This window comes from Trachurus trachurus, assembly GCF_905171665.1.
Source record: "Trachurus trachurus genome assembly, chromosome: 5".
Classification (NCBI taxonomy): domain Eukaryota; kingdom Metazoa; phylum Chordata; class Actinopteri; order Carangiformes; family Carangidae; genus Trachurus; species Trachurus trachurus.
This window is the reverse complement of record NC_139896.1, coordinates 13,140,917-13,285,095: the sequence shown is the minus strand read 5'-3', so window position 1 is coordinate 13,285,095 and position 144,179 is coordinate 13,140,917. Positions and strand designations below refer to the sequence as shown.

Genomic DNA, 144,179 nt, shown 5'->3' with positions numbered 1-144,179 from the left:
TCATCACTTTTTCATGATTTAAACTTAAAACCACTGCTGCTGTAATACTGTGAAAGGTGGGCTACACCCTGAGATCATAATGTTGAATTTCCCTTTTGCTGTTTGAGTCCGGTCTTTCATTGATAGCCCATATTGTCCTCAGTGTTCGCGTGTAGACAAGGAGGCTCACAGGGGAGATTGTTTTTTCTTTGTTTTTGTTTTTTTCAGCCTTAATGCCATGTGCCACCCACCATCTCCCCACCCCACACCCACCCACCCTTCGCCCCGTGCCCTGTCGCCCCGCCGCCCTCTCCTGCCTTTGTTCTCATCACAACCCCGGAGCAGATGGTGCTCTGCTTTGCTTGGCCAACAGTGACAGACAGGCGCTCTCAGCCAATAGCCTGCTGGGGAATCAGCTGACTGGTCTGGACAGCGCCAGGTGTTTTTATCATTTTTCTTCTCCATCCGTAGGAGCAGCAGCAGCAGCAGCAGCAGGCGGCGGCGGAGGCAGCGATACAGATACAGCGGAGGAATTCCGGGGCGACAAACCGGTCGGAGGTGGGGTTGCAGCAGGTTGGAGATCTCTCTGTCTCTCCGCAGAGCGCACCATGTCTCTCTCCAAAGGCGCCCTGGGACTGATCGGGTACACAGGCGACAAATCGTTGTAAACAGCCGCCAGCTGAAGCCACCAGCCCCGGATACAGGGATATGTGCCATTACGCTGTGTGATGAACCCCTTCACTTGGCACTGTAACATTTCTCTGATTCTTTGCTGTGGATCGACGCGTGTAAAAAGGGACCTGTGCGCTCGGGAACACCGGACCGGAATGCCAACAAGGTGAGAGAGCCCGCAAGAAAAAGGGGAAGGCAGGGTTTCCACAGCTGCAGCCTGGTGTATAGTTTCTTTTTTGGAGCTGGAGAGGAGATGTGTTTTCAGTGATGTGTTGCTGGCCGCCACGTCGTCTGAACCTCGTGCTTGCATAGACTATATTGTTTTGGTGTAAAAACCACAGGCCGACTTTGTCAATATGTTTCTATTATTGACACCATCTCCTTGCTAGAGCGCGATGCAACGAGTTTGAGATACATTGAGGATGCAGACACTCAAGGGCATAATCAAAATTTCTACAGATGCAGTCTGGCTCGAGCTCATTCCAGGCTTGCAGTCTTGATTTGAACCCACAATAGAAACAGTTCACCCTATAAGTAATCTATCAACCCCATCCAATGCGTCAAACCATGGGCTATTCCGCTGAAAACAAACTTTGATCTCGTTGCGGTACTTGCTGTGCCAGCAGGAGCTGCCGTGCGGCGTGCGCAGGGTTGAGTATTGGATAAATGTGATTTGCATATTAATGTTAAAGTATGTCGGCAGATGTCTCGATTCCAAGCAGGAGGGGGAAGGAAAAAAAAGTCGCGGAGTCTTCCTCGGGGATAAAGACAAGGCCCTCTGTAAGCGAGGTGCTGGTGAGAATGGGGTTGCACTGACAGGGGGTCTATTGTGATTCACAAACGCTGCTTCTGTCGCTGCAGCTGTTGCGCTTTTGTGGTGGAGACTGCTGACTTGCATCGCTCAACTTTAGGGGAAGGGACATACTGTAGAAAGGTTAATGAGATAATAGGATTTCATGATTATTATGGGGTTTCCCCCCCCACACTTCTTTTCTTTGCCCCCTTACTCCATGTTATGTGCCCCCTCTTTTAGAAAACAAAGTGCTGAGAGTTCGTCCTCTCTCCTCTTGAGTCATTATAAAAGTGAGTGTTGGTTGGTTCAGCGACTTTACAGGATAATGACAAACACAATAAGCAAAGCCAAGTCAATTAAACACACACAGCAGCCTCTTCTCACTGTGCGCTGGCTTAGTTGTTTCTGTCACGTAAATAAAGCGTTTTTTCTGCTGATGTTTTTAGATCGTTTGTTTCATATTTGAAGAAAATCTGTTCAATTCTTGCAAACTCTGTCTTTTCTCAGTTGCTGCTGTGATGCTGTTTCTAGCCCAGGGCAGATTTCTGAGCAAGCAGAAGGCTATTTCTTCTTTTTTTTCTTTTTTCTATCTTACCCCTCAAGGTGGCATGCTGCTCAACATGGACACAGCTCACACACACACATACACACACACACACACACACACACACACACACACACACACACACACACACACACACACACACACACACACACACACACACACACACACACACACACACACACACACAGATGTCTACTTTTTAAACAGGATAGTAAGAATAGAGTATGACTAAATGGACTGTGTGTTGCAGGTGTCTGTGTGTGTGTTTGTGTGTGTGGGCACGGTTGTGTAGAGACAGCAGGGTTTGTGGGAGGGGGTAATAAGCTTTACCCCCCACCCCCATCCACCAACAACATTGAGGTCCCAAGGGTATAAGGCAGGGTGAAGAGAGGGGGCAGGGGGGGGCTCAAGCCTTTATTCCCAAAAGAGGGAGCAAGGCATCATTAACCCTTTGTCCTCAGTGGGCTACAGGTGTTGCACACCACAGTAGCAGTGCAGCTCAGTCTGCCCTGAGGTTTTTCATGGCGTGGTATAGTGTGCATGTGTTGATGTGTCACAGACAGACGTTACTCCAAGGCACTCGTCGGTGTTTAGTGTACTGCCCAGCTCAGGCTCACACACCTGCCATCGTGTGGCTCCAGGGAACAGGGAAGCGTGTGTGTGTGTGTGTGTGTGTGTGTGTGTGTGTGTGTGTGTGTGTGTGTGTGTGTGTTGGACAGCAGGAGTCCCTGGTGGGCAGTCTTCTGTGGCCTAATCACCCCCTCTCTGAAAGAGTGGTCAAGCCCAGCTGGGTGATGGCTTCCTTAATGGACATTTGCCTCAGATACTCAAGATTAGTATAAAATAAAAACCCCTTTAAAGCATCACATTTATTCAACAAATGAGCAGACTGGCCAGCCTGATGGAGGGAGGATGGAGGCTGCCCATAGATGATGTACTAATAAGCAGTTGGCCGTGGCTCAGGTGCTGGAGACTGGACTCGGTCCTTAGATCCTCAAACCCAAGAAGGTCCATTAAAGACGCTGAACCACATGACTGTGGAGGTCAATGTGGCACAAATCATAATAATAATCATTTTCACCTTTTGCTGTTAACTTTAGTACTGCACTTCAGCAAAGTGAAAGAAAAACAAGAATCATCAAAATTGGAGCAGAGGAGGCAGATATCCTGATCCCAAAACATAATTTCCCACAATGCAACCCAAAACCAACCAATACCCAGAATCATATGTTTTTACAGGCTTACTCATTGGGAAGAGTAAATTTGACTTGTTGTTGAATTGAAACTTTGATACGTTTCAATTCCTTAATTTTTCCGACATACAGTATATACACCGAAGTTGTTTGCAGATATATGGGATATTTTGTTTTTACCGCCACTGATCATAAGTAGACTGCAAACTCATTATATTCATAATCTAATTCTCTGCCAACAAAACAGTTTTCTCCATACTTTTAGATGGTCTTGACTTTGTAAAATAATAATTGTTATGATTTGACATGATTCAAATTAAAGTGAATAGGATTTTCTTGATAAATCAATCATTATTTTTCTCTAGAATTTTTTTTTTTTAAATAGAAAAACTTGATACCATTCTGCTATCTTGTTTTATCCCTAACTCACAATATTTTAACACAGTGGGTTAAAAAAAATGATGCATTGCAAAAAATGATGGATTGATTATGTGCACAGTTTCCATTAATAATCTGCTTGACAGCGGTGCAGCCCTTTTGTTTACATTGGGATTATGGGCTACTGTTCTTAACGCGAGACCACATGATGAGCAGTTGCTCCACCAAGAATCTATTGTATGATCCAGCTCCTTGTCCGCCACAAATCTAATCAGTAGAAATGTGGAGGAGCCGAGGATCTCCAAACAAGTGTCTAGTGTGGAGTTTACCCGTCTTGGTTGAAGGTGCACCAGTTAGAGGGCAATCAAGCCGCTGTACAATCAATTCCACGCTGCTGATGACAAAGTGGCCTAGTCGCCTCGAACAGAGGAAGACCTGACACGAGTCACCTTCTATGAGACCATAAAGCACATATGTGTCTGTTTGTGACACCACTACACTCACACATGCCGGCAGAGATCCAACAATGTGCAAGTGCACCTCATTCAAGTGTGTCCTTTGTCATATTGCCTGCTACTTAGCATTTTTACCAAATTATCCACAGACTTCTGTTGCACAAGTGTGGCTTTGTTTCCCCTCTGTTGTGCTCTGGATGAGAGATCACTATGGGAACAATTAAATCTGCTACACGCATTGTTTAAAAAAAGGGGGAGGGTGGGGGTTGGGGGGCTCATTTTAAAAATTTCTGCTTATTTGAGACTCCCACAGGGAAGCAGAGTGTGTTATATGAAATCCTTAGAGGGAGGGGGCGGTGAGCAGCCCAGAGGCACAAGTGAGTGCGGGAGAAGGGATCACGACAACACAGTGAAGAGAAGAAGTCCCGATTCCCTTGTCAGTGTAGGGAAAAAAATAGTTTACATGGCTATAATCTCTAAGGGAGCTGTAAGTGTGTGTGCAGGAGTCTGATTGGATATTGGTCTTTCCCACAATATACTTTATCTCTATGTATTCTGGTGCTCAGATGGACACACACCAGGAGGGAACACTGAGGTCGTTTTCTTTACTTCATATATGTTCGCTGTATTTTTCATATCATTTAGCTCTCTTGTTACAGGAGCCTTTTTTTTCTAGATATAATACATTTCCTTTTCACTCAGCTTCTGTCATCTTATTCAGGAGTGTTTTTGTCACCTCAGTTTGGCTCGGTTTATGACGAGATGTGTTTATAGGCTCCCTGGGGTTGTTTATCTCACCTGCTCCACCTGTGATTTGGTTTCCCTCATTTCTCCTTTTATCTTTTTTTGCATATAGTGCAAACGAATAAACAAAAGCTCAGGTGCAAACCCAGGCCAGCGGGGGTTATATGTGCATCTCCCGAAAGAGCCTTGATGCAAGACTCATGTTATCCAGTTTAAATCACATTCTTATTTTCTCATGTCACTCTCAATTCATACTGTATTCAAGGAAGAAATTCCTTGAGGATGAGCATCAGAAAGACTCAGACATGTGAAAAGTGAGTCAGTTGAGTTACTGTATACGAGGACGAGGACGCACACATCAGCCATGATTATTCAGCAGGCTCACAGAAAACTTTGACATTCAGAAGACAAAAAAGCTCTTTTTTTCTCCTCGTCAATACTAATGACGGATGTGGTCTCTACAGATCTGGTTCTGAAAAAAAGCGTATGTATGTTCTTTAACTAAAAGTTCACAGATAACCTGGGCCGTACATGTATCGGAGCAATATCCTCTTAATAGGTCAAACAGGGCTCAATTACTGTGGCGCTCTGAATTAATGAGAACTATTTATACTCTACCACCTATGGAGGTGTTCTGTCACGTGTTTGAAGTGTATGACGAGTGTAAATGCCAGACATCAAGATGACAATTAACAAGATTGTATTTCACTCTATAAGTGACAGCTTCCATAATGGAAATGACAGGCGTCTACTTTCATGGCATGAGATGAAACTGAGCATTTCCATGGCTGTCAAACACTGCTTCATTGTTTAGCTCATTGTGTCTTGTTACCTGGCGACAGTATCGCCATAGAAGCCAATTGAATTAGGATCCACTGTAGGTGCTGGCAAAATAACACAAAACAGCCCGAAACAATTGTATTTAATGCAGGGTAAACTGTTCTCTAGAGGATGAGTCTCTGCAGTATTACTGACTTTATTTTAGGAAAAGCAAGGTCCTACAGTGTTATTGTAGTGCAGGCCATTACACAGCTTGAGCTGAGCTGTGAGTTGACTGACTTTTCCTCCATAGATCGTTTTATTTGAGGACATAATTTTCTTCCCCCAACAAACTAAAAATGAACTTTTTTGAAACAGAAATCATGTTTTTCCATTTCCCTTTTATCTTGTCGCCACTCATATTTATCTTGGAGGGATCTTTGTTACATAAATAACACAATAGGACAACAGAAAAGAACATTTTTCATCAGTGTTTGTTTTTGGTTCTCTCTTTAGTCTTTTTTTCTTGTGTTTACTGGATAAGTTTTCTTCTGAATGAAATTGTTTTGCACACCCATATCAAGTCAGTGCAGAAATGTAAGCAGATATGAAAGCCTCTTTAACACAGACTATGATTGGTCCAACACATGCATGTGGGCCTTGTGGAAGGTTGTGATTGACATCTTCATCTGGGTGTCACATCAGTCACAAACAAGGCCTAAAGCTCAGAATATGAACCTGTTTTACTTTAAAAAAGGACACGAATCACAAATTGTAGTCCATCCACTGAATGCTGTTGGTAACATCGCATTAAGACTGTGATGTAGCAGGTGCAAGAGTTAATTAATTAATCAGCTTATGCCTAGATTTAATCTTAATGATGTGATATCTTTGTGGAAATATAATGGAAATCACTAGACCATCGCGCAAATCAACAGTCTTTGATACATAGGCCTTGAGGATGTGCAGCTGTCGTCCGTTACGGCCCGCCCATGAAAATTAAAATGCTCAATCAGTTAATTTCCTTTGACAGAATAAGAAAGTGCTGCTTCACCATGAGAGGGGCGTGAAGCGTTTCATCAAACCACAGGAAATGAATCAGTTGAGGGCACTGCCAAGATCTGAAATAGGTGACAGCACACAGTGGTCAGTTCACTGGTCATTTCTCTGAGGACCTGTATGACCACCCTAACGCTTCCTTTAATAATCAATGTTTTTGTTCCATTTATTTTGTGTTAAACCACTAAACCACTGCAGAAGCTGGCAGAGAAAAATCATGATTGAACCAACGATAGAGAAACTTTGAAGTTGATCTTTTTTGCAAAGTATGTTTTCAGGATGATTTTGTACAAGTATGAAATAATTACGTGTATGAATATCAGGTCGATGTTGTCGGAAGGTGTGTAGGTAGTAATGAGAGCTGAAAGGATAAATGAAGGAATAATAAATGAATCTTGTTAGAAATGCGATATATATTTTCAGATTAGTTCTATGTAAGTGTGGTGGTAAACACTGGTCCCACTTGTGTGTCTTTGATTAAACTCCATATAACGAAGTAGGACATGGCGTGGCGATCTAGCATCCTCCAGCAGGTATTGATAAAAGGTGTTTGAGAGCTTAGAGCTTATGTTTCAGGTTATTTATTTGAAGTATCCTGTTCACAGGTTCAGAGGTGGCTGTGGTTTAAACCTCTGGGGGTTTCCTGCTTCCTACCTTCCTGCCTTTGGTGTTGTTGAGTGTTCTCCCACCTGCTGTGTGTTTTTAAGCTTTCCTGCAGCTTTAGGATCACAATAGACCTGTGTCAGGATGTCCCAGACAGCCTTCAGTTGTTGTTGAAAAATCAACCAACAGGATGTTGACAATGATTTACTTTCAGTCTTTTAAGTGCTCATAGTTACATCAGAACATTTCTGAAAAAATATCAGCTAACCCATTTTTTTTTTTTACTTCGACAACAGTGTCAAATTTTGAGCTTCCAGTATTAAATAGGATCAGAAACTTCTTAATCTTACATTGCATAAAGGGGAGCACAGACAAAGCTGTCAGCATTTACTGAATGGGGAGAATCTTAGATTAACCCCATTTGTGGTAAACAGAGGAGGAAGAGAAAATATATAGCTATAACACTAAATCGGCCTAGGAATCCTGATGCAGGATGTGTTTTTGAAGAAAGTTTTGTGATAATATACATCCTCAGTTACAGCAACTTCTCCAAATGTTTACAGTTCTAATCCTAGAAACTATTCAAGATTATTCTACATTTTTGCAGGTGCAGTAATGAAGTTATTTTAAATATTGCAATTAAGACATATAATATTTAGTTAAAAAAGAGACACTTAACCAATTATTTTTGTAATGTATATCATTTCATTCATGTTTTTAGGTCTATGTCATATATGTTGCTTTTAATTAAAGTACTAAGTGACCTGTTTCTCTCCTCTGGGTTTGAATCTAGTACACTACCCCCAGCTAATCTCCACCTCAGCATCTCCATCCACTCACTAATCCGAACTGGCACAGCAATCGTCACAATATATAGTGCTTTAGCTTAAAGACAAGATACCGTATTATCCCTGTTTCACCCATGCTCCGCCCCGTCCCATAGGGAATCTCCAGTATAGGAGGAGCAGAGATGTGTTCCTGTCTCCCTGGTTGCTGTTGCCAGGCAGTTTGCATTCAGTTGAATTAGTCAGCTCTCTTGTTTGAAAGCCTCTTAAGTGCTATCTTCTTAAGCTGGTGTTGACCATAAAGCTGTGTGGTGGAGAAGGCTGTGGTACTGTGGTGCTGCCGTATGATACCGCACTGGGTAGGATGCCTCCTTCAGTAAATAGACCTAATTGGGTAATGTGATCTCTTAAGTGTTGCTTTAAGATACTGCAAGTGCACTGGCTTGTTAAAGAAGTGCTGGCATCCTCTTCCTAATCCTGTTAATAAGAAAAGGTGAGGGATAAAACTGTTGCACAGACACGATAGGTCTGTATAAAGTGTTTGCATGTGAACACAAACACTGAGTGGGACATGTCTGAAATACTAGATGAATCAAGAGGGACAGAGATATGAAAGACATGGTTTACACTGTGATTAAAGGATCTACAGTCATGTAGCCTACAGCAGTGCTTGACAAAACACTAATATACTTATCATGTGCTGATGTTTTGTAGACATTTACCACATTCCTCTTAGTCTTAATTTTGAATCTTAGTTGAACATACTAATATTTGATAATTGGCGCCTAACACAAAGTTCAGATGAGGCCTATATTGGAGTATCTAATTTTGCAGTCAGTAGTCACCATAGTCCTAGGAGATAATCCTGGGGAAAACATGAATATCTGTACCCAATTTCGTGGCTCTTCAATGATTGTTCAAATGTCAACCTTACAGTTTTGCTGGAGGAAAAGGATGTGTTGTCCAAGCAACCAGCTGAGCCTCCAGGAAATTATTAGACACTTTGTTTTTTATAGACTGAACAAAAAAGGGCATTTGAAACCGTAAAGCACAGTAAGGTATTTCAGTTGGGACTAAAGTGATGGACCGAAAATCAACATTAACCCACGTTGCTATACTGCCTACAGTAAAATGATTTAAAATGGAGCGCTGGAATTAAGAAAAAGAAGCCCATTGTTTGCCAGAATATGCCTTATCCTCAAAGTGACTGGAGTAAGTGTTACTACCATATGGGATAGCAGATGCTCTTTACACCTCTCAGGAGATCTGTGTGGGCTAGATCAGGGTCTCTCGTCCTCTCACAACCCCCTCCTGAAATCCTTATTAGTCTTCCTCGAGTTAAAGAATGCTGCTCAAAGTTTTGACAGTCTTCCTTCTGTACCCAATCATCCTGAAAGAAATCCTAGGCCTGCTGATTTTTTTTTTCATGTTTGCCCTAAATTCAGAATGCTGAAGACGTTGCATTAAAAATTAAGACGTGCATCTTTTTTGCTTTCTTTGAGGCATGGCACATACTAATATCTCAGTGTTTAATGATGTTCGGAGAAACTAATGATCAAGTCCTTATGGGCCTGTTGGATAGATGAAAGCCCTCAATGGAATTTGATCTGTTTCCAAGTTGTTCAGAGCTGTGTTTTGTGCATGCATTGTAATGAGCTGAACTTGCAATTTCTCAAAACTGTTGATGCTGCACATAACCCGTAGTCTCACAAGGATAATGGAGAAGCAGTTGTTTTTCTTCGTCAATCTGTTGTCTTAAGTAATTCCTACATTTACAAGAAACACTAAAGATTATGTGATAATTGTGTAATTGTTACATAAAATAAGAGGGAGGCATCTACAGCCATGCAAAGCTCTGAGGCGGTAATCATCCCCATTGGTGCTTTGAGCTAAAATGCTAACATCAGCATGTTAATTATGCTTAGAATGACAATGTCAACATGCTGATGTAGTACATAAGCACAAGCACAATGTGGACTCTCATAGTAATGATTACCATCATAGAATTTGCTAATTAGCACTAAACATAAAGTAGCCTACTGAGGCTGATGGGTATACATCATTAATCATAATCATAAAAAGTGTATACATTTGAATTGATGATGGTGCCAAAAATCATTAATTATTGTGATATTGGATATTTGTTGTGATAAAGATTTGGTTTTGGAACATTTGTAGCCTACACTATTTCCTGTATAGTGACACACATGCTTTGTCTTCCTTTTCCAGATTGTCCTGCAGATCCATGATCCTGCTGTAAAACCGTATCGTTGGCCCCAAGTCCTGACGACCTCACTGGACAAAAAGACCTAATCAGCGCAAAGTCTAGTTGATGACTGTGACGCACCCTCTCCCAAAGTCATCTGACCCTCCTCCTGCCCCTCCTCAGCATGGCTAGACGGAGGTTAGACTGCTTTCTCCTAGGCCATGTGCTTGCCGGCCTTGTCCTGGTATCCGTAGGACTATCCTTCGTCCAAAGCAATGAGTGCCCTCAGCTATGTGTGTGCGAGATTCGACCCTGGTTCACTCCCCAGTCCACCTACAGAGAAGCTATCACTGTGGACTGCAATGACCTTCGCTTAACACGGATCCCAGGAAACCTCTCCAGTGACACTCAGGTTCTCCTCCTACAGAGTAACTACATTGCCAGGACCAGTGAGGAGCTCGAGCAGCTCTTCAACCTGACTGAACTGGACTTGTCTCAGAACAACTTCAGTAGCATTCGGGATGTCGGCCTAACTAATATGTCCCAGCTCACCACGCTTCACCTGGAGGAGAACCAAATCACAGAAATGCCCGATTTCTGTCTGCAGGATCTCAGCAACCTGCAGGAGCTCTACATTAACCACAACCAGATCAACACCATCTTTGCCAATGCTTTCTCTGGGCTCCACAACCTGCTCCGGCTTCACCTCAACTCCAACAAGCTCAAGAGCATCAACAGCCAATGGTTTGAATCTACACCCAATCTAGAGATCCTAATGATCGGGGAGAACCCTGTTCTTGGAATAATGGACTTTAATTTCAAGCCCCTGGGCAATTTACGAAGCCTGGTTTTGGCTGGGATGGATTTGACAGACATCCCCAGGAATGCCTTTGTGGGACTTGATAACCTTGAAAGCCTCTCGTTCTACGACAATAAGCTGGTGCGAGTTCCTCAGAAAGCTCTCCAGAAGCTACCTAACCTCAAGTTCTTGGATTTGAATAAAAATCCAGTGCACAAAATTCAGGAGGGAGATTTCAAGAACATGCTGAGACTGAAGGAGCTGGGAATAAACAACATGGGAGAGTTGGCTTCTATTGATCGTTACGCTTTGGACAATCTTCCTGAGCTCACTAAGCTGGAGGCCACAAACAACCCCAAGTTCTCCTACATCAACCGTCAAGCATTTCGTGATGTCCCAGCCTTGGAGAGTCTAATGCTAAACAACAATGCCCTGAACGCCCTCTATCAGTCCACAGTGGACACCCTCCCCAACCTACGTGAGATCAGCATCCACAGCAACCCCCTTCGCTGTGACTGCGTCATCCAGTGGATGAGCTCGAACAAGACCACTGTCCGTTTTATGGAACCTCTGTCCATGTTGTGCGCCATGCCAGCAGAGCTCAGGGGTATGCGTGTGAGGGAGATAATGCAGAAGAACACAGGAAATCAGTGCTTGCCTATGATTTCTCATGACACCTTCCCCAGCCACCTCAATTTGGACATTGGCATGACTGTGGACTTGGACTGCAGAGCCATGTCAAAGCCTGAGCCTGAAATCTACTGGGTGACACCTATGGGGAACAAGGTGATGATGGACACCCTCTCTGACAAGTACAGCCTAACCAGTGAAGGTACATTGAGGATTTCTCATATCCAAGTTGAAGACTCAGGCAGATACACCTGTGTTGCTCAAAACTCAGAGGGAGCTGACACAAGAGTGATAGCTATACGGGTAAACGGCACTCTCTTAGACAGCACTCAGCTTATGAAGATCTACGTCAAACAGACAGAATCTCACTCAATCCTGGTCTCCTGGAAGATAAACTCAAATATAATGACCTCTAATCTCAAGTGGTCATCTGCCACCATGAAAATAGACAATCCACATATTACTTACACTGCCAGGGTACCTGTGGATGTCCACGAGTACAACCTTACACATTTACAACCAGCAACTGAGTACGAAGTGTGCCTCACCGTCTCCAACATCCATCAACAAACTCAGAAGTCATGCGTGAATGTGACGACCAAGCAAGCGGCCTTCGCCGTGGAAATATCTGACCAAGGGACCAACACTGCTCTTGCGGCAGTCATGGGAACAATGTTTGCAATCATCAGTCTGGCCTCTCTGGGTGTGTACATTGCTAAGAGGTGGAAAAGGAAAAACTATCACCATTCTCTGAAAAAGTACATGCAGAAAACCTCCTCAATACCACTAAATGAGTTGTACCCTCCTCTTATCAATTTGTGGGAGGCAGACAGTGAGAAGGAAAAAGAGGGCTCCTCTGAGACCAAACCAAGCCAGGTGGACACCACACGCAGCTATTACATGTGGTGAAAGCTAACTGCCCAGTGGGGGATACAGAGACATGTTTCTTTCAGGAGCACAAATATACATGTTTGCTTCTTTGTGTAAAAGTGGACTGAGTCTTTTTTTTTCTTCCCGTTTCCTTTTCAATTTCTTTGGTTCTCTCAGACTTGCTCTCTGAAGCGAACAATGAACCAACATTTTCAGATCTTTAGTTTAGCATTTTGCCTTTTTACCTCTCGCTAATTTTGACACACAATATGGCAGCTTTGTTTAGCTTCCTGGACTTAGTAGTCACTGTGCTTTATTTTTAGTACTTGTTTGGATGAACACAGCATGAGCATTGTCACGGATTCAGGGTGCGTGAGCAAAGGAAAAGCTGAAATCCAACCTGTTTTTGACATGTTTTCTCTAGCAGAATTGTTAGAGACTGCAATCTTTCTTTCTCTTGTAAAACAGTTTCACTGTTGACTGTTGTGCACTGAAATATATGTACTAATTTGTCTATCAACTGAAATATAAGCTGACAAAGTACGTTTAGACTTGATATACCGTCTATTGAATAATGTTAGCAATTCTTCTGTAATGTTGTATCAGCTATGATTTAATTTACTTTTTGTACATTAAGTAACAGTATGTTTGATTTAGACTTTAAGTTTGCAGAGCATCTACTGTAAACCAGCAATAGAAATATGAATGTTATAATCTAGGTAAATAGATGTAAGGCTTTTTAAATTTCTTAAATATTTCTTTTTTTATTTTGCTAGAATATGTCTACAATCACTCGTTTTGTTGTGGTTTCCACACACAAACATGTTGTTTATTGGGGAGCAACTTAAATAAAATCTTCTTTCCTCATATTTTTTAAACCATGATTTCAACACCAAGTGTCATTTTTATGAAATATATACATATAGTTAATTACTGACATAGACAATTACAGATTGATGGTAAGGGTTTAAAAAAACCTAAACTGTTATTGCAATGACAATCATCTCATATTAATGTTTTATATTATGACTTTATTAATTCCAGTGTGATGAGCATAGCTGTAGGTGTTAGGTTACAACCAAAGAGTTGAAAGAGAGAGAATGGGAGACGCAGACTGCAGTGTGTTTTGCCTCTGCAAAGCAATTATCAGAGAATAATTTGAATTCTAGTCCCGGTAGAATATAATTACAGCACAATATGCCTTGGAGTAAATACAGTAACTTCAAAAACAAAGAAATTAGTCACTCAAAACCAAGACAGTGGATATATTGCCTGCATTTTTGTTTCAATGTCTCTTTTATTACACCAAACATACCTCTGCATCTCTAAAGTTTGGAGAGGAAAACACATTGGGTTTTTTAATGCAACAGAAACAAGAAGGAAGGTGATGGTGATTATGGATAATGGACAGTTACAGCAAGTATACTGCAGCATTATTTGGTACCAAGCAAATATATATTATCAGCACTGTTCTGTATGTGGTGGGGAACTTACAACACAAATTTACAAGACTGAAAATTATTCATCATTGTGCCTAGTTGAATTTTCATTTTATAACTCTAAAACATTATATGTAGCTTTTTATACATCTCTTTCGGCAAAGTGACATAAAGCCACCATCTGTTTTCTCTGCTAGTGGAGCACTCATATGTTGAGTTACCATCAGTGTCTCTACAAGGTCCAGAACTCCACCACAATGCAGATCCCAATCTCAGTGGCTCACTGCCTGCAAAAGTGGATCTCCAGTGGGAGCCCAGATGCTCTGTTTGTTTCTGATGTTGACTGACAGCTTTGCGCTTTGTGGTGCAATCAAACGATCTCCGTTTAGTCTCCCCTGACAACGTGCTCGTTCTCCTGCATGCTCTCTCCGCCCCTCTTCTCCTCCATTATTGCAGGAATCGAGACAAATATTTTTTCAGTGCAAAGGAAGAAATGGACAGATCAGCAAGCATTCAAAAATGCATTAAAATTGCATTCATAGCTTATTTTATAATTTTAAAACATTTGAATTTGTATATAATTCTGTTTTTGATTCACAGATGCATATCTGTTACAAAAATAGCATTTAGCATTTACAATCAGTGTACATTACTAACCCCTTAGACATAATGCTATATTTGTAAGACAGACCTATGCCTATTAATGTATTTGTCATCACCTATATTTATAGCATCCATTCCTGTTGTAAGAACAGTTGATGAATTACTGTATAAACACAAATTTAATTGTAATAGACTATTTAATAATGAATGGCGATGAAGGTAATGAGCTGCATGTGATCCTGACAAAATCAAATAGGTGGCCCTTTTTTAACCCTTTTCTTGTTACGTTCTGTGATAAAAAAAAAATTAACCTTCAGTCTGAGTTTATATGTATAAAGTAAGTCTAGTGCATGGTATTATATATAAATATATATATGATTGTGGCCATGTCAGTGTTAGGATGTATGCACTATCAATACCATTAACAGTTTGAATTCTTGGCTTTCAAGATTATTGGCAGATACACTTGTAGGTACATTAGTCTTATCTATTGTATAGTCTGGTGTAAAAGTAATGCTCACAAATGGCTTCTAATTGATTCTCAATAGGGTTAAAATAATACATAATGCAAATACACATTATGTATCTTAGATAAAGTCCCTTGATTCTAATTTCATTCTGTAGTCAGGAGCTGATGTGGCTTTTTCTGCACTGTGCAAGAGCAACAAGAAATGCTGATGATGAAATGGATTAAACCGTCTCAGACAGCTGCTTTTCTTCGTAGATAGAGATGTCAGGCGATGCTGCAAGGGAAATGTCACTGAATGTCATCGACCCTTTAGGGAAACCTGTGTCCTGTGTGATGAGTGATGGACAGAGGAGGGCAACCAGCCGTAGTCTGGCATTTGTTAAACTTGCACACTGAAACTGCTACTTTGAAAAATATTCAATGTCCTTTTCTCTGAGTCTTTATACTGACTCAGTGTGTAGCCTAGTAGCAGACCAGAAATCAGCTCATTGGGACAGCTATCAATGAAATCTTTTCAAAGCTTGTGCTGGAGCCTGCACTGTGTCCCATCCCAGTGGCCTGTTTCCATGACAACCCCTCCCTCCATCAACCTGCGGGTGCTGGCAGCCAAGTGAGAGAAGTCCCTGGAGCCTGAAATACCACTGACAAGGTCAACACCCTGCAGGTGGGAAACCACTAAAACATCTTGTACGCTTTCAAAGGTGTGGAGCGAGAAAAGCTCCTTCTTTGCACTGAAGGTGAAGCAGAATGGCAGAGAGCGCTCCTCTGCCCGGCCTCATGCCCCCCTTTTTTTCTTCTAGGTAAATCATGTAAAACTGCAGCTGATGACGGGAACAATACTGCATGACAAACAAAATGTCACTGAGCACATGCTGTTATTTCCATTTCTAGGATTAAAAAGAGTGTAATTACTTTTTCCTGAATTATTTAAACTGACAGAAATGCTTAAAAATACTGCAGCAAGCAGAGGTCAGCTTTTAAGCAATGCAAACACTGCCAAAAACCCACATCAAGTTTCAGTCTAGTAAGTTTCTAAGCTGGCGTTTCGCTGATGGGTGTTTGCGCTGTGGCTTGCCTCTTTCTGGTCTCAACTACTTTGAAAGGCAGCGGAGCGTCTGGTGCCTCACAGCTAGAGCTTTGTCTTTGTCCACAGTTTGAGCTCTCTTTCAATATAGCCTATCTAGTCGCTGGGAGAAATTAATCAAAATTAAATCTTAGTTCAGTGAGAAGGCAGAAGGCAAATCCAAGCCAGAGCCTGAGACCTTCAAGCCCAAAGACTGAGCACGTACATTATCAGGGCTGTGTGTGGATGAAGTAAAGAGGGTGAAAGGAAGAGTTGAGTGAACTGAAAAGATGTCCCACACCCTTAACAACACACATCATGATTCAGGTAGAAGAAAGTTAAAGGTTCTGTCAATTCCCTGGCCTAGACTACCAACATCTCAAACCAGAAAAAAAAACTACACCAGCCACCCCTTCTTCCTCCCTTTGGCCACAAACCATCTTTTATGTTCACAGTCACCAAAGTATCACAATTCAGCAACTACATTTAATCCTTGATAATGTAGCCACCATAAACTACATGACAATCCTTGCGGTAAGCCAACTAGCGATAGTAACTTTTACCAAACACATTCATAGTAACAGCAGCTATAGCTAACAGTGGCTGCCTATCTCCATCTGGATAATGCTAGACCAGTATCAGCTCCATGGTCAGACTGGGAAAGAAATTCAGTCTCAGATTTATGGTTTGGGACCAGGAACATGAATGACACTGATGGAGCCAGTAAAAAAAAAAAAAAAAAAGATTTTGACTTATGAAGCTTTCCATTCTTTAATGAAATCAATGCATTTTATAATGATAATGGTGGCAAATTGGGCCATTTCTCCAGCAATGGTTTCTTGATTGTGGCCTTCTTACATGCAGATGATTTTGCAGGCTCTCAGATTTTATCCGCTATGATAATGTTAGCTGTATGAGTTGGTAGGATAAAACAAGTCTTAAGTATGAGCTTGACAACATGAAATCAAGCAAAAAAATACAGAATGGAGCTTGCAGTTCCTTGGGAGGAACATGAGCCCATTCTTCAAACATGTTACTCAGAAACTGTAAATTTAGTCCATGATATGGTCTTCAGTGCTCAGTCATTACTGTAGGAGAAGTGTTGCCATATGTTCTTCACACTTCTGCTATTTAAAGAAACCGCTCCTCCATTTATATAAAAGCTATACTGTAAGTGCTGCTCTCAGTGCTCAAATGTGCACACCATTTAATTGCCGAGAGATTCAAAGCTTGACAAGCCTGCTGTACCTAGTTATGATTGCGAAGCTATGACTGGATAATCATTGTCAAAAGGAGAAGTTTAGTAAAGTCAACACTCTTTGTGTTCTTATGTGATGAACTGTATTGAAGATATTCAGCAGGATATTGGACATTGCTTCAGTTATTAATTGACAAGAACATAGAGTATTTCTGTGGGTGTCTGGGGAATGATGGGCTCTTGTTCTCTAAATACTGTGTGTTAAGTTTGAGTTGGCAGCTCCAGAGGAAAAGTTTGGATTTTATTCACTGACTCGATTGTATCAGATGGAGATTTATAATCACCATAATGGAGGATGTCATCTCTAGATTGCTGAATTGACAAATGGAGCAATAGTTTGCAATCTGCTCCACAATAGAGTGTTTGCCATGTGATGAAAATGCACATGTACTATAAAGCAACACATAAATTCTAGTGCTGTGGTAAGCCAAAGAGAGTATTGACAGACAGCAAAGTGCAACACAATTACATGTTAAAGGCTGTTGTTTACAGCCAACTAAACTGTGTGTCTTGAGTGTGAGTTCCCCAACAGCAACCAATCTATAAACAAGACAGACACTTGTCCGATAGCAGTAAATATCACGGTTACAGCACACAGGGGAAGCCACAAGATGCTACCTGCTGGAAAAAAAAGGGGGGGGGGGGGCTGGACTAACTAAAAGTTTAAGATCAATACAAACCCTCTAATCTGGAGATTGATGTTATTAGATTCATGTTTTTTCAAATGCTATCAAGCCTGTAACCTATATGTGGCTTCTCATAAAGCGTGAACCAGACAAACCTCATAGCAAGTTGGCAACTGAGTGAATTTCCTCACACAACTTAAATTATTTTCCAATAACAGCAAGTCATAATTTGACTCCAAATTAAATATGTCTGAGTGGTATCATCAGCTTCATCCCACATAAGCTCACATTCAACCAGTAACACTTTCTTGATAGACCTCTTTCAGGTTAGATTCCTTTGGAGGGGGCAGGGCGGGAGTGAAGCAATGTTATAATAAAAGTCTTTTTTGGCTTTGGTGATATTCCTTATAAACCAATGACTGTGGACACATTTGCAATTTTGCTCATTTTTATTCTCTTCTTTATTCAATTATCTTTTTTTTTGCTGATGGTGCCATTCATCATTGCGTTATATGTATTTCTCCGGCACATTCAAAGTTCTAGTTTCGCGTATGAAGTTGAAACTGTACTGTACAAAAAAAAAATACAAGAGCCTTTGCCTGAGTGCAGTTGAAATGAAAAAAGCAGAAGTCATTTCACAGCCACACTCAGGTCTTGATGGCCCAGATTCCCCGACTCCTCTGTACCTGTATTTGGACAATGTGATGAGCTCCACTCTAAAGCAAGAGATGATCACCAACAGGGTTCAAGAGGAGGTAATCTCACATACAGTACACTCTTTATCCAAGCAAATGCAAAGGCACACATAACCAAAGTTGTCATGGCTGCATTTTGGATGCAGTGACCACACTGGTCCAGTCTTGGTTATTTTGCATTGCTCAGGAGAAGAGTGTGGACGTGTCTGCTCACCTCTTCCTGACAGCCACTGCAGAGACAGCACCAGCGAGCATGTTCCTATATAATTCCCATACTAAACAACTGAGATAAGAGCTTGTTACCCATCAAGCATTGAATGAATAACTACAGAGAATGGTATTGAAGTTAAAGCTCTACACTATCATTGTTATGGTTAAAAAATAAATCTAATATACAGTATGCATGCATTTACAGTGTGATATCACTAGTCATTTGTGACTCCACCACTCCAGTCCATCAATGATAACACTGAAATAACCCAACACTGGATTGGTTCCCTGTGCTTTTCATTCAGCATTGTCTCCAGGTAAAAATGTAGCATTACGTCAAACTAACAACACCTCTATGAACCTCAGATGTACTTTATGTTTAGTGCTAAATAACATCTAACACTATGAACTAAAATTGTGAACATACACAGTGCTAAAAAAAAACAATGCATATGTTGATGTTTACCTGCATGGGTGTTACAAAGGTTGGTCCATGACTGTAGACTCTTTATCTTCATGAATTGAAGTGTTGGATGTTTTTCAGAGATGTTTCTTCTTGGAGCATTTTGAAGGCATAAACCCTTTCCTAGTAATGCAAACTTCAAAACATCATCCAAATGTGTAGGAATACTGTAGCACACTTTCATCGTCCTGTATTAGTTTTCTCCCATCAAAATGCAAATGGCCTATTCCAAGAATGGTCAGTGAACAGTGGCAACGAGTACGAAAATGATGTTGAAACAAACGCAGCCTCTGCAGGATCGGGCAAATGAGGCAATGAGTGTCAACAAAACATGAAATCTCTCACTGAACAGTGGCGTGGCTTCTCTCTGTGGCCTGAAGAATCTGTTTCAGGGTTGAAGCAGGTTGGCTGCAACCCATTAATAAATGTGATGATCTATTTTTAGACTTTATTGACACAGAAATTCAGTTTGAATCATGAGAAATACAGCAGCAGAGAACGACATTAGTTTCAATTGGTGTTATGTGTCTCTTTTATTTGTACTTTGCTTTACTGTGATGAGAATCACTATCTGAATAATGGAGGCGTACTGAGTAAAAAAATCACAATAGACATGTGGAGACGTAATGCATTTCAGTAATATTAATCATCTGTTAAACGCATAATGAATTGTTGGATGGGTTGTTCTGGTGTTTTCTCCCAGGGCCCAATTAAAGAGCTTTGCTTTTTGCCTGCAGCATAGTGTTAATGTGAATGTGTGCTCAGTCTCAGTGCTGACACAGAGCTCATTTCCTCCTTCTTAGACATAGGTCCTACTGTTACGGTTGGTTGTGTCTTTATTCGAACAAGAGTACTAAGTGCTCTGCAGTAATGAAATCAAAATCCATGAGAACAATGGTGTAAATTCAGAAACAGACTATACAAGTGTACAGAATAAACAATAGATCATTTTAATAAGCATATACGAGCCTTCTGCAATGGGAAAACATTTTTTACAGAAACTCCACTCTGTGAGGAGGTGAAACAATAATGGGACAATACAATCAAAGGTGGCCTCACTCCAGTACTGTATTGATTGCCAGGTCATCAAAATAGCACAAGATGTTCTCTTACATTGATTGCTCGTTTGCGTGTGTGTGTGTGTGTGTGTGACATTATAGTGACATTAGAAGCAAGTCACATTAGGTCAACCTTCAGTTGACTTACAAAATCAAAATAGGTCTTGCTTTCATGAACAAGAGAGATGATGAGTGGGGAGCAAGTTTGCCACTTTGTTATTTTATTAGGAGGACATTTATGATGCTGTAAAGTATCTCCAGAGTTTCCAAGAGCTGAGACAAAAGGTCTTGTTTTATGTGTCAGGCATCTCTGAGCTTGGATTTGTGACTGGGTTGGTCAAGAGGCAACATAGTACAGTAACAGTGTGTTTCATTTGTCATGGTAGCATCTACTGTATAAGCCCAGAGGATGGGTGGCAATATCAGTCTGACATTCTGTTGGTGAGCTTGTCCATGCTTTTGTCTGAAATGACATTTTGCGTGGATATTAAAACAGTGACATTGCAAGTAAGCTCCATGCTGATAAACTTAAGTTCAAATCACCATGCAAACATTAGCCCTTGTTAAGTACTAAATGTTAGCAAATGTTAGTAAAAGTTGATACTTCCTTATACCATTAGCATAGCTGCAAACAGAAGAAAAGTGGAATCAGAGACTCCTCTGTGTTTCTTATCTTTAAAAGAAATATTTATATTTAAAAAAGTACATTATTGAATGGTTACATATTGCCTGAAGGAAAAAGGAAGCTGGTTTTGAACAATAAAAAGCTTTTTCCATTTTCCATGATGATGACAGGACACTAAAAAGTGTTCATTACTGAAAACTGTAATCGGTGTAAATTGACTCTACAAAGACAACATGCCTGTTCGTGCCTGTGTGCATGCATCACCTTTGAGAAATATGGAGCTGTTGCAGTTCTATGATTATTACTGATGGGCTGAAAATTAATAGTTACCAGTGAGACCCTGTTTCCTGTTAGTAGTGACAGTTATAGAAATGTCAATAATGCACTGGGGAAATGGGAAATGCATGGCACAGATAGTGTGAAACCTATGTCTGTCTGTGCACCTTTGTGATCCAGAGGTCAGCTAATCCTTGAGCTGATTTAATCTTCTGTTTTTCATAACCCATGACTGACAGGTTGCTATGTTACAACACTGAACTTGAATTGCCCTGCAATATATACATGAAAATGCTGTTTAGTATTGATTTAATGTACAGACTTGAGTTTGATATGGGACAGTAAACATGTCTTTCAAACAAGGCTAAATAAAAATAAATGAAGAGGTGAGACTCTTCTGTCTCTCAACAGCACAGGGGCCCTGCTAAGAAAGTGTCCATTGGTTATTACACCCCATTTTAAACGCAGACACTGACCCATAGGCAGCTAAGTGGAAACAGACAAAGGGTATTGACTGGATTGGAAGAATGGAGTCTCTTGAGAGATTCAACATCTTTACAGGGAACACGCCTGGCTGACTTGATTTGTGAAAGCTGTGCATTGACTGCTGGAGGTTATGCACTCCTGTTATTCCCCTGTACTCTGCAAAACACTGAAAGAATGAGACTTGTCTTAACTGCGTGTTATTTTTGTGGGAGGGATGTGCAGAAATGTAGATGTTAACATTGGGAATGACTAGATACTTTTACTGATATAAAAGAAGATAAGGTATAAAAATTGCTGCAAGCAGATAATCACTGTGCTTTTCTTAACTGTCTCCTCAATATTACTAATGGTGGAGATAATTTTCTATTCAGTAAACGACTTTTGTTTAATGGAGCTCTCATCACATTATTAGATAAGAAATTGTTTGCTCTTATTTGAAAGCCAGTGAAGAAACAATGAATATGATTGAGGTGAATTGATGTCAGGTTTATTTTTACTAGCCTATTTTCTACTATCACCACAGCTGAATGAAACAGAATCAGAATGTCACATCAAAAAACCTGAAGACAATGAAGATCTGACCTTGTATTTTTATGTGAAATACAGAAAACTGAATCTTTTATTTTCATAAAGTAACAATTTGAAATCATTTTGCTCAATATAATTACTTACAAATAACATTCTCAAGAATCAAAAAACTACAACAAATACACATTTCACTGATGTTTGTTTCACTGCATTGGCCATTCACATGCAGTGAGAAACAGCTATTGTTTGTTTGTCACACATGAATCACAAAATGTATTTTGCTTATTAACTACTGTGAATATCCATATATAATATATTATCATTAAAGCAGATATCAGCTTCGCGGCCGTTTCGGCTAATGCTGCGTTCAAGGCAGGCTTTTGAAACCGTAAGTTACAGCTTCAAGTCACAACTACGACTTGGTAGCGTTCCAGGTAACCCGTAGCTCGTGTTTTTACCATCCTGTTGTCTGTGAAAGTTCCCTATAACGGCCACTCGTAACTTCCGACCCGTGAACTCGTACCAGATCGAACTGGTATGACTTCACAGGAAGGAAAAACACAAAGTACGAGTTTCTTTGAACGCACCATGAGTTAGCAGCCCCCGCCCTTGTCAGGCATCAATTGGTCCTCGTGCTACGTCACCACATTCACGCGCATCCCTTGGCTGCACACACAGCCCTTCATGCCGTTCTCTCTCCTCATTGGATAACACTTGTATCCCACAAGGAAAATTTTCTCCTCGGGTTACAGCAGAGCAGAGTGACGGAGAGACTCGTGTTTAGGCTGAAATACTTCATGTAAGTGATTGCTGACGGAAAATAGGACTATTTAGGACTTATATTAACAAAAACATTCCACTGATATCTGCTTTAATGTAGTGACAGCTGTAAAGTCGGTACACGTCAGTTGCCGACTGACAAGTGTTACTGTAAAATTGTAGTTCCCTAAATGGCCACTTGAGGCTGTCTCCAAATGTATCAACCCGTTGGACTCCATTGGTAAAATGCTCAATCACACAGCAGAAATGAACATGGTTACAGCTACACTTTTAAGTTTAGGTATAATTGTGGGCATGGCTCACAAGTGAATGCTGTCACAGATACAGTACTGTTGATGGAGATGGCAGAGCTGCCTGTCGCTCTTCAGAAATCTGTGGGTAATGTTAGGGAGACTAGGCCCATTTGTATTTACAGTACACACCATGGTGACCAGATCCCAAAAAACAAATGTGGGACAAAGACAATTTTTATGTGGGACAAACATTACCAATGGGAGGTAGTCTAAAATGTTGAAATGTTTTACTGTAAAGAATAAGCACAGAGACTGCAGGTTTCAATCATACTACTGGTGCTTTTATCCTCCAAATGCAAGACTGCAAAGTAGAAAGTTGCCTCACAACCCTACGTAACATCAGGAGTCCCACATTGTACAGACAGAGCTAATCAGATCTCTCTAGACACTGACACACATTAAAGGAGCTGTCAACCTGTCTGTGTGCATTTGTATGAATGTGTGTGGAGAGTCAGAGGATTCCCTCAACAACACATGCAGCACGGTGAATTGTGCTTTGTGTCATTATTAGTAAGTGTTACCAGGAAGTGTAATGCAAGATAATAGTATGGTGGACCAGTGGGTGATGGCATTGACTTTGGCATGGGGTTTAAATCCCTGAGTGAGTGAGTGAGTGAGTGAGTGAGTGAGTGAGTGAGTGAGTGAGTGAGTGAGTGAGTGAGTGAGTGAGTGAGTGAGTGAGTAGAAGAAGGCGGCCACCAAGTCCATGCGTGAATACAGTGAAAGATTTAAGTGAGAGGTAATACTGGAGAATTGCCCCACGCCCGAGCAAAGAAAGCCTGAGACCGTGTGGCCCTGTTTACAGTTTATTGGGGAAATTGGGAGAGATAATTGGAGAACAGACGAGGCAGTTAAAATCGTTATGGTCTTTGATAGTAAAGTAGGTGATAAACACCACAGATGTTACTGATAATCACATTTGAAAGACCTGTGTCTCAGCCTGCCTCCAGAGGTTTTCATGGAGAATCAGTTTAGAGAAACTCGGGTGTACAGTATGTGTCAGTGTGTGTGTGTGTGTGTGTGTGTGTGTGTGTGTGTGTGTGTGTGTGTGTGTGTGTGTGTGTGTGTGTGTGTGTGTGTGTGTGTGTGTGTGTGTGTGTGTGTGTGTAAACCTATTAGAGGTCAGTTATAACCTACCTCACTACCAGGGTAGGCTGTAACACAACCTGGGGTGAGAGTGAAGAACTAAAAACTGAGACCACACCACAAAATATGCATCTACTCTAAGTCTATTGTGCAACACTAAAGCTTCTTTCACGCCAAGCGTTCCAACATCTGGTTGGTGGTCGTCACCAAGCAGAATGTCACTCTGAACAAAAATAACTCACCAATGATGGATAAATGAAGAACAGTGTCAGTGGGGTAGGTCTTTGCAATCATCCCCACCCCTGTCAGCCATTGTTTTTAAGTAGTTGTACCAGCATAGTAGTTTGAACTGAACATTGATGAAATGACTCACAGTTTAACTAAGGACCTGCTCTTTAATGTAATACAAGTTGCCTAATTAAACTTCAACTGGGTCCAAAAGATTAGTTTCTTAAAAAGAAATGTGTGTTCTGGCTGTAAAGTGATGCTGTTACGACTCCAGTCCCAACCATCTCCTCAAATAAAAGCTTTCCGTCTTTCTTCACAGCCGTTAGAGTGTGATTTTATAAAAACGCCAGTCATGTGGTGTCTCTTCAAAACTGGAGCTAATTACAGTACAAAAAGCAAACATATCTAGAGCAAATGAAAATGCAGAGTATCATCTCAATATGCGTGATGTGGGACAGAAGATGAAAATGCTGTGCAGTCCTGCACAAGGCGGGACATCTGGTCACCCATACAATGGGCAAAATGCAGACAGCAATATGACTATCAAATTTACAATTTAAGTATAACTCTGCTGTTGGTAGTTTAGATGCCAAGATTTTTAGTAGCTGGAAAACAAAATGTTTTCAAAAATAATAGGAAGAAATACAGATCTGTTTACAGTCTAGACTTGTCTCTTGATACATTTCTATCAAACTTCATTCATTCTTCAAATTCAGACTGAAGAGCTAAATATGTTGCCTGCCTAAGGAGGCCGATGAACCCCTCTGACTCCTCACTTAATTGCTTTGCAAAATCTTGTCATGTGATGTGAATCATACTGCTGCTGCAGTTGCCTGGCAGCAGAGGAAGGCACCCAGTAGTCTCTTGGGATGACTGCTGCAGGGTTCACATCACAGGCTGAAGTCATCCTGCTGTGAGAAGTTCTTCACCTAAAAGTTTGCATGCAGTTAAATTTTTTGCTTGTTTGTTATGTGCTTCGGTCTCTTTCTTGCTTTCTCTTAATTGTTTTTCACCTTGGTTTTACACAACCCTCACTTTTTGTGGTCCACTCTATGCATGTCTGCTTCTTCTTTCACTGCCTTTGATGGCCTTTGATGAACTCGGTGGAGCAGTTGGGGGGAAAAAAGCCTCTTTGAAATCTCAGGGGTCAACTCATCATAATCAAGCCTACTCAAGCTGACAAAGGCAGATGAGGGAGAGCTTTGAAATGTCCTTTGTTCTCCACTGTCAGACTAGACAAGAGTGAATCCAGTAGGCCGCTGCCTCACAAGCTGGGAGAAGCATCGGAGCCAATTTGAGGCCAAGTCAATCAGCACTGTAACAGAGGGAGTGCTGGACTGTTGTTGATAATCTCCCCAGAGAATGTACTCTATCGTGTCTTTGGTTCATTAACTCTCCAACCAATTGTAGACCAGCCTCAAAGTTCAGCTCCTCTGTGTTGGTGTAGGTGCTAGTTCTCATTTAAGCCAAAGGATCCCTGACAACAGCACCCATTAAAGGACCCCAACAACCTGCCTCATCCAGAGCAAACAATCTGAGCCACAATGTCAGGTCACATTATGTACTCAATGAAAGGAGCTCTACAAGGCCCTTTCATGGAGTACAAGTGAACATTATGTTGACTAATTCAATTACGGAACAGACCTAAATTAACCGAATATCCTCAAATATTATAATTAAGCAACACCCAAAGGTCCTTAAATATAAAATCCTTATAAAATAATTGACAGTTCTGACATTATATAGCCTATTGTCTATACGTTTTTGATTTAATCTTTACAGGCAATCCTCTTGGAAATTGGAATCCCTTTCAGTCATGTTAGCGAGATAGAACAAGTGATGGCAACACTGGTTTGCCAGGTGGTCAGTTCACCATCTATCAGTCAACAACTGATAGATGAAGATTTTGCACAGACATTCATGTCCCCAAAGGATGGATCCTTCCAATATGGATGATCCCCTGACTTTTCCTCTTGTAGGCTACCACCAGCAGGTCAGAGTATATAGCCATCCAAAGAAATATCTCAGCATCTACAACAGTGACAGGCAAATGATGTAATGCAGTTATCACTGTTTCCAGCTTTTATACTACTGACTTCTCATTTAGTGCCACCATGGTTGGCATTTGTTGCATCTTTTATTTGAATAATACAGTTATTGAATGGATGACAATGAATTTCACTCATCTCATCTTCAGGATATACCATAATCCTTTGTCATTATTCTCTAACTTTTTATCATCAGATCAAAAGGTGAAGCCAGTACTTTGGTTTGTTGCATTTCTTTTGTCTGTTTGTGTGTTTTATGAATAGAGGAACATGGTTTACATCGTAGTATTTACTAATCGACTATTTATCACTTGGTATGTTGAAAAAGTCTATGCATTTTGGTCATCACACAGGATGCCATTTCCCGACTGAATTTTGGACAGACATATATAAAAGGGAACTAGAAAATTCCTGATAACAAATTGTGCTTTGAGACCTGTCATAGATTTTAAAAAGCCATTTCATCTGAGAAGCACTGATTGTGAAGCTCAACAAAGCAGTTGAGTCATGAAACACAGTCTCTTTCAAGCATTATTAACCTCTGTGTTGTTGTCATATCAGTATATCTGCCAATCAGTTCATTGTCATGTACTTACTTGCAACACTTCATCTTGTGACTGAGTATGCAATCTGAAATGTAGATACATGACTACCGACTGACAGTGCTAATTTTGTCCAAGGACAAAGATGAAGGTTGATTCTCAAAGGAAAATCCATGGTCACTTGTGTGCAGCGTGGAAATGCCAACTGACAATGTGACCTCCTCCCATCTGCCTCAGATAGCCACCAGAAAATACACCGCTGCATATCAATTACAGATGAAAAGAAATGTAGCAGCAGCACCAGAGAAAGTTAGGTATGGAGGCTACACAACTTACTGTGCCCACTTAAAAAAAAGAAAGACATACACCAATGTTATTTATTCTCCAAACTAGAAACTATTCAGTCAGTGTCAACCATTTAAAGGGGAACTATGCAAGTCCGGTCGTTTTTCCGCTGTTCTGCTAACCCTCCTCCTGGCCATGTGCATTTGTTTTCAACAAAGCTGGTGAACGCAACCAGTAGAGCACTGGATAATGTTATTTAGCATACATGTGTTCAAACGTGTTTATTTGTGTACTCTAATAATCCGTCATAAACAATGATGCAGCAAAGAGAGCTGGGACACCGGGGCGGAGGTGCTGATCTTACAAGGTTCCTTTTCGGCCAAGAGACACTACGTGGAAGGAAGAGAGCCTTCACTCTCCCTGTAACAAGTTACTAGTCATTTATTTAAAGCAGAAGTAAGCGATCCTGTCGTTTTGGCTAACTCCTTGTCAGCCGATGGAGTTAGCAGTCCCCGCCCTAGTCATGGATCTATTGGTCCTCGTCCCTACGTCACCACATTCACGCGCATCCCTTGGCTGCACACACAGCCCTTCATGCCGTTCTCTCTCCTCATTGGATAAAGGTTGTAGGATACAAGGATATAGGCGGCACGGTGGTGCAGTGGTTAGCACTGTTGCCTCACAGCAAGAGGGTTCTGGGTTCGAACCCACCGGCCGGCTGGGGCCCTTCTGTGTGGAGTTTGCTTGACTTATATTAACACAAACATTCCGCTTACTTCTGCTTTAACCATTACAATTAAGCCAAAGCTGTTTAATTCAGGTAGCCTACAAATGTAGCATACAGTAGATAAGCCAAAAAGCATGCATACAGTAGTTACTCTTTAAAGGGTATACCTGTGCAAATTTTTACCTTAATTAAACAGCTGCAGAATAAGTGTGATGGTTAAATGACATGTTATGGGGAGAATGGAGTCTCTCTGCCTCCCCCCTTCTCTTGGCCGAAAACCAACCTTGCAAGATCAGCACCTCGGACCCGGTGTCCCAGATCTTGTCTTGCAAGAAACATGGACGGCACCACGACACAAACAACCCCGTAATCCGTCATCTCTTGTTTATTACAGATAAGACTACACAAATAAACGCTTCACATATATATATAATCATAAAACTTATATGATAACATTGACCACCGCTCCACAGATTGACTGAAAGCAAACGCACAGGAGGCAGTAGCAAAACAGCAAAAAAGTGACCAGACTTGTTTACCTAGGTACACTGGTCCAGAATCACATACAAGATGGGACTGACACTAGCTGGCATTTCAATGAACTCAGATCAATTGTGTCTCTAAATTTAAGAGCGAAAATGCCTCAAATCATGACCCCTCTCTCAGGCTTCGACCAATACCTGGCCTTGTTTGTCTTGGTGGTCAAAAATTAATAGGAACCCACAATCATTCTCACATGGCCATGTTTTCAGTCTTGTTCAGTCATGTGGGTTTGTGGGCATCATCACCTTTTTCCAGGCCAGCCCAAATTTCCATTTCGGTTATTGCAGTTATTCCTCAAAGTCTCCTCTGTTTTTGACATTTGTCTTACTCTCTGTGCAGGAGATCTATGGTGAATGCAAGAGAGCAATACCACTACTTCTCTGATCCTGGTTTGCCACCTGCAGGCAATATTATATTACTGCAGTGCAGATGTATGAATCTACATCAGTGGGTACTACTGGGGACAGCAGGGCATTTTTTCAAACTTTTTTCTTCACTTTAATTTCTAGGGCTCAGAATGTCACAGTCATGTGCCCAAATGGATGATATTCAGATTTTGACTGCCCACTAGTGTTTTAAATGACAAAGTGGAAATAATAATTTGTGATAAGTTAGCCTCATCACACATTGCATTATCAAATGACAAAAATAATGATTTTTCAATAAGAGAGCATGCACCCTGCCTTCTGAGAGGGAGCAATAACTCTCTATTTGCCAGTTTCTTAAAGCCTATAATAAATGTGGTCCTTTTAGTAATGGTCTCAAAGCACTATGTCTTAATTGCCTTCAGGATCAATTGAGTCATTTTTACTTATTATTTTATTAATACTTTTACTAATAATTTTAATTAAACTAAGTAGTATTAGCCTACTGACTATAATACTGAAAATTATGTAGAGCTATAATCAATAATTGCCAAATATGATTTAGGGTGAGCAAGTGTTTCTTCTTATTTCTTTATTTTATTTTTTTATTCTGCCTGTCTAGGTTAATGCTTTATGTATTATGATTATTATGGCAGATGTGTGTCTGTCACTGTGCGGTCCTTGTGTGATAAAATGGAAGGAAGTATCACTGTGAGACACGTCTTGTTTGGTTTCTTACAAATAACGCTCTCCAGTTTCACGCTCACAGTAGTTTACATTCAACAATTATCCCATGCTGTGCTGTATTGTCTTAATGAGCTGCTGCCCACTTTGTCTCGAGCATGGCCGGCCAGATGGTCAACCACCACAAAGATTTAATCACAGCAGTGTCCTGACCTGAACTCACCACTGGAGGGCGCTTGTCTCTGGATGCACTACCGGAAGTTGCCGCTTCCAGAGTTGCCTGCCTTGTGTTTGTGTTTACATCCCGGGCGGCTCGTCTGCCGCCTTTGCCTTTGCTCCTCCTGATACAAAACTTCAGATATGAGTGTGGTCGACGGCGGTGCGGACTCTGTGGATTTGAGTAACGGCCTTGAAAATGTTCCTGTTTTAATCGAAAGTTCAGCAGTGTCGAAATTTCCTGTGTTTCAGGTAACGTTACGTTAACAGCAACTAACCTGTCTGCAGCTGTCTTATGGTAAAAGTCAACAATTCAGAGAAATGTCATTAGGTTAAATTATTCGGCACGACAACCAGGGGAGTGGCTGGAAAAAGACAAATAAATAGCCTATGATTCCGTGATCAAAGTAGTTAGAGTAAACTAAAATTGCAATGACACATAGTTTATTATTTTGAATATCTATATCAAAATGAATTCCTCAATAGATTGCCTTTGTTAGCTCCTATCCAAGATAGCCTAATTCCTTCAGCTGCGTCTATTTTTTGTGAGACATTATTTCTGATACCCTGCAAAGTGCTTTTGCCTGAAACCAGCTTTAGTTACATTAGTGAAGCATGGCATACAACTTCATGGTTAGACTGCTGTGTTTGTAGCCTACATCAGATGCACATGCTTCCTTGGAAGCCATGGGAATCTACTATGATTATGCCATTGTTGATAGCCTACCCTTTTCTATATCTTTGTATGTGGAAAAATTGCCAATGGTGTCTACTGTGGAAAATAACACAATTACAGGAAAACTGGAGTGGAGTAAATTAACTAATTCCATGAATAAATATACCATGAGGACAGACCACCTACTGGGAAATATTGAGCTACCCAATTCTATTGTGGAATCACTTCTTACCTCCAGTAAACCACTTAGTAAAACTCAGTTTAGGTACTGTATATAATGTCAAACCAGGGTGGAATGATTATGTGGGCTGGCAGAGCTTCACGGGGCAGTCAGGAAATAATTCAAAGCTTAGGTAGAATCAGGAAGAGGCAGACAGGGGCCTCTCTTTGAAGAGAAGAAACGTGCTCATGCAAATTTCAAATAATAATAATTTCAAATAAGTCTATGAGATCTGTCTCACTGGCTAAGAAGTTGCAACAGTGTTAATGATTTGTCACAGCTATTGAAAGTCTCACTTTGACTTTGACGTCAAATATGATGCAAGAGCAACATTATGATTGTGAGAAGTAAAGGTGATTAGTTTTCCCTGAATTCTTTTAATCTGTTCTGCTCTTGAAGAATGTAATGAGGTGAAATATCTTGGCCATCATATTGTGAACGATCTGACAGATGATAAAGATATTAGCTAACAGACAGTGTCAGAAGCTTTACTTGCAGGCCAATATGCTGGCACGGACGTTTAGCATGTGCACTATTAATGTATGGTAGCTTTATCTAGCATACTGTACTCCTCTGTATAGTGCCCACTTGTGGTGTGTTCATAGTAAAAGAAACATGCAGAGACTAAATGTGACCTACAATGATAGCATGATGCTTTTAAAGCTTCCCCGATGGTGCAGTGCCAGCGAGATGTTGGTAAATGTTGGGGTGCTGAACTGCTGTTCTACTGTAATACACAATCTCATACAAGTTTATGTGCAGGCTGTCGGCCTCAGGAAATGACATCATTTTGTTCTTGTGCGACTTTTCACAGGTGATACTTGTTATTAATTAGACTGGTTTGAGGTGGCATCCCTGTTCATTAAGAGCCATATAAAATGTGACATTTCTGTTTGATAGCTACGTACAAGTATGTGAAGGTTTGAGCAACTGCTAAAATGTGTTTTCTCTCTGTGGACAAGAGCCAGAAGGAACAGTAGCAGAAACATCTGTATTATTCACACCTGCTCTTTTATTACTAACAGGCCAGGCAGTCTTGTCTACTATACAAAAGACTCTTTGCTTTGTTACTGTGTTAGATAGAGTATAACCCAACACTTCAGGCTGATACAAATGCACGTCAATTAACAACCAGCTAAGCTTTGAAAAGTCTTCCACTTCCAGTAGCTACATGATATTCACCAATTCCGTATAGTAGTAGGCTAGTAGTACACAGTGAACATACATAACACAATTTACCGTATGTGCTGGATTATGTTCTAGGAAAATATATCAGAGCATGTGTTGACCCGACAGAATTCTTACTTTAATTTCTTACGAAGACCCCCCTCAAGGTTGTGAAAATTAGCCATTATTTTATATTATTTGTAATAGTGCTGATGTTAATTCTGATATGAGAAATGGTCTAATGGTAAAATAACAAACACGTTTCAGAGTGAATATTAAGTATTGGCCTTTCCTTTCCAAATGTCAGAGTCTAGCACACTATGCAAAACACCTTTTACTCTAACAACTTTCCACCTTACCTGTTTTCTGCACCAATCACCAGCACAAAGTCCTCATAGCTGTATTTCTAACTTGTAGAACTACCTGGCAAAAAAATCAGATTTTGATTTTATAGTGCAATAAAATAGTGATATGCAATAGGATGATCATAAAAAATCTAATTAATGAACCTTTTTTAATTGCCCATTTTGAAAGTGTAATCTCAGAAAACATCTCTCTGCGCCAAAAACCCAGTGGGGATTATGTAATAAGTTGTTCAACCAGCAGATGGCAGCAAATCATTACCTGCGACAGGCACATTACCTGCACCGCACTACAGGGAATCAAAAAATAACTGCCTCTCTGGAGCCAAAGGACTTGTCCTACTTTCCACCCTCTTGGTGATGATGTTCAGGAGGATATTCTTGACTCTATACACAGATTGTACACATTCATAAGGATATGTACATTTTAAAGCATTAATTGTGGAAGATGGTCAAACCTTTGTGGCTGTTAAAATCAGGTCAGTTATACTGTAGGACTGTTTGAAGTAGGTGGTAGTTGCAAATTCTTTGGACCTGTGTCACATATGTCTTGTTTTGTTTGTCCAAAAGTCCAAAACCCAGAGATAATTACTGTACTGTCACATAATACAAAGACGAACAGAAACATTTTTCCTGAAAAGAATGTATTGCTTTTTTTTTTTAATCACACAATAACTTTAGCACAGATTGAGTGTTTTGGTCTGATTTTTTTTTCAGTATTCCCCAGATAACATTGAGGGACCAGGATGCACTGTTGACCCCAGTGAAGTCACCCTTCCTGGATGCTCCTGCCTCTCCAGCTCCTGCTGCACTGAGAGCTGCTCCTGCCTGCAGACTCACGGGCAGGTGTATGACAGCACCGGTACGCTACTGAACCGCAGCCGGACCGACTCTGGTTACTGCTCACCTGTGTTTGAGTGCAATATCCTGTGCGCCTGCAGTGACACGTGCTCTAACCGTGTTGTCCAGAGAGGGGTGAGACTCAGGCTGGAGGTTTACAACACCAGGAACAGGGGCTGGGGAGTACGGACATTAGAGCCAATCCCACGTGGGACATTTGTATGCGAGTATGCAGGAGAGGTGATCGGTTTTGAGGAGGCCAGAAGCAGACAGCTTGCCCAGGGGTCTGAGGATAATAATTACATCATAGCTGTAAGGGAGCATGCAGGTTCAGGCTCCATTATCGAGACGTTTGTGGACCCCGCTGTGGTGGGAAACGTAGGCCGCTTTCTCAACCATTCCTGCCTGCCTAACCTCTTCATGCTGCCTGTTCGTGTGCACTCCGTGGTTCCTAGACTGGCACTGTTTGCTGGATTAGACATCAATGCACACGAGGAGCTGACGTTTGACTACTCAGGAGGATACAGTAACCAGCCTCCTGTGGAGCTGCTGTCCACACAAAGTGACGCTGCCACACAGGCCAGTGGGACAGATGGACTTCAGAGGAAAGCATGTCACTGTGGAGCCACCAAGTGCACACAGTTCCTTCCACTTGATGTATCTATTCTGAGCTGAAATAACCAAAACATAAATTCCATATCACATTATTTATCTTTTTTTCCCTCTGAGTGTATTTTTTAAATTATGTCTGTTTAGTTTTGTGTTGCTCTGTTTTCAGTTTTCACAAACTCACTGCTAACTCAACCACTCATTAAAACAAGACAATGTAACACGTTGGTGGCTCGATACAAACAATTATCTGGATGAGTCACATCTGTGTTGTCAGTGTTTCCTGTTTAGACCTCCCGGTGTCTCCTGATCAACTATATTGTCTTAATTAATGCTGTGTCCCATTCAGTGTAAGATGATGCAATGAAAACAAGAGAAAAAAGTTTCATTTTTGTTGATATTTCTGTCTATTTTTTGACACGTATAAGCAGTGTCAACTATCAGGGGAAGGCTTGTTCTGTGTTGGACGTGCCCCACTGGATTTACTGTCTTGCACTTGACATCTCCTGGCACATATAAGTCCTATTTCTCACACAACACTTGAATCTTGAACAGGTAGGAGAATCTTGGAAGGAAAGATGTTAAATAGGTTTCTTTTCATAGCTACATAGGCTGTAAAATTGATCTTTACATCCTTACAGATGCCAAGGCTTTGTTCAAGAGAGGATAATCTTGTCATTCTGAAAGACAAAATAAAGTAAAAACTGTAATGTGTCTCCATCTACTTGACTTTTCTGTGTTCATACAATGCAGCCTCCCCATGTAGATATTCTCAGTATCTCGTTGCACTCAAACCTCAAGAGGGGTGGGACCAATTAAAAAGGGCCAAGGGGTGTTTTTATATAGAAACAGGCTTTTATTCCCCTGTCAAAGGAGGGGTGAAGGTGTCCCACTTTAGTGTGACCATTCTGAAATCAGGACCTTCTTCTCTCAATCTGCCCCGTTTCTAGTCTAGACCTGCTTTCATCTTATTAATATCCACATCTGGGTTAATTAGGATGGAGACCATGTTTCATCCAGAATTGGGATCAATGTTCCAGCCACACTGGGGCTGAGAAAGAGACTAAATGGTGGTGTTGGGGAGATGGAAGTCCTCTGCAAATTGGGGCTTGCTGTCAAGTTGATTAGTTTTTGTGTCGCCCAGTGGCACAGGATGTTGTTGTACTGACCTATATTTTCCTCTCTGTTAGGGTTACCTGGAATTCTTTTTGTTGTGGCTGTTCTTTGCAATTGATGTGATCTGAGCTCAAGAATTGAGACTTCAAAAAATAGTTTGGCATTTTGATTTGATTCTTCTCAATTGATTCTCTTGTCTGTTCCCTTACTGTAAAATGAAACAATGGGCAGAAGCCTGTAGCTTAGCTTAGCACAGAGAGTAAAAACCAGGGGAAACAGCTTCTCTGGGTTTGTCTGAAGATATCGAGATTTGCCTCATTCTACTAATTGCATCTCATTTTAAAATACACAAAAATAAATGAAAAAACAACATGCAATTTTACAAAAAGTTATCTTCTTCTTCAATAAATTAAAAACAAACAAAACATAGGCCTATAACATGTTGATTTAGAGTTTTAGCCTCTAAACAGACCCTGGCTCTGTTTACAGTTTTAATGCTAAGCTAAGAAAGCAGTTTATTATCAAAGGCATACCGTAGACATGAGAGTAACTTTTTCCCAAACCTCTAACTTTAAGACAGAAAATGAGTATGCCTATTGCTGATTTCAGCTGTTCTGACACGTGTGGCAGTAGAATAGAAAACCAAAAAGTAAATCACACCGAAATGTATCCGTCACTATGTGTATTACATAGCTTAAAGGGGACAATGTTATATGGCAATATCACGTTTTGAAGGCTTTGGGACATATATTTAGGTATTTGGCTTGCCTTCTAGTCCACAAACAATGAGTGTAGTCAACAAAATCAGTATTGTGGTGAGTTTACACAGTGCCCCCCCCCCCCCTCCCCAGTGGATGCACTTATGTCACTATTCTTTTTTTCTTTCATTTTTTTCAAATTTGCATAATCCTCTTGAACATCTCCAACTGTGTCTTGGGAGCTACAGTAGCTTTGTGTAGAAACATGTTGATTTTGCCGTTAGCGAGGGAGGGATCTGCGTGACCAAAACTGACTGCTCGGTTGTTAGGACCTAGGCTCCCAGCCTCGGAGAACGAAAGGGCCTGTTGATTAAATTTATTTTTGAAGAGCATGTCCCAACTAACTTTGGTAAAAGCCCCTGTGTGTGCCGTCACTTCATGACTACTTCTCCAGTGTCAGTCAGTCCAAGCGCAGTACCATCTAGTTGTCGTCAAACTCCAGACGATGGAAATGTGAGTATGTATTTAAATGCTGTACGTTTCTTTTGCTTATTACCGCTAGATAATGCAAACACTGTGAGAAGCAGATGTAAAGTTTAATACTTTGAGTGGCTCTTAAACTGGGTTAAATTGCAGCTGTTAGCTGTTTGGGTTGACATATGTATTATCTCCCAACATTATTCTGTTTCACTACTGTGGTCTATTTGACTTAATACTCAAACATACTTTCATGTTTCCATTTTCTATAAATTAGAAAGCTGCAAAAGGATCCTGAAGGACATGGAGAAGCTGAGCCCTCACTGCCAGACACCATCACTGGAGGTTTGTCACATGGGATCACTCTGCATTTGTCTCTTCTTTTCCTAAGATGTCATATTCATAAATACACACATTTGATGTCCATCAGATTTTCAAAAGATTATTTTGTTCCCAAGATTCAACTGGAAGCGCTGAACTTCAACGAAAATGCTGGGCAACATCGGCCAGCTGGTGAGCATTTGGAGTCAGTCTCCCAAAGTCCAAGAAAGGGGAATGCATAGTTGGGGCAGATTTCAGTTCTTCTGTTGGTAGTTTCAGTTCCAGTTGTGTGCAGCATTACAGCTAAATGCTGCTTCGCCATGTCTAGTTTGAACTCTGTGCTCCACTATCTGACCTGAGTCAGTAGAGCTCTACCGGGTTTATGCTAACATGTCATTCATGTATTCTGGACCTAAACCATTCAGTGATTTGTCGACCTTAAAATCTATTCTGTAGCTGACTGGGAGCCAATGCTCTGATTTCTTTGTTCTGGTTAAAACTCGAGCTGCAGCTGTTTGATACTTTTTTGTCTGAGTCCAGTCAGAAGTTGAGTTGAGTCTATTGGAGATGAAGAGATGAATCCGCTTCTCCTGATCTGTTTGGACATAAAACCTTTAATCCTGGGTTATGTTCTTAAATTGATAAATTGATGATTTGGTGACTGATTTGATATAACTGTTGAAGGTCAGAAGAAGAGAAGAGTCCATCAGCACGCCAAGGTTTTGGACTTGGTCTTTAGTTTCTAGAGACAGTGACTCAAGGTGTTTACTGACAGCAACCCTCTTCTCTTTATTGCCAAAAACAATTACCTCCGTTTTTTCTTGATTTGAAAATTTGAAATTTTGGTTCATCCAACTTTTGGCTTGCTCTAAATAGTGACACAGTGACTCTATTTGACTGCAGTCATCTGGAGACAGTGCGAGATATAAGTGTGTGTCATCTGCATAACTATGATAGTTGACATTAGAATTCTGCAGAATTTGAAAGGCAGCATATAGGCTGAACAGAAGGGGTCCAAGAACTGACCCCTGAGGAACTCCACATGTCATAGCCACTCGATCGGATTGATAACTACCAATGGTCACAAAATAACTCTGCTCCTCCAAGTAGGACCTGGACCATTTTAGGACTGTCTCACTGAGTCCTGCCCAGGTTTCCAACCATTTCAGTCCACAGTGTCAAATGCAGATCTGAGCTCTAACAGGACCAGAACTGACACCTTTCCTGAGTCAGCTGTTCCAACTTATGTCAATTAACACTCTAATAAGAGCTGTTTCTGTACTGTGGTGAGGTCGGAAGCCTGATTGAAATGTGTCAAAAAGTCCACTGGAGTTCAAGAATTTGCTGAGTTGATTAAAAACCACTTTCTCAACGATCTTGGCTATAAAAGGAGGATTTAAGATGGGTCTCGGTTAAAATGGAAGTATCCAACATTCTTTTTTTAAAGAGTGGCTTGATGGCAGCTACTTTTAGGGGTTTAGGAAACGTGCCTGATTGAAGTGAGCAATTTATTATTTGCTGCAAATCTGTTTTGACAGAGCTTACAATAGTTTGCATTGTGTCAAGACAGTGTTTCTTCTATGTTTTTTTGGTCAACTGTATTAAATTCTGACATCACAGTTTAGTTTATTCATAGGTGGTTTTAGAGATTGTATCATTGTATTATTTTGCTGATTTGTGTTGATATTTAGCAATATATTTAGCAAATCTATTTACCTTATAGATTAGATTTTTTCATTGGAATAGCAATCAAATTCATTGCATTTTCTGTGGAAGAGAGTTCTGAAACTATCTCTTTTGGGGAGGTTGCAAGCTTATCAACCATAGCAAACAGAGCACAAGTGTTTTTGATGTTCTTATTAATCATTTAAGAAAAGTGTTGCTGTCTAGTATTGAGTAACCCATGGTTAGAATTACAAAGACTTTGTAGAGGTCATGGTGAATTTGAAGTTTAGTTTTTCTCCATTTACGCTCTGTTTTCCTGCATTCTGTTTTCAAAGCCTTACCATAGTGTTCCTCCATGGTGTTCTCTGTCTGGTCAAGGTCAGCTTAGTTTTAATAGGTGCAATTGTGTCCATGACATTTGAGATTTTCCAGTTGAAATTGTCCAGGAGTTCATCAACTGTCTCTGTACTCGCAGTTGGTGACATGGCTATAGGCTCCATAAACTTAGCATTGGTATTCTCATTTATGTGCCTTTTCCTATCAGACACAGAGGTTAACTGAATGTGTGGAGTTATCTGTAAGTTAAAGAACACACATGAATGATCAGAAAGAGCCAAGTCCTTGATATCAACAGAAGAAATATCAACAGATAACCAGATCCAGTGTGGCCATGAGTGTGTATGGGCCCTTTCACATGTTGGAAGAGGCCAAAAGTGTAAAGTAGAGAACAAAGTTATTTGTGTCCTTGTTATTGTTTGACTGTTAAAATTCCGTTATGATAAAATAAAAGTTGTGGTCAGTGCATAACTGACAGCAGTTCAGCAAACTCATTACATCATTTTGGATCCCCCTTTACTAAAAAAAACAGAGATATTCAAAAGAGCTTAAATCACCAAATATAGTTTCCTTGCACTGAATTACTGATTTAAAAAGGGCAGCAACTCCCAATTAAATAGACATAATAATTAAAACAATACAAATTGTGAAAATCAATTAAAAAACAAATATGCAACTGTTCAACAGCACTATTGGGCTATTGAACAATCTTTATCTTTATCTTTTTTACAGATTATGTTGAAGAACTGTTGGCCCTCATCTTTGATTAGGTGTTCCTGGATCCTGCTCCATACCTGGATGAGGTCGTAAAGATCCAGATCCCAGAAGACCCGTTAGAGAAAGAATGGTAATAGCAGTGGTAGAAATGTGTAGTTTTTCCAATAGTTGCTAAGATACAGTGTAAATGAGAAAAACCATACAACAACACAGAGGAATGTGGCTTGATATTAGCTGTGTCCATGGCCTTGGAGGAAAGCAGGACACAGATAATGTAGAGGAAAAAAATACCCAGGTGTTTGTCAAGTCAATGAATGAAAATGTATAGAAAGTTTTGGGTCAGGGTCAACAGTTACAGTCTCTGCCAACAGTAAACTCTGCATTTAATGCAGACAAGAAGCCATTAATCATTTCAATCTGTCACCCTCTTTGTTGTGTTTTTGTAATCAATCAGCTTCCACTTCCTTGCTCCCTTTCAACAAATCCACTACAAGTATAAGAAAACAGTTCCCTCTCCAAATACATTACTCATGTCATATTTGAGTCAGATGTCCCTGGAATCCCTATGGCAACCAGTGTGTACAGGAGGTGATTTTGACAGCAGTGGTCGGCTATGAGGTGCATGAAGGCTGTTCTCAAATACTGACTGGTGAAGAGCCGGGCTGCAAATGAATGGCTCCTTTCCAGGCTGGTCACCTAGCAACCACCAGTTAATCACATGAGGTGAACTTCCCCACTGAAACCCCCAGCCCTCCACAGAAGAGTAAACATGTCTGACGATGCTGCTATGTCATGTAATTGTATTTTGAGAATGGTAACAGGCTGTGTGTCAGGCAGCTCAAATTCTAAACATCTCATGGAAAATACATGAATAAGATGTTTTTTATGACTTGTCCCTCAGAGTTTATCATTTCCTTTTTTCCCTTTTTTTTTTTTTTTGCAAAGCTACCCTAATTGGCTGCATACTTGCGTACGGATATGAGAATGGAAAATGGAGAATGGCAAACATTTGCCAAAATATTCAACTTTTTTTATAAGCAAATAAATTAAAGATAAAATGAACTTGAAGCAATTAAGGGAAAGAGCAAATATGGTCTCCCTTTATGAAGAGATTTTCATTTTCATAAATATAATTTGTCATCTGGATTTATTGTAGCTCTACTTTGATTTATCAGACTTCCATCTAAATCTCTTCCCAAGGACAAAAGATACTAACAGAAGCATTATACTTCTAAGAGAAATGTATCACATTGATGAATGAGACGCTATTTCAGGGTGAATGACCAGTGGAGAAATTACAATTGGCAGTCCATTTGTTCAAAACCAAAGCACCTCTCTGATGAGGGAGCAGATGTCCTTGCCTTGAGTCACAACAGCCACACAAAAAAAGAAAGGAAGGAAGGAAACAGCAGCTATTTGCGAAATCTCAGCTGACAAAGGCATTTCAAAGTCCAATTTAAAACCTTTAACTACTGAGTTGAGATGTTGGCTGATATTTGTCTGATTTTTATTTTATTTTATTTTATTTGCACAATTAACAAAAGAAGAAAAAACAGCATAAAAACAGCAAACCAGTTGTGCAGGTGAGATTAAAGAAACCCAGATGGGTTTATAAGAGAAATCTCACCTCATAAAAACAAAAAATAAGAGACCACAATAATAAACAAAACAAGCAAAACATAAAAAGTATAAAATCAGAAAACAAAAGTAATTCAAAAATCACAATATAGAACATAACTAAATTAATGTGAGTGTGTATGTGTAAGTGTGTGTGTGCGTGCATGCGTGTGTGCCTTTGTTTGAAATTCTGCAGGGAGGTGGATTGAAATACAATTTGAATATGACTATGTCTGTATAAGTCACAGTCTATCTACAGTAGACATGTTTGAATAACAGCAGCCAATGTTTGTGCAGTGTGACAAAACAAGCATTTTACTGCCTTATAGCAGAATCTATTCAACACACTGTATTAATAAGTTGTTTATTTGAACAGCATCTGCAACACATTAGATGTGATTTTACTATGTTCTGTTGTGTTCCAACAGTTTATATAATACATAACATCGACTCCTCCCATCACAGATGTTAAGTTAAGGGACAGGACACCTGCAGCAGGCTCAACAGGAAGCTCAGAAGCTTCAGAAGGAATTGCCCGCCTCTGTCGACACTCTAACCACAGATCAGACAGGTACACACACTACATACACTAAAGTTACATAAATAAAAGCTATTTAAGCTATTTAACACTTAATTCATCTTTTAAATAACTAGTATAAGGGTATTATTTTGGAAATGTCTGGTGTGGTATTCACAGAAGAAGCACAAAGTATCAAAGATGTGTTTCTATTTTATTTTATTTATTTAATTTCAGACAGAGAGAGAAAGTTTGTGTTAGTTGGATAGGTAGGTAGGTAGGTAGGTAGGTAGGTAGGTAGGTAGGTAGGTAGGTAGGTAGGTAGAGAGATGGATAGATACTCTGATCCCATTAGTTTGTTTCAGTCATAAAGACCTTTGCCCCACTTGTATTTATCTTTTGAGATACCATGTAAGACTTGCTGGGGATTGGTGGAAGACGGAGATGGGTGGTTTTGTGCTTGGTGGTTTTCGGGGTTAGGTTGGACTTACCTTTCTTGGCCTTGTCATCACAAGGCTCCCTTGTGATGGTGGTAGTTTGGTGTGCTTTCTCTTCAGTCTGAAGCACATCCCTTCTGGTTGAGACGGAAGTCTTGGTCTTGTCATTACATGGAGTCCTTAAGATTGTGGAAGCTTGGTGTGCTTTCTCTTCAGGTTGTGGTACAATTGTTTTAGTGCAGGTGGAGGCCTTGGTCTTGATATTACAATGGCCTCTTGTGGTTGTGGTAACTTGCGGACGAAGCACAGCCTTTCTGGTGAGAGCCTTGGTTTGGACAGATTTTGTGTCAGACTTGGAAGCTAAATCTGTTGAGTCTTGCTGGAGACGCTGATTTTGGAGCACTTTGGACTTGACATGGATGTTGACTCCACTCTTCTCCAAGTCTTCCAACAAATCTGTGTGCATCTTTTTCTCATTCAGGTAATGCTTTTTGATGGTTTCTTTCCTGTCAAACAACATCTCATTCTCTCTCTTGCACTCTTCAGCTTCTTGTTTGTACATGGCAACTTCACCTTTTAATATTTTGATTGTGTTATTTTGCTCTCTGATTTTCCATTTGCACAGTGGGAGTTCATCTGATACTTTTGGAATCGCCAGCTGTGACATACTTTGCTTTAGCTCCTCACACTCCTTCTCTTTTTCAGCTATTATGTTATCTTTTTTCCTCAACAGTCTGTCCTTTTCGATCAGTTGTTTGATTTTGGTTTCCAGACTGGTTTGATAGCCAGGATCCTTCAGGTACTGATTGGCTTCATCGTTTTGAATATTTACAACAATAGATTGTTGGGCTTGTGAAAGACAGGTCTCTTTGGCTTTGATTGCATCTTCTAGTTTTGCCTTAAGTTCAGAGATTTTTCTCTTTTCTTCAAGCAATGCTTTATCTTTTGTGGCAAGTTCTTCCATGAGGCTTTTTGCAAGGAGTTTAGTGTCTTTGAGAATATTGTTCTGTTTCATAAGTCTTTCCACCTCCATTTCAAGGACATGGATCTTCTGGTGTAGGTATTCCCCCTGCTTACTCAGTGTTGTTTCCAGGTCCTTGTTTGTCTTTTTGAGCTGTGAGTTGTTTTCTTTGTAGTTCAGCAGCTCTTTGTTGAGGATGCCTCTCTGTTTGGTCACCAAATGCAATTCCTTCTGACATTCTAAGAACAAGTCCTGGTCTTCCCTCTGCTTTGCTTCTGTGTGAAACTGTTTTTTTTGGTCCTTTTTGCGGTCCTTCTTTTCTTTATTGTTCTGGCTGTCAGTGTATTCATCAATAAAGAATTCATTAGTTTGTTTGGCCTTACTTTTTTGTGATCTGATAAAACTACTCATACTCTGATGCTCCATTGCTCTTTTTTTTAGGGGCAAGAGATCCATCATTTTTCTATCCTCCATCTTGATCTTTTCAAATAAATTATTCTTTGTTTATGTTTATGCTGTGTGTTGTGCAGGTTGTGTCTGGGAAGAGTTAAAAGCAGTGCAGTTTCCACTGAAAATGGACTGGTTGCATGTTGGATCATTTAAAAAACATTCATAGATGGCACCGATGACATCACAATCTATGACACCATTATTCCTTATGCCTGTCCTTTGTAAATTATGTGATGTCACTGATGGAATCACAATTTGTGACACCATGATTACATCATGATGTTACATCATAATGACCCATTTTTATGCAATTGTGTCTATTTTTGTGATGTCACTGTTTGTAACACATTATTCCAACATGATGTTTGTGACATCATCAATGCACATTTTGATCCAATTAAGTGTGTGAATGTATACATGTTATGTACTTGACACCAGGGTTGCAGTGGTGGAGGACGCTGTTGCCAGTGCCAGACTGAGACTAATCATATGTCTCAGTCTGACATGTGAGCTATTACAGGATTTTTAAACCTGACAAATAGTCGATCCCAAGTGTTTGTGTCCAAGATAAGCTGTGACAATCCCATTACCATCTGTGTTTCACCTTTGCAACATCCAGCACACTCTGTGTACATTGTGGGAAATGCGTTTGATTATTAAATTGATGAAAACAAAGAAACAGTCTATTTTATACAGTGGTTAATATGTGTCATTAGCTGTATTTTATATCATGGGCATTGGGCATTCATTTTTGTTATTCATGACATTTTTTGTGGGTTTAATTTTCTCACTATTTTGCCTTGTACTATTTGTTTCCACTGTTTTTTTTTTTTTTTTTTTTTTACATGTGTACAAAAATGTATCTAACCAAGTGGGTATAACATGTAGTGAAAGTGAGGCTGGGACTCTTCCCTTTCTACTCACCCTAATGGATTACCTGCAGTTAAAGCAGCTTACAGAGCATGTCCTGCAGGTTAAATAGGTGACTAAAGACCGTTGCCGTCTTGGATTTTGGTCTCCTGCAGAGCAACTGTTTGCAAAACTCTGCTGAACTTGTTGTATCTGTCTCTGCAAATCAAACACCTGGCAGATAATTTCCCCTGGCATCTGTATGGTCTGGCATTTTGATTATGCTGTAACCAAGGGGATGTGGTGAAGTGATCCTCTGCTCTGTGGACAGCATTTATGAAGAGGGGGCTAGCTGAATGTAGCTGAGTATTTGATCATGTTTGTTGTCTCTACAAAGCATGTTCTAATAGCTAGTCAGTAAAGTAATATCTTAAAAAAAGAAAACGGAACCCAAATGCTATCTTTATTCTCAACCAACCGACTTACAATGCCGGACTGAATTAAAGATGCAGCAATAAGAAGCTTATTTCTCTTACACTGCTAACAAGTTATAGCACAAAATCACAAGGCCTAATTAGAATATCTCTGCAGCTGGTCTAATCAGACTATTTCCATTGGGGATATGCAGGTCATTATACTAGCATAATTGTCTTTTATTTTTAGTTAGGTAGATCTCCTTACACTACGGTGCCATACCAATATCTGTTGTCTTGCAATAAGACAAGATGGGGGGGGGGGTCTTTTTTAAGGTAGCACCAAAATGAATATAATTTTTTTTTTTTAATCTGAAAATGAAACTCTTCACTTATGCATGACTAGCTGTGTGTTTTTCACCCCTTGAGAAACCTGGTTTCCTGTGAGGAGCAGATGTGGCAATCAACCTGCCCATGTCTGAGTCCTGTGTGTGTGTGTGTGATCTGAATAAATTGAAGAATGGTAAACCTCTTAAGCTTTGACTGTGCAACTGACAAGGCTCCACAGGGGCCTTGTCATCATTCACAGTCTGCATACGTCACAGAGTGAAAAAGGGTCGCATTAAGAGGATACTGTATGAGCTTCTTTTAATACTATGCCAGAAGTTCATGTTAGTTCAGGTAGTGATAGCAAAGTGTGTTTTGATGCCACATTTGTTGACAAAACATAAAGGAGTTTAATCTCCACTATGCAATAAGAAACCCTCATCAAGTTGTATGTGAACCAGTGCTCACAGTGGTTCAAATTGTCAAATTATACAGGTTTAGAATAAAGGACTCTGAATGTGCAATTGCTGGAGTTAAAAGAAGTTCTATCAGTATTCCACATTTAGCTTCATATCACTAATAAGCCATTATCTATGGTTATTGCTCCCAGAGGTATCGTGTCTTCAGTGGTTCACTGTCCCAGATCCAGAACATCAGTTAGAGGCCACCTCGTTGTTTATAGAGTGATAGAGTCACAGAGCCTTCTATCTCTGTTTAAAACTGGACCAACCCTGGACTTTGGAACTTAATTTCTGATATGAAATTTAGATTGACTTCATATTCCAGGAGAAACGTTTAATGGGTTTAGTTCTTCTCGAGCATTTCTAATGAATAAGTGGGGATTGGTTTGCAGGCATGGCCCACTCAGAGGACTTTCGAGGCCTCAAAACTACCAGCCATTGTGCCCACTCATCACTGCTGAGGGAAGGCCTTAATCTGCACATGAGAATACTCACTCTAACGCATGCACAGTGATGAATCTAACAGTCTGTTCACCCACACAGATGGTTGCTGCATTATGTCCACCCTCTCTTCTGGTGCATTCCAAGCATGCAGATGTTGCATTCACTAATGTGTTAGTCATTTGTTAATTCTGTTTGAAAAAGCAGTTTCATGTCTCTAGGTCAACAACATAGGTTAGACTCTCAATTGTGATGAATCACCTCTCCCTCCCACTAAACAGGTGTTGTTGTTCATGACCGTTACAGTGCAAAAGAACATAGCCTACTCTGTCTCCATCCCATCTCATATCTTTGTGTGGAAGCCTTCTGGCAGATGACATGATCTCCAGGTTCAAGCAAGCTACTATAATATAACAGTGGCCAACAAAGTCTCTGATGTTGTGATGTCGTGATGCACATACTTCAATCCCATAATGATGCTCAGAAGCTCAGCACATACCCTACATCCTTCCTTTCATGTTGATAATAATCCAACAAGGGAAATATCACAGTCTAATTTTGTACATAAGTGGCAAATTTACTTTTGATATCATTTGTGATTGTGAATTTAATAATAATGACTAATTCATAATACCAGGAAGAGAGCAGAGTGTGAGGCAGTGCAGTAAGTGTCGTCACATGCAAATTAAGTGTTTTTCTCCCCCTGCTGCATCATACCAGAGCTGGATTTCATGTCAACGCCAGAAATATGGAGCCTTAGGCCATAAATCATAATGTATGCGATTTATGCTTCTGGCTTCAGGGTTCTGCCTCACATTACAATCTGCAGCTGCTTATGTATATAAAGAGCTCACTACGTTCTGTGACAAACAGATTGCGCATGAAGAAAATGAAGAGGAGCACACTTAACATTTGTGTATCCCTATTTACGCCACTTCTATTATTCTTGTGCATCATGTAGCTAAGAAACCCAGTTAACAGCTCATCAGCGGGTCTGGTTGATGCCACTTTAGCGATGAAAGTGTTCTTTCTCTTCTTGTGCCTCTCTGTTTCTCATTCATATTGCAATTAAGTATGAATAATGAAGCTTTTATATACAGCAAATGTAGCCATTAGTTGCACACAGGCTTTAAGTGACAATTTGGAAATGGGTTCTTGATTGATTTGAGTTGTGTGAAGACAGTCTGCCTATCTGTGCCAAGTTATTGGTACGTTTTGTATCATTACAATGCTTCTGAATACTTCGATGAGTCTGTTCCATTTTCCGTGACTGAAATTGTCACAGTGGGATTTTAATGGGTCAACTTGCAAATAAACCAGATCACCCAAAGTTGTGAGACACGATTTCCAAAGTTTACATTACAAATTTGGAAACCTGATGCTCCATTAGCCAAAAAACAAACACACTGTCATAACCACCCATTTACATCCAAGTAAGAACATAAAAAGAAACAAAGAAAAAAACAAAACATACGTACCGTAAACAAATCACTCAAACAGGCTCCATGGCTCCATGGGTGTGACCTCGTTGTAAACCCAGGAACCTGACTGCCAGTAGCCAAGACAGTGTTTCTGACAGGAGACTGCACACACAACCAATGTCTTTATCTGATGTTCTTTCACACTTTGACACACAAAGCATGACCCCCTCTGTTAGAGGCAGAGTGCATGCTTCTGTTTTTGACATTATATACATCAAATAATGTAGGCTTGACATTGACAAAAGCTTGAGTCACATGGACTAAATTATTCAGAGACATGATTTCAGTCCACAACATGTGACATGTCTGAAGGAACTATTTGTACACAAAAGCAGACAGACGTGCTGCACATGATCTCCATGTGCTGCTGGGGGTTTGTAATCTATTCTACTTTGATGGAAACAGTGGATCCCATTTGATCAGTGAGTTGTACGGTGTGGATTGATGGGGCAAATCAAAATGAATAATATATTTCATTATTTCATATGATTAATTAAAGCAGAAGTAAGCGATCCGGTCGTTTTGGCTAACTTTTTGTCAGCCGATGGAGTTAGCAGCCCCCGCCCTCTTCATGGATCTATTGGTCCTCGTCCCTACGTCACCACATTCACGCGCATCCCTTGGCTGCACACACAGCCCTTCATGCCGTTCTCCATCCTCATTGGATAAAGCTTGTAGGATACAAGGAAGTATACAAGAAGTTTTCTCCTCGGCTTACAGCAGAGCAGAGTGACTGACAGACCCATGTTTCGGCCAAACACTCTATGTAAGTGATTGCCGTCGGAAGATATAACTATTTAAGACTTATATTAACACAAATATTCCGCTTAGTTCTGCTTTAAGAGATAATTTCATTATTTCTGTTTAGCCACCTGCAAATAAACATCAATTATCATAACACTTACTTTTGATTGAGATGTAGGCCTATTATTATTATTATTATTATTATTATTATTATTATTATTATTATTATTATTATTATTATTATTATTATTATTATTATTATAACACTTTTTTTTTTATGTCATAACTGTCTCTTTGAACTGGAGTTTCAGTTTCACATTATGAGGACTAAGAGCAGTTTAAATGCCTAAAGAAATACATTACCCAGATTGCTTTGCTGCAGTATAAATAGCAACGAAAGGGGCGTTCCCTCAGTGACATGTGGAGGAGGTAAGAAGCGGATTGTTGCCGAGGACGCATTCAGCTGTCAGAGATAACGCCGCTCAGCCTGCTCTTACCTGGAGTTTCACTACCATGGACTTAACCGAGGATAGCGCTGTGGAAATTATCCTGTGCTGACCCACTTCTTCGCACGTTTCTTTCTCTCGCTCTCCCTATATCAGTGACGCCTTGTTTCATTTCTGCCAGGTAAAGTCTGTATCTGTCTGTATTGTTCATTTTGTCATTGAGCTGAAAGCATCCCTGTCATGAGGAAGTAGCCCACGCGCTCATTTGTTGCTGTTGTTTTGCTGTAGCTCGAGCGGTTGGAAAAAAAATGAAGGAAAGAAAAAAAAATGAGGCGACTTGACATTTGAATTGGCAAAACGAAATGTTTGTGTCCCGTTTAGCATCTCAGAAAACAGTTAAAATGCGACACAGAACGTGAAATATCTTTGTATATTCCGCATGGCATTCGGCTCTGCAGAATAACACCGATTATAAACTTGCAAATACAAACTACTCTAGGCCTGTGTATCTCAGTTGTATGTGGGACATATCACACTACCTATCACAGACGCCAGTCAGTAGTTTAGAGAAATGTATAGTAACATGTCAACTGCTTGTGGTTTTCTCCTGTTAAGACATTAGTGATCAATTACTTTGAAGTTTATCCATTATCTCAGCTCAAAGTTATGGTGAAATGAGTTTTGTGAGAACATCCATATTAATAGAAATTGGGTAGAGCACACAGAGACCACATAAACCACTTGACCTCTTTTATTGGTGTTTGGTTCTGCACATAGGCTTACATATGCTCTCTACAGACTAAAGAACCCTGGTCTGAATTAAGCATTGGCTTGACACAGCTAACAATAGCGCACTGCTCATGTAAACTTTATTTTGGCCTTTTCTTTGTTTCATTTTTAATAACCCTCCATGTGGTGTACCGGTACAATCGCACAAGCTGTAAAGTTAAACAGTTGACCAACTTCCACTCAGTTGTGCATGAACATGTCTGAGATTATGAATTCATAACACTTTGATTGGACTCTGCTATATGTCATGATGCCTAATGATCTGTGCTGTTAATCTTTTGCAGGTGTAGTCAACCCTGAGCAATCATGTCGGACAAGATGTCTAGTTTCCTCCATATTGGGGACATATGTTCCCTGTATGCAGAGGGCTCCACCAGTGGATTTATCAGCACTTTAGGGTGAGTCTGCTTTTTCTGTGAGGGTTTCATGACCTTTTCACTACCTCTACTTTCCCTTCTGCCTCATGTTGAACAACTCCAGGTGAGGCTGGTGGAAAGATAAAGCCTCAGACAACACTGTCCTGTACTGCATTAGATACTGTACAACTGTAACTTAGAGCATGCTACAAAACAAACACAGAAATGCATGTAATGATTATCGTGGTTGCTGTTTTAAGGCAGAGATGGTTCAACAGATGGGGTCGTATTACGGTTGGATTCATACTGTATAGTGGATGGCTTTAATGCATATGTTTAGTTGATGGCAGAATTCAATATTAGCATTCCTCATTTGTTTCTCCACAATTTACTGTGAATAATAGGTCACCAAAATTTAATGAAAACAGAGGGACCTAAAATAAATAGTTTAATTTGAACAATGTAGGAAAGTGTAGCTGAGAAATACAGAGACAGATGGGCACCTGAAGTAAAGGTTCAATGAGGATTTGTTTAAAAAAAACAACAATGAGGATTTATTAATTCATTAAATTGATAGTGACTTTAATCTGACCAAACAAAATTTAAAAAGTTAGACTTAAACACAGTCTATTCCACTTAGAAATTGAAGATTAGATCTGCAATCATAGATCACACTCTTAAACATATCTGCACTGAATCTTTTTTCCCTTATTGTCTATATGAACACCTCTTTGTGTGCTAGTAATAAATCAAAGATTTAATATTCCCACAGCTAATTGGCTTTGTTATAATTTTGTTGCCTAATTTTAAATTCTGATTATTTGTGATTTTGAGCTACATCAGTAAAACATACTTGGCTTGACCTCTCAAAGCTTCATTGCATTTTTAAAGGAGCTACTTGTACATTTATTACACATTGCTGATAGCCAGAGTTAGCATTAACAGTTTGTCTAGTCTAGAACAAATGCTGAGTTCAACATCAAACTTCATTTTGCAAAGAGTAGAAAGCAATATCGACATTAACTCTTATTTCTATCATGTCTTTTCTTATACTGAAACCAGCTAGCCCTGGCCAATGTTGTCAATTTCCGATATGGACTCAATGTAGCCACTGGTCTACACTGAAGTAGTATAACCTTGGAAATGCAACAATGGATATCACTGTCAACAAGACTGGAAAGATTCTATTGTTTCACTTCAAGGTCTATCCTTCTTTTAAGTTGCATGCTAAGCAGCTAGCCCTTGCCCCGTTGTCCTGTCTGGATTTCCGATACCAGTAACATCCAGTCTGCCCTGAAGAAGTACTGCTGCTCGCAGGGGTGTTTTATAACCCTTTTGTCTTATAATCGTAGTAATACTGAAGCTCTTGGCAACTCTAGTGAGTAATGCTAGTGTTGGCTATGTAGCAATAGCAAAACTTACAAATAGCCCCTTTAAGTCCCTCCACTGTGTTTCATGGAATAAATAGAAAAGCATGTTCTGAATAGTTTGCATCACCAGATATACATTTCCATGCATTTCAAGCCCTTTTAAATGGAGACCTGTACAAGAGTACTAGGTGAGGCTTGTTTCCCTAACCTCAAAGATAATGACTCAGGCATATTCAGATAGGTGCCTTTCGAATGGTCTATGGGTCAGTCAGTCAAAGTGATGATTGACTTTCATCTAATATTAATTCCCCCTCTATCTGATCATTTTCCCTGATGAATGTGGAACAATATTGTGAGTCACTTTTAACAACATAGTCTGCCACATGGAAGACCAAGATAGTCTTATTTTAGAAGTGGTAGGTCTGGTAGAAGTCATTCCTCTCCTTTTATTTCCTTGATATTTTGTGGTCCTGGCCTCAAATTACCCTCTCTCTTCCTGTTACATGCTGAACACCACGTATTTAAGCACTTGACGTCTTCCCTCCCCCTTAATTGTAGGCAACGAGTTAAAAATGCATCTCATTATGTGTGCAAATCTTGACATGCAATTGACAGTCACAGAAATAACAAAAGGCCAAAAGAACAACAAGAAGAGAGAGTTATTATTTGGTGTGAATGTCCCTATGCAGCATATCTGATGCACAGACAGGCTTAACTCTTTTGCATCAAGCGTTGAGCACAGCATCTGTGTCCTCGCCTTTGTAATTGCTGCAATCTTCCTCCACTTGCCGTGTCACTATTCTCTTTGCCAGTCACCAGAGGCTTTGCCGAAAGCTCCTCCTTGCCACCCCTTCAGAAACCATGCTTTCACAGTTTAGTGTTCAACGTCACCCACCATGGCAACAAATGTGTGCACAGCTTTGAAGATTGGCGGGCGTGGCAAAGCTCATTTGTCAAATTTACCATCTCACACACACACACAAGAAGAGCTTAGAGGATGTAACTATAAATAGCATTATTGTGTTACGCGTTGAATTTGCTGTCAGCATAGTGAATGTGACCCCCTGACAGATGCCTGCAACCACCTGGACCACTGCTAGCTCAGGGAGGGTGGCAGCTTGACAACAACATCCTGATGCTAGGAGGCTGGGATGCAGGCAGGAGTCCATCTGCCAGAATACAAGAGGAGGTCCTTTCTTGACTTTGAATAACAATGACCCTTGAAACTCCCGCTCTTATTGAAACTTGGCCCATCAGTGCATCGGTGTGTTCAAGGTTATGGCTTTCAATTCCTCTGGAAGAGAATCTCACACCATGTGCTTTCTTCACTCATCATGACTCTGCTCCTGCGGTGCAGTGTATACTGCATGAGCTATAAAAAGATGCAACTGACTGGACCGGCCAGTGCATCCTACTGATGCTTTGTATTTGTGCTGATCTACTATCTCATAGTACTCCCAGGGGTTTTGCTAGGATTTCTCTGTATTATATTGCTGTCGAGCTCGAAAAAGTGTTTCACCAACACATGCCTTCAACGCTGTTTTGATGGCAAGTTGGTATAATAGTGCTACAGCAGAGAAAAATGAGGCAGCACTGGTGGTGCTTTCCTCAGGATAGGATGTGGTTCCCATCAGTTTACAGATACAATAATAATACAATCTGCCTCTCTTCAGACATTTTATATCTCTCTCTCTCTCCCCTTTGTTGATATCTGCTGTACACAGAATATTTCCCTTCATACTACTTGGTGTTCCACTCATTTTAATCTTCATGGAGGTACATTGGCATTGTGTTAAAGAGATAGTTCAACATTTAGGCAAATTCGCCTATTGCTATAATCCAAGTAGGTTCATTACCTTTGATTATCGGTGCATGTTGTTTAGAGATCTGCGGGGCAAAGACACGAGCTGCTCAGTGAACACAATGGAGGTGAACGGTAGAAGGCTTCCTGTCCCTTGTCAAACTCATCAAATACACAATCCAACAACTACATGCGCTTTTGAAATCAATCCGCTCAGCAGTCTGGAATGTAGTTCTGGCTGCATTTGCTCCGAAAACAACTCTGTCTCGTAATGTTACATTATTATTTCATAACGTAATGAATGTGCAGGTCACAACTTGTCCACGAGAGCGTTTTGGCGTTGTTGGATTGTGTATTTGATGAATTTTGAGGGACAAAGGACTTGTACCGTTCACCTCCATTGTGTTCACTGAGCAGCTTGCGTCTCTGCCCTGCAGATCACAAAACAACATGCACTGATAATTAAAGGTAATGAACCTACCCCTATGAGTATAGGGATTATGGCAATAGGCCACTTTGTCAAAATGTTGGACTATCACTGTGTGGATTGCACTATAGAGATTTATACAGTTTAGGCTGCTGGACCAGTGCTTTAAACTCTTGAATGAGCACAAGATCCTCCTTGTGACTCCAACATAATATTTGCTATCAGTTCAGTGACAAACGCCTGTTATGCCAGTTCATGGGTTATGAAGCTGACATCTCTGATCAAATAAAACCATTTTTGTGTGTCAGCCGGCCTTTTTCACACAGCAGGAGAAGCACAGATGTTACTAATACTGTTACGCTGGCTCTGTTCCATTTAATTGTAGCAGCAAGCGAGGCCAGTGAGTGAGCATTCACAAATACAGGACCATGGGACTGACACTACTGTAAATGAGATGGAGACATTTAATAATGACATTTATTGCATCTACGATTTTTCCTGTCATGGCGTAGTGTCTACTGTGAAAACGTCTAGTGTATTATGATGGACAGTTATGGGACATCGACAGTTACTCAATAAAAAGTCAATGATTGTATTTTCATTTATGTTTTGGATTTGCACACAGAACATTAATGAACTGGTAAAATATTGCAGATTTGATATAGGTTTCTATGAATTATTACTTTGTTAGGATTATGTTTTAATGATAATATAGTTTTCAGCATTTGTTTATGCATTGATATTGATTATTAAAGTATATTTAGGTTGTATTTCATGGATATTTGACTCATTATAACTTTGGCTGTGTCCTCAGACTTGTTGATGACCGTTGTGTGGTACAACCAGACACGGGTGACCTCAACAACCCACCCAAGAAATTCAGAGGTAAGGCCGTACTGTACATAACTTGCCTTGTGCTTAATGATATTGTGTTGTCTTGTAAGGTATACAACAGCATTTCTGGCTTTCAGCGAAAAAGTTGAAAAGATGCTTTTGAAATGGATATCTTTGATCTTGGTGATGTTTTTTGCTCTGTTTTGTTTACAGTTTATATCTAAACGTGTTGCTTTGTTATTTTGCATTTTAAGCGTTGGTTAAATGATTCACTATTCAGTTATTTGGGACATAGTTTGTGTTTCTCTCCATTTAAAGTATGTAGGAGATGTGAAGTAAGTGGATCTGTTGAATAAGAGTCTAATTTGCTTTTATAACAGCCTGATTTCTTTGAGGCACTTTTTTTGAACAAGGTGCTTGAAATGCTCTGTAGGGATTTTCCTTCATGCTGGTTCAACGGTGATGGCTGTATTTTCTGAAATGTACCATCTGTTTGATATACATTTGAAACTTGAAGGGTTGGAACTTTTTAGTTTTTATAAAGCATTTTGGCCCTGTCATGAGCATGTCACTACAGAAATGAACTATCATCTAACCAGAGGCCAGCAAGTGTAGTTAAGTGTATTGTCACGTTGGCTGCCAGGTTTGCTGGCAGGTTTTTTCAGCAAGGTCGTTAGTAAATGAATCAAGAGTGGAGTGACGCAGTCGCCAGTGTCGCTTCTATCTACTTGGAACGATGTCCCTTTCTAATTGATTAAATTCAATTGACTGTGTACATTTGGGAAGCTTTGCAGGGTCTTACCTAACATTTCCCTATCACTGACATAATTGATGCTATCTTGTGATCTTGTGTCATCGTTGAGTGATGATAAGCAGGAAGAGAATAAACACACACACACACACACACACACACACACACACACACACACACACACACACACACACACACACACACACACACACACACACACACACACACACACACAGGAGATGACTGTATTCTCTGAACCATGATGGTGGATCTCTGAATCGGAATTTTGCAGTATGAAACCTCCCATGACTGAAATTTGAGATAAAACTACTAAAACCTAGTTGTTATTTGGTTTTAGAGGGCCATAAAGAAAAGAAAAGCAATTTTTATAGTTTCTATATAATTGGGAGGTATGTCAACGCTCCTCTTGCTCTCCTTTTCAGAAATTGAAGTAATATTTATCCGTGTAAGGAAATGCATGTGTAAAACCATTTCTGTACCATGCAGTAAGAAACAGCAGAGCACCTCTGTGTATTCACAGTTCACAGCAATTCACAGCGCTTTCAATAAAGAAGGACATTTTGTTTTATGGCCCCCAGAAGACAAAGCTTTTTAGATTAATATATCGCTTTTACTCTTCAAGCAAGACTTTAACAGTCATGATGTCCAGACACCAATAACAGACTTCTACCTTCAAGCCTTCTGTTCCTGGATCTCAGGATGAAAGATTCCTGTCAGACAGAGTTAAGCATCAGTCCCCTGACTACAACCTGCCACTATATCTTAACATCTACTAACAAGCTGTAACCTGCAGCATGACCATGATGTTAAAATGATGACAGCACAGAACTGCCAGCAGCCATGTGGTTTAAAATGTGTTTTTCTGAAGAAGTTCTTTTTCATGAACAAAATGCAAACAAATGAGAAATTTAAAGCAGAACTATGCAGGATTTCGGCTGTAATTATTGTGGCTCAGAGTCACTGTGATGGTAGAGTGACCTATTATGAGGTGAATGGGGTCTAGGCCAATGCGCTCACCCCCCCCACTGGCTGAAAACCGCACTTGCAAGATCAGTCCTCCGTCTCGGTGTAAATCTCATCAATGGATAGAACTATCGCGAGAAACTGCCTTACGGCAGTACGAGATAAGAACGCAGATGACGTCATGCATGTCATGAATCGTGATTGGTTTGAGTTCGGAAAGTCGGAGGAAACCATGGAAACATGTTTGTACTGATGAAGTTCGGCTTGTGGCTAACACGGAGCTAATGCTAACAGACACACACACACCATGGATCTTTTATAAGATAATGTAATACAGCATGACACACACACACACGCCTTCGCGTTTTGGAACCTTTATTCATGTGTGTGTGTATGTCTGTGTCTTTGTGTCTTTGTCTGTGTGTGGCCGTATTAGCGTTAGCTCCGTGTTAGCATTAGCTCCGTATTAGCATTAGCTCCGTGTTAGCATTAGCTCCCTGTTAGCGTTAGCTCCGTGTTAGCATTAGCTCCGTGCTTAGCAAACACCGCTCTCTACCTTCAGCAGTAAACACAAGCACGTGTAGGGAGGGGGTGGAGGAGGTGGGGCGGCGAGTTTTTTTTTTTTACGACAGTGACATGTGCCTCCCAGAACTGTGGGGGAGCCCCGGAGAGGGAAAAAAAGAGAAACCAACGAAGGAGCGAGCTATTTCCGGCCAAGTTGCATAGTTCTGCTTTAAGTAAAATCATGCTACAATATCCACAGAGGTCATGGGTTTTGTTGAGTCCAGAACCAAACAAGCACGTTCTGTTATCTGGAGAATATAATCTGTAAACTGTAGCATTTTGGTAGCACAATGCGTCATTTGTGGTGGATTTTACCTTTTATGAAAAAGAGTCACAACTCCTGCAGTTTGAAAATCACACCACATTGCAATTAAGATTAAATTAGGGCTGAACTAATAATCGAAATATAAACAAATCGCAGGTGGAGGGTGTCACAGATAGCACCAGTTGTCCAAAGGTTTATATGCAACTCTTGATAAAGTTTGGGGGTGCAGGTCAGCCACTAACATCACAACATCGCCACACAATATAAGCCTTAAAAATACCATGCACTTGACTAAACGCAGAAATAACAAGTACAGGTCTGGGTAAGGGCTATCATTTATGCAAGCATCTGTTATTGTTAAGCTATTGTTCTGCATCATATTACATCTCACAGGTGCTTGAAAATGGGGATTTGTAGTGAGGCAGTTGTTCTATCGATTGTTCTCTATCCAACAGCAGTGTGTCAGGATGTGCCCTGTGGAGATGATTTTATATTCCCAGTGATTATACACTTGTTGTTTTCTGAGAACTGAGACAACTCTTAACGTGTCTGCCAGACTAAAAGACAACCTTGATGTTTGAACAGCACTTGTTCTCTGCTGGAGCTTGATGAATGCATGGCTAATAATATTGGCTTATTCAACACTGTTAGACTTGAGCTCATCATGTAAGGTAAGAAGAATCCCTTTGTTCAGTCAAACCGATGGTCTACTTCAAAGTAGCTACAGTTTAAAGTAAATTAGAACAGGAGCAACATGCAGGTATAACACTGTAGTAGTGTTATACAGTTAGTGTTAGTTATATCAAAGGTAAAGACACTGCTACACTGAGTCACCACTGGACACTACACTGCAAAGGTGTAGGCCTACATTTTCAATCCAAAACTGATCAAGCCACTACAAATCTGAGATAATGTATTCAATAATAAAACGCAGATTTTGTCAGTTATGTTTGCTCACATCTGTGACTCTCCTTCTGTGTTTGCTGATAACTGAATAATTCAGATATTTTCTGAATGATGCACACAGTACTTATTGTCAAGCACAGAGAATTTGGCCTTGTGACCCATTATAGCTGGGCTCATGTTTCTTTGAAAACCACAGACACTTGATGGATATTTGCATTTGGTTTTAACAATGTAAGTATGATTCTGCCACTTAGATATTCACTCAAATTGCACAAGACACACCATGTAATTATTGTTCTGGCCCTTTTCCAGTAAAAACAGTTGGCACAAACTGACAGATAAGACAGAAACTTTAAATGCCCAGGATGACAGTGTTGTAGCCTATATGATTTGGTCAAGTATATTGTGTTATACTGTATTCCTCTGTGTTATATGGTGCTCTACCTTTGCATTGAGCAGCCTTCTCTTCTGTGACAGCAAGTGCAAGATAGAGTGAACATCAGATAGGAAAATATTAATTTAAACAGACCATTGTCTTTTTCTTTCTTTCTAAGTAGGGTATATAATATTCAAAGTTGTGGTTTAACATCCTAGAGTGACACTGACTAGATCAACTGTGACTTTGAAATGAAGATATGGCACCTTTTTAGTTAAACTGACAGTCAGTATGATAGATAGTGAGGTGCTATAAAACTAGGTAAACTTAGCCACAGGTTGCCGTGAGAGTCAAAGACAAAGTGTAACAAGACTAACTCTTAATGTCACTGTTGAGTATTAATAGTGCACTTAAGCCTTTTAAAAAGTCTGTATTGTACTGTACTGTAATGATGTAATGTGGATCGAATCTTGGCAATGATACAGCCCTTGGTCCAAAGATACCTTGTTAGCTGACCTTACACAGCACAACACAAGTGACAATGTACAGTATGTTGTTGTGGTGGTAGAGATTAGAGAGACTCTGCATGGACTCTATTATGTGAGCATTGCATGGAGTGTTTTCTGCAAAAGGGTGGAAAAATAGAAATTTTTGTACATAGCAATAATCAATAAGTCATTAAATCCCAATAAAAAACGGTGACAATTTATTTTACACAAGCTGTTCCTTTGAAAACTGTTGACAGTCTTTAATGTGGATTATCCGAGACTGACCCTGGTTGTTGTTTCTTGTTGCTGAATATTTTTCAGCAGGACTGGCTATTGTACTGTTGTGGTGGTGGCAGAAAAATTCAAACCCAAAATCATCTTTTAAAGCTACAACATAACACAAACCATTCTTTGATCAACAAAAACAAATGTCTGTTAGACATCCAAAATGAGCGGCTCTATTGTCTATTGACTGCAGACCTTTATGTAAGAATATGTTTGTTGTTGTCAGGTGTCAGAGATGCTTAGGCGTAAAGTTCATGTCACAGCTTTATGCCATCTCTATCGGCTACTAAATAAAACTATGTGAAGTTTCTAGCTTTATTTATGTTATCAACTGGAACAGTTCATTCAAACTACAAAATGGTAAACATGGATAAATAAAGTAAGAAATTGACATTTGCTCTTGGTGGTAAAGTCATGCAGATAGCTCCAGTGTTTGCATATATTTTATAGTTAATAGAAAATAAATCAAAGAAGAGAGATTTCAGTTGGTGGCAAAGAAAGCCCTTCCACATTTCATGTCTAAAGAAAAGTAGCTTCGTATAAAACAGAGGATGGCTGAGTAGAAGTTAATCAGCAATACACTTAGTGAATATAAAATGGAGGAAGTTGAAAGTAAATTAAGTGTTAAGAAAAAAAGAAGCTAGCATGAGGTTGGTGTTTTGTTTCACAGGGGAAGTTGTTCTGAGAAGCCTGGGGAGCACTTTACACTTACATTTAGGCATTTGGCACTTTATTTTATCCAAAGTAACTTTCAAGTGAGAGGTAATGTACTGTAGCTGTAGACTACAACAGGGAGCAACTGTCTGACATAAATATAAGCAAAATAACTGACCTCTCACACTCAAACATATCACAAAGTGATAAGGGTTGGGTCAGTAAACAATAGTATAGAATATCATGATCTTTATATCACGTGTGTCACTCATATGTAGCAATGTTTTGCCTGTACTGTATTGAGATATTACATTTTGGAAATTGATATCTGGCCTTGTCCAAAGTCACTCCCATGTTCACTCATTTAGGCCTAATACAGGTAACACTGACAGATTGGACTCATTCAATTGTGATTGTAACATCCACATCTTCAAAATGTGGCACAATATATTGTGGGATTGTCAGGGATTGAACGCTACTTTCTCCCCTCCATGGTTGAAATTGCTAAAAGCAGTGTATGATAAACATAAAGGCATAACTTGTAGACAAAAATGAAATGAAGCACTGCACTTAGTCCTGGCCCTTTATTACCTTCTCACTGATCTGTTTTTTTGAGCAACAATACAGAGTCACAATGTTGTAGACTGTTATACAAATAGCACAAAAACAAAATAGTTTGTCACAGTTGCACAGAAACAGTATCAAACTGCACAGCAGCACCCAGATGGTGTCACCCAGAATCCCAGATTAGTGTCATTTACATGTTTCCACTGCTGGATCATGTGGTTTTGTTTTGTGTTCATGTTAATTTTTTGCCATTAAATATAAAGAAAAGACATACTGTACAGTGTAAGGCCGTAGTTATTGTAAATATACCATGATCATTTATAATGTCTGCTATTTATAAGATACGGTAATTAGCCTACTTTTTCACTACATTCTTTACCTATTCAGTGGAGCTAGTACCCCAAATACCTCCTTCCCTTCATTTTCGAATTACTCCTTAACCCCATTTGCTCATTGCTGCCAGGCAGATGTTCTCCCAGTGCCCCATTTTCTCTGTCTGACCATGGGCTGCTTACTTCCTGTCCTCCTTCTTTCTCCTTGTGCCTAACCTTGTGAGGTCTAATCCCTGGACACTCATGTGTTGGCTGCATTTTTGACAGAGGATGCCAAAATGGCTATTTTTAAGCCTGGTTAAGATCCATCAGATTCCCTGTTTCTGTTTACGTAGCTATACCATATGTGTGGAGCTGCTTTATATGAATCAGTGTTGGGCACGTTACTTTTAAACAGTAACTAGTTATAGTTACTAGTTACTTTCCCCCAAAAGTAACTGAGTTAGTAACAGAGTTACTACAGGATAAAAAGTAATTAATTACCAGTACTATTACTATTGCGTTAATTTTTTATATAAAATAAATGCTCAAATATGTCAAATTACTTAAACTTCTCTCCCTAACCCCCGTTTATCTGGAATTAACCAACTTGCTCAGTATTCCTCCACATAGGCAGGCTCCGCGTCACGCTGTATCACTCCGCCTATCAGCTGTTTGGATCAGCGGCGTGTGGAAGAGGTGGAGTGATGAAAGGCTTTTTCCCAACCAGTTGATGAACTGAAAATACTGTGTATATAACGAGAACTAAGCAGAATTATTCCCGTAGTCACCTTGATTGCTCCTACGGAACAGAACGTTGAGCTTCACAAAGCGGTCGTATGTGCATATTTTAGTCTTTCTGACACATGGAAATGAGTTCTGTGTTTTTGGCAGGAGGTTTGGACTGACTGTAGGTAGTGTATGTCTGAAAGTATCAACAGTGCATATGAGCTGGCCTATAGCTGCCTTTGTTAATCCACAAAGTTTTTCTTTCAGTTGTTTAGATGCCAAGCTTCATCAAAGATGTTGCCACTGTTAGTCCTCTGTCATCTCCACAATTATCTTGTATTTTTATGATTGATTGATTTTATTTAATTCATGCTTGCAGTGGAGCCCTGGCTCCACTGAAAAACTGCAGAACTTTACAAAAACATTTTAAAAAGGAAGCTACATACAAACAAACAAATAATTTCAGAGTTAAAAGAAAATATTTCTATATTATTTATATTTTTTCATGTATAATAACATGAAGCTGTGATTATGAAACAGCATTTACATACAAATAGCAAAATGACTAGTCAGCACGAACAGAAATAAGTTCAACAGAAATGTCCCTCGTTGCCCCAAAGGCTGGAAATAACATGCGGGGTTGCCCTGAGGCTATAATTTGCTCTTTTCCAATTCAGCTCCTTGGCCCTAAGAGGCTTTCAGGGCCCCTGGGGGAAAAGTGCCTGCTCTGCTTGTTTGCTGTTCTGTGCCTAATGATCTCTGACACTGCTGCCATGATCTGAACCGTGTCATACCATATATTTTCATTATAGGACAGAAGGAGAGAGATATTCATCACAATATCAATACCATCTCTGATGTATGATAATGATGATATATTAGACAAAGCCGATCATGTAGAACGTGAGGAGCGGCAGCAAAACAACTGAAACTTTTTAGCTTTGGAGACAACTCCTGCGAAGTACAGGAATACATTTTGATGCTGGACTCACAACGTCAACATCCTCCAGACTGACAAGTAAATAGTAAACTGTGAACGCTGTCAAAGTGTAAACCGTTGGCTTTATGCAGAAACTGAGAAAACTCACAAATACATAAAGCGGTGTCTGGCAGGCAGGTGTCAGCAGGAATGAGTATTAAAGAGATTTTACACTTTTCTCTTCTTTCCCCAGACTGCCTTTTCAAACTGTGTCCCATGAACAGATACTCAGCACAGAAACAGTTCTGGAAGGCAGCAAAACCTGGAGGCAACAGCACCACTGACACAGTCCTCCTTACCAAACTCCATGTAAGACTCACAGTATTTTTTCCTGAAGTAAAATAAATAATGCAGTGTGTTCTGTGTGTACAGAAAATCTGTTTGCAGCACCAATACTGTATGTCACTTTCCTTGAGCATCTCTGTGCCTTTTTTTGTGTTAGCATGCTGCTGACCTGGAGAAGAAGCAAAATGAGTCTGAAAACCGTAAGCTGCTGGGATCAGTCATCCAGTATGGAAATGTCATTCAGGTGAGTTACAGTAAGGAGCCTGTGGGATAAGGTGCTTTGCAGTGAACACCATGTATGACGCTGTATGCTTGATAATTTTGACTGCAATTCCATTTTAATCAGTCAGTTTTAAATAATTGCTACAGCACAAAGGTGTGCTGTTAAGTTATCTGGCTGTGGCTGCTGCGCAGAAAGAGTTTGCACACAGGTATGTGAGATAATCTGAAATCCAATATGGTCATGCATTCCTGCTGCGTGATGTGCACACTGTAAGACTAATAGCAGCACATACAGTGTAAAAGGTCCTAGTTGCAATAAACTGTCATCCCATTTCAGAAGCAAACAGTAGTTGGTACGTGGCTTACAGTAGGAAATAACTCTACCCATATATTGAATATCTTAACTGGTAAGATACAGTACAAGTCTCATGTCGTCTATTCAAGACATGTGATGTTCTAGGATAAAGTTGAGCATTAAGTTAAATAAGCTGCGGACATCAAAAATATGTAGAGCTTATATGATTATAGAATATTTTGTGATGGATTATTTTGGACATATTTGGAAACTGCTGATTAAAAGGGTGAACAGCAAAGGTCATGAGAAGCATTTTAGAAAGAAGACTTCATGTACTGAAATAATTCAGAGAAGACATACAGATACTAAACTGTTCCAGAGAGGCATATTTTCACTGAAGTGCTCCCTTGAGTCCTGCTGTGCCAGCCTGTGACATATTTCCATCTTGTTATTTCCGAATTCTTTCCACTGTCAGCATTATGTCATTAAAAGTAGCTGTATGTCTTGTAACCATCTAAGTCGATTTCTTGTTTTGCCAACAGTTGCTGCACTTGAAGAGCAACAAATACCTGACAGTGAACAAGCGCCTACCTGCGCTGTTGGAGAAGAACGCCATGAGAGTGACTCTGGACTCGGCGGGAAACGAGGGATCCTGGTTCTACATCCAGCCCTTTTACAAGCTGCGATCCCTGGGAGACAGTGTGGGTAGAGCAGGGTGTTGTGGGATTCGAGTTAATTGTGCTCTGCAGGATAAATTGAGGATGTATTTTTAGACTTTAAACAGGATTTGGAAAACACAAGTCACCTAGACTGGCATATAGCATGGTTTTATAAGATTTCAGCAATTCAGGCCACAGTTTGCAGTTATCTCAGTTGTAAGTTCATGTTTGTTTGTTGTAGTTGTAAGTTTAAAATGGTGCAGTGCATTTGCATTGTCAACAAAACTAAGGTGTGGATTTTCAGATGCTTGTGCTCATCTTTATACTTATGGAAACCCTTACAATGTGTTAGCATAATGACAGGTCCATTTAAGGTTTCTGAATCAGTTGCATAGATAATGTTTGGTATCTAAGGCATAAGGCATGAACATCATCTGTTCCAACGAAGTATGACACATTCGTGATGGTACAGTAATTAACAGCAATAGATAAACAGATATTAAATAGAGATTATGTGCTATTGACCTAGCATACACACCATTCACAAACCCCTGCTTATCGTGATGCAATTTCTACTTGGGGCTAATGGATGTTGACATATTTTAACCCAGCTAAGTGGCTAATGAGGTTATACTTCATTAATCACCATGGGAAATTTTGTCGTTTGCATTTGATCCATCTTAACGATTTAGGAACAAGTGGCAGCCCCACTGCAGAGCTTGGTGACCATCTGATTCTGTATCCAGCGTCTGGGTCGAAGGCAGTAGCAGGAGAGGCAATAGGCTGTGTAATGACTCAGTGAAAGCATGAGCCAATAAGAGATTAGGATTAGGCTTGAATCCAAAGTGCTTCTCACAATTTCGCCTGCTCTCTTCTCCAGAGTTCATCTTAAAGCTTCGTGCACACAGTGATGTAAACAAGCATGAAAAAATCACTGACAATTGCCCAAAGGTTTTTTTTTTTTTTTTAAACTCATTCTTTTGCTGCTTACACCTCCACATACCGGTATTTGTTTGTGGTTGGTGAGTGATACTCAGGGTAACACCACAGTCAGGCCCGGCTCTAGCCATTTTGGTGCCCTAGGCGAGATTACTCCCAGGCGCCCCCCCCAACAATGATCAATAATGATCATAATGATAACGTAGCAGTGTATCTGTATGTCCCCTCTGACCCAGATACACAACTTGCACAATAATCAGTAAAATGTCATAAAGTAAATCCTGGGTGAAGACATGAAAGAAATTAGTCTACAGTCATGAGAATAACCTGTTGTGATGCTTGAAATGGGTATACGAAAGTCTTAGCTTCACAAAAGCAGTGGAATATACTGTATGAATAAAAGCTAATAGATACGTGTGGAAAACAAGTTAAAATGAAATTTTGTGAAATTGCTTTTTGAGCATAAATATTATCTGTCATTCTATTTTCACCAAATGTCTCAAATGTAAAATAAAAGAAGCTAAATATTGACTTAACATTACATTTCAAACTTCATGACATGTGTGTAGCCCTAAATAAGAAATTAGCTTTTTCTCCAAACAAAATATCAACTAAACAGACAAAAAACACAAAATGTACAATATTTAACCTATATAATGTACCCTATATATGTCACTGTGGTGCTGTTTAAGAGGTAAAAAAAATGGTTTGAGAGCTCAGCAGGTCTGTATACAGAGCTGGAGCTGTGGCCCTGCTGTCTAAGCAGGCTGAAGTCTCAACTCTCTCTTCTTTTTTCAATATCTTCCTCATCAAATGAGTCAGAACTTTCAGCCTCTGAAGCACCTTCATCCTCCTCACTGCTTCTCTCTCTCTCTCTCTCTCTCTCTCTCTCTCTCTCTCTCTCTCTCTCTCTCTCTCTCCTACGATTCTGCGGGTTCGAAGCGTTTCACAGCTGTTCTTTTGATTGACATGTCGTCAAGGGCGGCGTAAAATGACCGAAATATAAACAAAAACATATCGAGACGGTCGCGCAAACGAGCCGGCATTTGTGCCGACTTTGAGGATTAATGCAACCAAGTATCCACACCTCTAATTAAAAATGTGGCGGCTTGAGTGCATTCCCACTGCAGAAAGGTACTCTGCTGTGTTTGTGACTGCGGGGAGAGCGGAGGGCAGTACCAATGGGCATGTGGGGGAGAGAGGGGGGGGGGGGGGGGGGGCGACTTAGTAAGTAATGTTGTAACATATTATATTATTACTTTTTAATAGGTATTGCTTTGCATTTAAATTAACGTGGGGTTATTTTTTGTATTAAGAAATAATAGTACCAACTAGTGTACCAACAACTAATAGTGGAAGTTACACTTTTTTTTCTTTCCCATTTGTGGCGCTGGCGCCCCCTGGATGGACGGCGCCCTTAGCATTTGCCTATACGGCCTATGCCACGGGCCGGCCCTGACCACAGTGATTCTGTCTGAGCTGGTTTTTTCATGCAAAATATGGTCCACTACTCCCCCCTAGTGTTGAAAGGAAGACTAGCATGACCTAGTGTACCCAGATCTCCCATGCCTTCACGTTCACCTTGAGAGGAAAGGGAATAGGAAAGGGAATTATAGCACTGTTGAAAAATGATGGCTGATATCTTGGGAAGTGACATACTTAACAGTTTGAAATTTAAATAGAGTGCTCAATCATCTGCAGTATTTCATCTTGTTTCAAGGATTTATGTTGCCCTTCTTTTAATAAGCCTGTGTTAATTTAGAAGACACTCTTATTAGAAGACACTCTTATTCCAGTTGATACTGAAGGAATGAATCACATTTTTGTTCTACTGGCAGATTCAGTTTCTTTTTTCACTTTGTTAAATTTATCTTAACAAAATACTCATCTGAATCCACCATGTTCACCCTGACTTTCCCAACTTTGATCTACCACTTCTTTGCCTGATGTCAGTAACAGTATCAGATTAACAGTTAAGTTAAAAATGGCAAGTAAGAGGGATACAACACAAAATAAATTTTAATAAATGTAAATGCGTTATATAAACAGTTTCATTGAACACTTGTGTTGGAGTTAAACAGAAGCGCCATTGTGTGTTCTTAGTAGGCCTACTTACATTAAGGTGTCCTGCTGCACGGAAGATTTAGGGATGAGCCTCATTTCTAAAATGAGTAAATGTCAGTGTTACTGTTTGTATTAATTCCTCCTACAGGTGGTGATTGGAGATAAAGTTGTTCTTAACCCCGTGAATGCGGGACAGCCTCTACATGCCAGCAGCCACCAGCTAGTTGACAACCCAGGATGCAATGAGGTAGATGATCGCTGACAGGGCTGTACAGTAAATGAACAGACAAATGCAAAGACACCTAATGGGTCCTACAGTACATTTGATTTATATACAGTAGGTGGAAGAGGAAATGTGGTCCATGTCCTAACATTTCAGTTTCTCTGCCTCTCAGGTTAATTCTGTAAATTGCAACACAAGTTGGAAAGTTGTTCTGTTCATGAAATGGAGCGACAACAAGGAAACAATACTCAAAGGGGTAGGTACATCAATCAACTTCAGAAGATTTTGCAAACATTGGTATATATCCTAATTAATTGGCCACCGAGACACAATTAAAACACATTAGTATTACTATGAAAAATGTTGTGATGTATTTTTGTGTGTCTGTGTGTCTGTGTGTGTGTGTAATTGCAGGGCGACGTAGTGCGGTTATTCCACGCAGAGCAGGAGAAGTTCCTCACATGTGATGATCACAGGAAGAAGCAGTATGTTTTTCTTAGAACCACAGGCAGGCAGTCGGCCACTTCTGCAACCAGCAGCAAAGCACTGTGGGAAGTTGAGGTAAGCACTTCAAGTTCCTCAGAAAAACCCTAATTACATTTTTGAAGTTTTTGTCTTCATGCTTTTTTACCATACATAAACTGCACTTTATTGGAAGTGAGCCCACTGTTGAAAGAAAAAAAGTATAATGTTGTTTTAAATGCAATAGAAATGATCACACTATAGTATCACAATTAATAGCAGTTTGACAGAACATTTATTCCTGCCTTTTATTTCCTGTCTTCTGCTGCTACCAGGTGGTCCACCATGATCCATGTAGGGGAGGTGCAGGCTACTGGAACAGTTTGTTCAGGTTTAAACACTTGGCCACGGGGTGTTACCTGGCCGCCGAGATGGGAGAGGTGCGTGACAACCTTTTTCACCTTCTTACAATATCTGACATTGATATAGTAATTCCCTACCTGTGCATAAGCTACTCCTAGACATAGCAGTATGATGTTAGTTTAAATCAGGAAAATGCTAAGTGTTGGTCCTAAGCCATGAATCATGAGGTGTAGACAAGACATACTGAGATGTTAGATGTACACTATGGGGTACAGTTTCCAAAATTAATAATGGTAAAGTGTATTATTGACATTGGTTATGTTTCCCAGGTGAACCCAGACTTTGAGGAAGAGAACGCTGAGCAACGGTCCTCGGTAAGTCAGCGTGATCCCCCTTCGTCTTAGTGCTTAGCAACATCACACTACCAATCTAATCAGTTCCTTTCTGTGGTGGATCTTTGCTTTCTGCTCTAGGTGGTGGACTTTACACCCTTTAATTTCCAGGTACCGTCATATAATCTTTATTTCGCTGCAGTAAACTATAGCGCAAGCGTTTGTCATTGTCTCGTCTGCACATACTGGACATCATAGTGTCTTTTCTGCCTTGTTGTCCACTTTCTCTTTTGGCACCCTTAATCTCAATCAACTTTCAGTTTGGTTGTGTGTTTCCTTGTTTTAATAACAGTAGATTCAAACAGGGTACCTCCATGCCATCACCTCAACTGATGCATGTCTCACTGTAAATCACCATTAGGTGGCACTGTTGCACAACCCAATACCAACCTAATCACAGCCTTTGTGTGCACTTGCAGTTTTCAACAATGTGCTAACAAGGTCCAACAGTGATCTTTTGATTTGTACAAAATGCATCAGGAGGAAGAACTAATGTCATCAGTGGTCTCGGTTCATTCACCGTTTGTAGCCAGGACTCAATGCCCTCTCTCTGCATGTTTTCCTCCTGCAGCTGGATGCAGATAATGAAGCACTGCGAGGTCGTCTGCGAGCACCTCAGGAGAAAATCATGTATACTCTGGTACCAGTTCCTGACGGCATGGATATTTCCTCCATTTTTGAGCTGGATCCTACCACACTGAGAGGCGGGGACTCCATGGTGCCCAGGTATAAAGTAATAAAGTTAACACAACCATGCGTATGGAATTCCAAAGTCCACATAATATTCAGATATCACAGAGGAGTAATGTGATATAGGAGTAACATACATTAAGCAATAACCTGCATTTCCCTGCCTGCAAGTGCATGTAGTTGTTTGTGTGTGTAAAAATGATTACGGCCGCTAAATGTGCTCAAAGGGACAGAAAGAAATTGATGATAAGATTTCAGATACCCCTCAAGTTTCAGCTCTGTAATGGAAAAATAACATCAGGAGAATGAGAAAAATTGAGGGTGGGTATTGGCGGAATGACAAATAATCAGACAGACCACAGTGATGTCAAGACTATCACAAATCAAACAGTGGCAGCAGTAAACTTTTGAGTCATGTGTAGAGATGTAGGGGAATTTGGAACATCAGTAGGTCGGGATTTTCTGAGGTGATGAGAGTCTGTTTAGTTTTGCAACTATGGACAGAAGTTTTTGTGTCTGATGTCTGGAACCACAAATAACACTGTTAGATAGTGTGCTGGTATGACTTGTATCGTGCTGGTCTCTGTGAGATGGTATAATCACAAGCAAAGGAAAGTCCCTGAGTGGCACTAGACAGGAAATCATTGTTATAAAGAGACATGGATAAAAAATCCTTTAACCAGATGGTGTGAAATAGTGCACATACCTTCGCACATCATCTGGCAGAGAAGTGCCTTATCAGGAAATCTGCTCGGTGCTCTTACTTCTTACTAAACTATGTAATATTACATGTACTTGCAGGCTGACCCTGTCCTCGTTGTAGATGTGCCTCTGATTTGCCCCCTTGATTCTTCTTGACGATATTATGTGAGAGGGAAAGTCTCCTTTTAAAATTACAATAGTGTATTTGTCCTGTCGTGACATAGGCTATCAGATAAGAACAGAACCTCCACACCTCGTGTCAAAGCCCCTATTGTGTCGCATCATCAGGTGCGTGCCTGTATGCTGCAGGCTACTGCTGCTAGCCCCTCCCACTCCTACCTGAAATAACCCCATCCCTCAGACTTTAGCCAGGAGACTAATTAATGCCCGAGAGAACCAGTACACAAAGGTAAGCCTGTCAGCTTTAGTGGCCGGTTACGTAATACCTGCCATGAATATGGCCACTGTGTGATGTCTGTGCTCCAAGGCCTTACAAGCGACACACACCTGCTCACACAAAGACACACACACACACACACGTGAATCAGGCTGGATGCTTTAAGAATGACGGATGGACATAGTTGGCTCAGACTTAGAGTATAGTGTATAGTGTACACGTCACTGCTGGGTAATCTGTTGTCATGCCACACACTTGGCTGAAGGCAGCCATTGTAAGCAGTGTCTTCCCTCCCCAAGCAGTTTGTTTACATGCCTACATGCCGTACCTCGCTTATTACTTCTGAGTAGCAAGGAGACAAACGGATAAACTAACATACCCTGATGTACCACACTTCCTTCCCCTTTATCATAATACAATGTGCAATAAATCCAAACAATATAACTCGCATAATCTCCAGTTTCGCTGGCACCGTTTCAGAGAGGTGTTGGTTTATGATCATTTTATCATCATTTATGAAGCCTTCGGAAATGGTATCATGATGGGCTGTGCTTATATTGACAATATGGCCTATCAAAGTCAACAATATGAATATGGTTATGATAAGTTTGATGAAACCACAAGGAAGAGATAAATAGTCATTAAATAGTTGTCACGCTTTAAAAGAGTCAGTCCGAACATCGTCTGACTTTTGAGAAACACACACACACACTCACTCATACAAGGAGGCCCAGATACATACTGGTAACAAGGATAATACTGCACGATATTATGATATGCATTAACTGATTGACTGGAGCTGAACATTAAACAATTGTCTCATGCTAGTTGAGATTGTATCAAAGCAGAAAACGCTATGACACTTTTCCTGTTTGCTGTAGCTTTGTTTATTTGTCTGTTTTCTCAGAAACTTTCTGTTGTTACTTCTAGGAGCTCCTATGTGAGGCTAAGACACTTGTGCACCAACACATGGGTCCACAGCACCAACAACCCCATTGACAAGGAGGAGGAGAAACCTGTTATGTTACGGGTGAGTAGCTGATGAGCAGGTTAAGATGTGTAGCTCAACCAGTGTTCTCTGATCACTAAAAATGATTGATTGTTTTCAGATTGGAACGTCGGCAGTAAAAGAAGACAAAGAAGCCTTTGCCATTGTACCAGTGCCACCAGCAGAAGTGCGTGACTTAGACTTTGCCAATGATGCAAGTAAAGTGTTGGCGTCCATTGCTGGCAAGCTGGAGAAGGGTACCATTACACAAAATGAAAGGAGGTATGTAGGAGAAAATACCCACAACAGTTTGTTTAAACTCTGTACTGTCTCTGTGTACTGTCTCTCCCTCGTCTCCCCCTGTATGTCTCTACCCTGTTTCTTTTGTTTCTTTGTAAGCGTCTTTGGGTTATTGAAAAGCGCTATATAAATTAAATGAATTATTATTATTAATTATTCATTATATTTTACGTCTATTTAGTATTTATATTTATATTATGTTACTATGTATTTATTATTACATTGTTAAATTTTTTCGATTGTTTTAAACATCTAAAGGAAGGAAAACCAAACATCCCTGAAAGAGCTGCTGAGTTAAAACACTTTGTAATGTTTTGCCAATATGATTTGACTTCTCCAGGTTTGTGACAAAGCTTCTTGAGGATCTAGTTTTCTTCGTGGTGGACATCCCCAACAGTGGGCAGGATGTTTTGGAGATCATGGTTAACAAGCCCAACAGAGAAAGACAGAAACTCATGAGAGAGCAGAACATCCTGAAACAGGTTAGTCATGGAACATGAGACTGCACCTGTTTTAGGTCAGTTTTAGATCTTATAATCCTCCCTTTCTGTTGCAGATTTTCAAACTTCTTCAAGCCCCTTTCACAGATAGCGGTGATGGTCCAATGCTTCGATTGGAAGAGCTTGGCGACCAGCGCCATGCTCCTTTCAGACATATTTGCAGGCTTTGCTACAGAGTGCTGCGCCATTCCCAGCAGGATTACAGAAAGAACCAGGTGGGATGACACAACAGCACCACTCTGACCATGATCGATAATGAGTTTTCTTTTGTACCAACTATTTCCCCTCCTTTCTGGCTCCTCACAGGAATACATAGCGAAACAATTCCGCTTCATGCAGAAGCAGATAGGATATGACGTGTTAGCGGAGGACACAATAACAGCCCTGCTCCACAACAACCGGAAGCTGCTGGAGAAACACATCACTGCTGCTGAGATAGACACGTTTGTCACGCTAGTGAGGAAGAACCGTGAGCCGAGGTGAGGCTTACAGGACAGGACAGGCCCCTGCTGGTATCTTAAAATAAGCTGTGGTCAGATTCGTTTGTATAACATCTTATAAAGGAATTTAAATCTATGTAAATGTCTTCAAATGTATGCACAGGGGTGCAAGTGTAACTGCTTGTGAATGACCTTGGCACAGCTGGTAGTCTGCAGTGGGTGTGTGCTTCTGCTGTGTCAAAGTCCCGTCAACAGTTTTTAATGATATGTGAATCAAGAACTCTCCAGAAGGTTGAATGAAGGTTAGAGAAGTGGACTGCACATTAGTATTTCAATGTACTTTTTTATGACTTACTTTGCTTTCTGACTTTAAGACTATAGCATCATCTGAAACTGCCCATGCATATCCTTTAACTATCATCCCTATCACAGCATCTGTATGAATACGTGACGCTTTGTTTTCTGCAGGTTTCTCGACTACCTGTCGGATCTCTGCGTGTCCATGAGCAAGTCCATCCCTGTGACACAGGAGCTAATCTGCAATGCAGTACTGGACCCCACCAATGCTGACATCCTCATTGAAACCAAGTGAGTCACTTGTTTTTTTCTTAATTGTCACGATTTTTGCTGCTAAGCTGAAAAAAGCTGCTCTAGTGTAACTTCTGAGCCATTCCCAAGGTTGGTCCTGTCGAGGTTTGAGATCGAGGCACCAACAAATGGAGAGACCCCGGTGGAGGCCGAGGATGAGGAGGAGGTGTGGCTGTTTTGGAAGGACAACTGTAAAGAAATCCGCAGTAAGAGCATCAGGGAGTTGGCGCAGGATGCAAAAGAGGGCCAGAAGGAGGATCAGGAGGTGGTCAGCTATTACAGGTGAGATGTCCTTGGTTATAGACACATGAATACATATACAGACTGTTGAGAAATCATATTAGACATTTTCACATCTAAAGTTTGACTCAGTATCTTACAAAACTGCCACTATCTTTGGTGATTCAGCTCTAAATCTGAAAAACAATACCTTTCAAGAATAATGAACATGTCAGTGTAACTGAAAAAACTCAGCTGAAATAATTGCAAACCTCCGTGATACTTCTTCTCAGGTGCCAACTGAATCTCTTTGCCCGGATGTGTCTGGACCGTCAGTACCTGGCCATCAACAAGATCTCTGGTCAGCTGGATGTGGATTTGATCTTGCGCTCCATGTCTGATGAGGACCTGCCCTTTGACCTGCGAGCCTCTTTCTGCCGCCTGATGCTGCACATGCATGTGGACCGTGACCCTCAGGAGCAAGTCACACCCGTCAAATATGCACGTCTTTGGTCTGAGATCCCCTCCAAAATTGCGATTGATGAGTGAGTTTGTGTCAAGAGTTAGATTAACTTGTGTTTCCAGAGGTGTCACTGCAGCTCTCATACATTTTTCTCCTCTAATTATCTAATTAAGCAGCTATGACAATGATGGAACCACCAGAGATGAGATCAAAGAGCGATTCTGCCTCACAATGGATTTTGTAGAGAACTACCTGCGGGAGGTTGTGTCGCAGAACATTCCCTTCTCTGATAGGGAGAAAAACAAGCTCACCTTTGAGGTACTACCCTTCTGTGGATGGTTGGAAACAGACAAGGACTTAAACTGATTGATTGATCTAAGTACATCATAAAACATGGTTTTAAATTCTCTTGCATGCAGGTGGTGAACCTGGCAAGGAACCTGATATACTTTGGTTTTTACAACTTCAGCGACCTGCTTCGACTGACAAAGATCTTACTGAACATCTTAGACTGTGTACACGTCAGCACTATATACCCCATCAACAAGATTGAGAAGGGGGAGGAAACCAAAGGTAACCATCCATCATCAGTCACTTTGTTTTCCTCATTCTTTGCAGAGGTGCATCATTTCAGGTCCAAATTATTCAATTAAAGACTGATTTTCTCCTAATTTGCATAAGGTGCTATAGGTACAAAAAAGCAAATTGACAAGAAACTGTATCTGACATTTAGATACTAGTGTAGTAAAGTTATGTAGAAATGGTATTGTTATTCACCACAAATATCCACAAATGTTATAACTTCGGGTCACACGTTTGTGTTCACATCAGCTGTGTGTCTGCTGCCAGCTCTTTCTCTACACAGATTTTGCAGGTTACTAGGGTTTCGGCATTTAGTTTTTTCGACTTACAGCTACTCATAGTACTTTTATTTTTTCAGTCTGTGACATATTCAATATCTACAGGTTTCCCCCTTTCTAGTTTCACTGTCGTTTGTGAGTGTCATGGTTGAAAAGTAGGCGTGATACTGAATCCCTCATGCAGGCAATGTGTCGGCTCTAATCCATTCCATTAGCATGGGTGCTGAAATACAAACCAAGACTTTCTGTAGCCACAACATACTCACCACACACACAGCCAGTATGTTCCCGGCTTTTACTTCCCTGTTTATGTGCTGTAGGAGGCAGCAACGTGATGAAGTCCATCCATGGAGTGGGGGAGCTGATGACCCAAGTTGTGCTGCGAGGGGGCGGCCTGTTGCCCGCCACACCCGCTCTTCAGCCAGAGGGAGATGTGGTGAAAACTCAAACTGAACCAGAAAGAGAAGACATCATGGTCATGGATACAAAGCTGAAAGTCATTGAGATTCTACAGGTAGGTAGTGACACAGGGAAACTGGTTCTTCCTGAAACTGAAGCCCTGAGCCCCCTTGTCTGAATTGTGCAATCATTTTATTTTTTTCTTCCAGTTCATTTTGAATGTGCGGCTCGACTACAGGATATCCTGCCTGCTTTGTATTTTCAAACGCGAATTCGATGAGAACAACCCACAAGGAGAAACCACTGCCAGTCAGAATGGAAGCAATAATGTCACAGGTCAGATGCCAGGTATGAAACCACATGATGTTATTAGACATTTTGACCCACATCAATATTAACATTGATTCATTTGTTAATTTAAAAAGTTCAATCATTCTGAAAACTGCTTTGACTGACCACAGGAAATCTTGACTTTGAGAATATTGAGGAGCAGGCAGAGGGGATCTTTGGAGGAAGGTAATCCGGCACTTCCTCATCTGTCTAAAACCTTCTATAAGGTGAAATTCAAAGTTTGTATAATTTTTGTTCATCTTCCTTTAAAGTGAGGAGAACACGCCACTGGACCTGGATGACCATGGTGGTCGCACCTTCCTAAGGGTCCTGCTGCACCTGACCATGCACGACTATCCTCCCCTGGTGTCTGGAGCTCTTCACCTGCTCTTTAGACACTTCAGCCAGAGGCAGGAAGTCCTCATGGCCTTCAAACAAGTACGCTGCACCACTCTTTAAGACTCCCTTTGTTATACATCTGTTTTTTACCACAGTACTAGAAACCTAGAACATGATGTGAAGTTTATATGTAAATCTCCTCTCACTACTCAACAGGTCCAACTGCTGGTGACAAGTCAGGATGTGGACAACTACAAACAGATCAAATCAGACCTGGACCAGCTGAGGTCCATCGTGGAGAAGTCTGAACTGTGGGTGTACAAGAGGCAAGGAGAGGATGGGATGGATGGAGATGGGCCATCAGAATCTGACAACAAAAAGACGGTAGAGTGTACGAGAACCTGAAAATATAACTAATCAGTGGAGTAATGGTATAACCCTTCTTCTTTTCTGTGTCTTTGCAGGGAGATTCACTGAGTTCTGACAAAAAGAAGACGGAAAGCACCAGCAGTTACAACTACAGAGTTGTGAAAGAGGTGTGATTGTGTTTATGTTAATGCTGTATTCTCATGTTTGTGACCTGTGGCTTGTAATTAAAATATTCCTGCTGTTTGTCTTCAGATCCTGCTGCGACTCAGTAAACTGTGTGTCCAGGAGGGGAGCTCAGGGAAGAAGAGTAAGAAACAGCAGCAGAGGCTGTTGAGGAACATGGGAGCTCACAGTGTGGTGCTTGAACTCCTGCAGATCCCCTATGAGAAGGTGCAACATCACATACAAAATAACTAGGATTTACACTTTAACACATCTGCAGCCTTCATCCAAATAAAAAAGAAGTATGTCTCTGTGTTTTCTGCATTAGGGAGAGGATGTGAGAATGCAAGAGATTATGAAACTGGCTCATGAGTTTCTGCAGAATTTCTGCGCAGGGAATCAGCAGAACCAGGTTCTTCTCCACAAGCACATCAACTTGTTTCTTAATCCAGGGGTAAGTAGCACAGGGCCACTCTGTGTGAGTTAATACACTTCTGTTCTAAAATACTAAATTGTCCTTTTTGCTCTCTCTCTCTCAGATCTTAGAGGCAGTCACCATGCAGCACATCTTCATGAATAACTTCCAGCTGTGCAGTGAGATCAACGAGCGTGTGGTCCAACACTTTGTCCACTGCACTGAGACGCATGGTCGACACGTCCAGTATCTGAAGTTCCTGCAGACCATAGTGAAGGCTGAGAACAAGTTCATTAAGAAATGTCAGGACATTGTCATGGCTGAGGTCTGTTCTTTGATCTTCATAGCATCAGAATGTGTATTTCAGAATGTGAATAGTAATTACATCAGCCATTTAGTTAAAGCACAAATGTCTTGTTACACACTGATGTCCCCACTCAGCTGGTGAACTCAGGCGAGGATGTCCTGGTCTTCTACAACGATCGTGCCTCCTTTCAAACGCTCGTCCAAATGATGCGCTCGGAGCGGGACCGCATGGATGAAAACAGTCCTCTGATGTACCACATCCACCTGGTGGAGCTCCTGGCCGTCTGCACTGAGGGCAAGAACGTATACACCGAGATCAAGTGTAACTCCCTGCTGCCCCTGGATGATATTGTGCGGGTCGTTACCCATGAAGACTGCATCCCAGAGGTAAGAACAAAGGGTATAAATGTATTCTGCAACTCATGCTCAGTGTGTTAGGCTTGCAAATACGGTATATATTCAGAAAATGTTCAATACTTTTATATCCAGCTGTTGTTATTTTTAACAAAAGAGGCCATTCTCTGTGTGATATTCGCATCACGATGATGTGGATTCATTTCAAGAGAGAAGTGTGTCCCACTCACTGGGCCTACATGAAGCTTCATCCTTCAATAGGATAAATCCATTATATCATATTCATACATGATATTGAATGAGTCAACCCCTAACAGATTGGTTACACTACACGATTGGGCGTAATTGCATTAAAGCCATGGAAAGTAGACAACACCATCCATGCAGTGTTTGTTGCATTCATGTTAAATATAATATACCTCAGTGTCTTTTCATACCACATGTTAGACCTGAATTCAGCATGTGTTTGAAATCTCTAATCTATCTCTAATTGTCTAAGGCTCTAAGTATCTCTAATTGTCTCTAGATAAGAATACCTATCAAATACGTATCAACAGAAGTCACACTTGACTAACTTCTCCAGGCAGTGGACATTTGTCTACATTCTACAAGGCTACAATAGATCATGATATTATCCATATCACATTATTGTTGAGTGCAGTATTTATTTACATCATAGGAGCTGCGTCTCCACTCTTTCAAATGAGTGACTTTCAACCATAATGAAGCATTAGGAACATGTGTGTTTGGTCATCATCATTTATAGATTTGTTTTTTCACTTAAAGTGAAAGTGAAAAGTTAACACTCATATCAAAATATCTGCATAATAATCAAAATCAGATTTGTTTTTCTCTTTTTGCATATGGTTCGTCCCTAATCCTAATACTCATCATATTCTAACCGTTTAAGGACTTCATAACAGGGCAATAATTGTGTTCCAATAATGAACCAAGTTTAAGTACACTCCTGCAGCCTGCACATACACACCAGGTGCAGCAGAAATCGGCAGCATGAATTGCGCAATGCACACGACTACCATTTTCCAGCACCTTACAAACACAAAGTGGGTCTCAACTTGAATTAGGCAGATGTGCCTGTAAATCACTTTGTTGTTGACACATTTTGCTGTGCACCTGATCCAGAAAATGTGACTCAATAACTGTGTTTGTTTTGTGTCCTGACAGGTTAAAATCGCCTATATCAACTTCCTCAACCACTGCTATGTCGACACAGAAGTGGAGATGAAGGAGATTTATACATCGAACCATATGTGGAAGCTGTTTGAGAACTTCCTGGTGGACATTTGTAGGGTAAGCCGTGGTGTATCCAACAAGTGTGATGGGTAGAGCGAAAATACTTATGTTATGTCATGGTGATTATGTCAGCGCAGCATGGGGCAAACATATGTTACTGTACCTGTCGCCCACATGCAGGAAGTCTGATTGACTGGATGTGCATCACACTGATATCTTCCTTGTCCCTGCCTAGGTGTGCAACAACACCAGCGACAGGAAGCACGCAGATACCATGCTTGAGCGTTATGTAACGGAGACAGTCATGAGCATTGTCACATGTTTCTTCAGCTCTCCTTTCTCTGACCAGAGCACAAGCCTGCAGGTAATCTGGACTCTGGAGTGTTAACACTTGCAATGCATAATTTAAACAGTCATGCAATTGTGAATCTGTACAGTATGTGCTTTATGAAAAAGTAAAAACCTACCTCGCATACATGCATATACTGCAAAATATGACATTCTTCCCTTTGCATAGATGGCTCGCCGTCTGTATGTAAGTAAAGGTGACCCCCTCCCCATTTGTTTCCCAACCCGTGGGTGCGTTAGTTCTCAGCAGGAGCTGAATGTTAAGAAGTATCTTCACTGTGTGGGTTTCCACATTTTCATAGCTTAGTCAGCACACAGACTCTGTTGTTCCCAGATCTGTGGGTGTGTTGCACAAGGTTTTGTTGGGACATGGGGCAGATGATGCACTGTTGCAACTTGGTCACTATTTTTCTTCGACCTTGGTGTAGTGGTGCCCTGTTGGCCACAACTTTCCTAATAAATTCTGACCACTACCCGTCGCTAAATCCCTTATGCAGCAACTTTGTGGTGTAGTTCTTCAGACGTGTCTGGAGTTGTTTTGTTTCCAGTTGGCTCCAGTAGAAATTGTTGATTTTCCCTTTTATGTAACCGTTTTGCACATTCAGAGAATTCTGTTTGCTGACGTTTTACCAAAACCATGATGACATCACGACCCTCTTTCTCTTGTAACAGGCTGCCATTCTTGGAAAGATAACTGAGGTATTTATTGTACTTAAGGGCTGTGGCCAGCTGATAGACGTTCTTTCGTCACGGTGGTAGAAATCAGTTGTGCTCGCTGGTAAATCCTGGTATGGATCTTTATGTTGGGAGTACACATGACTATGAATAACTGGACCTGAAGTTGTAGACCCTTCCACAATAGGTGCCATAGTATCCTCACACTGAAATGTTAAGCACAAATGGGGTTTCGAGTCCAACCCAGTGAGGGAACACATTAGTCCCTCATTGGTACTTAAGTTCATATTCACCATGTTCCTCCTTTTGTCCTTATTTGTTTCTCCCTGACTTCCAGACTCGTCAGCCAGTATTCGTACAGCTGCTTCAGGGGGTGTTCAGGGTGTACCACTGTAACTGGTTGAACCCTGTTCAGAAGGCCTCAGTGGAGGCTTGCATTAAAGTGCTCTCAGATGTTGGTAAGATACTATGCCAACACCCACCACCAACCTCTGGTATGACACTAGAAAGAACTTTGAGGCACAAGTTCAATACTTTAAACATCTATGCTCTCCCCTCTACCCAGCTAAAAGCAGAGCCATCGCTATCCCAGTCGACCTGGACAGTCAGGTGAACAACCTCTTTGTCAAGTCCAATAATGTTGTGCAGAAAAGCATCCTCAACTGGAGACTGTCGGCTAAGAACACCTTCAGGCGAGACTCCGGCCTGACCACCTCCAAAGACTACAGAAACATCATTGAGAGGCTACAGGTTGGTAGAAAGATGTACTGTGTTTTATTCATTTTTTCTGCTTTTAAAATGAATAATTTAATAGTTAAGCCACATGTTTCATCCAGCAGAGATCCCTCAACCAGGAATTTGGTGCAATGACAAAAAAGCAAAAAGAAACACAAACATTATAAAGCAGTTTAGTGATAAAAGCACAAAAACTAGCAAAACCGCAAAACCGCAAAACACGCATCTTCCTGTCAGTTGTGAACTTGTGAGTATAATGATGGCTGTGTTTGGCGAAGCACAGGAAGAAGTGAGCTTTTATGAAGTGAGCCGATAACACACCATATAGCAGAATGGCGCAACACAACAATGTCTCTTACTGTCGGAGTGACAAGATGTTCATTTCTGTCTGGCAAAGAGGACCTTAAGTTCGTACAAAGAAAGTGCAAAGTGCAAATTTTTCTGTACTGATTGCTGGATAGATGATGAGCCATTGTAGTAGCCCATACTAAGTGAATATATTTTTTAGATACAAAAAGCACAATAACATTAATCTTTTGTAAAATGTCTGTGTTTGACAGCTTTACATTGTGTCTCTTCTGAAAGGCTCATAAAAAACACATTTTCCTATTGCATTAAATCAAATGTTTGAGATAAAGAACATTTTAATGTATAATTTGTTTTGTTGTGAAGATATGGCATGTTTTTGCAGCCTGTTTTCAGGTGACTCTGATGTAGCTGGCTGCCGGTCTGACCCATAACATCACACACAACACTTAGACAGCAGGAGAAGAGCGACACATTTCCGTTGGCTTCTTGTAACAGGAAAATGAGAACAATAGCTATGACTTTCACAAAAGCTATGTCCACACTTATTAACAAGTCAGCCTACATCATGAGGTGTGCGTGTGTGCATGTGTGTGTGTTTGTCAGGAGGAGCCAGTCATGACTCCCCACTGTTATCATTAACTGTTACTGTCAGTGAGTGCCAAGAGTGATGTAATGCTTTTGGTAACTGTGTTGCAAGCAAAATACTGTAGAAGTGGCCCCTGATAGTATCCTGGAAAATGCGTTTTTTATAGTGAGAGGCCAGGCTGTTACACCCTGTTTTCTTGTAACGTGACTCAGTACGAAGTGGAAGTTCACCATTTCTGACCCGTATCACAAGGCCAACCTCGTCACCAACCCATTCCCAAACAGAGATTGTGATCCCCAGACATGATTTCCTTCCTTTCTTTCTTTCCTTTCCTTTGTTTTCCTGATTTTTCCTGGCCTTTATTTAGGGAGAAGAGTTTCACAACATCTCTGCTTCATTGCCATTCATGGTCCACTGTTGAGGTTTATTTCTTCCACATGCTCATTTTTTTCACAGACTAGTCATCAGTCTTTATGATGCAATTCCACTTATTCACGTCTTTTCACAGTAAACATCACCAGACGTGACAGGAAGCGCATATATAGGTGGGATGTGGTGGTGCACACACACATTATATATGTGGTTTTTGAACATTTGTTTTTTCCTCCATTAATTCATGAAGCAAGTCACAGCTGGATTTCTTAGATGAATAACTCATTTGAGTTTAAGTATTAATAGATAAAAATCAGAGGCTGAAGGAGGAAGTCTTCACATTTGAGTGAAGATTTCAGGAGACAATGACGTAATTAGACATGTAAATGTTGAGATTAATCACCTGAGATGATCTTGTTTTCTCAGATAACTGTTGACAGGAAGTCGGTGAACTCTTCAAAGAGCATGTTTCAGTCTTTTGTAGTAAAACCACAGTTTCAGATCGTGTCTAACCTGGCTGTGTGTCACTATGCTCTGTAGGACATAGTGTCAGCGTTGGAGGACCGCCTGAGGCCGCTGGTCCAAGCTGAGCTCTCAGTGCTAGTGGACGTCCTGCATCGTCCAGAGCTGCTCTTCCCTGAGAACACGGAGGCTCGAAAGAAATGTGAAAGTGGAGGTTTCATATCAAAGTGAGTGTGGATCTCCAGCCACTAAGATCAGAGCTATGTTAACAGACAGTTTAGAAAGCACATAGTTAAGGTGGTAGACAGCCTCAGTGTGAACTAATCTTTTCTTTATTTTGTAGTGCCACAACCACAATTTCACCTCTCACTGCTATAGTTGTAAATAAGGGAATTCTCTTCTCTAGATTATACACTAGGTATACATACACACGCACATAAATTTGATGTTTTGTTATCTTTGGAGAGCTTGCTGGACTCTGAACTGTCCTCTGAGCCAAGATACGTAGAGGTAGTTTTCAAATCACAGCTGAATCACAAAGAAGGGTTAATTCTATAAAGGAAATAATTTAGCTGCCATTATACTTATCAGGTCACCATCACGTTAGGTGTGTTCTGTTGTAGTGTGCGGTGGTTATAGAGCTGCCACTTTCATCAGTGCATGTGAATGTGCTCACTTTTCTTTCTCTTCCAATGACCAGACTGATCAAACACACCAAGCAGCTGCTGGAGGAGAATGAGGAGCGTCTGTGCATCAAAGTGCTGCAAACACTGAGGGAAATGATGACAAAAGACCGTGGCTATGGGGAGAAGGTGTGTACCTCCTGTGTTTCCTGTTTCTCATCATCTGCGTGTAGTTGTGTGCCCAAATTCACCCACACATGATGAGATAAAACAGTTTGTGCACATCCCAGGATGCAGTGTTCCTGTCCCACTTCACCAAACGTACTGGACGACTTTAGATCAAAAAGCAATAGAATAAAATAAGAGGCCTTTGTCTGGAGCGTGACCAGCAACAACGAACAGAAATTATCCATATATATACTGTGTGGTCTCGTGTCTTTTATTTGAGAGCCAGGGAAGTTTGTGATTCCTTGCTATTATGTCTAATTTTCTGTTTGAAACAAACTCACTAAGAACAGATTCCCTCATTGCTTCCTTTCCAAAAACACTTACTATCAAACAGTAAGTCCAAATGATCAAAGTAATGAATGTTAACATTAACACAATTAACATGCATGCTCCGACTCACTCAGCTACTTAACACGACATTCATTGGCTCTTGTACTAATTCCCAATTAATCATTTCAACTCTTCTCAGCTTCTTTTCCACTGTCAGGCTAAATCAACACTAGAACTAACTCAAGTGGTAGTAATGTAGCAAGAAAGGATGCAGTGCAACAGCAAAAAGCAGAGAAGAGGGCTGTTCGAGTAAAAGTGGAGGTTTATAGTATGCATAAGGAGATTGAGAGATGCATGTGCTTGTTTATAATAATACAAAAAAATGACAATAGGACGGTGTAAGTCGTGTAATTCAGCTCATTCATCACTACTCAGTTTATTAGGTTTTAAAGTGATGACGCTGAGGCTTAGGCAGCTCTATTGTTTTCTGAATGCACGTTGTCTGTCTGTTGGCAGCACACTCATGTCTTTGTTAAAACACTAAACTGAATACAAACAAAGGTTTGTTGTATAGTTGTATAGTTGTGAAGGTTGAAAAAACTTGTGTTAAGTGCTTTTGAAAAGTATTCTCCCCCATGGACTCTTCAGTGTTTTATTGTGCAATGACATTGAACCACAATCGATTAACTTTTTGATTCTACGCTCATCAGCAGGAAGAAGAGTTTTAAATGTCAAAGTGAGAAAAAAAATATCGGTGTGCAATCAAGAAGTGACATGTAATTTTAGGTATACTGTATATCTGCAATTGTGAGCTCCAATCAGGTAAAGGGCACAAGAAAAGGGCTTTGAATATGTCTGCAAGCAAAGAAAATGTAAATTACAGGTTGTTGACAATGCAGAAGTTTTTATAGTTGCAGCTTTAGGTGAAGGGAAACATTAAACTTGCTCTGTCAGATGAGAGGAATATCATCTGTGATTTCAATGTCATAAAACGCTGAAACATGAAGGTGGGAGGGTGTTTTTACTATTACTAATTTGGTCTGGTTTTGAGCTTTATCTCGCAGCTCTTTCACTGTTTCAGTGTTTCTGTGTGTGTGTGTGTGTGTGTGCGTGTGTGTTTATAACAAGCTTTACATTTGCACACTTGTGACCGAGCTTTAACCCACTAATCGAGCTCTACTAACTCTCTGCCCCCTATACTTCTTCTCTTGCAGCTGATTGCCTTTGATGATGAAATGGATGTGGCTGAGGTTGATCATTTTACTTACTACTGTTGTGTACATTTGATTTGTCTCCAACTAACAGCATAGATGTGCTTGTGCTGCCAGTAGACTCTTTAGCATCCACATCCTCACCTGCGACACATGTCGGCAGCTCAGTCCATCCCTCTCTGTCCCGTGTGTGTTGAGAGTCGTTCCTGAGCTCCATGTTAAGATGTAGCATACTGTAGAGCTAGCATGCCATGCGATAAGCTTGTCTGTGGTGCCTGTGTATGGTTGTGTACGGTAGCTTAAGGAAGAAAGGAGATTTGAGAAGAGGGCGAGGCCTTATTTACTGAATACATGCTGTGTGAGCAGGCAAACAACACTACCGCATTTTGTTGTTGCTCCTTGTTTGCAACAGACGTCATCTGTAACAGCAGCAATTACGTGGGACTTTTGGGCACTGGAATTTCCATTGAGGGAGTTTCTCTCTTTCTCTCTCTCTCTCTCACTCTCCCTCTCCCTCACTCTCTCTCTCTCTCTCTCTCTCTCTCTCGGTCTCTGTTTTCATTTAAGCCATATTAAATGTTTTGATTTAGTACCACCTTTTAATCATCCATAATTAAGTCACTCTTTATCCTGAATGATCAGATCTAAAAATGGGCCAATGAATAATGGATGCAGAAACAGCAGTTGGATGTGTGGTGTAGACTGAGGGAGCAAACAAGACACCACAGTACAAAATCCTAATTTTAGGTAATCAGTCGTTTTAAATTGTTTCAGATAGAGATAGATTATTACAGTAGGATTCAATGGATTTTTAATATTTTATCAGGTCAGTTGTATTTTCTGTAAATGTTATCTCCCAACATGATGGTTTTTTTTTATGTTTTCAACACAACTATCCTCCAATTTTCCTTTTTTCTTTATCACTCATTCATTTCTGGGTGAAAATCGTTTGATTTTAATCATTGATTGATTGATTGATTGATTGATTGATTGATTGATTGATTGATTGATTGATTGATTGATTGATTGATTGATTGATTGATTGATTGATTGACTTGATTTGTCCACTTCAGGGGACATTTGTGTAAAATGAATGTCCAATGGAAAATAGAATACAATCCCCATAATAAAAACATGTAACAGACACAACAAGCTGATGCAAATGAACAATCCGATTTGACCATCACACAAATTAATCGGCTCATTAATAACTTGGTAGTCTTAATATAAATATAACTTGGTATTGTTGTTTTTATTTAGGTATTGTGTTACACTACATTACATCATAGAGCTGTTTCTTTTTTTCTGGTCATTCGGCCCTGAAATGATGGATGGCTGTGAAAGACCATAGTCTTCCTCCTGGCTTTCTGCCACCATTACAAGAGCAGGTGTGAGTGTGTATATATAGCCGGGGATATTCCATCTAACAGATAGTTCATAACACAGGGGGCCAGGCAGACTGCATTGCAAAAATGCGTGTGTGGTCATGACCTGTGGCCTTAAGCAAACGAATAAAAGCAGTTTCTCATTTCTGTTTGTGATCGTGAGTGGACCTTAGAGGGATTACAGTATGGGTGTGACTACAGAGGGACCATATCACTATCACAGCTGACTGATTTCTTCAGACGGGATGTAACCTACACAGATCTGTTTATACAGTATCCACCAACTCCCAGTAGACACAGTTTTAAAGTACTGTAATAATAACCACAGGGCCGTGCTCCTATATCCTCATCTGGACTTCTGCTTTTCTCTGTGTTCAGACCTGAAGTCAGTCCACCCACGTTGAGCTTACTCAAAGTAGCTGCTGGTCTTTGGCCTTTTATAGGAGACGAGACACTAGGCTCATACTCGTGTCTCTCCACTGGCTGCCAGTGAGCATTCAGAGTCTAATTTAAGACTTTAGTGAACCCTGATACATTTTAGGTGTATTAGCTCGTTATGCGCCTAAGCACAGGCTGAGGTACTGTCAGAGTCTCTTGGTTGGTCTAACAACCTTTTAGATAACCAGCGGTGAATGAACCTTTTTTTAATTTAATTTTCTTATGTTTTTTTAATTTTTACTGCTTTGCTCTCTTAACTGCTGATTTTACTGTAAAGCATTTTCTTAGTTGTATCATTTAAAAAACATAACATATATAGTCTCAGCTCAAGGTTCACTTCCGATTTTTTTGTGGAACTTTAAACTAAAAGTTGACCATGAAGGAAGCAGCCTCGACTGATTAGTGTGACAAAACAGTCAAGGTCAACTCTCTAGGTTTTTTCGACAGGAAATCCTAAAATTGCTAGGTTAAACCCTGTCAATAGATTCATTTCCACTGCAAATGAGCAAACTCCATCCATTAATTAGAACTACATGTGTTGTGGGTGAAAGGTTTTGGGGAAGAAAAGTTAGTCAGTGGGTCTTGAACTGGAATTGTTTTAGGAGCGTCACTTGGCTCAGCACATGTTGATATTTTCAGCCTGTGAGTTGGCTTCTCTAGAAATCAGTAGATTTGTCAGAACTGAAAGTTCACACTGCTTTGTTAGACCAGGAGAATCTGTAGCAGCAGGAACATAACTGAAAGAGTGAAAAACAGGCACGAGTCACTGATTCAAGGAGGTGGTGAGTGTGAGGGAAGTGAACAATGGCTGGGGAAATGGATAAATTGTTGGAAAGGGTCTTTCCAGAGTTGCCAGGAAGCAACATGCTCTCAGTTTCTCTGTTGTGTCTCTCTTTCTTATGTTTCCTCCTTCGCTCCCTCCCTCCCTCCCTCCCTCCTCACACATGCCGCCTGGTACTGTAGCAATGGAAATCCCCGGCTTCCACAAAAGCCGAGCTGTTCTTCTCGGAGACAAGTGCTTTGTTTCTTTGACTCCTCCCATATGCAGCATCTCAAGAATGTACACATATTCCCATTACTTCCCAGCACTTGCTGTATGTCACTCATTCATACACACACACTCTCATGTTAACAGCATGTGTGGATATCATTCAGATGAAGGACAGGCAAGCCGAAAACCTCAACTTCCCCTTAGCAGCAGAAAAGATAAACTGCCATGATAGCTGTTATGTAACCCCAGTTACTGCTTTCTGACCTACCACAACACCCACCCAAAGGTCTCAGGGAATGAGTGCAGCTGTCAGTTTCACTACTGTTTGACAGACCCCATCATACTTCTAGTTGCCGCATGCCAAGTCTGTGGGCTGGTGTTTTTTTTTTTTGCATATCCAGACAGAGTGATGAGAGAGCAGGATAAAGAGGAGTGACGGTTCACCCATTAGCAGAGGTTATCTCAGTCTTCCAGAAATAGGAACATGATAAAATGCGAGGCGGGGGGAAAAAAAACAAGACATGACCAGTCTGCCACACTCATTGTCTGGCCCGATCATATCAATCCACTGCATGTGTTTGTGTTTCCATCATATGCATGTTAACTTCTTTTGTTTGTGAGACTGCGAGAGGTTAAAAGGGTCAGATGGAGATGAGGTCTCTTGTTTTTTCTGATGATGTAATATGGTTTCTGAGGACGGGGCTGAGCGCATAACCCATACATGAAGAGTTATATAAGCCGCTGTTTCTATGCAGGGAACACAAGGTCTGTCAATCTGTCTATATGAGAATGTGTGAACGTGTCTTTGGGTTTTTGATATTCTGCCAGCTCATAACGATCTCCTCATTATCCAAAACTAATTGCTCTTCATTAAGCTAGATTTTCTTTTCACACATTTCTTCAACCACAACCTTTACAGACATTATAGTCTTGCGTTCATTTCACTTTCACTTTCTGGTCCACCACTGTGCTGTTTACTCCAGCTGCCACTCCTATCGCTGCCTCTGCCAAGTTACCTCAGATAGACTTCTCTTGTCCTCATTAGTCCTCCAGTCTCTGCTGCTCTGGGTGAAGTCAGGAGACTCCGAGCTGCTCTTTTTTTCCTCCATCAACAGGGGGAGCTGTAGACGTTCCTCAGTGGCGCACACACCACTGTCCCAGTTTCCTTAACTTAATGCTGCACGATTCTTGGGCTCCTGCCAGCTCTCAGGCAGCAGTTACATAAGGGCCAACAATTTTCTTTCTTTTTTTTTTTCCTCCCCTGTTTTCCTGGAATTTTAAACTCTACACTGATGTGTGACCTTCAGTGGTAATTGGCAATAAAAGTGCAGCAGAGATTTCCTTCAGGAGACAGTAGCAGTGGTGTGCTTCCATCTAGGCAACCCAGGGTGGATGGAAGAAGAGAGGGGTGGGGTGGTTCATGGGAAAAGTTGGGAGCAGTGACTGTGATCTTCAGCCGAAGTTAACACCTGCTAATTGTTTGTGGTCTGACTCAGTAACAGGGCAGACGGCCAGGCCAGTTTTGTATTGTCAGAAGAGCACTACATAAAAAAACGCCCTTCTGGCGTTTTCCCTGAAGACTCTTTTTCTTTCGTTATGAACAGTCAATTTCCTTTATGACTTCTCAGTAAGATGAGGTAGACCATTGCTCACTGTGTGTCTGGCTGTTTTGGGATGTGGGTTAAGGCTCTTAGTTATGTTATTCTAAATGGTCCGACTGCTGGCAGCGCCTCAAGAGTGGAGCAGCATCTACGGAGGAGTGTAGAGATTTTGCAGTGAGATCACATAACCTCAACTCTCTCCGTGTCCAACAAACACCCCGAATCTCTTTGTGTGTTTTTTTTTTTTTTTGGCATTGCCTCTGTGGAGATTTTATCACACATTTTGGGAAGCAACAATTATAGGGTCAAACCATCCATCTTTTTTATATACTCAAGAAAATTACAGGCCAACTGTGGCCCGTAGTTGAGAAATTAGGTCAGATTACGTATTTGGCGGTTGTTATGTTGCAACAGCCAAAACCGTGTTTGTGTTTTTTGTTGATTACAGGTAGATGTTGAATCTAGCTTCACTGGTCTATGATGCATCACCCTTATTCGATGGAAATTGGAAATTGTTGCGTTGACGTAAAAGCAGGCCTCATACAGGGAAATTCCAATTAATCAGAATAAACCAACATGTCTGGGTCTCAGAGGGAGATGGTTGCCCATGTAACAGCCGGTAGCAAAATACTCAGACCTGTCCACCACACACTGAGATAATGTATGTGGGTGACTGAGTAGATGTGTTTTCTTGAGGGGTGGGGGGTTTGTTTCGTTGATTGTTTGTTTGTTTTTTCTTCATCTGTTAATAACGTTCTTAAACAGCTGGAATTTGAAGGTCTCTTGAGCTCGGTTTGTGTTAGATTGAATTTTGTGAATAATCAAGGGATGTAATCTTATTTAGGAAAGCAACTTTGTCGTTTTTATTTATGCTTCATACTCAGCTGTCAATTAGCATTTCATTGATCTATTTAACAATTCAAATGTGTTTTATTTCATCATTTTACTTGTTCCAGATTTCATAACCATACATTTTATTTTAATTGTTGTAATTATTTTTTATTATATTCTTTTTAACCTACTTGTAAAACTTGTTGTGTGAGTTCCAGTAATTTGGAACTGACAACGAGTTGTTTTGACGAGCCAATGCTGCTTTGTCTATACAAACAAATATTCATGGTTCAGAATTTGGTTGTGGTCCTTTTATCAGATTATTCTAGTGTTGCATCATTTTAGGTTTTTGTCAAAGAAAGAAATAGCACTTTCCAGCAGTAAAAGTATTTGTCTGTGATTCACCAGTTCAAATAAATAGTTCCCATTTGGCCTCATTATTGTTCAACATGTGCATATTAGTACTCAGATGAGTATGCATATCTTATCATTTCAGGTGGAAATGCAGCGTTGTGTAGGGCATAGGCAGCAACACTTTGCAGCAGGAGGTTAAAAGGGAACCACAAAATACTAAACACAGTACAGAATCGTAGACGGAGGTCTATACTGTGGTGAGGGCACAGCTTCTTCTCTTTCCTTTTTTTTGTACTCTCGGCTTCTGCTTTCTTGCTTCAATAGGTTTTTGCTGCACATCATCCATGCTGCTCTGTGAATAAACATGAGACACGCGTTGTAATGAAGTACTCTCCTACATACTGCCACTAATTCTGCATCTTCTAACTTTGACTAACATCAGCCTTTTATTTCCAATCAGCTGGCACCTCCACCCGAGCCCGAAGTCCCTGCTGAGGTGTGTTTCAGACCCATATTAGCCTGCTGCCCACTAATATGGGTCACTGCTTATCAGAGATCACCCGTCCCCCGTCCTGTCTATACACTAACTGTCCCATCATGCTTTTGCTTAGTGACCAACATCTAATGCATCTAAATAGATAAGAATCACAACCCATTCCCATTTGTTTCCTTTTTCAAGGACAACCCCCCCTCCCCTTGTATGTGTTGCTACCTCTGTAGAAATGATGCTACGTATCAGCCCCTGTATGTGCAATGCCTCCCACCTGTTCACTCATCCGTTCTTCCCTCCCTCTGCCCTCTGTTCATCTTTCCTTCCACCTCTTCATTTTTTTTTTTTTTTGCAAAGTGTCCAATTTCCTGAGAGTGTGTTGGGGCACCGAGGGGGGGTTGGGGTGGGGGTTGATGTCATGGTCGAGGTGTTTTTCCATGCCAGATTGCTGCTTACAGTCTGTGTCAGTAGCTCACTGCTCCATTATGTAACCTGGACAGAGTGTTTTTTTTTCTCTCTCTCTCTCTCTCTCTCCCTTCATTCTCATAGCTTGTGTTTCTCCCCCACTGGCAGCTTGTCATTCTCTTATGTAAATAATTCAGGCACTATTGCTACTGTGACTGTAAAGTAATGAGGGAGTCACCACATGCCAAAGAGTACAGTATTTGAGATGTTTTTATAGGCTGAAGAAAAATGGAGTTGACATAAAACTTTAGATTTGAACTATTAACTACTGTGTATCTGTGATGTTTGGAGGGAATGTCAGTCCTCCCCTGCACAAAGCCTTGCATGAGTTTGACCTCTCCTCACACAGCCCAACCACTTCCTTCTTAACTGCATGAGCTAATTTATACCAGATTTTCTTGCATGCTAATGAAATAACTAATTTGCACTGTTTTAACACCCTGTTTTGTTTTCTAATTTCTTTTCCAAATTTTCTTTTTGGACTTTTATTTTTATTTTTTATAAATTATTATTTTATTGCTTTCTGCTAACTCACACCACCTTTAAGGAGCTTGATCCCAACCAGCCTCAGAAGCAACTGGAGGATCACAGGAGGGTAGGTACTGAGTTTGGTATTAGTGGTCAACAACTGACTGAGTGACGGTCACAAGGTCGTCGCAGTCACACTACTGCTTCCCCCGCATGGCGCTCCCTCCCTTCCCTGTCAGTTATGTGACATATAACATGTGAGGCAGATCAACAGATGGACATTAACTTTGGGTGCTCATCTCATCTTTGATGGCCTGTGACTTATTTGGGGCAGAGGGGGCATGTAGATCACTGTGCTGCACTGACTTACACCAAACCAGAAATGTGGCAACGCTGCATGTTGGCATGGGTTGCCTTGGAACATCACTGACTGGCATCGGAGGACAAACAAGATGTCCTTCCACAAGGGACATCTTATTATGTTTAATTCCAGGGCTATGACACTTATTGTTTATTTTTATCTATACAAAGTTTATGTTCAACTACACAAATTTATAACTTTTATTAAATTCATCAAGCAGCTTTAACTGGATTAGATAATATAAAAAATACAGTGAGGAGCTCTAAAATGGAGCAAATAAAATATTAGTGGTGTTTAAGGCTTTAAACAAGTACAGCATCGTGATTAACTACCACTGTTGCAGCAATACTGTAATCTTGTACTGTACTACGCACACTGACTTTGGTTTTTGGCTCCTCTTCTGTGACATGGTGAAGCTCTGACTCACCTCAGTCTCCTAACATTCATTTTCACTGATAGGGAGAAGCTCTGCGGCAGATCTTGGTTAATCGATACTACGGGAATGTCAAACCTGGCCAGAGGAGAGACAGCCTCACGACCTTCAGCAACGGCCCACTCACTGCTGGAGCGCCGGGAAAAGCACCGACAGGTGTGTGCGTGTGTGTGCGTGTGTGTGTGCGTAATAGTACAGTATCTGTGTTTTATGAGGTTTACTCATAAAGATAAAAGGTTAGGTTTCGAAATGTTTTCTTCAGGGAAACTGGGTCAGAGCTGAGCCAAGTTACGCATACAGCTCAAAAATTTTACATTAAGTAGACAGTAGTAGTAGTGAAGTTTATATTATAATATAAGCTTCACTTCACAAAACTTCACAAAACAGTCTGAACAAAAAAAGATTTTTTTTTATTTCAGATTGTTTTGATCATTGCTCAAAGAAATTGCTTTAAGGTCCCATTTTTACAAATGTTTCTGGTATTAATCCATAAGAGGACATATTTGTATTTTTAAAGTATGAAAAAACTTCCCAATGTAATTTTGCCACAAATCGCTCAGACTGGAGCTCTACTAACAGGTTGGTTTCAGCCAATCAGAAGAGAGGAGCCTCGGGGTTTGGCCTACTGAGTGATCAAATAAAACTAATGCAGAGAAACCAAATCCTGCAAAGTTGGTCCATAGTGGGCCCAGGTGGGTGGCGCGTATGGTTGAGAGCGGTGACTATTTTTTTGTGACATCACAAAGTTACAGAAGTCCAGACAGCTTTTCAGATTACAGGCTGTGTACATTTTTAGGCCCCAGTGCACAGTATGAGTATTAATGAATGTTACCTTTATCAAATACAGAACCTTTAAATAAAGTTTGATAAGTGAGTTGATGATCTTTGTGATAGTTCAGTCAGAATTAAGACTGCATCAGCGTGGATTTTTTTGTTGTTGTTATTATTAAGTGTTGTGGTAGATTTTAATGTACAGTGGATGAATAAAAAACAGTTGAGAATGATGCAACTGTGTCTGGGTAAACATTGGGTTATTTTTTTTAAATCATCATAGGAATATTCACAGAAAATTGTTGACAGGTTGTAAGGAAGTTCCACTGAGGCCGGAAACATTTGTTTCCATTTGCGTTTTTGTCAGATTACTTAGAAATAGTCACAGTGACACTAGCCAGTTTCCATTATTTATCAGTAAAGAAGCTTAGTAAGTGAGGTTGCTTTCATGTGGGTTCTGATCACCCACCCGGACCACACTCTTAGCCCACAGTTTTGTTTGCAATAGGTTCATTCACTGAGGACATGCATTTGCACAGAAAACAGTTGTTATTCCAAACAGAAACGACGTGTCCATCCATCCAACTGCGAGACCGACATTCACAAATTGGACAGATTGTTCGTAACTGGCATTTATTCATTCCAGCGAGTTGATCTGTCTCTCATCACAGAGATGACTCATCGTTCATCTCTCATGCTTCAGAGCAGAGAGAAAAAAATTAGATCTTATTCACAGCCATGGCCTTGTACTCCCTTTAAGCCCTTGGACCTCAGATCAGCTACTGAGCATGCCGTCTCTTTCCTCGGCATAACGTAGGCCGTGTTGTTGCCAAGCGACCAGAGAGCCAAGCTCTGTCTAGAATGGGATGTGTTGTTGATTCAGTGGCTCGCCCAGCCAGAGATGGCTCTGATGGGTGCTGTTATCTCACCACCACTGCTTCACTGACTGGCTGTGGTAGCCAGCAGCAGCAACAGTGGCAGTTAAAGAGTCTCCATGGACTAAAGACACGTCTGATGTTGTATTGTTTGTTCTGCGCAGTGGCTGAATGGATAGAAAATATACCTGTTATACCTTATTCCATGCATCACAGTTATCCTCTGGGCCCAGTTGTTCAAAGGTAATCCGATCGGATTTTGGATAATGGATTGGATCAAATCTTGAAAATGGGTTGTTCAAAACCAAAAATGGATTCTGAGATCGGATTAGATCACGTAATCCAATCTTGGTTTTGATCTGGATAAAACCCTCAGTTTGTGTTGTTCAAAACTTTTCAGTAGGATCGGGATAACTTTGATCCAAAAAATCAGGATTATTCTGATCCCAGCAGTAGGGTGGATTCAGGGGGGATTTCAGGAACAAAATGTGATTTAAATTAAATTCAAACTGGTCAAATAAACAATATTCATAATGTAGTATATATACATGTATTGATTTATATTTTGCACCTAATTTTAAACCACAACAGTGATTAGTAAATAATGTTAACTTTTGAATATTCTACAACTGAAAAACTTTTCACCAACTACTTTTCCCCAAACTGAATTTAATGAAATTTGAAGTTTGAATTTTGAAATTTGATGTTTGAATTTGAAACACATGGGGAAATAGTCACAATTTCCCTAATGTACTGTATATTTGCTTTTTAAAATGTATTTTAACAGCCCAACCAGATGGAGTCTGGCTGTTTTGATTGATTGATTGGCTGATTGATTGATTGATTAGTCTCTATTACGAATATATTAAAAAAGATAAGGAAAGATAAAAAAAAGGTCACATAAAATAAGTAACACATTATAGTGTCCTAAAAACAAGTCCCAAACAAGTATTTAAGTCATAAACAAAGTCTGGCTGTGAAGAAACAACAAAGAGCACAGAAAACACATGCACACTTTGAGAGACCTCATGCTGCTCTTCTACCTGTTGTTTACCGACCAATCAGCATTCAGTGTGATGCACAGTCCCATCTAGAGCACTCATTATCCGGATTTGGTAATCTTGAAAATTTGGATTTGGATCAGACTGATCCAATCCAACTTTGCGTTGAACAACTGGGATAGAAGTAAGACGGATTACGTGATCCTGGATAGCAAAAAAAGGGATTTCAAAATCCGGATAAATTTTATCCAGATTACACCTTTTGAACAACTGGGCCCTGGACTCCTTATTAAATCCTCATGTAGTAATAGCAGCTCTCTGATTATACTTGCATCAATATTGTTGCAGTGTAAGACTTGTTTGCATCTTGGTGTCATTAGGTTTCACACATGGAGGGAAGGTGGCAGCTTGCATAGTCAACAGCTGTAGCCTATGTTTATGTGATGAAAATAAGCAGCTTCTGCACATAGTGGATATAAATTCACTTCATGTTTTTTAAACTTCTCATTCGACTAATATTCCTCAGTTGTCAAACTTTATTCACTCAGTCCTATATTTCCTACAGGGAGCTATTGTAGCTAGTTACGTCGGCTCATTTTTAAATTACGGCTACTATGATTGGTTGGTTGTTTCTGAATTCAAAGTCAATGAGCACACAGATCAGACTTATTTGAATCACTGAACAAATCAGATTTTAAAGGGCGGTTCATGTGTCTGGAACACGGCTAACTCTGTATCACTGCGTATTAGCTAGCTTAGCATGTCCCTGCAGAGATCTATTACATAATAGGCTATAACTAAGAACAATGCAACCTTACTAGGTGTGGCAGCATGTACCAGATGGACCCAGTAAACCAACTTCAAATAGCCACAATTGTTGTTGTAACTATGTGTTTAATAATGGAAAATGAAAATACATTGTGATCCATGTTCCATTATGTAACCTGCCTGAAGTCTGATAATCATTTCACATCTTTGATCACAGTTGTCAGCTCCGGGGTCGGTGGACGAGGGGAGCTGAGTTTGGCTGAGGTCCAGTGCCACCTGGACAAAGAGGGGGCCTCTGATTTGGTCATTGACCTCATCATGAATGCTACCAGTGACAGGATCTTCCAGGAGAGCATACTGTTGGCCATTGCACTGCTGGAGGGTGGAAACACGGTCATTCAGGTAAGTGGAGGTTACTGGGTTCAAGAGTACACAGGGCGTACGGGGCCGCGGAGGGTCGGTGTGAAGTGTTAATGAGGTCCGACCGGCACTCGCACGTCTTTCCTGCAAATAAATGGAGCTACTAAAAGGCATTCCCTTCAGAGAGGCATGAGCAGAATCTCAACAAGGAGATGTTATCTCAGGAGTTCAACGCTGTGGTGTCAAGAATTTTAGTTATTGCCCTGGAGCTGTGCTGCCGTCAACAGAACAAAATGAAGTGACCGAGAATGACTTGAAATGGGAAAAGAAAAGATACTTGCACACAAGTGTCGCATCCAGGAAACATGGTGAAAAGCGAGAGTTCACTGTCATGTGCAGAAAGCATCCCAAAATGTTTGTTGTACGTGACAAAAAAATAATAATGAAAGTGAGTTTGGACGTTGGATAGAGTGAGGACAGAAGTCAGAAAGGAAGAGGAACAGTAGTCTGCTGGGAGAGGTCCAGGCTGTGCAGCCAAACACGTCATCTTCTCCCAACAGTCAGCCAAGAGTTGCTATGGCAACGCTAACTCTTTGTGAACCTCACAGCAAGCAGGTTGAGAGCGGAGAGAGAGAGAGAGCTGCTGTGTTTGCAACTGCATTATTTTGGCTTTGCAGGGTGCCGTTTGTGTTTGTGTTTGTGTGTCTGCATGCATGTACTAGAATATGTGCATGTGTGTCTGTGTGACCAAGTGTGTGAATGTGTGCTGCTTGTAGGCCGTCTGCGAGTGTAGTCTGGTTTTGAGGTTTGTGTGTGTGCGTGCTCTTGTGTGTTGTCTTGCATAAACAGGCCCGTTGCATAATCGGCTCCTATTTGCATAGTGTTGTTACCTGACAAGGCCTGACTTCCCAGAGTGTACACAAAGGCACTCACATGACTCCTGTTACATAAGCTGCTGCCTGCCTGCCTGCCTCCCTGCTCCCTGCCTGGGTGAATGACGCCCTGAGCCTCAGGCCTCCTGACATTCCTACTGGACCCCTGAACTGGGTCATGCTCTGCTGGTGAAAAGAGGGTAATAAAAGGGACAGCCCCTCTGAAATCGCAGGAGAGATCAATAGATTTTAGCATCTCTCTTGTGCTACCTGAGGAACATGTTTGTTGTACTTAATGACATTTGGTTAACAGTAGTCTGCACACGTCATCTTCTCATATCAGTCAGCCCCCCCACCCCTTAAAGCTGTGTGTGACTTAATGGTTTCCCTGTCATGTCATGTCATGTCATGTGCTGATTGACCTTTCTTGGGTCAAGGCGTGATGACAACGCTGAGTGTAGCCGGTGGAGTGCATTTTACACTGGGTGTGGTGGTGGATCTTTTTTGTTTGTCTCTTGCACCCCAGGCCATTGTAAATATTTAGAAAGTTGATTGTATTATTGAGTTTTGTAAATATTGTAATATGATAAAGTTGCTAAAAGATACACACTGGAGCAATCAGTTGTGATATGGTAAAATTTAAGAAGCTTGCACCATTTACAGCAGATATCTGAGCGTCTGCCTCTGACTCAGCGGATTTCCTCTGCTGGTCGAAGAGAACCTCAAAGTGAACTTGATAAGATGAGCAGTTAATGGCGTAAAGAAGAGCAAGGCGCAATTATACAGAAGCTTCTTGTTTCAGAATTTAAAGTAAAGTGTTTTTTCTCCTCCTCTGGCGTGACACAGGGACAAGTGAGCTTTGTTGAAGGCTCATGTATGGTCCAGAGAGAATTTTCAACATATCAGCAGATGCATCACATTTCCCTGTCTTACATAACGATGGGTTGCCTGCCCTCTTTTCAGGACAGAAGGCTTCTTGTTGTCTAAATGAAAAGCAGGACAAAAACATGCCCACAGATTTCTCCAAGCAGTGTGTTTGTTTGTTTTTGAGGTAATCCAGGGTCGTAGCCTAGCCAACAAAATTTCGAGGGGAAAAAGCAAGTATAAGAGGGAGATGGAGAGCTTGTTGGCTTGCTTCAGAATGAACTCATCCAGGGCCCACAGCTAGCCTTGATATGGCTCTGCTCAAGGACAGGGTAAGCGTGTTGGTGAATAAAAAAAAAAAGATGTGAATAAACTATTCAAAAGCCTCTTGGATTAGCTGTGAAATGCATGGTCACAAAGCGGAAAACTGTTGTTTCATGAAAAGCCGACTATCAAGACATAGTGGTTCTCAGGGCATCTGATAATCTTATAGATTAGATGCATTGCTGCAGATTAAGCTATCCAGCACTACATAAAGTAGTACAAGTGAGTGCAGCCTTATACAGCACAGCAGCTACAACAGGAAAAAGCAATATGAACATCAACACAACAGTAATCCAAAAACATCTTGTGTAATAGTAAAACACTGACGCGGAACATTTTACTGCACAGTGAGTAGAGGACTCCTACTTTTTGTACATTCAGTGCATTTTACTGCTAATACTTTTGAAGGTAGGGCTTTTTATTTTCACAGTGTAGTGTTAGTACTTTTAGTTAGTGATTTTTCATCTTCCAGCACTGCTCAGGTCACAGCCTCTTCATGGCTTTATGACCTTGCATTATGTGTAAGAGTAAGACAACGAACAGCTGCCCTCTGCTCCCCTCACTCAGAGATGTTACCTTCTGGCCAAAAATGATTAAGAGACTTCGTCACTCACGACGCCACATGCTGGAACATCAGGTGAAGAATATTAAAGGACCATGGACTGGGTTGAAGGATTCAGGCCTTTCTTGTTTATCCCTTTTATTAAATTTTAATAATTGCATTTGTTACGTTGACTGGTCACATCCTCTACACCCACAAACATGCTGCTCAAAGACGTGCAGGCTTGGGCTTATCTCCCACGTCTACTAGACATGAAATTGCACTTGTTTGCCCATTTACCAGTAAAGATCCTCTCCATTAAAGAAAGCAGCTACAGACCAGTAATCTTGATCTGTTAGTTAGTATAGGCAGAAAAACTGCCACATCCATTTATTGACTCACTAAAGGCCTGTCTCACATTGCAGAGATACAGTAGATCAGGCTGTGCCTCATTAAGACATACACACTGGTGGGTGAACAAGAAATATTTGAGATGCAATCTCCGTGCTCGCTATATATGCAAAGTCCGCTTATTTAGGAGTCTTCCTATACCCTGACAATAAGTCACTAGTGGTTAACTTAACATGTCTAACTCAAATGGAAGCTTCTTTGGAAAGGTGTCTTGTGTGTGTATAGCAGTTATGAAGTGGAAATTCACACCTAGTGAAGTGAGAATTACGGTATGTGTTAATGGGAATTTGAAAATAAAAGGTGTAGTATGTAGTATTTAATTCAGCTAGTATGTATGTTTTTATTCTGGCATTAAAAAAGAGAGATCTGGTATCAATGACACTCTACTTATAGAACAGCACATACATGTCAAACATGAATTATTGACTCACATAACTTTCCATAAATAATTTCAGCTCGTGTAGAACATCATGGACTACATAACATGTTGTTGGACACGTATGCTCACAACCTCCAGGTTGTTGTTTGGCGATGCTGTGACACTGCGAGTGTAACTCAAGCCAGACACGTAGCTCTATCATGGCATAAAACGACACTCTTGCACACTACATCAGTATTCCCCATTAGTGCACACACACAAACACGCACATGCACACACGCTCCAGGATATACTTAGAGGCTAGAAAGCTTATTCCAAAAACAGCCCTCAGAGAGAAAGTGTGTGTTATGTAAGAGAAGAAGTGTAGAAGCGCCGCTCCTCCCAGCTCCACCATCCATCCATCTACTCAACACCGCCTTCGTGACCTCAGATCCTTAACTGTCACAGGAGCAAACAGGTGCCACCGCTCTTACTCAATAGGCTTGTTGTGACACGCCGCCACTCTCAGGCCCTTCTGAGCATGATTTACCCCCCTTACCCCACCCTCCCGCCCCTCACCCCCACCTCTGCTAGGTTCAAGTTCACTTTACAGCTACCTCTTGGAAAGCTTTAAAAAGATTCTGTAAAGTGAGTTTCCAGGCATCAGCATCATCAACATACCAGTTCTCCTCTAACTACAGAGTGGGCAGGGGATTCTCCTTTTAAATCTCAGTTTATAGTTTATGAACGTTTAATTAGCTCAGTCCTGCTCTCTGCAGCTTTTGTTGTTGTTGTTGAAGTCGCTGGATTCTCTTTAGACTTTGCTTGGCTTGTGGCCTGTGGAGAATCTTGAGGACACGGATGTCATTTCATTTAATTTATCTTGTTGTTAACTTCAAAGAGCAGAGCTCTTTATTTACCAGCTGGGCGGCGGCTGAGCACGCCACCAAAACTCTCCAATAAGCACAGAGATGACTTTGTCACTCACCAAGGTGTCAGGCTGGAAAGGCGGGAGATGAATAAAAAGAAAGCGAGAGCTGGTGGTATAAACAGCCTTACATAACGGGCCCGTGTTGATGCCAGGAGCCGGGGTGGCAGCTGACGGGAAAGGGAAAGAGGAGTAGAAGCGCAGAATAATCATAAAAGAGGTCTCGCTGTGCCGCCATGTTGATGCCGTAGAATAAGAGGGTGAATTATGAGTCGATCTAAAACCTGCTGTGCTCAACCTGACTGACAGCGGCAGGATCAACACAGCTCCCAGGGGGCTTAATGGCTCTGTCATGAGACACGTAGCAGACTAAGCTGCGTCGGGGGGAAAAGCAGAGACTGATTGGCTGACCATTTTCTTCACAGAATGACTCAGCAGCGAAATGGTCTTTAAAACTGTGTTTCCTTATGTATCATCAGGTGTCTTTGAATGCAGACCTTTCCCATGACATTATCTCTCACCATCTCTGACAGGATGTTAGGTCATGATATAAACAAATGCAAAGGCAACCAAAAAAGTACTGCATAGAAAATGTGGTTGGACCTGTCACTTTGCTCGTTGACATGATCAAACATTCAGTAGTCAACTCAGTTTTACATGTGGTGTTTTATTTGAAATGTTGATCCATTAGAAAAATATAGTTTTGGTTTTAAGAACCACAAACCATCTCCTCTCGTAGACTTCTCTCATAATTTGATGAACTAGTGGCTGATGCTGTAACTGATATTATAGGTAAACATTTAGAGGCACTAAATCCTGCAAGGTTGAATGTTGGGTCCAGGTGGGCGGGGGACTGACTATTGTTTTGTGACATCACAAAGTTACAGAAGTCCTGACGGCACATTTGAAGACTACAGTACAGGCTGTAGGCATTTCCCTGTGGACTGAGCATCTTGATTGACAATTTAGTTATGGAACCTAGGCCTGCTGTAGCACCATGGAAATCCCCCTTTATAAAATATGGAACTTTTAAAAGTTTATTTTCATATTTTCAATTCCTTACTTTTAGAAATATACACCTTTTCTATCAAATTTATTTTTATACAGGCAAAACATCTAAGAGAATATATATTTTCAAAACGAAGCAGCCATGCAGTAGCTCATCCTGAGTAAGATACAGTCAAGTTGCAATAAGTGTGATCGGCATACAGCTCTGTGTATGACAAATAACGTCTCCCCATTGCATCAGTTTTTGTGTCCGCAGTCATGAGGTCTATTTGATATGGTAATCTTGTAAAGCTGCTGTCCTGGAGCTGTTGTCTGCGTCTGGAGAAGTCGGTCTGCTTGCATAAGTCTGACTCGTAATCAGATCACTATCAATGAATGACCCTCTCTTGTCAACAACATGATCAACAACAGCTTGAAAAACAAGCAAGAACAAACTGTTGCATAAAAGAGAAGAGGAAAACAACTTAGGTTTGTTAGTGCATTAAATGTTCTACATCCCTCAGGACCAAAGTCAGGTGACTCTGATTTTTACAGAGTATGTTTTTTTTTTTTTTTTGCCGTTTCATATTTTTCTGTGCAGGTAAAGTCACGTCTGTGCCGTGCGATGCACTTGCATGTTGCTCCACTATTGACGTGTCTTTCTCCCTTTCTCACAAAGTTTGCTAAGTTGAGCTAAACCTGGAAAGAGTCTTATGTAACAGGCTTTCAAAACTGCCCCAGAATCTATGTATGTGATAACTCCTGCTTGCATTGAACACCCCCCCCACCACCACCACCCATTCTCTTACCCCACCCCTCCTCTCTCCCTCCTGCCGCTCACACCGCACACTCACTCCGTGCCGTTCTGGCACTGAAAAGTAGGGCAGGGTTTTCCTCTCTCCCTCTCCCTTTCCCTCTTTCCACTGTTCACCCTCCGTGGGCTGATGTAACAGTGTTAGAGCCAAGGCGCTGTGTGCCCTCACTGTAACCACTCAGCTGATTACAGGTCTTATGTAAGGAGGGATTATCGAGAGGAAAATGGGACAGAACATATGAGCCTGTTGAAGAAAAACAACAGCTACATGCACACAGGGCCCTTTGTGTAATTCATATAGGCAGAACATTTCCTTCCTTAGCTTGACTTCACAAACCTCTTACTCATGCTGGAGCAAACTTTCACCGTTGCTCAGCTGAAAAGCTCAGAAAACTGATAAATCTGTAGTCTGTTGCAATCACACAAATGTGGTTTTTACTGCAGCACACACCTATTCTGTGAACGTGATTCTGCAGCTGTGTGTGTTTGTGTTTATATGTGTGTGTGTGGACCTGCAGGTGTGAATTTGTCCTCCTTGCCTTTGTGTTTATGCACATGCACAGCCATACTGTGCATGTGCAGCAGGCTGTGGGACTGGTTGTGTAGCTGCATCTTTGTGTCTGCATGCATTTGACTTTGCATTGCATTGCATGTGAATCCCAAAGCTTTTCTCTTTGTTCTTACTGTTGCTTGTCCCGTTGGAAGTGAGCACGATGAGGCCTTACAGCATGTTTTCCTGCCTCCGTGAGAGAAGGGTTATGTAACTGCCTTTAACCAAACCTCTGGCTCTCAGAGTTGTGTACAGGCTTTTAGAGAGGCAATAAGACAATGATTAGAAGTTGCTAATTAGAGGTTATTAAAATTCATGGTGATGATTGAAAAGAAACATCACTGGTACATTTACTGGTATGAGGTTGAAAGTCAACCATCCTGCTTTACCAGTATGGCAGATTACTAGTTAATGAAAATGAAAAAAAATTAGAGTGTGCGGAAAGGAAACTCAAGTAGCCGTTCTCGAAAACAGACTTTTTCACCTCAAGGACCCTGAAAGTGATACAAATCAGACCACAGTGTTAGAGCCACACCCCCATCTGATAAGATTGTTGTTTTTAGAGGTTTTATTACAGAGGGTGTTTGCAACCCATGACTAAAATGGTCATATATCCTGTCACTGTGTTACACAACTTCGACTCAACTTCAGGAATCACAAAACACAGCATAAGTTGAATATGACTTCAATATAACCATAAAATAAACACATGCATTGTTTTTTCTTTCTTTCTTTCTTTCTTTCTTTCTTTCTTTCTTTCTTTCTTTCTTTCTTTCTTTCTTTCTTTCTTTCTTTCTTTCTTTCTTTCCCCCCTTCAGCGGTCATTCTTCCAACGTTTAACAAGCGACAATAAGTCTGAGAAATTCTTCAAGGTGTTTTATGAGCGAATGAAGCTGGCCCAACAGGAGATCAAAGCCACTGTAACTGTCAATACCAGTGACCTGGGCAGCAAGAAGAAGGATGAGGAGCCACCAGACAAAGACACACCAGCACGCAAGAAAGGTCAGGGGTCAGGAGTTTAGGTCACCAACATCATATCCTTAAAGGGATAGTTCACCCTAGAATGATATTTCGCTCATTATCTACTCACCCTCATGTTGACTAAGGGCTGGAAGAATTTTCAGAGTCCACCGTCCCTTCTCTGAGTTACAGGGGGTCTTGGCGTAGCAGTGCATTTCAATGCAACGGTTGCAAAGGGACACCAGAGCTCTTCGTAAAAAAACACACACAAAAAAACATCCAAATACCTCCATGATGCTCGTATGTAATGTCCGTCTTGTGCTGAAGCCCCAAATTGCGTAATTGTCCCGAAAAAAATTAAACAAGTCTATATTTTAAGCTTGTTTGTAGCGGAAGCTTCTCGAAGCTCCTCTTCCTGGTCCGTCCAAATCTTGCGTGATTCGCAGTAACCGCACTGACGCCGGCGCAAATCACGCGAGATTTGGACGGACCAGGAAGAGGAGCTTCGAGAAGCTTCCGCTACAAACAAGCTTAAAATATAGACTTATTTAATTTTTTTCGGGACAATTACGCAATTTGGGGCTTCAGCACAAGACGGACATTACATACGAGCATCATGGAGGTATTTGGATGTTTTTTTGTGTGTGTTTTTTTACGAAGAGCTCTGGTGTCCCTTTGCAACCGTTGCATTGAAATGCACTGCTACGCCAAGACCCCCTGTAACTCAGAGAAGGGACGGTGGACTCTGAAAATTCTTCCAGCCCTTAGTCAACATGAGGGTGAGTAGATAATGAGCGAAATATCATTCTAGGGTGAACTATCCCTTTAAGGGAAATCACACATGATGACACCATTAAACTCAAAAGGAAACTGTTGACCTCTGACTACAAAACACCCATTCAAATTGAAATGGAAAATTCCACATTCATTTTTTTTTTAATTCCTCCCTCCTTTGCATTTTCTGTTATTTAAAAAAAAAAAAAAAGAATAGTTCTGATTATTGGATGTTGGGTGGTCAGATATTGGATTGTTTCAATAGGCGTCTTTTAAAAGTGATTAAAAAGTGTCTCCTCATGCAACCCCACATCAAGTATCATCCCCTTCTGCGGTGTTTAGACTAAAATTGTCTTTTTTAACAAACAAATATCGTAAAAATTACCACAAGTGTTTTACATTTCCTTTGAATGTTGTTTATATCACTGTGTCTTATCTCTGGTCTGTGTTTGACTCACTCTTCTGCACCTGTGGTTAGTCAAAGATGTGCCGGTGGTGGCCGTGGTGACTGAGGAGGTGAAGGAGCAGCTGGTGGAGGCCTCAGCTGTCACTAAGAAGGCCTTCACCACCTACCGCCGTGAGGCTGAAGCCGAAGAGCACCAAGCGGCCGCTGATGGCGCTCCCGTCCCGACCGCTGATAAGAGCCAGGAGGAGGGCGAGATGAGCGTCATCATCACCATCATGCAGCCCATCCTGCGCCTCATGCAGCTGCTCTGCGAGAACCACAACAGAGACCTGCAGGTCAGCCAGTTTGTTGCCTCCTCTTGTTGACACGCTAACATTTCCTGACCTGTGATCTGAATTTCAATCATCACACTTACTTATACAGAAATGAAACTATGTTGAAAATAGACACCATTTGCAGAACTTCCTGATGCAGCTGTTTCCATATCTGGGGTGTCTTGGTCTGGTTTCACTATGAGGAGTGTGTTGGTGTCTAGTAATGGCTAGCCCCCATCAGCCCAGACAGAAGACTTCCTTCTTGCACTGATTCTGTTTACACCGCGAACTGAGGCAGGCCTTCATTTAATGATAGTCGCCTCGGAGCTGAATCATTCTGTCTCACCCATCCTGACCCAGCGTAGGCGCAGGTATTGATTTCCTGCTAGCTAAGCAGTACAGCTGATCAATTCACTGAGATGTTTCTGTTCCTTCCAAACACATTAACTGCAGTGATCGTCTGCCTCTGTATGAACTTATGTGCTTAAAAAAAAGAAGACAAAAATAGAGCGAGCCACCAGATTTTAATAGAAGCTGAAAGGAGTATCAGTTCTTCTAAACACTCATTTGTAATTTCAACAGAAACAAAAGATAATCACACTGTCCAAAGGCCATGGCGGTAACAAGAGTGTTCAGAAAGACAGATGTGAGACTCAATGTTATTTCTGTCCATCTCCAGAACTTTCTGCGCAACCAGAACAACAAGAACAACTATAACTTGGTGTGTGAGACTCTCCAGTTCCTGGACTGTATTTGTGGCAGCACAACAGGAGGACTGGGCCTGCTGGGGCTTTACATCAACGAGAAGAATGTAGGACTCATCAACCAGACAGTGGAGAGCCTGACTGAGTACTGCCAAGGTCCCTGTCATGAGAACCAGGTGATACATGTGCACACACTACATGATTGTGGATAAAGATTGTGTGTGTGTGTGTGTGTGTTTGTTTGTGTGTGTGTGCTGGCTGTATAAACCCTTTTCTCAGAGGAATGGTCGAATGTGGATTTCTTCCAACGCTTTATCAGCTTCTGTTTACGTCATAGCGACCTTTTCATTTTAGTAATGAGACTGGTGGTTTTGTTTGGGTGGTGCTGTAATTAGTCTTGAGCGTTTCACTTTTTTCGCTATGCAGTCACTCGTCTGTCTTCAACACAGACCTGATGTGGGCAGTGTGCCTGTGTTTGTCAATGGCCCAGATTAGCATGGCTTGGCCATCTCACATGATGGTGACGAGACCTGCTGCCCTGGGTTCATTCGATGGCAAGTGTGAAACTGGCATGACTAAATAAGCAACTGGCTAAATGCAGTAGCTGTTTGAAATGATTTCAGTTCCTTTCACAGTGCTAGAAGGGCAACTGCCAGACTAAACAAAGGTCTTTGTTCATATCTGCAGAGAGGGAATTATATCTGTTAATGTTTTGTCTGTGAGCCATTAACTGTCCTTAAAAGCTACTTGGCTGCCACTGGTCTTTGTGTAGTTTTAGGGCGCAGCACATGTTTGCAAAATAAACAGTAATTCATGAGCTCAAAGCCAACTCGTCGGCACGTGACTGTGCCCACTTGGTACACTTTGACCAGTATGGGGCATCACGAATTTGGCATCAACTTCTAAGTCAGGTGGATGGAATTTGAAACTCAGCTTATTTTTGCATTTGACCTGTGCTCAGAGATAGGTTTGACAGTTGTTTGACCTGAATCGCTGCCATGGTTCTCCAGTCAACATTTAACATGCAATAAATAAACACAGCATATTGTTTTTCTTTCCTCTTGTCATTTGAAGTGTATTCATGTATTTTTTAGAACTATTTTTAAAATGCAGATGTAGTTGTCTTCAGACTTGACATACAGAGGTTTGATCTTTGACGACAAATATGTGGCAGAGCAGCTGAAAGCATCTGTATTGTGACTTTAGTTTATCAAAGATTTTGCATCAATGTAAAATATGATAAAAAATAATAAGGATTGAAGAGTTTGGCCTCCAGATTATTGATCACCATTCACCTGCTTTAACTGCTGTTTTCACAGACACTATCAACAAAACACATCAGAAAACAAGCGTTGCTGGGAAAAACTGGTAATGCTCCTGTTCCACTCTGTATTTTATTCATTTTTAATTCATTTTTTTTTTCTTTGCTCCTCAGAACTGCATTGCAACTCATGAATGCAATGGTATTGACATCATCATTGCTCTCATCCTGAATGACATCAACCCCCTTGGCAAGAAAAGGATGGATCTGGTGCTGGAACTCAAAGTGAGTAGTCATTGGTTTTATCCCTGAAGAGGGATAAAAAAAAAAAGATTAAACAAATAAATGTAGTGTTACATAACAGATTTGGTGATTTTTTTTTTCTGGAAAACTTCTCTAATGACACTGATGTATTTTTGGAAAAATTAAAAATATGAAAATTTGTGAGTTATAAATCATAAACATTCAAATCCAAACAAATGGAAATAGGCCATTGAATTGCCAAGTGATTGTAACAGTTACATCACTGACAGACACCACTGAAAAACATAATGCAATGCAGCCAGACGAGTTTGATCAGTCACACCTCAGCGCCCTGTGCATGGAGCTATTTGTCCAGCTGGTCTTGAGACACATTTTGTCTAGAGATAATCACTGCAGGAAATAACCGACTGAAGGACATCATGGTGTCTAAAAATAGCGAAGCACAGAGTAAGGTTATTCACAGTTGGCTGTTGATATTCCCCATGCATTCAGTCTGAAATGCTGAACATCAGGTGAAGAAAATGGGACCTGTGCTGGTTGTTGTTTGCACTTTTATCCATGCTCTCCATCCTCTCTGCAGAATAATGCGTCCAAGCTTCTTCTTGCAATTATGGAGAGTCGCCATGACAGCGAGAACGCAGAGAGGATACTGTACAACATGAGGCCTAAAGAGCTGGTGCGTGCAGCATCATTTAAAACATCACATTAGTGTTAAGTGGATGTTAACTGGGAGCCCATATTCCTGCAGGTGGAGGTGATAAAAAAGGCCTACATGCAGGGGGAGATCGAGGTGGAGGAGCCAGCAGAGGGGGAGGATGCAGAGGAAGAGCACTCTGCATCTCCACGCAATGTCGGTCACAATATCTACATCTTGGCACATCAAGTAAGTCATCAGCAGAGACAGTCACAGCCAGGAGTAAGTTCTGCAGCACATGCATACATTAAGATTCAGATTCAGATTCAGATTCAGCTTTATTTGTCCTTTACAAGGAAACTTGTTTTCACCCCCAGTACGCAATACACAACCTCAAGATACATAAATACATACATTACATCACCCACCCATACCATAAATGGTATGTGATACTACAGTATGTGGTTATTCAATGGCGTGACTGTTACTGTGCCTCTGTGTCATTTCCCATGGTTGCTGAGGACACGTGAAGACCTGCCATTACATGCCATCATCTCCTCTTTCTCAGCCCTCGGGCGGTGTGCAGCTCAATAGCAGAGTGTCAGCTCAAACTTTGATTAAGGTTTAAAACAACAATTCTAGTTACACATCAGTCACTGTCAGTCAACACCTAGCATTTGAACAGACAGAACACCTTGCATCCAGAGAAAGAATAATAATAATAGTATGTGCCCGGCTGGTAAATGCCAGTAACGTTTCCCTCAGTGCTGCTGAATGTTAAAGGGATAGTTCAACATTTTTGGCAAATTGGCCTATTGCCATAATCCCTATAGTCATAGCGTGGTGAATGTGCAGGTCCCAACTTGTACACAAGAGGGTTTTGGAGTTGTTGGATTGTGTATTGATGAGTTTGATGACGGAAACCAAGAAATTCCGTTAGCCTCTGTAGCGTAGCTCTGAGCAGCTCACGGCTCTGCTCCACTGTTCTAAAAATAGCTTGCACCAACAATTATAGGTAACGAACCTACTCCTAGGACTATTGGGATTATGGCAATGGTCCAATTTGCCAAAATGTTGAACTATCCCTTTAAGTTCACACATCCATGTATACAAACATGTACAAATATGACAGTTATGGAAACAATCTTCGTGATGCGTGTGTGTTTGTTGTCGTTTCAGTTAGCACGTCACAACAAGGAGCTGCAGGCCATGTTGAAGCCAGGGGGGACGTATGGAGAGGGGGACGAGGCCCTCGAGTTCTATGCCAAACACACAGCTCAGATTGAGGTCAGTTGTTTGGTCCATGGCTGATGTACGCTGTGGATCTGCTGATATCATGTTCCTAATTTAGTTCCTTGTTTATTTTGCTTACTGTTAATTAATACCTGACATCTATTTTATGACATCTGCATTAGCTTTAGATAGTTACTAAATGTATTGGCATTGAAATTCTCCGGAGGCATGAGGTAGTGTTTTTATTGGCCTGCCTTGGTGTGTCATTATGTACTTAAACAGAATGATGAGCACTTTTGGCACGTCTGCACATTTTTCTGTGCTCTCGAAGTCGTTGGTTCGGTTTTTCACAAACCAAACAACAATTTTACTCATGTCAAAAGGTACAGTTCGTAACAATATTCAGTCATATCATTTCCACTAAAGGAAACAAGCCAAGGTTGATCAGCATTGGCGGGGAGTGTGTGTGATTTAGTGCTGTGGTTGTTGTCCAGATTGTCCGATTAGACCGCACCATGGAGCAGATAGTCTTCCCTGTGCCTAACATCTGCGAGTTCCTCACCCAAGAGTCCAAGCTGCGCGTTTACTACACCACAGAGCGAGACGAACAGGGCAGCAAGATCAATGACTTCTTCCTGCGCTCTGAGGATCTCTTCAATGAGATGAATTGGCAGAAGAAGCTGCGAGGTACTCAAGAGGCAACTGGTAACACAAACACCGTTCCCTGTGCGTCCTTTTCCTCAACTCTTTATCTTCTAGTGCCTGGTTTACACGCTTTCTCATGCATCTCTCCAGGTCCGTATGAGCTACCCTTGAGTAGAATAGAGATACCAAAGCCCTTTCCCCATGTGCACATTGTTATGTATTGGTATCATTAGTGAGCGAGATCCAGAGACGAAATTTCCCTTTAAGACTGGTAATTCCCCAAACTCTTCCTCCACATCTGTATTGTGTTAAAAAGCCATAACATTTAGCACAATAAAGGACACACAGGAGATTTCAGCATCAAAAGCAACACGGCAGGAAATATAAGCACAGTATTTCTGTGGTGTTGAACGTGTTTCTACCACTGAAAGCAGCATGGACGACCAGCTGTGATTCAAAACACAGACACACAGACCCTGTCACTCATGAAGTTACAAAGATTACACAAACAAAAAACGCACACACAGACATTACTGGTCTAGACTTCAACTCTCTGTTGTGCCAACCACAAAACTCTCAGGTACTAGAAAGAAACTCAATAGCAGGATGGTAGAATGTGATTTAAAGAGTATTACCATCATTGTGTCACCACATTGAGTGAAACAGACTTACTTCATAAACACATACTTCATATTTTATTCATTTCAGGAAGCATTTTGCTGCCTGTATCTGTTTATTCGTGCACAGAGAGACAGTGTCTGGTATCCTTATCTCTCTGTCATGGCCATGGCTGCAGCTAAGAGTTAGATTTAGTTGTATATCATAATAAATTGTAAACTTAGCACACTAGACACTGTGATAATTGAACTGGTTCCATGTGTGAAAAGGGGGTTGCACTCTGCTCCCTTGTCTCTGAACCCTGGAGAGATGAAACTGGGGAGAGCATGTAAACTGTGATAAGCAATTTATTTGAATTACAGTTTGATTAAGTGAGTTAATAATGGACTAACAACATATGTGGACTAACAACTACAAGTTTGTAAATTCATGTTTGCTAGCGGGGACTGGTGCTAGCTCTTTGTGATCAGAACACAAATTCCTGCACATAACAAAAGTGTATTTACTATGGAAATTAAACATGAAAGTGTCTTTACTATGAGAATTAAACATGTAGTCAGAGTCTGACTTTCCCATGGGTTTGTGAAGATATTACTGTATCAGGTTACTTATTTAAAATCTCTGGAAACAGCAATAAATAGACAAGTGAAGGCAAAATAAAAACTCCCAGACAAGAATCTGTAAAGCAACAGATGGAGCATCTGTCTGAATTTTTATTTTTATATATTTCTGCTCTATTAAAAACAAAAATTTGGGCAGGATAATTCAAATGGGCAGGTCAGATGTGACATGAGATAAAGACCCTTCGCTGGACTCTCATTCTGGATGCTTTGCTTGCTTATTGCAACTGAGCCAACTGAGTTAGCAGGATGCTCCAAGTCTGCCCCATCTTAATGGGATTAATGGGTCGAGCTGATTTATCTGGCTGCCAGTTTGAGGTCACGCTCAGACTTCTGACTCGCCACAACCTCACTGGAGACTAAACAAGGTGGGAAAGTGAACGCAGGTTAGCTCCCCAGTCGACAGGTATGAGATCAGGGAGAGAAAGGCAAGTCAGTAGAAAGTGTTCACAGGTAAACCCACAAACACTAATGTGTTGCATCAGACGAGAAGTCCTCTTCATTTTTTAAATATTTGTTTGCCACTCATCTTACGTTTTACAGGCCAGAACACTATTTTGCGTTTTAGTTCCTGTTGAGCCAACTTATTAACCCTGTGCTACTGCAGTGAAGTGACCACTCTCTTCATTTATTAGTATACTCTGGCCTGTCCATGGTCAAGCCAGGGTGGCAATGGTTTGTCTATAGTGTGACAACACGTGACAAAAACCACCTCTTTCCTATCTGAATGAATCAGCACAACTGGCAACCATATTGTTCCGCTGGTGTTAACCACTTGTCATGAATATCATGACTTATGATTCTAAAAGCCCCCACCCACAGTTCTTTCTCTGATAAACTGCCGCGCTCAAAATAGTGTTGGTCAAATTAATGTGTTTTTTAACTCTCCTAAAAGTAGAAATTCATGTAGTATGTGTGAAATGTGCCTGACAGATGGCCCTGTGTACTTCAAAGATCCATTGATTACAGTTTGGTGCTTAAAATGGTACAATGTCACAGACCCCTTTGATGTTTCACACCAAATTTAGTACTTTTTTGAATTCACCGAAATAACCCGACTTTGGCATATTCAAGTGTGATGAAAAAAAGAAGAAGACAGAAGCGTTTTGTCGCTGTGAAGACACACGACATATGTTTGCCAATTAACTCTTTACTTCAAAGCGTAAACCAAAATCTGTCCCCACAGGGCAACTATTACAGCCCAACTGGATGATTCCTTACCTCACATTTTACATTCAGTGCCTCTGCAAAGAGTAACGTAAGCAGAGTAACCTTAAGCAGAGGGAAATTACTTTACCCAAAACTTAATTCTAGTTTCCATAATATTGACCAATGAATTGTGGCAATGCTCAGATATAGTTTGTGAAAATGACAAATTAACAAACATTGGCACAGGACATCAACATTTGCTATCAGTGGATATCAATGATTTGGTCTTCAGTAGAGTTGGGTATCTGGGTACAATAAAAGGAAATCATTCTTCATTTTTTAGGTTTTGGCTGCAGTTAATTGGAAATGACATTCATAGCACAAAAACTACCCAGAGAGCAAAATAAAGTTGGCCCATACTCGGCCCACAACCTTGTTTTCTTTCTGGGCCAGTGGTTCTACAGCCAAATCTGACACACATACAGCAAGACTGTGACATGCCACTTCCACATCTGGACTAGTTCTGACTCACACACAGAAAATCTTCCAACTCTCAGTCAATATTGGCGGATAACAGTCAGACTCTGCCCAGATGTGGAATCATATGGGCCAGACTTGGACCAGACTTGGGCCGACGACCCAGGAATATGTATCTGTATTACTTCTATAGTAAACTGATGTGTTGTGTGAAATTGTTTGACATATTGATTAAATAATGGTGTATAGAAGAGTTAATGTGGAGTTGTATGCATGCATGTTAGGCTGCTGCAGTGCTCTCTCTGTGGCACGGGGACCTGTAATAATCTGCTTCTGCACCTTGTCGTCCAGCCCAGCCCATTCTGTACTGGTGCTCCAGGAACATGTCCTTCTGGAGCAGCATCTCTTTCAACCTGGCTGTGCTCATGAACCTGCTGGTGGCCTTCTTCTACCCTCTGGAGGGAGTTCGAGGAGGTCAGTCATCCTCAGTCTTCTCTTACCTTTGGCGCTTTGACACCTGCAGAACAGGCTGCTGAATGGTGCCCTGATTTTGATTCTTTGTGTGTTACTGTATGTGTATGTGTATGCACGTGTCTGTGTGTGTGTTGACACAATGAGTCTGACTATTACAACACAGGAAATATGAGTGGCTGGGCACAGAGATGAACTATTCAGGGACAGCCCGGGGCAGAAGGCATATCGTACATACTGTTCATCACCAGATGCCTTTTGCCAAAGATTACTAATGAAAGAAACTGGTTTATAACTATGTTGTTGTTTTATGCTATGGAAGATTAATGTTACACCCCTGCACATTTACGCCCTGCAGGTGCAGCTCTTTGCTTCTAGGTAAAACGAAACATTCAGCGTTTTCGTGTGGATTACCCCAGGCAAACAGTGGAGTTCAGGCCAATATGAACTGTCTAAGAAGTTTTACTCATATCAGTCTGACAACAGTCAAAAGTTTCTTTCTCATATCTGTAGAGGAAGGTGTGTTTTTTGTCCTGTTTTGTAAGAAATCAATTAAATATTTAATATAAGTCTTAAATAGTTATATCTTCCGATGGCAATCACTTACATAGAGTGTTTGGTCTGAAACACAGAAAACTTTCCTTGTATCCTACAACCTTTATCCAATGAGGAGAGAGAACGGCATAAAGGGGCAGTCCACTCTGTGTGTGCAGCCAAGGGATGTGCGTGAATGTGGTGACGTAGGGACGAGGACCAATAGATCCATGACTAGGGCGGGGACTGCTAACTCCATCGGCTGACAAGAAGTTAGCCAAAACGACCGGATCGCTTACTTCTGCTTTAATTGACAGCCATGCCCACTGTGCATTGTAATTGCCAAGAGTGAAAATAGACAGACCTCAATCACAAAATGGTAGCAGTATTTTTTAAAAGTTGATAACCGATGTCATGTGGAAGAAAATAATATCATTCATTCATTAAATTTGCAGCCAGTTAGAAGTGAGTCCCTGCGGGCGTGTTTGACAGGTGCCACAACCTGTAAGAGAAAATTTCAGTTGTTTAAATTTTGCGAAATATGACTTCATCATTAGTCTGAACAGCCAACTTTTGTCACCACATTTGCTTGCATGACTTGGTGAGCGGATCATTTGTCTCAAGTGATGTCACCTGAGGCAGCATCTGTCGGGTATGAGGATCAAGAGTTTGGAGCTTATCAGACGTCCGTAACCTGTTTGAGCCAACACCCTTTCTGCTATTATTATAACTCAAACAAATCTCTCACCAGACTATGAGCAGTCAACTTGCATTATGGGTTGTAGGTGCCAGGTTTTGACAAGGGAGAATGATTTAGGTGTAAACTGATGGACTTATCCTGAGAACAAGCTCAAATCCACTTGAAGTAATTGCAAAAAAGCGGAAAATCCAAAGCATTCATTTGACATTATTTGCAACATACATTTCTTTAGTTGTAAGAACTGACCACAGATCGTCATCTGCATTCAGGAAAATATTTCCCTCCCCACTGGACACATGATTCTTTGATTCATTGATCCTTTAAATCCCAGCATTTGCATTTATACATTTATTTATAGCACTTGGCATCGGATCAGATCGCACTTTAAGGTGCAGCATTAGCATTAGGTATGCACAGGATTTTTAAGAACACTGTGTGCTTCTTTGCCTGTGGTTTGGGTGTAGCCTCACACCTCCCAAACCAAAGTAAATTTTACCACAAGCGGAGGTGTGATGAGAATGTAATCCTAGTTGAAGATCTGGATATTCGTTTCAGCGCCGTCACAATAGACCTGGAAGGAATTTGTCCCTAATTGGGTCCTGATCTGATTGTTGATACTGTACCCTTCTCTGGGTTTGACACTAACGCATGACATAACATGTCATCAGATTTCAAGTATCATTCTCACACTGGTTTTGTTTTGATTAGTCTTCCTGCCCCTGTGTATCACTTCTGGTAATCAAGTCTGTGTCCGTGTGTGTCTTACGTAAATACTACTTACTGCTCCGCTTAAGGCCACCATCTCACACAGGAAACATAATACCATATCACTGACAGTGGAGCATGACATACCATTTAAAGTGGTATGTATGTACTTGATAAGAGACGGATATACATACAGCAAAAGGTCAGATGTCAAACCTATTTCTTTACTCTAATTTAATCCACAACAGCTTCCGTTTATTCATCTTGTTGGTGTTTTTTTGTCTGTCTGTGGTGCAGGAGTGAGTCTGTATCAGCAAGTGAAACACACATTTGAAAGTGGCCTCTGATACATGAGAGCAGCTTTACTAATAATAAATACCTCTGTTTATTCTCAAACGACAAAATAGACACTTTTACTGATCATAGTGGGACAATGTTGGCAATGGAAACAAAGACAAACACAATTTTAAGTCTACCTTTAGTCAGTTTTTAAATCCTCTGCTCAATTAATTTGACAGCAGATGTCATTATCTGTTGTTTTACTGAAAATCCCCAGGTGGTAACAGGAAGTAAACACTAACCCATGCTGTTAACTATCAATAGAGTTATTGTAATTACAGCAGTTGAGTTGCTTGATTATCTAAATTCATATAAATTATAAACATGGGGACCTTCCCATTTGTTTAACAGGATTTAATTGGATATAATTGCCACACCTGAATAGGGGTGGTTGCTAAGGTGTGTGGATCACTTGTACACTGCTGTTAGATAACAGTGGCATCATATGTCAACACCAATCAATAGAGGATTATTATTTATTATCACAACTGTTATTTAATGTCTTAGTTTGAATCTGTAAGTGCTGCATTTCTGCTTATGGACTAATAGACCAAAGGCAAACCTAAGTCTTTTTTACTTTATGTTAAGTCTAATGAAGTTTCTCTGAACTATCTTTACAGTGACATTTAAACCTATAGTATAACTCTGTGTTTCAACTTACACTTGTAGCAAGAGATCACCAAGGTCAAAAAATGTTAAAACTGAAAGATGAAGACCTTGTAATATTTTAGACATATAACAACCAGGCCTTTCACACTACGCATGAAATATGGCAGCTGAGGAGGAAAATGCTGTCTGCTGCCCTGTTCCTATTGTCTGGATGTGAGAGGAAGCAGCCTCTAACCTGACTCCCCCGCTCCAGGCTGCTGCTTCAGCCCAGAGCCAGAGTCTAGTTTTCTACTGCACATCTCTTACATTACATTGTGTGTGGGCAGTGACGACCCGGATGCACTTAAACATCACAACTTCTGGACTTTCTGACGCTGGCGCAATAACTAAACTGAAGGTCAAACTCAAAGCTGTCGCACAGTTATCATTTGCGTGAGCTGTTCCATTGTTGAAAATAGTGGAGATATTTCATTTGTACAGAGATGAGTTCTCTGTGCTGTGTCTGAGCCACTCACCCACTCACTCACTCCTTGTTTTAGTCAGTAGCTAATGTGAGCAGTAGTAAACAGGGATTTTTGAGACGTTATCTTCATTGCCCATCTTCAAATCTGAGCTTCTTCAAAATGTCATGTATTAGATTGTGTAATTGTTTTTGGTTTTTCATCCCACTGGCTTTTTTTTCACGGGAACTTGTCATAGTCGGAATGACACTGATGTTATACCAAAACATTAAGAATTGTTCTTTATGTTGTAGTTAGGTTCTGCCTCGCTAATTTTAGTTAAAAAGTCAGGGGTTTTGTAATCTAGGGAAGTGGTTCTCAAATTTTACATCAAGGACCCATAAACTGACATAAATTAGACCACGGACCCCCAGTGGATAACATTTTGAAACAAACACCAGAAATACACAAATATTTGTGTAGTGACTGGATATTGTAACTTTTTTTAGTCTATGTAGGTTCAAATTACTGCCAGTAGCATGAATTTTTTGGAATACTTTCAAGACATTCTGGGTGGTTAAATTTTAAGAAAAAGTTGGGGACCCCCTTGAACCCTCTCAAGGACCCCTGGGGGTCCCCGGACCCCACTTTGAGAACCACTGATCTAGGGGGCACAATCAGTAGTGGGTCTTTAGTTTCTGTTTTAGCTTCAGTTGCTGTTGTTGCCAAAAGAGTGAATGTGGTCCATGCCAACATGAAGTCTGTAGAGCACCGACTGAGCTCGTATACAAGAGGATGTTACCCATACTACCTGCCAACTCCTTGGTCTCTCTACATCCATCCAGGCAGCAGCAGTGAGAGATGGGGGTGGTCAGGAATGAGATCATTTGTCATAATGATTAGCTATGGATATCAATTCATCCGTCAGAAAGAAACTGTAGGCTAGTAATCAAAAAACATGCTAAATTGGTGCTAAAACTCAATGCTGATGACGCAGATATCCCTGACGCATTTTAGATAGTGGAAGTTCAATATATTTTCATGCATAATAACAAAACAGGGTGTTAAAGAAATTAACTTTTTTTTTTAACTGCAATTACAAAAAAAGGGTAGGAGGTGATTCATCTTCTCAGTAGGATCTACTTATTTGACCTTATTCTCCACACCATGTTAACCCCTGATCGGTCAGGGTCTGTCATGTGCCCTGTATTTACAGACTTTGGTTGGGAAAAGTTGTGTGGTGCTGGGTCACATGCTGTGACAGATCACTTCAGATATCTGATAATCATTCAAAAGAGAGATGCCTCGGTGATAAGCTTTTTGTGCTCTGCAGGAGCTTTTCCGCAAACAAAGGGAAAAATACCAGACCTAAGCATGATTTTTTTTCTGAGCAGTTGTAGTTTTCTGTTTGTTTTGTTGTCTCCTATTTCTTCCCTTTTTTCTCAGTTCTCCTTGAGGGCAGTATTTGTGGGGATGTGAAAAGCCGCAGCCATTAAGGCCGCCATTGTTCCCGTGCAGAGTAGCAGACAGAAGACGCACATTGTGATTTCGCATAAACTTTCAATTGTTCTGTGTGGGGTCAAACGGCGAGGTCCCTTTTGTTTGAACTTCCTCACAGCGGTGTCGAAGAGACAAAAAAAGAGGTTGTTAGCTTAGCTCAAGAAACTCCATGCGGTTTTCTATGTCAAAGGTCTTGTGAGACCTTAGCAGGTCATTCCAGGACACATCAATCAGTGTGCAGGCTGAGAGGCTAAATGATGTTCGCTTCAAACTGATGAGAAAGTATCAAGTGAAAACATCTTAGTTGCGCAACAGTGAATGTTTGATGTTGCAGTGTTTCCTGAATCATTACAAGATAGTCAGACATGTGGTCATATTCATGCCAACTGCTTGGAGACCTTGAATAAACCAAACTTTAATTGGGCATGATAAACTTGGTTTATTACAGGTCTTACACTGCAAGGCAGTTTTATAGCTTTAGACTTGTGCTTAATGTGCAGAATGTATCAACAATTTGAACACTGTAAAAACTTAACATATTGCATTGACTGCACACATCACTCATGTTTCCTGTGGGTGGTTTTATTTGAAGACAAACTGTGGTTAGAGACACCTTGAATAACTCCAGGCTGCACACTTACCTCTTGTTTGATGTCAGGTGAGTGTGCATGAGACCAGGTATTGTGAGCTGTGGTCAGTAGTCAAAGGCCCAGAGGCTACTTGAATGCAACAATGCAGCTGTCAGCCAACTGCCTGCTAACAAGATAATGTGCATGTGTGAAGTTGAACAAGCAGCAAAACATCAGGCGCTATGTGGATTTAATTTGGCTGAGTCTCAGTTGTTTGGTGTAAAGGTCAGTGTCTCTATCTCCTACCTGCAGAGTAAGCAGAGATGTGAGAGCGATGAATGGTCTCGGACTGTAGGTGTGTGACGTCCGAGCTGCTGTGTCTACAGTAGGTTTGCTGCCAAGTCTGAGCACCCGGGCAGCCTGTTACAACTCAGTACCCAGGACCATCCCTGATGAATTCAGATGGAGCCAAGTGTATTTTTAGCCAACCAGGAGTTATGTAATGAGTACCTGTCATGTGATCTGCACACGGAGAGGGCGATAAGAAGGAGGCCTCACAACGGAGGGCACAGAGACACTGAACGTGGTCTGCTTCGTGCCTCAGAGGAAGGAAATAGATAAATGCATGTGTGTGTGTTAACACAGTGGAATTAGATTATCTTTAACAAAGTGAATCAGCCTTTCTGCTGCAAGCTGGTGTGGACTTGGCACTGAGCTGTTGCCTGCTGAGCTCACGTTAATTCTTTGCTGACCCACAGTGATTGATGTAAAACACAGCTGACCTACACGGAGGCAACAAGCTCTGCTGATTATGAACATCTGTAAATCTATTGGGTTCATAAGTGAAACGATATTTTTGACTGGGTGACACATGGTGTCAATCGATAAATCAATCACAAGTGGTAGATAAGTCAACTCCAGTGTCTTGACTTGGCCATTTTGCTTGTACTTCACAATAACAATAACAATAACAATAACAAATGTCGTTGTACAATCTGTGTGGGGAAGTCAAAGTTAGAGAAATAAATGAAATTCTGTCTCTCGTATTAAAAAAGTTCTTCTCATACAAATTAAAAAAAGCACATTTATCAACATTTAGATATGAGAGGAAGCGTCGCTGATAAGAGCATGCAGGCTAAGCATACTTAAGCTGCAAAGATAGAGCTATGCATTCATGTTGATGTGACTACTCTTTATAAATATGCAAACAAGATAAACAGGAGTAAAGGCATTCACTTTCTTATTGACATTTATTTTCAGTGTATTTTAAATGCTTTAAGTTGTTAAAGTGCACAGTGAAGTCCAAAACACTTCCATTAGGAGAAACGATCTGGAAATTCAGAAACAATGTAGATTCAAAATGACACGCAAAACAAAAACTCACGAACCCTCAAAATAAATGCAACAGGAAAAAAAAAAAAAAAAAAAAAACCCACACAACACAAAAGCTCCTCCAGGATTTTATGGGGCCGGCTATGTATGACATCTTGAATAGCTAAGCATGTTTGGGGTCACCACCACCCTCTACATGAAGAAATAAGTAACAAGAAATTAAAAATGCCAATTTTTTGTGCTTATAAACCAAAATAACCAAGGTTCCCATGTCTATTTTTTTTCTGAACTTGCAGCTTGTTTTTCCTCATGGAAGTGTCTAGGGTTATTGCAGTACATAACTGAACTGTTGACATGCTGGAAAACAGCTGGCTTCATAATTGATGATTATATTGAGCCCTAATGTGACCTCTGTCCTCCTCAGGTACCCTGGAGCCACATCTGTCTGCCCTGCTGTGGATGGCCATGCTGGTGTCTCTGGCTATAGTCATCGTCCTGCCTCAGCCTCATGGCATCCGGGCGCTCATCGCCTCCACCATCCTGCGCCTGATCTTCTCCGTAGGCCTGGAGCCCACGTTGCTCCTACTGGGTGGTTTCAATGTAAGTGCGTCAGTTTGTCGAGAACCCATGTGAACTGCTACATCCAGATGTGCTCTATTGCTGGTTAACTTGATTTTTTCCTGGCACGGGGTACAGTCATATGCAAAAACATTCACTAAACATTGAATTTACTTATACAGCACTAAGGTGTGAACACTTCAGTGCCCCCCTCCTTTTTCTCTCTTGAAGTGAAACTGACTGGTTTTTAAATGACAGATGTATCCAGCTGTGTGCCGGCTACCCAGCCTGTCTTGTTATGTTTTTTTCCTCTCCCACACGTAACCCTGGACACAGTGTGGTAGCATCATAGCTGCTAATACAAATGTCACTCACAGCTGTGAGGTGTTGATGCATAAGCCAGGGAGATTCCACTCTGTGCTGGTGGTGAACCACATCCACTTTATTTTTAGTATCCTGCACAATGACTATCTTTGAATCTTACCCAAAGACAAAAATACTACGGTTACTACTGATCCTACCAAGTAAGACTTATTCTCTCACTGTGTGTTATCTCTTTGTCCGTTGTCCCGCAGTTATGTAACAAGGTCATCTTCCTGACGAGCTTTGTTGGGAACCGAGGAACCTTCACACGAGGCTACATAGCCATGATCATGGACGTGGAGTTCCTGTACCACCTGCTCTACCTGATCATTTGCTCCCTGGGGGTCTTCGTCCACGTCTTCTTTTACAGCTTGCTAGTACGTGAGCATGCACACATACAATATCATCTTGAGATTATACACTTTTACACACATGAGCATTGAGGTTTCAGTTCCCTACCAACAATGTCCAGCTTGTTCTGAATAGAAATTAATTTGGTATGGAGGACATTTTTACAGTATCAATTGCACTGACACATGAGATAAAACTGGTATTTAAAGGCCATTTGATTGTTTATAAAGATGCACGTGTCCCATACCAAATCAAGGACATTTAAATAAAGGAACTGATCTAAAAAAAAAAAAAAGTCTAGCCTTTGTTTTACCAGGTGTTCACATTTACACACACACACACACTTCTCTCTCTAATGCTCATGTTCTCCAAACACATCTCTGAATCCTTCCCCTTTCCAGCTCTTTGATCTGGTTTACCGAGAAGAGACCTTGCTCAACGTAATAAAGAGTGTGACCCGCAATGGCCGCTCCATTGTCCTGACGGCTGTGCTGGCTCTTATCCTCGTCTACCTCTTCTCTATTGTTGGTTACATCTTCTTCAAAGACGATTTCATTTTGGCCGTCGACAGAATACCCAACAAAACACTCGGTATGTTGACATTCATTACTGAGGTGAACGTAAATTACTTGCCCTGTCTTGACCCAAACAGTCATGCGACTGAAACATGTGCGGTGTTTTTTTTCTGCAGTACAAAAACACACACGCACACGCTGGATGTCTGAAATTAAGTCAATAGGAGGCTGAAGAATACAAGATGTGTGTGTCCTGTTATGATTATGTTCACCTTGCTTGTAGCATCACCCACAAGCTGTCCGTGTAAAGGACGTCATTGCTAATATGCACCGTGAAAAAAATAAATGCTTCTCTCCCAAAGGTGAAACATGTGCAGATTGTTCAGTTGCGTAATGTTTTGTGTTCCCATTTGATCAGAGCATGGAGCCAGTATGGTGGGAGAGCTCTTCTCTGGTGGAGTGTGCCAGAAAGAAAACAGAGAGAACTGCACAGCGGAGACCGTGATGGATGGTAGGTTAACAAAAGTGAAAGTGAGTGTGTGTGTGTGTTTGTGTGTGTGTGTGTGTGTGTGTGTGTGTGTGTCTGACTAGGGTGGAGTTAAGGCGACGGGTCGATGGGTTCTTTTAAGTTTGAGTCCACATGTTGAAGCATGTCCCACATGTTTGTGTGCTTGTTAGTGTCTGTGTATGGGCCTATGAGTGACTGAGTATGTAAAGGTCTTTATGTCTTCACAGACATATGACTCAGCCAGAGGAGATTCATCCCACTGAGCTGTAAATCTGGCCAGCCGGCCGGCCGGCTGGTCATGGGATTAGGTCAGGCTGGGCCAGTTTGGGGTTTGGTGGGAAGCTGACCGAAACACTGCAGGTTTAGATCTCTTGTGTGTGTCTCAGGAGACCAAGCCTAAGACCTGATGTAGAGGCCCAGTGTTAAAAGGTCAAGGTTTAATTACCATCAGGTACAAGCAGGTCGTTGGGTCCACTCTGTGATGGCGCTGGGGCGGGCGCCGGGGGGTGGGAGAGCCTCCAACAACAACCAACGAGTTCTTGCAAACTGACTGACCTTGTTGGGAAAAGCCCCCAATCAAGGATGAACATAAGCGCCACCCTAAAATTGATCAGCCAACCATGTCGAATCCTGCCTGACCTCGTCTCGGCTTCCTTATCCATCACCGCCAGGCCGGCTAATTATGGTCATCTGGTGACTTGTTACTGTGAGGATGGTTTTGAGAAATTTGTCAGCCTTGTTATGTTCTAAAATGGGGCTGATTTAGTCAACCAATCACATGTAATAGAGTATGAAATGAGGATTCAAGGGTGTTTGGTAGTATATTAGATCTTCAATTTGGGGTGTAGCTGTTTTCTCAGTAGCCTGGTTTCTATAAAGTTAAATTTAAAAGCATGATGATCGGGTGATAGTGTAGCAGTGCAGCTGACTGATCAGACAAAGCTTTGCATTCAGCCTACACAGGAAATGACTGAATCTGACACTATTTCAACGTCTCTGTAGCTTCCATTGCCGTCCAGCCATCAGCGGTGGTGATCGAGGACAAGGAGCGGGCATGTGACTCCTTGCTCATGTGCATTGTCACAGTATTGAGTCACGGCCTCAGGAGTGGAGGAGGTGTCGGGGACGTTCTGCGGAAACCGTCCAAAGAGGTATGAAGGATAGGGGTGCAAAGGTTTAATAGTTTACATCAGATCAGAACCCAGTATCATAAAATGTCCAAAAAAAAAAAAAAATCGTAACAAACTTGTGGAGGTCTCGCCAAACTCTCTTGCACTGAAAACAGCAAAATGCGATAGACACCAACATGTTTACTCAGTCCCCCTCCCACACAGATAAAAATTAAATTAGATTAAATTAAATTAAAGTGAATGGAGAAAAGTGATGTGAGATCTAATAAAGCCCTTTTTTCATTAATGGGCCCATGAGGGGATCACCATAATGTGTATTTGATTTTCTCTAACTTCAAAAGGTAATAACATATTTGCCCCAATCAGGAAAAAATAGAATCGTTGGCAAGTCCCTTATCAGATGAATGTGGTGCCAAGTAAGGAGAGGGAGCAGCGAGGGCCTTGGTGTAACTGAGGTGGCTGTATGTCACAGAGAAATACAATGGGCTGGCAGGTCAGAGGGGACACGCAGGACTTGCAGTGGACTTCCATAACCCCAAACATGCCAGAAAAAGTCTTACTGGTGCTTATCCAGGATGAAGACAAGCTACTGCAACATGGGTTAGATTTGCAGCTTGACCCATAGAATCGGGGCATGACTCATAAACCTTGTATAAACCTCAGTTAGCTTAGCATTCATGTGGATTCTCTGTGTTGTTTTCAGCCGTGTCGTGTTGTGTTTAACGCACGATGACTTGGCCTGTGCCTTGCATGCAAAGATGGCTTTATGAGTCACTAAAATGTGTTATCCCAGTGACGGTAGTGAAATGAGATATGAATGGGTTCCGTATTTACATAGACTGTTGATGAATTAGATATTTTTTAAAAATCTGATATAGATTTTGGCAAAAAAAGAAAAGAAATCGTAGTTAAAAAAACATTAATAGATGAATGCTATTGCTATTATCACTGACTTAATATTTACTGACACTGATAACTAGCTAATTAAGTCAATCTGATTTGAATTCAAGGGGAAAAGCAAACTTCTAAACAGTCAGTGGGTGTAATTGCGTCAGTTAATTTTGGTGAAGGTTCATTCTGGCTTCAGCTTACGAGCTCATGTTCCTCATGTTCTTGCTCATTTTTCCGTTCATTTGCCTTCAACAGGAGCCGCTTTTTGCAGCCAGAGTGATCTACGATCTGCTCTTCTTCTTCATGGTCATCATCATCGTCCTCAACCTCATCTTTGGTGTCATCATTGACACGTTTGCTGACCTGAGGAGTGAGAAGCAGAAGAAAGAGGAAATCCTCAAAACTACGTGTTTTATTTGCGGTGAGAGATTAAATAGAGATACACCAGATCCAGTGCTGAGTCAAAATCCAACTTTTTGTCTGGCCATTTGATTGTTGTCTTGTTTTTTCTATTTTTTTGTTTTTTTTACAATGTTGTGTAGTCAGCAGTTTAGTACCAGTTCTATTGTTTGTGAACAATATAGGTATGTGAGTCATGACCTTTGACACATCTTTTCCTGTCCTTTTCCTATCATCTCTGTTAAGTAGTCGTACTCCCTTCTTAGAATTAAACACAGCGGAAATGTCTCGCAGCTCTATCTTAGTCAAGCTGCACTCGATACTTGACGCACCACTGTACAGCATTAGAGCTGCAGTACAGTCAGCAGGTGTGAATGTCGAGGCTTGCAGAAGATGGCGAAACCGAGACAAATAAAGAGAGTGGTCTTGTCACTGTGCCTGCTCTTGTATGAGCGTGTGACTGCTGTGATGCAGCTTCGCATCAGAGCTCTGCAAAAATGGGGGCTGTTTTTCTGGGTAGTATAAACAATGAAACGCCTCCTCTTCCCAGAATGAATGTTTAGTCACGGCAGGTGCTGCTGTGGAGGAGGAGTGTTTCTTCCTGTTGCCATGTGGGTCTTGACCATGTTAGACGGCATGCTCAACTCAAAACACCGGCTTCACCCATCGCTGAGCGCTCACTTATTAGTGTTACATGTGAAACGTGAACAATCGCTGGTTAGTTGTTGATATTTTTACTGCTCCGCGTTGAGCAACCACATCAAGGGTTATTTTTTCTCTTTGGCAGATAGAGTGTGAGAATGAGTACTGATTGCAGTGATTTGAGGTGATAAACAAAAGGTGGACATTTTTAGTAAATCCATTTTTGACATTTGTGTCTGTCCGTTTTCTTGTGACCCCATTTCCTCTTGCTTTTTCAGTCAGTCATCCTCATTTAGGTCACAAGAGGTATTATATCAGGTTGCAACACAATGTGTATTTCTTCATTCTTCCAAAGAAATGAGAACACCCTGCTAATTCTGTGTGTGTGTATGTGCGTGTGTGTGCGTGTGTGTGCGTGTATGTATGGGATTGTACTGTTTTTTCCCCAGGTTTGGAGAGAGACAAGTTTGACAATAAGACAGTCACATTTGAAGAGCACATTAAAGTCGAACACAACATGTGGCACTACCTGTGCTTCATAGTCCTGGTGAAGGTCAAGGATTCGACAGAGTACACTGGCCCGGAGAGCTACGTGGCAGAAATGATCAGGGTAAGGATGTTGTCTTGAATGTGCAATTTGCTTTTTAAACTCTTCAAAAGTGCAGCACACAAGCAAATCTTTTACAACAAACTTATGAATTTTGTCTAAATCTTATTATAGGTAAACTGAGAGAAAGACAACACACAAATACACTTGATTTATACAAATCCACAATCCAGTAGTGTCTTTTTTTTTATTTTTTTTTTTTACACCTTCTACTTCTTCTCCTTTTTTCACCTTATCTGCCCCAGCGTACCAGGACTGCATTATGTAATCCCTGCCTCTGTGACCTTGATTCCCTCCAAAGTATTATCACATCAGTCAGCTTTGAGAATGGGGAATTAACATTCAAAAGGAGTCTGCCACCGGCATAAAATGTGTTAATCCTCTAAAGCAGCCATGCCTTTTTTTTTTAAATCATTAAACACACACAAACACACGCACACATACATTTTACCCTGTGAATCACCTCATGGTAGGTGGACATGCGCCAAAAAATAGGTAACTTGTTGAAAGAAAAAATTTGTTTCAAAAAGTTCAGTGCACGCTGGTTTCAATCGGATTTGGTATTACAAATACTAAATGAGAGCAACATACCAGTTACACACATACGCGTTCAATCCTGGTTTGACTTTTTCACTGTACGTCACAACTAAGTGAACTGGACCATCTCTGGGGGAAATTAGCCATTAAAAAGATATGAACCATGCAGAAACGTTCATTGTTTTGATTGTTGAATCACATTGCAGGCTGTGAGCAATTAGGAAGCTTTTTTAACTGCCAAAGGAAAGCCCCTTCTTCTGAAGTGGTTGCTTCCCTGACGCACTTGCGCTGCTGCTGTCAGTTTCTGACACAGTTTCTCATTAGGTGCCATTCAAGCCCACTTCACTGCCTTCACTGCCTTGATCTGCTGCTGCAGTCAGTCTTGTGAGGAACCACCTGATTCGAGATTAACCCCCATTGTCTCCCCCATTAACCTTGCACCCTGCTGAGCCAAAATGAGTTTGTCAAGGAGGCGTTCTGAGCTGCAGACTTTGCAAGCAGACTGAGCAGGGAAGGCACTCATGGTGCGAAAGACCCCAGTGACCCATCAGCTGACCCAGTCATCCTTAACATTAACTCTCAGCTTCACATGCAAGTGTTTGATGCGGTGGGCCTCCGTGTCGTGTTGTCTGGAGTTGTGCACAAAGATTTCAGTGTTCACAGAGTTTTGCCCCACTCCCTTATTAATTATATCACTCATGAAGTAATAGGAATATATTTTTTCATCACTTTTTTCCCCCAAAATTTTTTAATTATATTTATTAATTAGGATTTTTTTTTTTATCAATTTCGCTTTATTAGACACTAAGAGTGAAGAAACAGGCACCAAAAACAGAGAAGCCGCAGTTATAGATTTTACAGATTTTTAAAAGCTCTCGATGTAACCAAATGAAAGTATAGCTAATTGTAAATTAAAAACTTAATGACAAAAACTTAATATACTTTGTACTTTCTGCCCATCGAGACAAATATTTAGCATTTCTGATTTAATGTAGTGGTGTTTGATCCACTTGATCCATCCTGCTTTTTTTCCCTCTATTATATCCTGTAACATTGTTCATTTTGTGGTATTTGACTCTCTGAACTTAAATTTATCTACAAGTCTTTTTTTTAAAGGCATACTATTTGTAGGGTAGCAGTGGGTGAGTGCTTTTAGTTATAACACCATGACTTAAAAAGCATGATTTGCACATCCAATTTCCTCAGTCTGTGCTGCCTCGTTCCCACCGTGTTTCGATTTTTTTGATGCTGCAATAACATGAAATAAGCAACAGGACAGAAGGGGGTGTAGAAGTCAGACTACTCTGACAATGACTGGGACTGACGTCAATGGTGGAGGGCTCTGGGTGAAATGTCATGTCTAAGAAGAAAATAGATGTTTGTTGGCTCATCATCGTAGTTGCCCAGATTCTTACCGAGTCCGACAGTGAAAGATGCAGCAGCTGTCGCTGAGCCATTTCAAAACACCTGTAGACACATTTAAAACAGCCAGTATCTGATTCTGCCGAAAAATGCTTAAACAATATCTGCCTGTGTCGGTTCAGATGCGTGATATTTTTTTGGCAAGTATTTTGCATATTTGTCGAATGAGGGGGCTGTCAGCTTGTCAGGTGGCTTGTGGCATGACTGTGACGTTTTCTGTTGCTGTTTTAACCACAGAGCATCCTGTTTCTCTGTCATGGCCCGTGCGGTTTTAATAATGAAAAATGTACTTCCGTCATTTCCATTGAACCAGCGTGATGTAGAGACTCTTAAGTCATGGCTGCACTTCTCAGTTTACTGGAAGTGCTATCATTTGTAAACACTGGGGATGGAAATAGGGCAGGGCTGCTGGTGATAAAATCGTCAAACAAACACACGTGTGCTTTTGGCCGGCAGACAGGATCCAAAATGGGGAAATGACCCTATTTGACAACATATGAGCAGAACTGGTCAAATAAAATATTTTGTTTTGTAATTTACAGCATTGTCACATGTTGACATGTAAAGAATATAAAGATTATTATATGAGTGAAGCTGGAGCTGTGTTCAGAGACTGTGTGTGTGTGTTGGGGGAGGAGGCAGGTGAAGTAGGTAAACACAGCCTCTGTCTCTTTGCATTCAGGAAGCGGAACTTGCTCACAACAGTGCTCTAGTCCTTTCAGAATGAGTAAATACTGCTCATTAGCTTAGTGTGTGTGATTCCCCTCGGGCTACCGTCTGACCCAGGACTGGTTTGTGGTTTGGACAGCCACCTCGCTCGCCCATATGTCTCCAAATCAACCACTGAAACCTCGGGACTTTTCCAGCCCAGTTCTTCAGCACTGCACTGTTTTGAGACGGTGATCTCAGCAGCTGCACAGCGTTTCACCCTTTTCATTCATGCTGCATCAGTACTGATGGTTTTGCCCATTTAGGTCACATGGTAGTGGCACTAGTGTGTGCAATGTGTGTAGGTTGTTGAGAGTTAAATATATAATACCAGTCAGAGGTTCCATGTTTGTATTGAAATTTCAGTCCTTAAATGGTTCAAAGGGAAGTGACAAACAGCAATTGGTAAAGAGGAAAAAATAAAAAGAACAAAAAAAAAGTTCAGGTCCACAAAAACTGAAAATAATGTAAATTTTAGAGAAATTGGGACTTCTTTTTTTTTCGTGCTGCTGCGGAAGTAAATGAAGGCTTGGAAAATTAACACAAATAAATTCCTTCACGTGCACAAATGTTCGTTATTAATGTTCAAGTTTCTCTCTGCGTAAAGGCAACGCATTATTGGGACGGTACTGTACTGCAGGAAGTAGGACTGTGTATTACTGGTAGTGTAGGTGTGTGCTCACATGACTTTGGCTGATTTGGGAGTTGGTTTGTTCAGGCAGCAACACAATAACAACGGTATGTGTTGGTTAAGTGCTGGACGGGATGAAAGTGTGAAAGAATGTGGCAGCGTGACCCTCAGCAATATTTTAACACAAGCTCTGGGGCAGGTTTCGTGTCTCTGTCAATGTCGTATGTTCACACCCACACTGACTGTAACACAGCGTCTTTACAAACAGATTTTTTAAATGCCACTAATTTTTCCTTAAGGTTGTAATCCATTCAGTCACGGTTAATCGGATGTCCTTAATACTACAAGTCCCAGAATTCAGAGGACAGCAAATGTGATAAGGAGCTACTTTGCCAGACACACATCAGGAATGCAACTGATGTGTTTTAGTTACTGCGCAGCAAAAAAAAAAAAAAACTCGTATTGTGTAAATGAGGAAATCAAATGACTTTTTTTTTAATACACAATTACACTAATGTCTGTGCTAAATACACTCCATTCACTGTGACTGTACACAATTGAAGCTGCTTGGCTTAGCTAATCGAATGCATTTTATTTTGCATTGGCATTGACAATAACTTGTTACAGCTTTGCCACAGTGATGCAGGGGTGGACAGTAAACATTCGATACATGTTGCATCTTTCTTATGAATAATATATAATCATAAATAGGCATAATTACATCATGTAATTTACTGAAGTTCCTCTACAGACACATTTTCATCCATGTAAAAAGAATAAGCTCTGATTATATGTTGTTTTATCATGATTTTCCTACATAAAAACTGATAGAAACTGGAACTTGAAGCACATTTCTGCTTGTATCCATCCTCCTGGGAAATTCTGGATCAGGCTTTTTGTCCAGGTGACAGGTGAAGGGGCAGAGAGTATCAAGATGGTTACTTAAGGAAACACCAATAAGACTGTTATAGCCTTTGTTCTGCTCCAAAATCAGCAACTAGCAGATGTAATCAGACTGTTTAGGTTGTTTCTCGGCTTATAACTAGCAGTTGCCAACTCAGCAGCTGTGCCAATGTAAACTCTTGCTCACAGTACTGAGAAGGTTTCGGTAACTGGTATAAAAGCAGCGTGTATCTCGATGATGTGCAATAAAGGTCTGACACAGACTCAGATGAGGAGTCTGAGACCAGAAGAGTTAGCTTAGTTAGCACATTTTTCTGTTCGCGTGCACCCGCCAGCGGCTGACACATTGTTAGGGGCTGTGCTAACACCATTTCTCACTGTCTGCACTGTGAAGGTTTCTGGTTTATTTTTTCTCCCCCATTCCCACAGGTTGACGTAGGTACATAACGTATGAAACCCTGGCTGTCTCAATCTGTTTTTATGAGACTGTCATGTGGAAATACACCGTCATGACGTGGACAGCTTATTTCACTCATGTTATGTCTGGTAGTATGAGAAACGTCATATATATGTGCTAACAATTCAATTACTGTAAAAATGTCAAAAATATGCATATGATTTTATGGAAATCCTGAGAGTTGTATTTGCTTCATTTGTTTTTCTTAATTGTTTTATAAAACATACATAGAAACTCCAACCGATATGAATAATCACTTTACATACACCTCACTGTTAATAGATATTTTCATCAGTTTACTCCATGAACTGCATCATTTAACATATTTGTGCCCACACATCAGCCCACAATGTGTCAAATAATGGGTTCAGATTGGCAAACAGTGTATCAAATAATCTATTCTTGAAATACCTTTTGGGAGACAACTCCTTTCATTCTGACGCTGCAACAGTTCGTTACTTCAGAAACATGAAAGAACCTATAAGATATATGCTTTCAGTCTTAGTGTTTCTTGACACCGGTGTGCCACCAGTTTGTGTCAAGAAGATGTTTTTGATAGTAACTTCTTCTTAGGTGAAATCACTGCCACAGTCAGTTCAACGGTGTGTGAACTACAGTGTAACCCGCCGCCCTGCTGCTCCTCTGAGTCATTGTCAGTGGCTCTCAGCAGCACTCGTGTTTTTTTTTTGTAGTCTTTCAAATGAGAGAGTTTCCCTGCTTTGGTTTACAAATTTTTTAAAAGTTTGTCACTTCTGACATGTGCACGGTGAGACTATACGTGACCGAAACGTATCACTGATAAGTAAACAGCCTGTTGCAAGCCATTTCAAGAATGCCCTCATAGCCCATGTGATTCTATTATGGAAAGTCCCTCATGATTAGTTTGATTCCGCTTTTATAGTAGGCTTCAAATCATTGCACGTAGCCAAAGAAACAAAATAGGGCTTGTGATGAAAAACACAAATCAAATCAAGCTTGGCAGTCATACACACTTGGTGCTGTTTGTGTTTTTTAATGTGTGAAGCAAGATAAAGACTGGTTTATTTTAGAAATTATATTTAGAACCAAAAAAATGAAAGCAGATTCAAGAAAGTGCCAAAATGGATGTAATAAATCAGTTTAATTGTGTTTTGATGTGCTGGTCATAATCATCCAGATTCTCTTTACCAGGAACACAACTTGGACTGGTTCCCAAGGATGCGGGCCATGTCTCTGGTAAGCAGCGATGCAGACGGGGAGCAGAACGAGATCAGAAACCTGCAGGAGAAACTGGAGTCCACCATGAAATTGGTGTCCAACCTCTCGGGCCAGCTGACCGAGCTCAAAGAACAGGTTGGTTGAACTGTAGTGAAAACGCTGACAGAGGCACAGACTTTGAAGGCTCTGACTTCATCACGGAGAAACCATGAAAAGCATGTGAGGTTTCTCTGTAGATGTGGACAGCGAGCGTTGCTCGAGGTTTGTTTGTTTGCCGCTCATTGCCCTTTAGATGCAGAGCTTACTAAATGCAAAAGGTGGTGAGTCATAGTTTGCAACACAGCTCATGAGGCAGTCAGACAGATTTTATTTTCATCATTGAGCAACAAGCTATCTTTGGTTTCTATCGACTTATTTATTGACTTTTTGACTAAGATTGAAGTTTTTCTTTATCTAGTAAACTAACTCAGTAACTAGATAACATAAAGTCTTTTGCAATATTTATGGGAGAACCTCATAGAATTTCCCTTAAAATAATTATTTGTGATCAGACTAAAGTGAAGACCATTTCTGTAGGGATTAAACTCCAATTAAGTGCTTCTACATTATGTAAGAATACGTTCTACTGATGTTGCATCTAACAGCAGTCTTGTGCAGAAAACTTGCACAATTGCTGAAATCCAGTGTTTCTAGTAAACACAATTGTAAAAATGTCTTTTACCCTTGAAATGAGAACTATTTGTGAGGAAGTGAATGTTGCCAAGACATTTTGACCCAGACAATGGGGGTGGAGGATTATTGTGTTCCTGAAAGCTGCAGCTAAGGGCATCGTAACATTTCACATTTCACCCCAAAGTCAACGTTTGTATCGTTTATTTTATTTAGAACTGAGACCAAAACGGATGCTGTTAATTCATTTGAACTGCCTACTTTTTCAGGAGGAAATATCATTCAGAGTAAAGCTCAAGCAGGGACACTGTGCTGCAAGTCATTTCTGTTTTGCGTCATTCCCAAGTAAATTGGCTAAATTAGAAAATTGCAGTGTATAAAATACCAGCATTCTGCTCCTGAGTTTAAATTCTCAACCCAATATGTTTTAATGATATTTGTCTCTAATACATGCCTCTACGCAGAATTATATCTCCTACAACACTCATTACAAGACCACTTGGTCTTCTCACTTTTAATGTTGTTGTGTTTCAGTGTCGAGGTGCAAATTGCAACATTATGTTAATTAAAGTTGATTCTTCGCAGAAAACCCGTTCTTGTTCCTGTCGGTATAAAGGTTAACACCTGTGTTATGACTCATGTGCTTTGCTTGATCTCTGAAATTTCTTTAGACTGAGTTTCAGTATTAGTAGCATGTATTCTGTTGCTTTCGTCAGAAGACGCACTAACGTGAGCGCCTGGGCCGGCAGGATTTCAGAAGAAGCTGTTTCAGTTCAGCAGCGTGCAGCGCTTGTGCAGCATTTGTTAGTTTCTGAAAAGTAATACGAAAGAATGAATCAATGAAGATTATACAGAGCAGCAGCGTTTGCCAACAGAGGTGCGATGTGGAGTGATTTTTTTCCATTTTTAAAAGAAATCTCTTGTGTGGTCTTCAGATGACAGAACAGAGGAAGCAGAAGCAGCGGATTGGCCTGTTGGGACACCCTCAGCACATGAACGTCAACCCCCAGCAGCCTGCGTAGGGTCAACTAACGTGGCTCTGAAGCAGTTCAGCATCGACTGCGTCCGGACAGTGTGTGCAGTCGCTCAGAGGCTGCACAACACGTATACTTTACTGAGTGTGCGTTTAACTTGTAACGGTAGGGAAACACTGTAACATAGGTAGTCATAAGACGATGTGTAGCTCTATCCCACGCACATGTTACTCCAAACGGTAACATTCACCCACCTCATTCTGTTCAGCTCAGTTGGAAATTGTGCCAAACGTTTTCTATGTAGAAATAAATTGGATTTCTCAACACATGGCCTTTACTGGTTGAACTTGAAACATGATGGGGCTGACTGGACAGGAGGAAATACACCCATTTGTTTGTCCATTGTTTATATTAATTTAATGTTTTCTATTTATATTTCTGGCATAATGGGCAGTATTAAATGTCTTATTTTTGTATGTTGTGCAACATATTAACTTAAATATGCAACCTCATTGGTGTGTGGATTTAAGTTCCATCAGTAATGTCTTACTTAAAAGCGTGGGCCAACATTTTTGTTTGTACTTTACCGTCACTGGATAAAAAAAATAGGGAGTTTCTGGTTGTCTTTACTTACGCAAATATAGAGAAAATATTTAATAAGCTGGCCTTCACAGTTTTACTTTTTCTTTTGTTTGTGCATATTTATTGAGTGTCAACTGCACTTGATAGAGATAGTATATTGTGTGAAGGCAATATATGCAGATAGTTTCCTTTCACCTGTGTAAATCCAGTGCTGTCATATCTCAGTGCTAACTTATTTTATGATAATTTTGCTTTCTTATTTAATTTGGTTCTAAAGGACATTAAGAATGTTTGTACTGTGCGTCAAATAACACTGTATAATTTCACTCATGCTTTTACGATTTGCTCAGGAGTTGCATAACTTTTACTTTAACAAACATCATTAGCATAATTTGCCATAATTTGCAGCAAACATGTTCCATTTGTGCCTGTTGTCCCCATTTTAAAATCTAATACACCTTTGCTTTGCTGCTTGTGCAGAGTCACTAACTTTTCTGCTCATGTTCACTGAAATGGTTTAGTAGGTTTTCATGCTACTACTAGATTTTCTCTTTTTCTTTTTTGACAATTGTGTACATAAAGTTTGTTGCTTTCCTTTGCTTTTGTATAGAAATTGAGTTGGAAAAAAATGTTACTCAAAATGAATGTTAAGATTAATTAAAAATCTAAGCACTGTCAATTTGTATATTAAAGTAGAATTATTTATTAAAATTGATGTAATTATACTTTACTTGTTGTGCTGTGTTTGTTTATTGTTGATGTATTTCTGTTAATACTGGTGTAGTACCGTTTTCAGTTCATATTGCTATATAAGCAAGTAAAATTCATCTGATAAATGTCATTGACATTAAATATAAGAATAGATCTCTTTTATGTATGAACACATAAGGAAAGTCAGGTTCAGTGTGCATACTGTACGTTACTTTCAGTTCCAAGTTAGAGGTTTCAAGTATTGACAATGTAGGCTATGGTAGGCAAGCCTAATAGACTCCTCTTATTTTTCCCAGTGTTTTCTTGTTGAAAAATTAAACTAGGTTGTACCCTGTGTCTGACGGCTTTCAGAGAAATGATCTGGGAAACATGTCAACAAATGTCTGCAATTCATCTAACATTAGCCCTATTTATATATAAATTATAATAACAATAATGTACTTTTTGTTGTTTTGTTTTATTCATTCATTCATTTTCTATAACACTTATCCTGCACTAGGGTCAAGGGTGAGCTGGAGCCTATCTCAGCTGACTTTGAGAGGCAGGGTACGACAGTGTTGCTTTGTTTTATTTTGGGTATTAATAAATACAAAACTTAAATTTTGAATAAAAGACTTTAATGGAATAGCATATAGATTTTTTTTTTTTTTTTGGTAGTTCAGATTGGAGAAAGAAATTTCAGATGCAGATATCATGGCCTGCACCGCAGCAACACGTGTTATCCAAGTTTAGGTTTTCATAGGCTACATTCATATCATATTCATCAATCAGATATCTATTTTCAAAGGAAGACCATACGGAGTCAGTTTCTTGGATCTGCAATAACGCCCTCACTGTGAGTTTTTCCTCTGAATTCTTTCACATAAAGAGAGAGATGTGGCAGAGGCAGCAGTTTTATTTCATCCACCGCCTTATCGCTATCTAGAACAAGTGTTGACAGGGAGCTCTTTCCCGCTCCCTCGCTTCCGGCCTGGCTCTCTCGGTTGTTTTCAAGCTGTTTCTATCTATAGGCTCTGGCTGCTTCGGGATGTCGGCGGGTGGAACCGAAGGACCAGTCGGCCACTCTCGTTTGTCTGCGCGCGTGACGTCACCGACAGGGATCTGCAGCCCCGGCTCCGACCATGAGGAGCTCAACGTGACATCCCGTTCGGTACAGGCGAGCTTAACGGCATCAGAGCGGCAGCCGGTAGAAAAAAGAAAAAAAACAACACAACAAAACGCCCCGCTTCAGTGACAGTGTCATCCCACCGCCGGCGCACGTGCCGCACAGCGAGTTGGTACAGTGTGAAATTACACCGTGTACATACTGAGTGCGCGACACATGCCAGTCCACAGAATGGGGGAATAAGAAATAACTCCTCCTTAGACGGTAATGAAAGAGTGGAGTTAATTAGGAGATATATGAATTGCATCATGTGTTATATCAAGTATTATTTTCCTCTATCTGCTGCACTTAACTTATATATACGGGGTGAATATATATATATATTCTCCCCTTATTTATTAGTAGGCTATACAAGTAAATTGCTATATTGTTATATTAGCCTACATTGCTGCAAATAAGTTGTAAATATACATAATATTATATATTATAATGATTAATGTTAATATTTAATATATATATACCATATATAGCCTACTATTATTATAGCTTATTATTATATAGCTATACATTACTATAAATCTATAGCAGGCACAGCACGAGGCTCATTTTTCCTTTCTGTGACACAGCACAGACTTTGTGACTTTCCACCTCTGGACTTAAAATCACAGCCTTGCTTCTTCTTCATAAACATACAGACTATATGTCTCCTGTTATGGAGAAAGAAACATACGCTATCTTTGTGTTGTGTCGCTCAGTCCAGAGGCTAGATTGTTTTCAGTTATTATTGCTACAATCTAACATGGAGTCTGTTATACTTGCAGTTTTACAGTCGGACTGATAAGGAGGGAACTGTTGCTCTACTTTCTCTCTCGTCAACACTGGCTGCTCTGCAAACAGGAGCATGGTGGTACACGGGACTCGGCCCCAGTGGAGGAGTACTACAGAAATGGATTGTACTCGAGCAGCAGGGAGGGGGGAGGAGGTGTGTGCGTGCGTGCGATTGTGTGTGTGCGTGCGTGCGTGTGTGAGGGGCGGGGAGGGTGAGGAGTTGAAAGCGCCGTCCAACACGTGAGGCTCATGTGACGGAGTGGATGTGTCTCTTGCCGAGAGACGTGCCTGTAGTCACAGGGTTTAGTTAACACGTAGTCAAAAACCCACCCAGCGCTCACACACTGGAGCCTCCCTAGACATACATAGACTACTACCGAGTCCGGACCTCAGGGTGACAACGCTGCACCGTGCTCCACTCCAGCTCTCAGCGGGAACACACACACCACGCACACGCACTGGATAACAGGAGATACTTTTTTCCTACATCTGTGAGATTTTGAGGGATTTTTCCCTCGTTTTGAAGCGCGACTGCAGAGACACGTTTGGGACGATTTGAGGGCTTTTTTTTTTAAAGTTCTTTATTCGGGTTTTGCAGTTTAACGACATGGAGAGGATTACAAGTGCGCAACCACCTCCCTGTGTACCAAAACACCCATCACTGGAAATAGCAGACATGTCGGGGTAAAGAGAAAATTGTTGTTTTATTCTATAGGCTATGTGCTTCTATTCTAATTTTTTTTTATAGCAATGTATTCTGAATATTTAAAAAAAAATCTAACTTGTTTTTATCTTTTCTCCAAAGAAATTTTCCCATTTATGTGTACAAACCCAGGAGGGGCATGAAGCGAGATGAGAGCAAGGTAAATGAAAGTTAAAATGCACGATATTCCTGCATGTGTCAGTTGACTCTGAGCAGCCAGAATTTTTTTTTACTGACTGCGTTTCAACCCTCTCCAGGAGACATACAAGTTGCCACACAGACTGATCGAAAAGAAAAGACGTGACAGAATCAACGAATGCATTGCCCAGCTGAAGGATTTGTTGCCAGAACATCTGAAGCTTACAGTGAGTATTATCTTCTACATATGGCGTGTGTGTGTGTGTGTGTGTGTGTGTGTGTGTGTGTGTGTGTGTGTGTGTGTGTGTGTGTGTGTGTGTGTGTGTGTGAGCAGCCAGGGAATCTGAGACGCCACATGCTTTTGCTGTTTGGTCCAGACTTTGGATTCAGTTTAGTTTCAGTTTTTTTTTTTTTTTTTTTTTTTTTGCATTTTAAAGGAGAAAATAAAGTATTAAATATTGATTCATATATATTTCAATGAAGTGCTTTTTATAGTATAAATTCTTATAATCTTTTAGTTAAATGTTTTAAATTCTCAATGAGAAATGTGCGTGTACGTGGATTGCATGACTTCCCGGGTGTGTGAGGCTTGTCCTCTGTTCAGCTGCAGAATGTGTTACATAAGAAAGATCAACATGCTTATCGAAGGTCTTCCTGTTTTAGACGTTGGGTCATTTGGAGAAAGCCGTGGTGCTGGAGCTCACTCTCAAGCATGTGAAAGCCTTGAGCACTCTCCTGGAGCAACAACAGCAGAAAATTATCGCTCTACAGAAGGACCTGCAAATTAGTGAGTTTGATATTGTGAAATACAAACAGATGTTTTTACATGAGACGTCACCAGGCTGGGCCGTCTGTGATCTCAACACGAAGCAGTAGAAATGATTTTTAACTCCGTGTTTTTTTGATTTAGCAGGTGATCATGGAGGCGACAGTGCAGAGACCAGCGAGGAGATGTTCCGCTCCGGCTTTCATTTGTGCGCAAAAGAGGTCCTCCACTATCTGGCCAGCCAAGAGAGCGGCAGGGACCACCTGACCCCTTCCAATGTCATCAGCCACATCCACAAGGTAGCAGCCGAAGTCCTGCAGCATCAGAGCAGTGAAAGCCCAGAAGAATCCCACCCTCAGGCTCAGAAACTTGAGAAACCTGTTGGACAGCCCCAGCGGGCGTCCGAGGGTCCCGCTAAGAACTGTGTCCCCGTTATTCAAAGGACTTATCCCCATGGGACGGGGGAGCAGAGCGGCAGCGACACAGACACTGACAGCGGGTACGGTGGGGAACACGACAAGCGGGATCCCAAAACCCAGTGGTCAGAAAGACACGCGAAGGAGGGGGAGCTCAAGCATTCTCTGTCTGAGCGCACGGCCATCAAGCAGGAGGGCGACGAGCCAAGAGCCAAGAAGTCGAGGTCTGACTCCTCGGAGGATGAGATGCTCTCCGCTCACGGGGCAGGAGGCTCTGGCAGCTACATGAGCTTCTCACCCAACCAGCCCCCGTTCTGCCTCCCCTTCTACCTCATACCACCCGCCGCTGCAGCAGCAGCAGCGTATCTGCCCATGCTGGAGAAATGCTGGTACCCCGGGGGCATGCCAGTAATGTACCCAGGCATGAACGGCTCTACGGTGAGCTTGCACCCAGAGACACTTCCCTCATCCCTGGTGATGTCCCCAAGAGCAGGCTCTCCGGTTCCCCACCACACCGCCATGGACTCCCCTGCCCTGCACAAAGCTTTAAAGCAGGTCTCCCCTTTGAACTTGGAAACCAAAGACTAGACAGACGTGTTTCTGTTGGAAGCTTGCCCTCCGAATGTTGAACAGGGTTCGATGGTTGGCCCACTGAAAAGACTCGCAACAAACAAACGCACTGGTGTCCCCACAAACCACAGCTGTCGTTTGTACCGTCAGAACACTGACCCCAGCAAAGAATCCCAAATAATCACCACCTTGTATCGTCGGCCTCTGTCACGTTGAAACAGGCCTTTTAGGGGAAAACCTGCCGTGTCCATGTAGAGGTTCATATATCACCTGGTTATATGAATGGTTATATCGCATGGTTGGGAAGATGGTCAGTTTAAAAGCGATGAGTCTTTGTTTTGTTTTGTTTTGTTTGTTGTTTTTTAAGGACGTTCCACGTTCTCCATGCTCATTGTTGAATGTCAGACGTAAACCCAGAATGTAAGGCTCCCAATGCCCCTAAAAAATTTTTTATTTGGACCTACTTTTTGCACACACACCAGTCTGTAATGAATGTAAAGATTGAACAAAAGCCCCTTGTAGATGCTGCTCTAATTGTATTTACCTGCCGTAGATCTGTGAATGGAGGATCTACCCTCAGTGTTTGTCGCTCCTGTAACTGCAACAAAACATTGTTTAGACTTAGAATGTTACCAAAAAAAAAAGTTTGATGTTTGGCTCATGTCGAGCGGACGCGTCATTAAAGACATTTGCTTTCTTCACCCTTCAGTTACTCTGGAGCTAAATGAACACAAGTGTTTTTGATGTTCAAAGAATTCAGGGCGTTGTCATTGTGCGAGGTGTGTCACTCATGTCATGTTGATGTGGCCATACATGCTTTTTACGATTTAATTTGTGAGTCATGACTAGATGAGATCCTGTGAAGTAATGTCTTGTAATAATTTTTGTTTATACTACTCATACATCTCTATTTTTGATACGTGACCCGCTGAGTCGATTTGCATCGCGACCAGAGGAAGGTTGACATAGTCTTTTTGCTGTATGCTGATAGAACGTGTACAGTATATCGCATCATGCTCAGCCAGGATTTGCATCTTGCCCACAAATTCCCGGTCAAGTTAAGGCCTGATCTTAGCTCATGCTGTTGCCTTTTACTCGTTTTTTTTTTAGCGCAGACACAACGACGGCAGGTGTTTAAATTTATTTGCTTGAAATGTTGTGTCTGTAGCAAAGAGAGTGAATGTAAAGTTCAAACAAAAATAATAATTTTGTATAGAAAGAGGTACTTGGGATTTTTATTTTGAAATGTAACAAAAGGTTGTTTGTTGTACATATTTTGTATATAAAGTATTATTGATATATATTAAAATATTAATAAAGCTTTCGCCCCATGGAACTTGTTTTTCACTTCCTGATGGCTTAAACGTGTTCTAGCCAGCCAGCCAACCTGACAGCTCCTCATAACAACACATACTTACATAACACTTACATAACCCATAAAGCAGCAGAGCCTCTGTAAATCAATAGCATGTCTTGGATTACAGGCTGTAAACATTTCAGACTCGAAAGCATTTCTAAGGATTTACGTAGTGCGAACTTTGGCAAAAACTTAGATTATGAGTTTATTTCACTTTTTTTTTTATTAGTGTTACTTATAGCCTGTTATAACTGGGTGACATAGAAGTGTTTTTTAAAGACTTTTAAATATGATCTTGTAAATTCGGAATATTAGTTTAGAATCCTGAAATACATTATTGTTTAATAATGAAGACATAAACTACAGATTTACTGACTTTCACTTCATCGTGGTTTAGTGTGGTTTGGAAATTTCTCTCCCATACAGTTGGTGTGCTGACATGTCATGTATACTGTATGACAGCCAAGAGTGTTGGGTGGGAGTAGAAAATATGTCTGGCAACATGAAAACACCACAGTGGAGGGAAATGATATTTGAGGTTGTGGGGACAAGGACTGTACGTCTTTGATTTACTTTCATATTTAATGATATGGATGATCAGTCTGCACTAACCTTTTGCTGCTTGTTTGCGCAACGTTTCCTGGGTGGTAAGCTGCAGTGGGAGTAATAGTGAGAATAAAAACATATGTCATGCACCACTTAACACCCACCAGGCCTCCCTGAGAAATGTGACAGTCTTTCTTTTCTTGTAATCATAACAGTGTTTTGTAATTTGCTCTGCAGATCAGTGAAACTATTCCAGCACAGTATCTTGAGGTATTATTTGCACCAGGCCTCGCTGATGGTCCCGATAAAACTCAAAAGTGTAGCACCGGCACCATCTTGTGGACATCGCTGGTCCTACCTGGCATTTTCATATCAGCGGGCCTTACATTTTGAACCTCCGTGATGTGATCAGATGTTTCCTTCAGGGACCTCAACTTGGAAGATGTCTGTAACAATTTAATGCTGCTCTTATCAATATTTTTTAAATTCTCAAATATGTTTATGGAGTTATGTAAACACAGCAATAATGAAGGACCCAGCACAACATTGGTAGATGTTCTCAAACTGAGGGGTTGGGCCCCTCTGTGAGCGGGTATGGAGCCACTGCAGAAGGAGCTGGATGGCCAGGAGAAAATGGATTATGTAAGGAAAATAAGAATTTGCTGATACTCTTGTGCTGACCTTTATGTTGCTAACACTCAATATTGATCCTTTCATGTTCTATCCCTGTCATTGATAATGGACAGAAATTGTTGAGCGATGCAGTCATGTTAACTTCTCTCCACTTTTAGAAGAGGGGATATGTCTGGACAAGTTTGAGAGCCAGTCGAAAGCATATCATTTTGGTGGTTGATTATTTTGGGATATGCCTACACACACATGTTGCTTTTATTAGAGAGATATGTATTTTTATATAAATATGCCACTCCTCAATTATTTTAAGTTTACTGACTCATAAACTTAATATGGTCAAACTATGGCAATGATATGTTTATGATTTGTTTCTGCTGCCCCCAAGTGACTGAAAAGTGGTTAATGTAGAGACTTAAATCCCACATGAGCACAAAGATTACTCACAGCTACATCCAGTGAAGAGTCTGGACAGTTCACAGGAGGTAAAGGACACAAATCCAGCTCCCACTCAGTTCCTGGTCTTGTAAAATTGCAACAGTGTAGAAGAAAAAAAAAACCCGCGTGTGAGTAACCTGCACTAATCTCTTCACTTTGGTTTCTGTCATCTTCACTTGGTTAAAATGTGTTATCTGATTTTTTTTTCCTACTAACTGGCAGGATGTGGTCTTGCTGGAGCCTCAGTGGCTACCATAATGTCTCTTGCAGGAAACAGTGACCCCAGTGTTAAAGAGGCTGCAAAAACAATGAGATACAGACTGACTTCCAAGAAGGAACACACCATAGAAAAGTGATAGCATCAAAGTAATGACCTTGTTGATGAGAGTCTGGTAAACACATTTTTGACTAAGACTGGGTAATCACCAAGGTCATAATGGTTGGTATAGCTGTGGAACCAATGTGCAAGGAATGGCCTCCATGGTGGTTGTTGCTAAGAACAGAGTAGGCTCTGTGGATAAGGCTGCAGGGGGAATTGTCATCCCTGAGGAGATGATTTTAGTGTGCATTTATCAAAGAAATAAAGGACCTTCAGAGGAACGTCCAAACAAATCAATTGATCCAGACACAGGACTAGCTAGGACAATCTTTCAGAGGAACCTGATGCTGAAACTCTGGTCAATATACCCTAATACAGTCAGCTACATTACGGTTTTTCCCCCCCACAGTCATTCCTAATAATCTCCTCTGTTACCCCCTCCCTTGAGTATTTACGCCATTCCTGGTTTTGTGGTTCTCCCCAGCTGGGTGTGTGTATGTGAGTCTCTGCTGGGTGTGCCTACCTGGTCCTGGTTCCCCTGCAGGACCTGCACCTCATCAGTCAGTCAACCTGCTTCAGCTTTAAACACTAGACAGGTAAATTGGAGACTGTGTTACAGTAACTTATGGGGAAATATCACTGGATGTATCCCTCAGGGAAGGGTGAATGATGTCCTCCCCTGTGACATCCCTACAGTACCTACTGGAGACAGAACTTCCGGTGGGGTATAGAATAAACTTCCCTCAAGTCAGGCGTGTGTAAAGGCAAAGTGCAGGAAGAATCTGGTGGGGCTGACACCATCATCTAATCACCCAAGAATGTTTTACTTATTTCTCATTCATTGACAATGACAATTAATTAAATTCACTGATTTGAATCTACAGACACACTGCCACCGAGGCTGTGGAGACTCCACCATGTAATCTCAACATAGTCTTCTACATTGTACAAAGCTGGAACATCGACACATCAGAAAACAATAAAACACATTCTCAGTGTATTAAGCATCTGGGCTTGGATCTAATGGGAGTGGCAGAAACTCATCTGACTGGTGTGCAAGCTGCATCTGTTGCTGGATACAGGTGGTTTGGGCAGAACAGAACTAGACTGCATCATCGCGCTCGCTCTGGATCAGGGGGAGTGGGACTTTTTATTAGTGACAGAATGTGTACGGACTACAACTGTGAAATCCTTGATGACTCCGTGGAAGGTATATTGTGGCTGAAGCTGACTGCTAAGCCCCACCTCAGTACAAACCATGTGTTTTCTGTTGCTGTTTGCTATTTACCACCAGCTAATTCCCCCAGGCAGGTTGATGCAGCAGACTTTTATGAGAGCCTTCTTTCAAATGTATTCAGATTTCAGAAACTTGGTCCCTTTTGCATTATGGGTGATTTCAACAGCCGTTGTGCAAATGTACAGGATTATATTGAGGGGGTGGATGCAGTAGAAGAACGAAAAAGTGGATACAGTATCTAACTCTTATGGGGAATTATTTATTCAGTTTCTCATCAGTGCAAATTGTTGTATTTTAAACGGGAGGAATTACCTTAATAATGATTTTACATGTGTATCATCAAAAGGGTTATCAGTTGTTGATTATATAATAGTGCCTCATGAAATTTTGCACTGGTTTAGTGACTTTAGTGTAATTAGGAGTAAGGACCTCTTCACACAGGCGGGCTGTGTCTCCACTATTGACACATCCAGAACTATTCCTGACCACTCTTGCCTTACATGCTCTATGGTCCTTCCTGCTGGACTAATATCTCCTTCCATGTGTACCACCCAGAGGGATGAGGATATGGTCTCATTCACTGTTTTTGATCTACCCAGCATTCCCGATCATTTTCTATCAAGTGCCTCATGTCAAACAGCACTGAGGGACTTTGCAGCACAGTTGGGGGACGTCGGCGCTTGCCAGCTTGCCGTGGATGCTGTGTATACACAGTTCTGTGACATTTTGAAAAAGGAGATGCAAGATCAGATCCCTCACAGAGATGTTGTTATTCAACATGGCTGTTCTAACAAAAAGAGGAGGAGTAAAAAAGTTTGGTGGACAGATCATCACTCCTCACTATGGAAGGCTTTATGCTCAGCGGAGAAGGAATGGACACTGTGCCCCCCTGGTCCAGTTAAGGCGCAGGCTAAAGCTGTCATGAAGGACATTCAGAAGCAGTTTGACCGTTCAGTCCAAGCTGCTAAAAGACGATACTGGAGATGCACATAACCAGGGCTCCTTCATGAACCAGCAAATTACAGAGCATGAGATCATAAAAGCTCTACAAGCAGCTAAAAAAGGTAAAGCTTATGGATATGACGGGGTGCCAGTTGAAAAATGGTAACACACTGAATATTTTAAATAGGCTCTTTAATTATTGTTTTTCAAATGGTGTGGTACCAGAGTTTTGGAAATATGGTATTATTAACCCCATCCCCAA

The 144,179-nt window shown here is 40.9% G+C and overlaps 4 protein-coding genes across 5 annotated transcripts; all 4 read left to right on the top strand.

The window, feature by feature from the left end:
* Positions 1 to 10,375: 10,375 nt before the first annotated feature.
* Positions 10,376 to 12,760, top strand: lrrn1 (leucine rich repeat neuronal 1; the record flags this gene model as incomplete). The annotated part of the gene is made up of 1 exon (XM_083971539.1): positions 10,376 to 12,760. The coding sequence occupies one exon, from the start codon at positions 10,376 to 10,378 to the stop codon at positions 12,527 to 12,529; it is 2,154 nt and encodes a 717-aa protein (XP_083827665.1). The 3' UTR covers positions 12,530 to 12,760.
* Positions 12,761 to 30,177: 17,417 nt separating this feature from the next.
* On the top strand, positions 30,178 to 34,479 carry setmar (SET domain and mariner transposase fusion gene). The gene is made up of 2 exons (XM_083971556.1): positions 30,178 to 30,338; positions 33,229 to 34,479. Exons 1-2 carry the CDS (start codon positions 30,231 to 30,233, stop codon positions 34,024 to 34,026), a joined length of 906 nt encoding a protein of 301 aa, XP_083827682.1. The 5' UTR covers positions 30,178 to 30,230; the 3' UTR covers positions 34,027 to 34,479.
* A 15,050-nt stretch (positions 34,480 to 49,529) lies between these two features.
* Positions 49,530 to 133,711, top strand: itpr1b (inositol 1,4,5-trisphosphate receptor, type 1b; the record flags this gene model as incomplete). The annotated part of the gene is made up of 57 exons (XM_083971530.1): positions 49,530 to 49,621; positions 53,992 to 54,062; positions 62,064 to 62,179; positions 62,313 to 62,399; positions 63,215 to 63,373; positions 66,483 to 66,581; positions 66,730 to 66,813; positions 66,972 to 67,118; positions 67,355 to 67,459; positions 67,712 to 67,756; positions 68,346 to 68,500; positions 70,494 to 70,593; positions 70,673 to 70,833; positions 71,192 to 71,333; positions 71,408 to 71,566; positions 71,658 to 71,830; positions 72,260 to 72,379; positions 72,470 to 72,661; positions 72,892 to 73,143; positions 73,238 to 73,379; positions 73,481 to 73,634; positions 74,245 to 74,435; positions 74,530 to 74,668; positions 74,782 to 74,836; positions 74,923 to 75,088; positions 75,206 to 75,373; positions 75,454 to 75,525; positions 75,611 to 75,748; positions 75,849 to 75,974; positions 76,060 to 76,260; positions 76,377 to 76,628; positions 77,781 to 77,906; positions 78,085 to 78,213; positions 79,210 to 79,330; positions 79,438 to 79,622; positions 81,415 to 81,563; positions 82,037 to 82,148; positions 91,512 to 91,645; positions 95,125 to 95,302; positions 102,728 to 102,911; positions 104,122 to 104,384; positions 105,043 to 105,243; positions 106,503 to 106,613; positions 107,173 to 107,268; positions 107,341 to 107,475; positions 108,406 to 108,513; positions 108,954 to 109,146; positions 112,320 to 112,442; positions 119,592 to 119,767; positions 120,301 to 120,465; positions 120,841 to 121,030; positions 121,373 to 121,465; positions 122,465 to 122,613; positions 123,739 to 123,904; positions 124,974 to 125,134; positions 130,960 to 131,121; positions 132,591 to 133,711. 57 exons carry the CDS (start codon positions 49,530 to 49,532, stop codon positions 132,675 to 132,677), a joined length of 8,160 nt encoding a protein of 2,719 aa, XP_083827656.1. The 3' UTR covers positions 132,678 to 133,711.
* A 2,364-nt stretch (positions 133,712 to 136,075) lies between these two features.
* Positions 136,076 to 139,768, top strand: bhlhe40 (basic helix-loop-helix family, member e40). Of its 2 annotated transcripts, none has more exons than XM_083971551.1 (5): positions 136,076 to 136,539; positions 136,661 to 136,718; positions 136,816 to 136,923; positions 137,360 to 137,483; positions 137,610 to 139,768. In XM_083971551.1, the coding sequence occupies exons 1-5, from the start codon at positions 136,463 to 136,465 to the stop codon at positions 138,464 to 138,466; spliced, it is 1,224 nt and encodes a 407-aa protein (XP_083827677.1). In that variant the 5' UTR covers positions 136,076 to 136,462; the 3' UTR covers positions 138,467 to 139,768. The 2 variants fall into 2 exon arrangements, with proteins under 2 accessions (XP_083827677.1, XP_083827676.1); XM_083971550.1 differs by having other exon boundaries at positions 137,607 to 139,768.
* The last annotated feature ends 4,411 nt before the right edge of the window (positions 139,769 to 144,179 follow it).

Excerpts from the sequence above, each read along its gene's own strand:
- setmar (XM_083971556.1), top strand. The coding sequence starts at position 30,231 with ATGAGTGTGGTCGACGGCGGTGCGGACTCTGTGGATTTGAGTAACGGC. Across the intron at positions 30,339-33,228 it reads CGAAATTTCCTGTGTTTCAG|TATTCCCCAGATAACATTGA; the intron begins GTAACGTTACGT and ends TTTTTTTTTCAG.
- bhlhe40 (XM_083971550.1), top strand. The coding sequence starts at position 136,463 with ATGGAGAGGATTACAAGTGCGCAACCACCTCCCTGTGTACCAAAACAC. Across the intron at positions 136,540-136,660 it reads GAAATAGCAGACATGTCGGG|AAATTTTCCCATTTATGTGT; the intron begins GTAAAGAGAAAA and ends TTTTCTCCAAAG. Across the intron at positions 136,924-137,359 it reads CAGAACATCTGAAGCTTACA|ACGTTGGGTCATTTGGAGAA; the intron begins GTGAGTATTATC and ends TTCCTGTTTTAG.